This window comes from Cynocephalus volans, chromosome 17, assembly GCF_027409185.1.
Source record: "Cynocephalus volans isolate mCynVol1 chromosome 17, mCynVol1.pri, whole genome shotgun sequence".
NCBI classification, from domain to species: domain Eukaryota; kingdom Metazoa; phylum Chordata; class Mammalia; order Dermoptera; family Cynocephalidae; genus Cynocephalus; species Cynocephalus volans.
Window position 1 is genome coordinate 1807720 of NC_084476.1, and position 133553 is coordinate 1941272.

Consider the following 133553-nt stretch of genomic DNA (forward strand, 5'->3'; position numbering starts at 1 on the left):
CTGGGCTTCCGAGGAGTTTAGTTCATGGAGATTCAAGAAAGCACACGTTTTCTCTCGTTGTATTGGGAAAGCATCGTGGCCCTCAGAGGGGCTCGGCACCCCCACCACCACCACCTGGTCTCCAAACGCAGCCCATCTCTCCAGAAGGAGCTGCAGTCCCAGACGAGCCAGGAAAAGGGGCTATTCTCATGTTTACCCAAGTCACAGGAAACTGGGGTCTCCCCTCTGTCATCCCCATGTTTAACGCCAGCTCGGGACGTTTGCAGCCCAAAATGACCCTTCTGGAGGCTTGGTCTCTACCGTGGAGAGGACGGGCTAATGGGCGTGGAGTAGGAAGGCTGGACTCACCCAGCGGCCCAAGCCGCGGCCTGGCCGTCATGTCTCTCCATGCATTTGCCGGGCCCCCTCAGTCACAGGGTCGGCCCCCTCAGGGTTCCATGTTCGGGGACAGAGCTTGCTCAGGTTTCGGTGGTGGCGCATTGGAGCAGAGCTTTCACCCCAGCAGGGCACAGTGCCTCATCATCAGCCCTCTCTGCAGCCCAAAGCAGGATCTGTTGGCACTGGGGACAGACTGGCAGACCCCAAACAGCCCCCGAGAGCACCAGACCTGGGAAGCGTCCTGCCCTGCCAGCTGGGAGGACCAGCGGGCTGCACCCTGAAGGCATCTGGAGAGAGACTGGCTGTGGCCACGTGCCTGCAGACCTGGGGAGGGCGCTGACCCCCTCGCTCGCCCTCAGCCCCCACCCCCAGACAGCCTTATGCAAAAACTATCTTGCTGTACATTAGAATGCCCTCACCCCCGTATTAGTTTCCTGGTCATCACAAATTACCATAAATGGGTGGCTGCGAACCAGGGAAATGCATGCTCTCCCAGCTCGACAGGCCCGGAGTCCACCACCCAGCCATGGGCAGGACCGTGTTCCCTCTGAGGGCCCCAGGGAGGACGCTTTCTGCCTCTCCTAGCGTCTGCAGGATGTTGGCCTCCTCAACGTTGGTGGCTTGTAGAAGCACCGCTCCAGCTTCTGCCTGTCTTCCCACAGCCTTCTTCCCTGCGTCCATATCTCCCTCTGCTGCTGAGGACCCCCGCCATTAGATCAGGCCCCACCCCAATCCAGCGTGAGCTCATCTTAATTTGATCACAGCTGCAAAGACCCTATTTCCAAATAAGGTCACGTTTACAGGTTCTGGGGTGGGGTGGGAGAACCTATCCACCATATACTCTGGAGGGACATAATTCAATCCATAAAACCCCGTGAGCGGTGACAAGCCCGGGACCCCCACCTGGCAGGTAGAGTACAGCACACAGGTGAGGGAGAGAGAAGGCGGTGCACAGCGTTGAGTTCGCCCCGTCACACAACGACTCCGCAGGCCTGCGGCTGCCAGGGCCTGGCCCAGGCTGGCAGCACAGGCAAGTGCTGGCTGTTGGCAAGCCCTTGGGCTCCACAGTCAGTCCTGGAACATTCTTCCCCACATACCTGCCCATCCCATCCCCTCATGTTCTTGGGTCTCTGCTCATGTGTCAACTGCTCAGGGAAGCCACCTGCCCTCACACCCATCCCCAGACCCCATGACCCTCACAGCACCTTCTGGTTGGCTTATGCGTGGACACGCCCGGTCCCTGTCTTCCTCCTTCCACCAGCTCTGCCGAGAGGGCCTCTGTCTTGGTCATGTCACCCAGAGCCTCGCTCAGTGGGGACGGGCTCAGCAGATAGGCTCTGAGTCCAAGGGGGACTCTCGCTGCCCCCACCAGGGCCCACCCCTGCTGCCCACCCTGCTCCCATTGGGATCTTTTCAAAGCCTAGGACAGTCGTTATCGCTCCATGCAACCCCCGCCTCCCAGCATCCCTTTCCTCTGGACACCTGCTTCCCCTTTACCAGTCTCCTTTTCTTAGTCTGTTCCCAGGGTGGGGGTCAGCTGGGGACTGGGGTCTAGGCTCAGTCACTGGGAAAGGCTGGCGCCCTGCCAGCCCTTCGCAGCAGCCTTGGAGGGCCAAGGCCCACCGCGGGCCTCTCCCCAGCCTCCTCCCACCCCCAGCTCACAGAGCTCCCGGCTGTGGGGGTGAAGCACAGGGGGTCTCAGCGCAGACGGATCTGCTTTGCTTCACTTTTCTTCTCTAGAACGGACTCCGAGACGCGCTGTGTTAAGTGAGGAACAGATGTTATTACAGCCACACTCAGGACCTCCAGCCTCGGGGAACGAAGGACAGAGCCCCCATGAGTGCAGGCCCCTGGGGAGAGGCAGAGATGGATCATGTCAGAGTCATTGCAGCGGCCCACCTCCCCCCACCCCTGCCTGAACGCCCCCCAGGCACAAAGGGACTAATGTCACCGAGGGTGGGGGGTTGAGGGGAACACCGTCCCCGTCCACCTCACACACACGCTGCCCTCCCCAGAAGAGCCCTGGGCCCATCAGCCCTTCCCGGCCCCTGCCCTTGGCAGATGGGAACCAGAGAGAGAAAAAGCAGCACATTCCACGAGGCCCTCCCAGCCTGGTAGGTGGGTGATGGGCCTGCAGTCTCCACCCCAGGCAGGCCCTGGTTGTGGGTCCCACATGTGGGCAAGCAGGGGCAGTGGTCCTGGGGTTCCCGCGTCTAGCCTCAAGTGTCTGGAGCATTCCTCAGAGATGGGCTCAGGGAGGTCTGAGAGACTCACTCCTCAGCTGGGCAGCCCAGTCACAGCCACATTAAAGACTCGGACTTTTCTTGCCGATTTTTGAAAATTATTGCACTGAATGTTTATCAGTGAAATGCTGATCCTGATAAGGAGGCTGGAGAGGCCAAGAAACAAGAGACGGGATCGTGAACCTCTCTCCCAGTCCCAGAAGCACCTACCACTTGAGGGTTCAACTGGCATTTGCCACCGAAGCGCCTGTTTTTATTTAAATGGCCCAGAGCAAGACTCTGACTAAGCTAACATTCCCACGCCAACACGCAGCAGCGCCTCTGGTTTTTGGCAAAATTTTTCCTTAGCTGTCAAGGCAAAAATATAGGAGAATTCTGGTCTTATTTAAGAACTGTTGGGGGTTTTTTGCCTTTCCCCTGGAGACCCGAAAATCGCTCACAGATGTGCCATACCTGCTAAAGCCTGTGCTCCGTGTTACTTCATGAACATAATTCCCCGTGCTCCCTGTAACCCAAACCCCGGTTTCCAGCCCATTTTCTTTTTAAGAGGGGCTGGGGGGCGGGGGAGTGTGAGGCAGGACGGAAGTTCTAAATACACTTAAATGTGTCTGGAGCAAATGGGAGGACACCCAGGCCGCCCTGAGAAACGGCTGCCCAGAGGCTGGGTGCTCTGCAGGCTGACGGCTGAGGCCAAGGTGGCCCAAGTTGCACCTGTGGGACTGGGCGGGGGCACAGATGGGGGTGTGCGGCAAAAGGTCTGCAGGGGCTTGAGGGTCTTTGCTGGTGATTCCTGCTGATGCTGAGGATTCTGTTCTGGGAAGACCACATCTTCCCTGCAAAAATAAAAATGGGCTTTTTTTTTTTTTATTTAAAGAGCTTTCCCACTATTTGTACCCCCAGAAAGAAGAAAGGGAAGGAGGGAGGAAGGAAGGAAGGAAGGGGGGGGCAGGAGCGACTGAGGGAGGCGGAGGGAGGGGGACCAGCCGGCCTGGCCTGGCTTTTCCCGTGACTCAGCCAGGATCTGAGTTTGTACCAGAGCCCGAGGGGCGGGGCCTCCAGTTTCGTCCCCCGGGGCCCTTTCTTTTTGGAGAAAGTTCTGAGCTGCGGCAGGCAAGGGGCCAGGCAGGGTGGAAGCTCTCCTTGCTGTAGGCTCTGCAGGGGTCCCTGGGCCCAGCTGTTCAGGATCATGGGGGTGGGAGGTGTGCAGGCAGACCCCGGTGCAACCCTGCACCGAGCCTCACTGTCCTGTCCATAAGATGGACATGGTGACAACTTCCCTGTTGGGCCCGGCCCCATCAGCTGGCCCCTGACTGGAAGTGTGGGCACCTGAGCTCAGCCTGCTCCATGCCCATCCTCTCAATGTGCCTCCTACATGAAGCCCCCTGATTTGGACAGGTCTGGCCAGCTTCTCAATGCACCCCATGAAAGAAATAAAATCCAGCACCAGTTAAAAGATGAGCCACAAAGGCAAGGCAGCTCGCCATCAGTGGGCACATCTGCTTTTATAGGGTAGAAGAGAGCTGATAGGTTTGCTGAGGACTCGGGGCGTTCAGGGATTGGATGGATTGCGTTGCTGAGGGGCCAGGAGCAGGGAGCCTGTGCTGATTGGCGTGCGATTCGCGCCGGCGGGAAGGTGTTGTGGCGCCGGCAGGAAGGAGAAGGTGGAAGAGAAGGGTAGCCAGCGCCATGATGGGGCGCGGCCGAAAAGGGTTCTCGTACGCCCTAATATTCCCAACCTGTACGAAACCCGAGGTCCCCATGCAGGCAGTGCCCTCACCGGCTCCCTGGGGCTCCCAGGAAGCAGCAGAAGTGGGCCTTCGCCCCCCGAGTGACCCAACCCCAGGCCCAGCTCAGTACAGGCTCTATGGGCAGCTGAGGCCTGGAACGGTCTGAGTGGGTCTCCTTCTCAGGGCTTGGGAGAACATGCCCAGGGCCCTCTGCTCTCTTTTCTCCACTGACAGTTGGGGTCTGTGCTCAGAGCAGTCCAGGGACTGCAAGTTACAAGCAGGTGGCTCTGAGCCCTGAGCCACCAGGAAAGGACAGGCAGGTGGTCTCCACCCAAGGCCTCAACTGCACTGTGCACCCCATGGCCCATCTCTGGGTTGGCAACGTCAGGTCTGCCCCGTGGGCCTCGTCAGCTCACCTGCTTGGGTACCTGTCTGGGGACTTGCCCGGGCAACACGCTCCCTTGGCCTCTGTATGGAGGGGAAGAGCAGGCCCTGCCCCTGGGATGCCAACCCTCCTTCCTGGGCCTCCTTCCAGGGCCTGGTGGGCAGTGGGCAGGCTCCTGAGTGGTGACCATTGGGAGTGACCATCAGACAGGGCCCTGGGCAGAGTTCCAGCCACATCAGGGGCCGCTGTTTGCGAAGAGGACCTACAGGCTTACCCACCAGCCCTGGGCCACAGCCCTTCAGCCTGTGTCACTCACAAGACAATCAGCAAACCTTCCACAGAATCTGTGTGCAGGGCTGGAGCCCAGCAGAGACTGGCCCCGTCTCAGAGGACACTGGCAGACAAGCGTCTCAGCGTGGCCATGTGGTCAGGGTCAGGCGCAGGGGGCCCAAGGGGTTCTGGGGTGGCTTCCTGGGGGACGTGAAAGCTGAGGAGCTATGCAGGCACCAGTGGGGCAGGGATCATTTCAGCATAGACAGGCCTGGAGGTTACAGAGCAGGAATTCACTCAATACAGGTGACTGGGATACAGGGCATGAGGGGGCCTCCCCCTGTGAGGCCTGGCAAAAGCTGGCCCAGGGAAACACCCAGCACCTGTGGTGGCCCCAGCCAGCCCACTCCCAGGTACAGGTAGCAGGGTGCACAGCTGGGCCTGGTGACCAAGTTGCTCTCTGCATGGGGGAGGGGACAGGTACACAAACTCTGGGCCCCAGTCTACCCTCCAGGAATCGGGCCTGTCCACTCTCAGAATGAGGATGAAGCTCTCTGAGGTCAGCCTGAATCCGTACTAAGGGAGAAAAAGCCAGGTGCTAGCAGATGCTTGCCACACAGGCTCCTTGCCGTGGTAACATGCTGGTCACAGCCTGGGTGACCAGCACAGGCCATAGGGTATCAAGTCCAGCCCATCTGGCTGAAGCAACACACAGAGCCACTAAAACCACATGTAGAAAAATGTCCAAACCTTTAAAAGGTGGGGGGACCCTGCCCCTTGGTGGTCTGGAACATTCCCACAGCTGTCTGGCTGGGTCTCCCAATGCAGGACAGGCCAGGGCACCCACCATGGGACGCCTCACACTCAGCCCAGCCTCTGAGCCCTCGCCCCCTCCCTTCTGCTCTAAGTCCGTGGGCCTCGGCATCCCAGCTGCTCCAAGCAGACCTTTCCCTGCACTAAGTCCACCTGCTGCCCACATCGTGAACAATACCTGAGCGCCGGGACAGGGAAGGCAGGGGCTTCCCGAGCCCTGTCCTGTACACAGACAGCCCACCAGGGCCTTCTGGGGACCCTAGTGGCCAACAGCGGCTGAGGGCCAAGGCCTGGACCTGGCCTGACCTTGAGCCAGTGTTCCCAACCTCTGAGCTTCAACTTCCCTCCTGAAAAACGGGAAGCATCGTGCTACCTGCCCCCCAGTGCTACGGGGGTCATGGGGGGAGCAAGCCCCAAGCTGAATCCCTGTAGGAAAGGAGCTGCTAGCCCAGGACTGTGACTCTTAGCCTGGCTGCTCCTCAGAATCTCCAGGGCCTGAGGCCTTCCTGGGAGAGGGGGCACGGGGTGTGGAACGTCCTGGGTCTGTGAACTGTGCAGCCCTGCTCTTCCTTCTATGGAAAATGTGCTCCTACAGGCTGCCGGGCTGCTGTTATATAAACATCTCTGCTGCCTCCAGGCGCCTCCTCTCCCAGGCACTGACCCTGAGATGTTACCCCAGGCTCTGCGAAGTGAGGCCAGCTTCTGGGAGGAGGCGGGCCGGGGAGCTCCCTGCAGCTGCTGGGGTCTGGAGAGGCTGCCTGCACTGGCTGTTCCAAGAGCACTGGCCCCTCCGAAACAGGTGTGCCAAGAAGGGCAGGCCAGGGTCAGGTGTGAAATCTGCCCACCTCCCCCGGCAAGGGCTGCCTCCACCACCAGCCTGCAGGAGTTCTGTGGTCCCTCCGCTTCTCCTGTCTCCCGCCCCCCTTCCAGGCTAGGTTACTCTCAGCCTTTAAGGCTCCCCTCAGGCATGCCTCTCCTCCTCCTCCTCCGGGAGGGCCCCCAGGACGCGGGACTGGGGTGGTGCGCCTCCTGCCATTGCACTCACCACGGTGCTGGCATGGGAAGGGGGCGCTGTCTGTCCCCAGCACGAGGCCGTGAACTTTGGTTGGGCAGACCTCGCGGCAGGCATTTTGGACGCCCATCGCTTAACCAGGCTTGGCACGGGATGTCCGAGTCTGGCATCGCGGTGGAGAAATAAATCACCCAGAAGGAGCACGTGGGAGGGGCTGCGTTGGCACCGGCGGCGGATTTGCCCGCACGCGCTTTCCGGGGCCTCCTTAGGCGGGTGGTGCCGGAGGCAGGGGAGGCACAGTGACCAAAGAGCGTCTAGACACGGGTTCCTCCTGGGGGAGCGGGGGCGCAATCCGTCCGGCGAGGCACTGTCCCGGGTTGTTCCCTCGGGGCGCCCCGAGCCCCCTTTCCAGAGGCCGCGGCTGCGGCGCCACCATCCCTCACGGGCAAATGCTCCGAGAGTCACCGCCAGAAGAGCCCGGCTTCAACCCCCCGGGCGCTTAGGACCGCGGCCACGGCCACCGGACTCCTGGGAGCGGAGCCGCTGGGCCAGGGCCAGCACCCACTGCGGTCGACGGCGCGCCTGGTCCCGGAGCCCCCGGGGCCGGGGTCCTCCAACCTTGGCCTTGGCTGCTCCTCCCCACCTCCCCAGGCCCAGCGCCCCGCGCTCCGCGGGACACGGCTCCCCGCGGGCTTGCCTTCCCCACACCGCCCGCGCCTCCCCTGCTATTGAGATGCAAATTTTCGTCGCCAATTGTCCCCAAGAGCGGCGACAACCAGAGCGTGATCCTTCCGCAGTCCCGCCTCAAACTTTTGGCCTCTGAGAACTTTCACACGGGAAGTAGTCCCTGGGCGCCCGCTCCCAGCACCCCTTCGCGCCGCCGTGGCCCCCCACCTCAGAAGGCCCGGGCTCGGGACATGTGGCCCAGACCTAGACGGCGCAAGGCGGGCCGGAGCGCGCGCAGGGACGCGGCCGGCCGGGGGCGCGGGGTGCGGAGGGATCGGCAGGGGCGGGGCGGGGGCGGGCACGGGCCGGGCGGGGCGGAGCGCACGGCGGCCGTGAGCCTCACTAGTGCTTCGGCCGCAGGAGAGAGCGCAGGGGCGCGGGGCGCGGGCGCGGCGGAGGAGCGAGCCGGGGCGCAGAGCCGGGCCCGGAAGCCGCGGGAGCCCAGCGCCGCGCACCAGCGGGACAGAGAGGGCAGTGGCGGGCCACCGCCGCCCGCGGGACCGTCCGGCGCGCGCGTGTGCGCCCGAGCCCCGCCTGCCCGGCGCAGGAGGCCGCCGCCCGGGCGCAGCGGGCAGCCGGCGGGCAGGCATGCCGCCGTTCCTGGCGCCCCTGCTCTGCCTGGCGCTGCTGCCCGCGCTCGCCGCACGAGGTAGGCGCCCGTCCACCCGCGAGCCCGCGACTGCCCGCGCCCTCCGGAAACTTTCGCGGCGCCCCGCGCGCGCGCGCGCGCGTCCCGGGTGGCTGAGAGCGGGGGGACCCGGCGGCCCGCCTGCGGGAGAAGGAGCGGGCGACCCGGGCGTGGGCGGGGGGGGGCTGGAATCCGCGGCTCGGGGAGGACGGAGCCGCGTCCGGAGCGCAGGGCCCCGGAGGCCCGACCTGGGCTCTCCGCGGGGCGGCCGGGCTGCCTACGGCTTTTCGGATTGAGTCGACTTGGTTTGGGTTTCCTGTTGCTTCTTCTGGCCCGCGCCGGGGGCGGGTGTCGGGCGCGGGGCGGCGGACGCCCGCCGGTGTCCCCCCACACGGCTCCCAGCCCGGCCGCGACGTCCCGAGGGAGGGCGGCGTGGGAAGACCAGGGCTGCGTGTGGCGGGACTGACTTCCGTTTGGCTTTGCGGAGTCGAAGTTTGGAAACCTTGCGGGGGTGGAGAGTGGGCCGTGGCGGGGGGGGGGGACGCGCTTATTTCTCTCCAGGGAACGTAGTGGTGATCAATTCCACACCACCCCAAAAGTTGGAGGTGGAACTATCTGTCTTCTTCTGAAAAGTAGGGTTCCACGTTACACCCCTGCCCCGCCTCCACGCAGGGCCTTAATTTATGCAGCCTGGTAAGATGGGGAGGGAGGGGCTTGATTAATGAATCTCTTCTCGAGAATGGGGTTGAATTCCTTCCAAATGGGGGATCTTCATCCCCCTCCCAAGGGTGTGGCAGGGGGCGGGGGCTGCCCCTGGAGATGCCCGCCTCCCCCCGCGGGAGCAGGTATTGGGTGTCGGGGGGCGGGGCCAGGACCCGGGGTGCCCTGCTGGTGCCCCAGGAGGCGGCCCTGGCGACAATGCGCGCTCTGATTCCCGGCGCTTTGCTGGCGGGCGGGGCAGCGGGCGCGCAGCTGTCGCATTTTCCCACGAGCAGGGAGCTGTGTGGCCACCCCTTCCAGCGCTGCCTTCTTGCAGAATGTGTTTGAACAGAGACCAGTGAGGTGGCTGGATGGAGGCCCCAGCCTTGCCGAGCTCCCCAGTGAACCCCCCCGGGGTGGGGGGGGTGCAGAATTTGGGAGGTGGCCTGAGTCACCTCCACCTTTCACGGCTGTCCAGGCTCACAGCAGGCCACCCCTCCGCACTTTCAGCATGCCTGCCACCTAGCCAACCTATTCCTCTCTCCGCCTCTTCTGACTACAGCCCCTTGGGTTTCAGGCAGAGGCTCCCTATGGTTCCTTGCCCATAACAGCCCCATGACACTGAGCATAATGTCTCCTGGGTGAGGGGCGGATGGTACCCCTCGGTCTTGGGCTGGTGGCAGAGTAACCAGGCCTTTTGGGAGTCCAGGGCTCTGCCACAGGCTGAGGCTGATCTCCCTTCTCTTGCCCTTTCCCAGGCCTGCGATGCTCCCAGCCAGGGGAGACCTGCTTGAATGGCGGGAAGTGTGAAGTGGCCAGCGGCACCGAGGTCTGCGTGTGAGTACTGCCCCTGTGGGGACCTGTTGCATCTGTCAGGAGTAGAGCCCCTGCTTTTTGCAGCAGCGCTGGGAGAGGACAGAACAGTGGGCCATTGTCTTCTGGAGGTGGCCCAGAAGGCTGGGCGTCGTCACGTGCTGACTTTTATTGGACAACGTCTGGCAATTACTTAATCACCAGCAATTATGCCACGTGTGGAGCTGGTCTGGCTGCTGGAGGTTTGAGCACTCCTTCATGGGCCACCTTGGGCTGCTGGGGCTCTAGGTGGGAAACCCCAGTACCCACTTCTTAAGGTCCCTGAGAAACAGTTGATCTGCCATGGGGGCTCTGGGCCATTTACAGAAAGCCCCCACTACCCTGCCAACTGGGGAGCTGCTGCTTCTGGGAGAGTAGACGCCTCTTCTGGGTGGGTGGGCACCTGCTGGGCAGATGAGCCTCTTCTGGGCAGGTGAGCCTGTTGGCAGGAAATTGACTATTTCAAAACAAAACCCACCCTTTGGGCCCTCTGCTTGCCCCAACTCACCCCATCCTGGCCTCGGAGTGAGGTTGGAGAAGAGAAGTTGGGACTCATCTCATGGGCTGTGCCCATCTCCCTGTGTTGCGGAGTGTGGGGGTAACTATATGAGGGTGACTGTCGGGAGTTTGGCTTCTGTCCTGGCGTCTGCAAACTCCGATCTCCTAAGTGTGGCTTTCAGGCCTCCCAGCTGCAGGTCCTCCCCGTAGAGTGGGCGTGGCTGGGGCAGCAGGCTCCACAGTGACCCTGACCGGGGCTGGGAAGGCCTTTTGAAATCTGCTGCCTGTCTGCAAGTGCCAGTCAGCCTGGGGAAGTTTTTCTGCTGTGGCCGGTGCCCTTCAACTTGAGTGCATCCCTGATGAGAATACTGAGGAGGTGTTTGGTGGCTGGAGAAAGGACCTCCCCCCCACCTCTTCTGGAGGCTGTAGATGAAGAAATGCTCCCCAGTAAGTCGGCGCCCCTCATTCCAACTGCTGAAGGGCCTATTCCCTTGACAACCCCCAGCCCATACTGCCGCCTGCACTGTCTGCCCAGCCTGTGGGCAGGCAGCCCCTCCTCCCCCTTCCCCTACCCTCCCCACACTGAAGCCAATTAAGCAGGTCTGTGAGCAGTTTAATGGACAAAGCCGATTGTGTCTTTGTCGCACACTAATGAATGCACACTCCTTTTTTTTTTTTTTCTCTTTTTGGGAGCCCTTTCCTCCCCCTGCAGAAGCCTCAGGGACGCTTGATGCCCTAAATCTTGTGTCCCTTCATTCAGAGACCGACAGCTGGGATTCAGTGCAAGTGCAGCGGCTATTGTTGGGGGAGGCGGATTAATGCTGCGTGATTAATTATGCGTGGCTTCCCCGAATGCATAACCCCCTTCCCTGCCACAGTGCTCCCTGCTCCCACTCTGCCTCTCTCCCATGCAGGGCAGGGGTGAGAATCTTCTTACTTCTGCAGAGGAGGGTAGGAGGGGTGCTGTGCTGTGGAAGATGAGGGCAGTCTTCTTGGTGCCACCAGGGAGTGGGCACAGCCTGGGCCACAGGATGCCAGGGTCTAGGGTGGAGGTCTCCCGGGTCGAAGCGCATACCCACATGCTGCCTGGACCAGAAGGAAATGTTTTGGGGTACAGACTGCCGCAGCCCCTCCCCAATGCCCTGCTTCCTGCATCTGGAATAAGGCCCTTCAGTGCAACAAAACGACAAAACGCTGGTGTGTGGGCTCTCTCCCGCTTCCCAAACCTGGGGTCTTTGTGAGCTCGCAGCCCAAGCCAGGCCACTGACTGAGGCCCCGTCTCCTGCACTGGGGTCTGCCGCCCCCTGTCTGGTGGGAAGTCTGCCTCAGTTTGGCCTGGCACTCTGCCGAGTTCAGCCCACACAGACCCCTCTGTGTACACCCCACAATCGGATTTAGAAGACCAATGGAAGCACCGTCTTCAGAGGCTCCCACCTCTGGGCAGCACAGTGTTGGAGGCCAGGGCGACAGCCAGGGCCACTCCAGAGAGGGACAGGGCTGGGACTCACACTGCAGCTGGGGGGCATTGTAGCCACTGTGGGGTAGCACCCTGCTCCCTCCCTGGGCTGAAAGCCCCACCTGTAAACTCCGCTTGGGGGCCTCTGCCTTCCCCTGCCACTCACCCTTCTCAGAAGGCCCCAGGGTCCACCCAGAGTAGGCCAGAGCACATGTGGGAGGCCTGCTCTCCTGCCTGAGGGGAGAGACCCACACTCCTTCCTAGAGGTGTCTGGGGTGCAGGTTTCCAGAGCCCCACCAACTGGATGTGAGTCCCAGCGCTGAAGCCTCCAGACGCCACGTTCAGAAGGTTCTTTTACTTTCTGTGCAGATTGCTGGCTTTTCTGTAGAAGAGATATAGGAAACAGTGGAGTCACAGTGCCAGGCACATTAGTACTTGGTGAATCATCTCTTTCCACCCCAAAGAGAAGGAACCTTTCTCAGAAGCCACCAGTCAGGTGGTTGCAGGGCTCAGGATTGGAAAAAGTGGTTTCCGTTGGTGCTAAATGCCTTCCCAGTTGGTCAAAGTGTCCCGTGGCCTGGTCAGCCAGTGGCCATGAGGGAAAGGCTTGGCCGAACGTCCTGGTGGGCAGAGTATGGTCTCTGGGCAGCTGTTGTATGCGATGGTCGTGGTGGCTGTGGTGGGAGGCAGGTGGTGCCTTGAGGAGGCCCGGGGTCACTGCGGCTCTCGGTCCCTCTCCAGCCTCCTCACCGGCCTCATCGGTGCCAAGCGGGTAATACTGAGGGCATCCCCTTCTTATTTGATTGCAGGAGGAGTGGAAGAGCTGGAGGGAAAGCTGCTCCTCTGGGTGGACAGGTGTTCTCAGTCCAAGAGGCATATGCAGGGCTGCCGGGCTCTGGGCTGGGAACTGAGCCCCTAAGATACTGCCCCAGCCAATAAAAAGTCAGAATTTTATGGGGGTGTCCTCCAGGTAGTCGCAGAAGTGGGGTGAGCCATACCAGAGCACCGAGCAGGGATGTCAGGCTGGGTGGTGGTGGGATTTAGCTTTGGACAACCCTGCATTTGAGGCCTGGCTCAACCGCCCACTGTCTCCATGACCTTGGGTCATCGGGTCACCTGAGCCTCAGTTTCCTCATCTGTAAGGCAGGGCTCGTGCACAACTGATCCCTTGGTGGTGCGTGAGGACTGCGTAAGAATGGTATGTAGCAGGCGCCGGGTGAGTCTGTTTCCTCCCTGCCTTTGTGCGAGCTAACGGTGCTGGTTTCAAGATCCTCTTTCTCGAGTTTTAGTCAGTTAATGAATGAATTTAGCGAATCCCAAAGGTGCTGCCTGGTGGGCCCAGGCAGGGCGCTGCTTGGGGAGGGGCTCGCCGGTTCTGAGGCTTCTGTTGCCCATAGTGGCTCCAGTTTGCAGTTCTCTGCTTCCTTCAACAGCCACCTTTGGGGACCTACTGTGTGCTGGGTTCTGCTCTAGGCATGGCGTACGGTGGGATAGGGCAAACACAGTGGGCAAGCAGGAGAGGCAACCAGCACATGTATGTGACACAGGTGGCCCTGATGTGGCTGGCTCCCAGCAGCCCCTTAATGCCGTCTGGATTTGGCATAGGAAATTAAGAGGGAAGGGGCCTTGAGAAGTTACGCTTGGTCCCAGAGCCACACAGCTGTCACAGTAACAGTTTTGATCGGCTTTGCCTGTCTTCTGAAGTGTGTGCTCCTGACCACCGCCCCGTCCTGCCTGGGCTGCCGCAGCCACTTCCCGGCTGCTCTGCAAGGAAGCCGGGGGCTGGGGCGTGGCTTCCCTTTAAAACGGAGGAAGGAGGTTCAGGCGGGAAGTGACTGGGCCTGGCTGGGGAGGTGGTGAGGGACAGAACACCATGCGGCCATGCGTCTTCTGTCACCTGGTCGTGTTTCCATTGAGTCACCTGCTGTGTGGTTGGAGAGGCTGAGGCCTGGGAAGGAGCAGGTTGTTATCCTTGCCCCTGGGCTGAGAGCGAGCAGGTCTGTTACAGGACTTCCTCTGTTTACGCAGTGCCCAGCCTTCACGGACGCCAGGGTTAGAAAAACATGTTTCAAAACATAGAGCGTCAAATAGAAAGTCTCATCTACTTAAACTGTGGGGAGACCTGAGCCAGGGGAGACCAGGAGGTGGGCACTTGGGGTCCTGCAAAGGAAGGAGTCTCCTTGTGGCAGACCTTGCCTCTGCACAGCAGCCAACATTTTTTCCATTGAAAAAATAATTTTTTTTTTTTAAAGAGGGGGAGGAAGAAAGAAAACTGTGACCTTAGCAGGAAGGGGGTGGAGCACGGCAGACAATGGACAGGGGAAGGTCTGCAGCAGGTGGCTGAGCCGGGTCTGGGTGGCTGGGGGCAGGGAGTGGGTGTTGGGACACCCCCCCAGTTGCTGAGGTGGCAGAAGAGGGGTCTCTGCAGGGTGTCAGGGCCTGGGTTGTAGACCGGAGGCCCTCTGTGAGCAGGGACTGGCTTCCTCATTCCCTGCCACTGGCAGATGGGGTCCACTGGGCAGCGCCAGGCCAGCTGAGGAGTTGCACCGTCCTGCCATGGGGAGGGGACCTTTCCTGTCTCATGTCTTGTCTAAAAATAGTGAAAGGATGTGGATTTGCAGAGCCAAATGAGTGTCTAGATTGCTTTCCTCAATAATGCAGCGATAATGGCTCTGCGCACAGACAGCCACTCTCATCCAGCCGCGTAAAACCTTGGCAGATGTCTTACTTCAGTGGCTCACGGCCCGCCAGGTGGTGGCCAATGCTGTTTGTTTTATCCCCACTTTACAGGTGGGAAAAATTGAGGCTGAGAAGGGGAGAGGCTGAGCAAGGGTTGGGGATCTGAGGCCAGCGTCGTGTACAGGCATATCCAGAGCTTTCAGGATCTTTCCCAGAGGCTGAGGAGGACGCGTCACCACTTTAACGAGCGGCTGGCTTCGGGGCATTGTGACTGTGGGCCAGGATGCTTTTGATGGGCCTCAAGTTTCCCAGGCGGGGCTGAGACTTTCTCTAGCAGGGCACAGACCGCCCAGGAGACGTGGGGCTGGGCTGGCTCTGATCTGCTGTGCCCCCTCAGACCGTGTCTACTCCTTGGGCCTCAGTTTCCCCCTCTGTACAAGAGGGGGTTTGATGAGGTGACCCTGGAGCCTTATGGCAGCTTTGTCCAGGCAGGGACCTGGGAGGGGCCTGCAGGCATGACGGTGGTGGTAGTGGGCAGCAGCCAGGAATCAGGCCTGGTCACGCGGTAAGGCGGGTCTGGGTCTGCAGGGCTGGGACCTGGTCTGGGTCACCCCTCTGGGGAGGAGGCAGTGACTGCAGGCTGGAGGGCAGAGGGAAGCCCTTTTCCAAAGTGGCCTGATCTGGTTCTCCCGGCCTTGCCCACCCCACCCTGCTCTCTGAGAACGCAAGGGAGCTGAGGACTAGATTTTGGGGGGATGGATATATATATGGGGTTTTTTGATGTTAAGTCAAACATCATAAAATTTGCCATTTTAACCATTTAAAGTGCGCAGCTCATGGCATTTAGTACATTCACATGTTGTGCAGCTGTCACGACTGTCTAGTTCCAGAATGTTTTTATCACCCCAATCAGAAATTCTGTACCCAAAGGTTGTCACTGCTTCTCCGTCCTCCCCCAGTCCCAGTCCCTGTCGACCACTAATCTATGTCTGTCTCTTTGGATTTGCCTACTCTGGACATGTCATATAAATGGAAGTACACAACACGTGGCCTTTTGCGTGAGCCTCTGTCACTTAGCATGATGTTTTCAAGGCGCATCTGTGTTGTAGAGTGGATCAGAACTTCATTCCTCTGAAGACTAGATTTTAGCTGCCTGAAAATGCCAGGGACTGGCCAAGGGTGACACAGCATCCAAGTTCTCGTACAGTTGGAGGACAGAAGTCCAGAGGAAGTGGGCATTGGGCGTGGTGGGTGGCCAGGAGGGCTTCCTGAAGGAATTGGGCTGCCCAGCAGCCACAGAACCCCCTAGAGTGGGGCGGGTCTGTTCCCAGGTGAGTAAGTACGATGGCTGCCGTGTCCTCAAGCCCTGCCCTGTGCAGGACTCCGCAGCGGGTGTGCAGCCTGTATCAGGCCTCAGCTGGTGCCAGCTACCAACCCTTTCAGCGTCCATCAGCCCAGGGAGATACGCAGTGGGGCCGTTCCCTCCAAGTTGCCCTCGGGGTTTTGGGAAGCACTGTGTCCCTTGCAGGGTACCAAAGTGGTTGTGACCCTTGACAGCAGTCCCTCATGGCAGGTGACAGGATGTCCTCTCTCCTAGTCAGGTAGATGTATGAGTTTTAGCATCCGGACACCTGGTCAATCCCAGCGGCTGTGGGCAGCAGGGGGGTTAGGTGGTCCCAGCATTTTGGGGTTGCTTTCTGTATATCACTGAGAACCTGTGGAATTCTGGGAATAGAAACCCTCCTCCCCAATGTTTCACCATCAAGTGGCCCCTTTTTGCTGCAGCTCTCCCCACCCCCTGCTCCTGGGATGGAAGCATTCTGGAGGGTGTCATCTCTGAACTTCCTTTTCACTTCCCAGGCTGGGATCGGAACATGGGGTCATTTCCACTCTATAGTGAATTAGCTAGGTTAGGCATTGCCCTCTCACCTCTCCCTTCCTGATGCAAAGCCGCTGCTTTGAGTGGGTGCCCCGAGGGTGGGTTGTAGGCACCTCTGAGGGGCTTGGCCTCTCCTGCACCCTCTTAGGTGGGAGATCACCTCCTCCTCAAGTCCCAGCGTCTGGGCCTGGGCTGGGACCATGTGGAAAGCTCAGATGCTGCTGAGCTGAGGGTCTTGGGAATCTCCTGGAGAGGGGGGGCTAAGGCATTGTTTCTTGAGCTCTGGCCGGAGCCTCCTTCCACCTGACCCGTGGGGGCACCCTGCGGTGATTCTCTGTTTCCTGGAAGGAGCATCTGCGGTCCTGGTTTCAAGTGGGGAGTCCAGGGGGTACCCCAGGGAGGCCTTGCCTCTGACACCCAACCTGTGGTTCCCAAACACAAGCACAGTTGCCAGCCCGGCTGTGGTCTTCTCAGTCATAGTCCGGGGGAGGGGCGTGGGGTCCGGGAGTCTTGGAATCAGGCTGGGCCTGTGCCGTCTGGACCCCCCGCCCGCACAGCGCTTGCCCTGCCAGGGTGGGGGAGCACAGAACAATCACCCCAGCCTCAGCTTGCTCACCTGGCCTTACCTGTGCAGAGCTGGTCAGGACAGCTGGGCACCAGGCAGGAGCTGCTGTCACCAGTGGCAGGGCAGGCCAAACCCCAGGTTGGTAGTTGAGATTTTCACCAAAGAAATTAGCCATGTCACGACTTGCACTGCACTCAGAGCTGCACCTGGTGACACATCTTAGCCTGGCTCTAGTGTGTAGAGGAGAGCATTTGTTGTCACACTGGCCCCCGGCCTACACTGTCACCTGGCCTGGGTGTCAGCTGTGTGTCTCTGAAGCGCTTGAATTGGTTGTTCTTTTAAACTGAGTAAATGGTCCCTTTGTCATTCTGTTGACACTTAATTTGCTGAGCAAACTCTTTCCCCACAGGTAGCGCAAAAGGCCAACCTCAGCCAGGCCCAGGCCTCAGGGAGGCGGGTCCTGCACTATCACGTCAATCTTTGTGTGAGTGCAATGGGGCCAGGATTTGAGAGGTGGACACCTCCACCTCCAACCTTGAGAGTCCCGAGACCTGGACCGGGGACATGCAACTGGAGGCAGGAAGGAACTGGACAGTGGTCCCCGTGCCGAGGTGATGCTTGGACATGAGGCAGCAGCTCGGCTCTGGTCTCCTGCCTCTGCATCCCACGAGGTTCACCCCGCCTGAGTCACAGCCCCAGCCACAGGCATCTGCCCAGGGAGCTGCGGTGGGGACCAGCTTTATTAGAGAAGCGTTCGTGCCTGATCAAGCCTGAGAAGAACGTGCCCGCCAGTCACTTTCCCCCGCAGCAGGTTTCCCCCACAGCCTGGCGGCTCCTTTAAGGTGTATTTGCAGATAGGCGGGTTTGCAGGAGCTTTGGCCTAGGATTTCCCCCTCTGTAGACCCTTTGCCCACAGGCCTGTGACTGCTGACCCATTCAGTGGCCAGGCCCTGGTGGGGTGGCATTGCCCCACGTTCGCTTGGACAGGCCTGGGGCCCTGCTGGCTGGTGGCAACACAAACCTCAACCCTGGCCCTGCCCTCTCCAAGGCCTCAGGGGCCACTGCTTACCGGCCCATCAGGTGGGGACAGAGAGACTGTGGAGGAAGGTGGGTGGTGAGAGCCGACTGCTCGCAGCCGCTGGAAAGACCCGTCCAGGGCTAAGCAGCAGGGTTTGCGTGGCGGGGCTCGGGGACCTGCCTCCCACCATTTCCTCTCGGTTTCGGTTGTTGATGAGCGGAAACGGCGTGGTTACTGGAAATGAGAGGTTTGGGGGAGAAGCCAGGGTTTTGAGCGTGTGTTTTTCCCTGACAGCTTTTCAGTAAGAGAGCTGCCGCACCAAGGTGGGGGGGCGAGCAGGTGGGTGGGGGAGGGGCCAGCCGGGCCCAGACGCTGCCCCGTGGGCTTGGCCTCACTTCTTCTGTCCCTACACTGAGGGGCCTGGCTGGTCCCGGCTCCTGGGGGTACCCCCTCTTCCCCCTCCAGTCGTCAGATCAGGGAGGCCTCAACCTTGTCTGATTGAGAGCCAGACTGGGGAGGCTGGGTGGAGGAGCTGTATGTCCCAGCATCCATGCTGTGGCAGGGGCTCAGACTGTGGCCCCAGGGTCCAGGGTCTGGCCCAGCATGGATGCCCGGCTGCTGCCTGGTGTGCACATCCAGGCTGGGCAGTGGTGTGTAGCAGCTGGAAAGGGAGGTAGAGGCAGATGGGTGGCTCCAGGTTTCTGGAAGGCCCGGCTTCCAGCCTGCAGGCAGCCACGGTCCAAGCTGCTTGCCCTCCCTGGGTTTCTCCTTTGAGCCAAATGTAGCCCCTTCCAGAACTCTGTTGCCATCAGGCCCAGGATGGGCCTGGGTCAGCAGCTCAGGCCACGGGTTTGGCCTCCCTCCCCATGTGGGCTGTGTGGCCTTGGGCTGGTCACTCACCTCTCTGAGCTCACCTTCCGCAGATGATGGGAGCCATCTCCTGGAGGGGTGGGTGAAGTGTCCCATGGAGCTGCTGACAGGTAAAGGCGACGCCCCTACTGCTAGTCAACTGTGTTTTCTTTTTAATTCAGTGTCTTATTTTGAGACATTATTGATTCCCTCTGGGCTGTAAGAAGGCATAGATGGATCTCGTGCTGCACACCCCGTGGAGATGTGTCCATCTCGTTTTACTCCGTCTGGGGCTTCTTCCAGAAAGGTCTCTCCCAGAGACCAGCACCAGCTTCAGAATTTGGGTTAGGCTGTGCAGGATTGGGGTGAGGAGTAAGGGATTTATTTGGGCGAGGTCATGTTGGACAGGCGTGAGATTGTGCACGATCTGATCGAGGCCGCACTGTCATGGCCTGCAGTGGCAGAGGGTCTGGGACTTGCCAAGCCCAGCCCGAGAAGCCCCCACTTTCCCCACAGGGGAATCCCCCCAGACAGTCCTAGACCTGTGCCAGCTGGCCTGGGACACCTGTGTCTCCCAAGGTATGACACTGCAGCCCCTCCCCAGAAGGCCCCTGCCCAGGGCTGAGTACAACTGGCTGGAACCTGTCTTCTGGATTCGCTGTGTCCCAAGGCGCCTTGGTGGCTGCGCTGGGCCCAGGCAGAGCGAGGGCTGAGAGTGGACAGCCAGGTGCACGCTCGGCCTGTGTGCCAGCCAATGGGGACAGGGACGAAGCCTGTCCCTGCACTGCAGCCCTCGGGTGGGTTTCCTGGGTGCAGGTGGAAGAATGTTGCCTCCAACCCCCTTTTTGGGTTTCTTCCAGCTGTGGGCGGGTGTAGGCCTCATCCCCTCGTCCACCAGTGCCTACTGTCAGGCAGGAAGGCCGCAAGGTCACCATGGGTGCAGAGGAGCTAGGGGCAACACACCCACTCCCAAGGCCTGCCCCACCCCGCCCCGCCCCCAGGGTTTTGCGTTTCCGCCGAGCTATGGGCCTGTAAGAATGCATTGTCTGCCCCGGCTCTCCCGGTCTGGTCTGGGAGATCAGGTGGTCAGGCACAAAATCCAGGCCGAGGGTGGGGTGGCCAGAGGTGCACAGGACACACACACACCCTCCCTCTTCTTTCCCATGAAGTTTCTGCCGCTCGTTAGCCACCTCTGGGGATGCTGCCCTGCCCTGTGGCTGAACTCAGCATCTGGTCCCTGTGTGTGGCAGGAACGGTCATTGAGGTGGTATGGTGTGCACAAGCTGCCCACGCCCCCTTTTCTCATCCGTAAAGTGGGCCCAGCACACCCCTCCAGGGCCGTTGGGGAGACCCAGTAAGATAAAGCTTGTGAAACCAAAGTACAGGAGGGCATGGCCTGCTGTGCGCAGGACAGATGTGAAGGGGTCCTGGTGGCCCCTAGCCCTGGCATTCTCAACCAGGATGGCTGGACACAGAGCCTGCCCCTCTGGGTGTATGCTGTGCTGGCTGTGTAGCTGCCTGTGAAGAAGAGGCGACAGGACCCCCGGGGAGCCCAGGAGTACTGCTGGGCAGTCCCCGCCCGCTGGGCCTGAGAGGCAGCATCTGCTCCCACGAGCAGTGGAGGGAAGTTGCCAGAATCACTTCTGGCTTTGACTTGGAGCTAAGTCTGCGATTGCTGACTTAATTGATCGAGTTTTGGATTAAGCCCTCCTAGCAGCGCTGTGTGCCTATTGATCGCCTGAGTGATGGGTGGGGAGAGGTGCTTGGGAGCAAAGCCCCAGGGCAGTCGCAACCGTCCTGGCCTCCCTGGTCGTTTGGGCACTGGCCCAAGAGGTTTGTCCACGTGGGTCCCAAGGGGCCAATTAGAGTGGCGGACATTGGGAGAGCCCCAGGGAGGACACATAGACCTAGCTGTGTATGTAGCTTGGGACTCATCTTTTGGGGGGATCGGGCGGGAAATTCCCTCAGTGGAGCAAGGGGGAGCTCCAGCAGGCATTTTTCACATGCCCATCAGCCTGTGGGGCTTTTTCACAGCAGGGGGTTCCTGGTGACCTTGAGCATCCTGGGCTGAGCCTTAAGCAGTGTTGGGAGGGGCAGGCTGGAAGGCGGCCCCCCCACCCCAGCCCCTAGGGGTGGGACTGGGTCACCACCGCCCACCCCAGCTGGGCCATCTCCCGGAAGTTGCTTGACCCCTGCCCGGGCATTTCCATCCCCTTGGATGGGAATGCCACTTCCCACGTGGGAGCTCCAAGCAGAGTTGGGTATTGTCGTCCCCACAGTGGGAAAGGTGGCTTCCTGGGAGGACAGGTTCTGTCCCCATCCCGTCTCCCACACAAAGGGCTTCCCCGGAGCCAGGGAAGGAAGCCGTGGCCTTCCCTGCACTTCCTCTCTCCAGCGTGTTTTAAACCATCCGGGATGCAACTGGGGGGAAAGATTTGAAGACAAAGAGTCCAGAGGGTTGGGAGCGGCTGTTTGGGCTGGAAAGTGTGGGCTCGGGCCCAGGCCCAGGCCAGGCCCCCGCCCTGACTCGGGGCTGCCCTTCTGGTTTGAGGAGCAGCTGGTATTTGGGGCTGGGGGCTGCTGCATCAGACCCAGCTGGCCCCTGGGCTGGGCCCCCAGCCTCCCTGCAGCCATACCAGCCCCTTTCCTCCTTCCTGGGGCCCTGGGAGTGGGGCAGGCCCCCCTTGTGGCTTTGAGCAGTTCCAGCCCAACGGCTGCACAGGCTGGGGAGAGACCGCAGCTCAGAGGCACCAGCTGGTTGGTCCCTGCTGTAGTCTCTTCCTGGGGCAGGTGGGACCACAGGTGGTGTTTGGAGGTAGCAGCGCCCAAACCATGGTCCCATGTTCCCATGTTCCCAAGCAGGGCTGGGGGCACCCTAGGCTACTGTGGACCGACCCCTTCCCTGTCTCTGTATCCCTCTCTCCATCCGAGGTGGGGAGGGGAGCTAGGAGCAGAGGCTGCAGGGGCGTCCTTCAGGCTGCTGGGTGTTCGAGCTGTCTTCACACAGGTGTTTGCACAAAGGTTCCCGGCAGATTTGAAGGGAGCTCGGGACCTCCGTGCAGCGCTCTTTGTCTTGGGGGCTTTGGGAGGTGAGGGGAAGGAGCTGTGAGTGGTAAGTTCTCACATGTCCCCGGGGCTTTTTCCCCCAGAGCTGAGCTGCTTTGCTGTTCCTAACAGGAAAGGACTCCAGGACCCCAGGTGGGGAACAGGGACCAGCAGAGGCCACTGAGCCCCCAGTCAGCTTGCCATGAGCACCTCGTTCCTTAGCAGCTGGTGCCTACTGGAAGGCAGGTGGTACTCACTGGGATTTGGGGACTTGGACTGTCCTCTGCCCAAGGGAGGGGACTCCCCACCCCACCCTGCCCTCAGAAGCCTTGGCCAAGGATGGAGCTCACTGACCCCCATGAAGGGCCAGCCTCAGGGAGCACCCCACCACCCAGTGTCCAGACCCCCCTCTGTCCCAGTCAGTCCTGGCCTCAGTCTTCCCTTTTCAGCAGGAGGTTGAAGCCTCTGGGGATGATGGATGGGCCTGCAGTGGGGTCGATGGCTTGGGTGGAAAGCATCCGGCCATATTGGACCTTAGCTGAGCACAGCAGGATCAGGCTCTGGGGAGGGGCGGGGGCTGCACAGGACCATCCCGGTGATGGTGACTTATTTGGCTGACACCTGTTGAGTTGGAATGTGCAGAGCAAGAGCCCACAGACCCCAGGCTCTCCTTCCCAAAGGGGCTGAGGGGGGGTCGTGCAGCTGTGTCTGGGGAGGGTAGGGAGGGCAGGGGGCAGGCGGGATCAGCAGACTCCTGAAAACAGGCAGCTGTGGGGGTGTCTGGGGAGGAGATAAGCCCCCTTTATCGCCCCATGAGTAGCCATCCGCAGCTGGGGAAACTTTGGACTTGAGTGGCAGTGAGAAGATGGGCTGGGAGCTGGCACGGAGGCAGGAGGAAGGGCAGGTGGGGTCGGGCCTTCCTTCCTTGCTATACCCAGGGGCGGGTCTGCTGAGGACAGGTGGAGCCGGTTAAGGGCTAATTAAAGCCAGGCGGCTCTCCACCACCGCTCCCAGGGATGCAGGCCACCCGCCCAATGGTGGGAGGTCTGTCCATTCTGCACCGAGAGGCGCAGATCTGGCATCTGTGCTGCAGGCCCCTTGCCACAGAGCAGGGCAGGGGCACCTTTGCTCCGAGAGCTCTTCTCGTGGTCGGCAAGGTTTTCCTTAAGCAGGTGCCCCTCTCCATGCAATAAGTGTGTTCCCAGGGACGTGTCTCCATGTGTCACGGCTGTGGATCAGACCCAGCATAGAGTGGGACCACTCTGCCCAGGTGTGCCAGCTGCCAGATGCACGGGCCACGAGCCCTTCACGCCGTGCAGCCTTCACGACCCCTGCTGCACTCACGGGAAACTGACCCCTGCTGCATTCACAGGAGCCTGGGGGTCTTGCCTGCCCCCTGCCCTCCCTACCCTCCCAGCCGCACCTGCACGACCCTCCCCCCCAGCCCCTTCAGGAAGGAGACCCTGGGGTCTGTGGGATCCTGTTCTGCTCTGCTCCTGCAGTGCCTCCTCTGGGTGATGAGCCAGTTGTGGCCGAGAGGGATGGAGGGTCCCACTGTGCCCTTGCCCCGTGCCCTCCTCAAGGAGCATCGCCCTACCCTAGAAGTCCCTCTGGTACACTGTCCATAGGCAGAGCCCCCCGGAAGTGCCTGCCCTGGGGTCTGGTTCCTCTAGCTGATCCGACCAGGGTGCCACGTTACCGACCCCCCCAGCTGGCCCGGGTCCAGCCTCCCCTGCACTCCCACCCCTCGGCTTGGCCTCCCCCTACGTTCCCCACCTGTGTCTTGCCCAACTTGACCATAATCTCCTTGAGGGTAGGAACGGAGTAAATCCTCCCCCTCTTTAGCCCCTCTGTCCCCTCCTCATCTTAGGGTGGAGGGAGCTGTCCTCTGTCCCCTGGGGGTGGCAGATGGCTGCTTAGCTTAGAAAGGAAAACAGCACAATTTAGAATTAGTCCAGGGTGAAAGGTCGCGGCAGCATCTGCCTCCAGAGGCTTTCTGGAGTCGCATTTCTATGGAGCGGTGCTGGCAGGGGAGGGTGGGCACCAGCACAGTGGAGATGCTAAGTGGAGCACAGCGCTGGGGCAGTGTGGGAGCAGCCGCAGGAGCCCCCTCCTCAGCCCCTGCTGCCTGCCCCTCACCTGCACCGCCAGGACGGGACAGGCTGCACCCTGGGGGGGGGGGGCAGAGTGGATGAGCTGATGCCAGGTGGTGGCCTTAGGAGGAAGGTGGGAAAGGAGCAGGGTCCAGGCACACCCGATGGGGGCTGGTTCTCGCTGCGGGAGGGGCCTCTCTAGCCCGGCAGTGTGTGGACAGGGCCAGCTCTTGTCCAGTCGAGGGAGGCTCAACACCCTCCTTGGAAGGGGTCCCACCTTTCAGCCCTGGAAGGGTGTTCCCGCTGGCCCTGGTAAGAGGAGACCTGGGGTGGCAGGGCTGTTGTGTGGGTCACTCTGGGGGGTCCCCAAGGCTGGGCAGCTGTTGGATGAGACTTCCCTCAGCTAAGTCCCACACCAGTCCTGTTGCTCGCACCACCTGCCGGGACAGGTGTTGTGGATAGCATGGCCACTGGTGCTGGGGATGTGCCACTGCCCAGGCAGTGAGGTGGCCCTGGCTGCATCTGAGCTGCACTCCCACCTTCTCAGAGACATCTGGGCATTGGGCAGAGAGTACGCAACAGGTCTGTCCCTGGGCAGCTTCAGCTCTGTGGCTGGGTGGGAAAGAGGCACAGACAGGTGGGCACGGGCTGGAGGCTGCCACAGGCGTGGAGGAGGAATGGCCTTTGGGACTGGGCCCAGGCCGCACCCCACACACCCAGACCTCTCCACTTCTGGCCCAGAGCTGGCTCAGTTCACCCACACCCAGCATGTCCCCCGCGGAGCCCGTCCAAGGGCCCCTCCCTGTGGCCCTGCCCATCTTCTGGCTGTGGGCGCCAGGGGTGGACAGTGTCCGTGCCTGTGGCAGGCCTGTGGGTGGCATGCCTTTGCTGTGGTGTCCCAGAGTCCAGGGTGAGAGTGGGGAGGACAATGGGCCTTTTCAGCTGCCACATTCCCCCACGGAGGAGCCTCCTTGGGCTGCCGGCTGCCCGGCTCCTGCCCCGCCCACTGGGGTTGGCAGCCAGCCGCGCCCGCCAAGAGCAGCTGCTGCCCGCGTCCCAGAGACAGGCGCACCTGCTCCCCAGCCGCCCTTTGTCCACTCTGCCGACTCCTGATTTATTGGGCGTGTTTTCCCCTTGCTGGCCCAGCACAGCACAGCCTCATTAACTGCATGTGTCCGGTCCCTCCCATAGCCCCCCACACATTGGAGTCTGCATTCAGGGCTGGGTGTGGGAGCAGAGTGTCCCCTGAGGACCTGCCCCTTGGCTGGAGCATGTGGGGTACATGGCTGGGCAGGGCCTTTTGGTTCATTTGGGGACACCCAATGTGGATTGTTCTAGTAGGGGCTAGGACCTTGGGGCATCCCCTCTGGGACCAGCAATGGAGGCCTGACCCATGAGAAGGGTGTCACTGGGCTGCATGTGTGGGTTTCCCCAAAGCTGTGCGGTGGGCTTCCCTCCCCCGGAGGCTCACGCTGCCTGGGCCAAGGGGCTGGGAGGGCCCAGAGTGTGTGCTGAGAGGTGTGGACGGGCTGGCTCCAGAGCCAGCTTTGATGACCAAGAGCCCTCTGTCCGCACCCACCCTCTGCCGACGTCGTCAGTGGCTGGGAAAGAAAAAAGAGCCTTTTCTCCCAGGGGGAGCCATGGCCAATTCCGCCTAACAATGGGGCATTGATGAGGAAGGAGGCAGCCAGACCTGGCCTGCGGGTTCCGCGGGTTCCCAGTGGCCACTTAGGCTGCGAGGACTGGCCCAGCCTGTAGCTGGACCCACACGTGCGTGCGGGCCGTGCCCCTTCCCCAAGCTCCCTGTGCGTGGCCGAAGGACCCAAGGTGCCCCAGAGGCAGGTGGATGCTGAAGCTGCAGACCAGTGGCCGCTGGGGGCGCCTCACTGTGGGGCTGCCCCTCCCACTCCTTCCCAGTGGCTGGGTGGAGCCAGAGCTAAGGCCTGCGTTAAGTCCCCAGAGCCCCCCCCCGCCGGGTGGGGGGATTTGTTTTCTCTAAACCAGTTGGTTTGGGACTTTTGGCTTCTGGCAACAGATGGTCAGCCGAGTGGCCATTTTGCGTCCTCTCTACCCAAGCCGTGGCCAGAGATAAAAGCCTTCAGGGAAGACAGATGCCTCCCGGGTTCTACATGGGGAGCAGCCCAGCTGGTGAGAAACGCGCAGACCCCTGCCCCCAAACTGCCTCCTCTGGCCCCTCTAGGGCAAGGCCTCTCGGGGGCCACCCTCACGTGTGGGTTTGGTTTTAGCCACTGGGGTGGGAATAAACTGGCCTGCAGGAGAGGAGTGAGTGAGGACCAGCAGGCAGGTGTTTGTCAGGGGGTGGGGGTCTGTGTATGAAGGTTGTGGCCACAGCTTTGGTGCTGATCCTAAGGCAGGAAACTGGGGACTGTCCCCCACCCGTGGCGGGCTCTGGAAGGTAGGATGGTTCTGTATGCAGGAGAGCCCCTCTCCATGCTGAGGATACCAGGCTTTTAGCTGCCCCGCCCCCCACTCCCCCCCTCCAGGTGGGAGGAGGCTACGCCCACCCAGAGCTGTGGGCCCGGCGTGGGGGCTGCCTTCCCAGGCCGCTGGGGGCCAGGGCCGGGCCAGGGGCACGTTCTGCTTCAGAGGCTTCACCACTGGGAAGAGCAATGCCTGGTTGGTCCCAGAGCCTTCCCCTGGAGTGAGGCCACAGGGTGACCAGGGTGGGCGATTTATGGCCCAGGGTCTAGAAGCCAAGCCAACAGGTGGCTGCAGGAGTTTCTGGGGCGGGGTGGTGGGGGCGGGTGCTACGCCTGTCCGTGCTGGAACAGGTGAGATCAGGCCTGGTGTAGGGGCACAGGCATCTCCCCTGGCTCATCTTCTGTCGGGGCCTGGACCGTGTGTTCCATGGGAGGGACCCACTGGACCCGCGCACAGAGCTGGCAAAGGGTGTTCCTGTGGCACTTTGGTTTCCGCGGCTGTGGAATCTATGCTCCGGCTCCCGGCCAGTGCTGCCTGGATGTGTGTCATAAAGACTTGATATCAAAAGGGAAAAGCCACTTCTGGGGACTAAGGATGGGCAGGGAAGGGGCTGGTCCCCACGGTGTCAGGCTCCCTGACGGCAAGCCTTCTGCACAGGAAAGATGGAGAGCCAATCTGTACTTTCCACATTTGCTGCAGAACTGATGTTTGAAAGTTGAGAAAACCATAAAAGCCAGAGAAATAAAAAGCAGGCAGGATTCCAAAACGAGAGACTTTATGGGGCTTATTGCCCCCACCCCCACACCCAGTGGCTCTGACTGGCCTGTGTGGCCTTCTCTGTGGCTCTCTGCAGGTGCAGACTCAGATGCCTGCCTAGGTTTTGAAATCCAAGCTGGGTCTTGCTTGAACCTTCTAGTCTCTTGCCTGTTCCCTTAATTAACAATAATTTCTCTTTTCTTTTTTCCAAATTAGAGTGGAATTCAATTAACATGAAATTAACCACTTTAAAGTGAGCAATTCCTGAGCATTTGGTGCATCCACAGTGGTGTGCAGCCACCACCTCTGTCTAGTTTCGGAGCATTCCATCACCCCTTGGGAACCTGTGCTCAGCTGTGCGCGGGGGTGGGGGACAGCTGTGGCGTGACAGGTGCCCAGTGCTGCGTGGTGGGGGTGGTAGGGAAAACCGCTGCTGAGAACTAACGGCCCTGGCATGTCTGCCAACAGCTGCAGTGAGGCCTTTGTGGGCCAGCGATGCCAGGCCCCCAACCCGTGCCTCAGCACCCCGTGCAGGAATGCCGGCACATGCCACGTGGTGGACCGCGGTGGCTTGGTGGACTACACCTGTGTCTGCCCCCTGGGCTTCTCTGGGCCCCTCTGCCTGACGCCCCTCAACAATGCCTGCCTCACCAACCCCTGCCGCAACGGGGGCACCTGCGACCTGCTCACACTCACGGAGTACAAGTGCCGCTGCCCCCCAGGCTGGTCAGGTGAGGGAGGTGGGGTGGCCAGGGGCTCCTGGGAGGCCTTTCCTGAGGATCCTGGTTGGGACCCTCAGCTGGAGAGGTGGCTCGCCCCCAGGCCCTCGTCTGCATGGCTGGCACAGGTTGGGGTCTCTGATCCAGATATAGCTTGGGGCCCACCCTAGAGACCTCAAGCCCCTTCCCAGGCCTGGAGTTGTCTGCTTTTCAGCTGCTCCACTCCAGGCCCCCAAACCCTCCTGTCCCTGCTTCTCTTGGAAGGGGGACACTGTGTGTCCATCCCTGTCCCCTGCGCTCCTCCTTCTGGGAGTGCACGCATCCTCTGCCAGTTGTGGGGACTCTAGAACCAGGTTTTAAGGTCATGGTTCTGGGAGGAGATGGACAAATTTCAGATCTCAGGCTCACCTCTCCCCACCTACTGGCCACGCATTCTTCAGTGGTCACTTGGCCTCTCGGGACCTCCAGTCCCTCGTCTGCAGAAAGATGGCCATGCTTTGTGGTGGGTCCTGAGGATTCTAAAAGACAGTGCCCTAAGTTACTCCCAGGATGGCAGCTCCACGATGTGGGGAGCTGCCCCTGAACCCCGGGGGAGGCCCTGACTGCCAGAAGCCCAGCTTGACGCTCTCGCCCCCATTGCCCACCAGGAAAGTCGTGCCAGCAAGCTGACGCATGCGCCTCTAACCCCTGTGCCAACGGCGGCCAGTGCCTGCCCTTCGAGGCCTCGTACATCTGCCACTGCCCAGCCGGCTTCCACGGCCCCACCTGCAGGCAGGATGTCAACGAGTGCAGCCAGAACCCGGGGCTCTGCCGCCACGGGGGCACCTGCCACAACGAGGTCGGCTCTTACCGCTGCACCTGCCGTGCCACCCACACCGGCCCCCACTGTGAGCTGCCCTACGTGCCCTGCAGCCCCTCACCCTGCCAGAATGGGGGCACCTGCCGCCCCACAGGGGACACCACCCATGAGTGTGCCTGTCTGCCAGGTAGGTGCTGCCCAGCCACGCTGACCTCCTGCTCCTTGCACACACCTGTGCAGGCTCCTCCACCGCATCAGACCCCAGGCATGGGAATGGGGGTGCCCAGAGTGCAGGGAGCCTGGGCTTGTGGGGGGAGCCCAGGAAGGGCTGGCAGTGGGGGGCAGCAGGCAGGCTGGCAAGGTCCATGGAGCAGGGGGCAGAGGGGCAGCTGTGGGTATGGTTTGCAGTGGAATTGCCTGTCAGGAGGAAGCCTGCACAGGGCCTGAGTGCCGGGCCAGAAGCCAGGCAGTTTACCCACCCACCCTTCACATCCCCCAGCAGCACTGCCCACCCCGTGCCCCCCACCAGGCCCATTTCTGCCCGGGAGTGGGGTCTGCTGTCGTCTGGACAGCTGGGCCCATGACCCCATGCTCCTTCCTGCTGCCGGCCCTCCATGGGGAGGCCAGCCTGGGGCAGTCCAGCTGATGTGCCCAACAACCTTGTCCTGCCTGGGGCCTCCTGGGGCGGTGGCACCAGTCTGCCTCTGGAGACGGCGCAGTCTGCCCCCTCATCTTTTGAGTTTCCTGGAACCCACATGTGAGGCACAGAACTCCCCACCCTGCAGTGAGCCCCCTGGCTTGTGCAACCCCTGGGGTTTCCCCTTGTCTCTGGGGTGGCTGGGAGCAGGGGAGGAGGGCAGGGTGGGTGGCCCACGGCTGCACCGTCACTTCTCCAAGCAGTGGCCCTTCCGGCTGGCCTGCTCCTCTCCCGTGGGCGTAGGGGAGGGGTGACAGGCAAGCACAGCCTCCCCACCCCCAGTGGCCCCACTGCCCCTGTTGTACATACCAGCTGTTCTGTTGTAGCACTTGCATGAGTAAATTTCCTTGCAGCTCTAAAAATGATAACGGAGAGGTTTGAAATCTCTAGTCTGTCTCTTGCACCCATGGTGGTGAGGTGGGAAGGCGGGGAGGGGACAGTTCAGTTGGGGGTGGGGTAGATGCTGGGGTGTGCACAGGGCCCCAGCTGACTCGGGAGTGACTTGAGGGCCGCCCTGGCCCTTGCAAAGGGGAAGCTGCCCCACCCCCACGCCTATGCGTGCAGACACCCAGCACATACATTTCCTGCAAGGCACTGGGTGAGCTTGGGGTGGTGGCAGGTGGCTCCCCTCTTGCCGGCTTAGCTCTCTGGGAGTCTGGGGGCAGAGCCCTTGTACTTGGCAGGCCCCGGTTTCTGGGTTCATGTGCTTCCTTGGTGGCCATGTGACCCTGGGCCTGGGGCCTCATGTCCAGCAGCTCAGTTGAGGGGCTGTGCCCTTATGTGGCTGCAGTGTGGGCCAGGGAGTTGGGATGTGAGTGGCCTTGTCAGAAGACACCTGTGCGTGGGGCTGGTGCCCACCTCCCGTCAGCAGGGTGGGGTGAGGACCTCTCAGTGAGGCCACAGGCTGAGGTGCTGTGTGTTCCAGGCCTGCCCAGAGCTGTTGTCAGGGCACAGAGCAGCTGGGGTGCTGGGAGGCAAAGGGGAGGGTGGGAAGGGTTAGTGGGGTGCACTCATTGGGAGTGGTTGAGGCTCAGACCAGTCTGCCAGGGGCTGGTCACTCTGATGAGGGAGACGTTCACTACCGGCATGGGGTCTGGCCATTTCAGGGTAGGGGTCAGTTGAAAGTGGTGAACACCCAGTGATCCTCATAAAGTGACAGGCCTGGGGCTCACCCAGCCCTGCCATTCATGTGCTGCCAGGTGGTCCCAGCACCAAGGCCCCCCAGAGGGTCCTGTAGCCCCCTGTGGGTGGTCGGGGACCCCCAGAGAGTCCCACTTGCCAAGTCACAGGGACCCGAGGTCAGGACAAAAGCCCCAAGCTCTGCACGACCCTGGCTGCTCTCAGGAGCTGGCTGGGATTGGGAGTCGCAGCGTCTCGGCCCACCCTTGCTGCACCCGCCAGCTTCTCCTTGCCCCACGTGACAGGGAGGACACGTGGTGGGGGGCCAGCCAGTCCCACCTGGGACGTTCGCTCGCTGGCTTTCTATGCAAGCACTGTCCTTCAACACTGCACCCCAGGACAGCCCAGGACCCCCATCCCACTATAGAGCGAGATCCTCTGAGGTGCAGGGAAGTGTGTAGTTCTCAGGTTTCCCCACGCTGTATGTAGGAACCAGGACTCAGTTCAGGCTCCAATTTGGGGTGCTCTCCCCAAACCTTTGTCCCATTTGGATCTTGGCTGTTCCTGGCCTCCACTTCTGCTCCAGAGCAGCTGGGGGTGGGGGTGTCTCCCAGGGAGGGGTAAATAGGTGGGTTCTCCAAGGACAGGAGGAGTTCAAAGGAATCCCGGGAGGGGTGTTAATTAGTAACCGGCTGCAGGTTTGGCTATTGCCAGGCAAGCCTTTCTGGGTTGGTCATTGAACCGGTGGGAGTTGAGCGGATTAATAGCTAACTGGCTGCTCTGGAGGCCGCATGGTGGGGGCCATGCCACAGAGGTGGCTGGCAGGGCTCAGGGGGCTGCTCAGCCTGTGCGGGAGGAGGTGGGCACTGAAGCTCTGCTCCTGGGAGCCCGAGGGCCATGTCTTGGCATCCTCCCCAGGCTGCTGGGGAAGAGCCCAACGCGTCCTGGCCATCTGGGCCCCTCCCCTTCAGTTCTGGCTTGGGGGCCTTCACGCCCCTGCACCAGCCCCTGCAAAATGGGGTGCTGTAGAGAGCCTCTGCATGTAGCCAGAGCCCATTTATATATAGGAGCCGTGGGGAACTCTTAGATGGGAGGCTTTAGCAACAGAACCTTCCAGAACCCTGAGTTCCTGAGTCCCTGTTTGTTCAGCTGGCCTTTACAAAATGATTTTTAGAGAGGAGTGTGTCACCTGCGGGCAGTGGAGTGTGGCTTGGTCACAGGCGTGGGGAGGGGATGGGGCATGGACCAAGGACCCCCAGTGTGTGGGCATCCCAGGGCTTGGTGGCTCATCACGGCACTCTTGCCTGGCCCTGGGCGAATAGGCTGACCCTGGTTCCTCCTGCTGCAGGCTTTACTGGCCAGAACTGCGAGGAAAATATCGATGACTGCCCAGGAAACAGCTGCAGGAACGGGGGTGACTGCGTGGACGGCGTGAACACCTACAACTGCCGCTGCCCCCCAGAGTGGACGGGTGTGTGCGTGGGGCCATGGCCTGGTGGGGCAGCTGCTACTCACCGAGCCACACATGGGGTGGGGTCGAGGGGATGGGGACACAGCACGAGACCCTGCGGCAGGCCAGGGCAGGCCAGGCTTGGGAGAGCTGAGGAGCACGGGGCAGTCTCATCGGGGGTCAGCTCCACCATGTGGCAGCTAATCTGCGTGGGCGGCTGGCAGCCCCGTGCACCTTTCAGGCCAAGCTCACTGGGCAGGGTGGACACAGGTGCTGCCCTTGGGGTTTGCTGAATGGTGGGGAGGGCAGGTGAGGGTGGACCCCGATGCAGCTGTGTCCACAGGACAGCGAGCCTAGCCGAGAGCCCCCTTGGGTGCCGGGGGTGCAGAGGAAGGAGGGATTGGGGCAAGCTGGGGGTGGAGGAGTCACCAGGAAGACCACCTGGAGGAAGTGGCCCTGCAGCCCTGCACTGCGGTGGCAAGGAGCTCAGCATGTGGCAGCCTCCAGGTTGATAGTTCCCACTTGCTCACAGGTCAGTACTGCACAGAGGATGTGGATGAGTGTCAGCTCATGCCCAACGCCTGCCAGAACGGCGGGACCTGCCACAACACCCACGGCGGCTACAACTGCGTGTGTGTCAACGGCTGGACTGGCGAGGACTGCAGCGAGAACATCGACGACTGTGCCAGTGCCGCCTGCTTCCACGGTGCCACCTGCCATGACCGTGTGGCCTCCTTCTACTGCGAGTGCCCCCACGGGCGCACGGGTGAGCACCCCACGTCCCAGGGGTCCCAGGCGGAGAGGCAACCTCTGGGTTCTCGCTGCCTGTGACCAGGCATCCCCAAGGGTGGGGGCAGGTGGGGCCCATGTGAGCAGGGCAGTCACAACCTCACACACAGACCATGACTCCTCGGTGCCTCCAGGGATACCCAAGATGGGGACTTCCTGGATGGACGAGGGACAGGGGAAGGCCTGCTGGTGGTAGAGCTCCCAGAATAACCTGCATCTTGTGGTGTGCTCAATAGGGTTGGGGTGGCAGGCTCCTCCCGGGTGTCAGGTGGGAAATGGATCCCAGCTGTGGGTAGCCTGCCATTGCCGAGCTGACTGCCACTGCCCCACCCAGGTCTGCTGTGCCACCTCAATGATGCCTGCATCAGCAACCCCTGCAAAGAGGGTTCCAACTGTGACACCAACCCTGTCAATGGCAAAGCCATCTGCACCTGCCCCTCGGGTTACACGGGGCCAGCCTGCAGCCAGGATGTGGACGAGTGTGCACTGGGTGGGTACAGGCGAGGTGGGGGAAGCTAAGGAGCGGCTGCCATCTGTTGGGAACGGGCTCTGGCCCTGGAGGGTGCCTAGGCGGGTGGGGGACAGGACCAGCCCTGGAGGATGCTGGGCGGGGTGCCTGGGGCAGCCCCTCACCTGTGCATCCCCTGCTAGGTGCCAACCCCTGTGAGCATGCAGGCAAGTGCATCAACACACTGGGCTCCTTTGAATGCCAGTGTCTGCAGGGCTACACGGGCCCCCGCTGCGAGATTGATGTCAACGAGTGCATCTCGAACCCATGCCAGAATGACGCCACCTGCCTGGACCAGATTGGGGAGTTCCAGTGCATCTGCATGCCTGGTACATCCCACAGCCCCTGCCCCATGTGGGCAGGCACTGCCGGGGAGTGGGGAGTGGGGAAGCTGAGTGGAAGCTGGCCCGCCTCAGAGGGGCAGACCCTAGGTACATGCTGGCTGTGTCCCCTCCCCGGCCTCCATGCCTACGCAGGCTGTGCCCTCCATGGGGCACTGAAGAAACTGAGGCCAGGCACAGCAGAGAATGGGGCCAGAGCCAGGTAGATGGGTCAGCACAGAGCAGGCGGTTGCAGGACAGGAATGGAGAGGGCACCACGACTGGGATATGGGGCTGGAGCTGCATTGTTTCTGTCCCGAGTCCCTGGCTGTGCCCAGAGCCTGTTCAGTGGGGCTGTAGTGGAGCCACCAAGGTGGTGCGTGCCCCTCACCATCCCACCTCCCCCGCAGGCTACGAGGGCGTGTACTGCGAGGTGAACACAGATGAGTGCGCCAGCAGCCCCTGCCTCCATGGCGGCCACTGCCTGGACAGGATCAATGAGTTCCTATGCCAGTGTCCCACGGGTGAGGACCCCAGCTCCTGCCTGGCTGCCTCCCCCTTGGGCAGTGGTGGGCCAGGAGCCCCGTGTGGGGTGGTCTGCTCGTGCCGTCCCACTCTCCCTGAGGGGTGCCGGGAGAGCCAGGATGTCACCTCATGCGTGGATGGTGACATTTCCAGGCCTCTTGCAGAGGGCAGGGCTGCGCCGGGCCCCCACCTTGCTGGGTGTGCACAGCTGGCCTACAGTGGACGGGGTGGCCCAGGAGGGCTCGGGGGACCTGTGGGGGGCCCGAGTGAAGCAGTGTCTCTCTCTGTCCTGGGGCAGGGCCAAGGCCTCCTGAGATGTAAATCAGCCGTTCCCAGACTCTGGCGAGCAATGGGCGCCCCATGTCCAGCCCAACAAGGCTGTAGCCATAGCAACTAGGAGTCAGTTTGGGAAATAGTCCCCTTCTATCCAGGCGAGGGATGCGGCTCAGGCAGTGCGTGAGGAGGGGCGCCGATCGGGGCAGGGAGAGATCTGGCTGAGGGGTGTCTGATGCCGTGTGACACTGCCCCTCCCTGGCCTCTCCCCGGCCACAGGCTTTACGGGGCACCTGTGTCAGCATGATGTGGACGAGTGCGCCAGCACACCCTGCCGGAATGGAGCCAAGTGCCTGGATGGGCCCAACACCTACACCTGCGTGTGCACAGAAGGTGCGGGGTGGCTGCCTGACCGCCAGGCCTGCGTGGAGGGAGGGGGCAGTTGGGCGTGAAGGTGACAGGAGATGGGGGGTGCCTCGTTCTGAGGCCGTCCATTCTGGGGGCCGAGAGCAGGGCTCATCTCCGATCCCGGCGGAGGGGGTGTGCACAGGTCACCCTGGGTCTGGCTAGAGGTTTCCAGTTCAGGGGTAGTGGGCCCTGAGCCCTCCTGTGCCCGCCTCTCCTGTGCTCCAGGCTACACAGGGACGCACTGCGAGGTGGACATTGACGAGTGTGACCCTGACCCCTGTCACTACGGCTCCTGCAAGGACGGTGTCGCTGCCTTCACCTGCCTGTGCCGGCCGGGCTACACAGGCCACCACTGTGAGACCAATGTCAATGAGTGCTACAGCCAGCCCTGCCGCCACGGGGGCACCTGCCAGGACCGCGACAACGCCTACATCTGCTTCTGCCTGAAGGGGACCACAGGTGCCTGGGGGGCGTCTGGTGGGAGGTTGGGGGTGGGGAGTGGGCCAGGCTCAGACGCTGACTGCTGCACCCTCCCGACCCAAGGACCCAACTGTGAGATCAACCTGGATGACTGTGCCAGCAACCCCTGTGATGCAGGCACCTGCCTGGACAAGATCGATGGCTATGAGTGCGTGTGCGAGCCTGGCTACACGGGTGAGTGGTTCCCAAGGGCCAGGACAGACAGGCTGTTCTCAGAGGTCAAAGTCAGCAGTAGCCCCAGGTCCCCAATGAACCAGGTTTGGGAGGACTTTGGGACTGTCCGGGGCCCAAGGGCTGGGATGGCGAGGCTACTGCCCAGGGCACAGCTATCGAATGGCCAGGATGGGCGCCCCATGCCCCACATCCCTGGTCACCGCCGGCCTGACTGTGTTGAGCGGGGTGGCCTGGCAGGCCATGAGGGAGTGATGAGTGCACTGGGGCCAGGCTCCAGGGTGTCCATTTTGCAGCTGCCACTGACATCTGCCCTTGAGCAAACCCCTCAGCCTCTCGGCCTTCAGGCAGTTACGATGCCTGGGAAAGGCCCCAGGGAGAAGGGTTATCGTCTCGTTTAACAGACAGGAAAACTGGGGCTCAGATGGGTCAGAACCTGCCTACTCGAGACCCTGGGCCCCTTGAGGGGTGGGCCCCAGTGTCTGAGCACCCCCGCCCGCAGGTAGCATGTGCAGCATCGACATTGATGAGTGTGCGGGCAACCCCTGCCACAACGGGGGCACCTGTGAGGACGGCATCAATGGCTTCACCTGCCGCTGCCCTGAGGGCTACCATGACCCCACGTGCCTGTCCGAGGTCAACGAGTGCAACAGCGACCCCTGCATCCACGGGGCCTGCCGTGACAGCCTCAACGGGTACGGGCCAGGGGCCAGCTCTCGGGCACCTCCACCTCGCAGTTCTGCCCCCAGGAGAGCAGGACAGGGAGGCACACCCAGGCTGGGGATGGTGTTCCCTCGAGGACAGAGCTACCGTCGTGCCCTAATGTGGGCTGTCCAGGCCTGTGGTCAGCCCCTGATTTATGCCCAGCAGGCCTGGGCTGTATGTCCCTGTGGGCCACAATGTTGGCACAGGACACAGGCCTTAAGTGACCCCAGAAACATGTTGTGCAGCAGCAGTGGTGAGTGTTTGTTACACTCCCAACATGCCGGGCACTCTGCCTGGATGGGGCCATTGACATCAGCAGGGACCCTCTTGCTCTCATTTTGCACAGAGAGGGTAAGGGCGTGGTTTGGGGTCCCGGGTCCCACAGCAAGTGAGTGGAGAGCCTCTCGCTCTGGGCCTGCATCAGTAACACTCCGCTACCCGCAGCACCCTGGGCACTGTCCCAAATCTAACATAACCAAACCCTTGCCATAGTCTTGGGCAGGCATGGAGTGTTTCCCCCACTTTAAAGGACTCTGAGGGTCCCAGGGGACAGGTACCTCCATGCTGTCAGACCGTGGGACAGTGGCACAGCCAGAAATGTGCAGAACCTAGGCATGCAGCTCGCCAACCGCTGACCTGCAGTGTGGTCACCATTCTAGGTACAAGTGTGACTGTGACTCTGGATGGAGTGGCACAAACTGTGACATCAACAACAATGAGTGTGAGTCCAACCCGTGTGTCAATGGTGGCATCTGCAAGGACATGACCAGTGGCTATGTGTGCACCTGCCGGGAAGGCTTCAGTGGTGAGTGGTTGGGGTGGGTCTCGGCACAGAGCTGGTCCCCTGAGTGGGGGCAGCTTGAGGCCCAGGGACATAGATCCCAGGCAGCGCGATCCACAGCCTCTCCCTCCCACGACGTACGCTGGTGCGTGTGACGAAGAGCTGCTAGTGTTAGCCACCGGCCTCTGGCTCAGGCCACAGCTGTTCCTTACCTCCAGGAGGCCAGGGTGGGGAACAGGCCCAGGCGCCCGCAGTGGAGCCCTGCCGGTGGTGCCTGGGGTGGCTGCCATGCAGACTGCTGTCCCTCTTTCTCCAGGCCCCAACTGCCAGACCAACATCAACGAGTGCGCGTCCAACCCGTGTCTGAACCAGGGCACGTGCATCGACGACGTGGCCGGGTACAAGTGCAACTGCCCACTGCCCTACACAGGTGAGGGCGGGCGGCGGAGGTGCAGCCACTGTGAGTGGTGGTGACTCTCTGGGGGCTGGGCTTGTGTGTCTGTTGCACGACAGGCAGTGCAGAAGCTTCTGTTCCTTGCCGAGAGCCTTAGACCTCCACAGCACATGGCTTCACCCTAAGGGCAGGGCTGCCGGATTAGCAAAGGTGCAGGACGCCTCAAAGAGCGCTTCAGTATAAGTACGTCCAGGAGGCGAGGTGGAGCCCTCGGCGGACAGAGCCGGGAGCCGGGCCTGTGCTGTCGGGCCCCACATCTCCAGCCACCGCTCTGCCAGGGACCTCTGGGGACTGCCGCCTCCCCCACGCTGCCAGGCCCAAGGGGTTCCTTTGACGGCGGCTTCTTTGTGTGAGGGGAACAAGCAGCCCTCTGTTCGACTGAGCAGAGCGGGAGTCGTTTCCCCGAACATCCCAGCCCTTGCTGCCGGCCTGGCTGAGGGATTGCGTGAAGTGGTCCCCTCTGGAGGAGTTTGCAGAGTGCTGCACAAAAGCCTCGGCCACCGGGGCCGCAGACTGTCCCAGGAGTGGTGCGAGTGCTCTGAGGCCTGCCTGGCTGCACAGCCAGGGGTGGCCCGTGCTGCATTCTGTGACGGCCGGCAGCCCTGGCCGCAGCAGTGTTTTCTTTGACCAGAGTTAGGGACCTGGCTTTTCTCTCCGCTGTCGGCTGTTGAACGTTCTCCCTCCGGGCCGGTGGCCTGTGCTGACGCTTCCCGCCTGCCCGCTTCCTGCCCCTCACACAATTGTCGGAAACTCTGGTGAAGTTCCTGCCTGCTCTGGTCACCGTGGAAACCAATAGAAAGAAAGGCCCTGGAAAGTCACACCAGCGGGCTGGGGAGATAACAGGGGACAGGGAAGATAACGCGCTCCCTCGCTTCCTCGGGACTCCGGCCTCCTTGGCTGTAAACAGGAAAACTGGCCATGGGGGTCGCAGGGAGAAAAATCACCCCAGTGCGCCCATGGCTCCCCCCCAGTGGTTTGCCAGGCTCCCTGCTTCATCCCACAGATCCTAGGGCTGTGCCAGGTGCTCCCTGACAAGCAGGAATACTCAGGGCCGAGTGCTGCCAGCATGGAGGGTGCCAGGCCTGTCCCCCTGTGTTACAGCCTTTATTCAATGGCTGCCTGTGACGCACTCTGGCTGTCTGGGACCCAGGATTAGTTCCAGTCCTCGGGTTCAGTCTGGGGCTTTTCCTCGTCACCCGGAACCGAAGAGGGGGTGTGGGTGGGGAACAGGCCCAGGGTCCCTGCCATGTCGGGGAGCCCACTGGCTGGGGTCACCTGTCAGCGCAGGGTGAGGCCCGGGCTGGGCCCAGCAGTCTGAAGGGGAGTGAGGGGCAGTTTCCAAGCGAGGCATTTGTCTGCCTTGGCTGTGGTGACCCGCTCTGTTCTGTGCTCATGTCTCCCCTGGTTCAGGGTCCCGGCTCAGCCAGGACCTCGCACAGGGTACCAGTGCACATCTGCCTCCCCACAGGACCAGCGAAGGTGGTCTAGCTGTGGGAAGACTAGCAGGCAGTGGCTGAGGCAGCCTTCATCTGGAAGGTGACTCAGGCTCACAGCTCCCTGGGTCCCACGAGTGTCTCTCCCCCCACAGGAGCCATATGTGAGGTGGTGCTGGCCCCGTGTGCCTCCAGCCCCTGCAGAAACAGCGGGGAGTGCAGGGAATCTGAGGACTTCGAGAGCTTCTCCTGCATCTGCCCCATGGGCTGGCAAGGTGAGGTGGCGCTGCTTATCAGGGACGCTGTAGAGTCAGGGACTGGCCTTGGAGGGACCCTCTCACTCATCTTGGCCCAGAACTGGGGGACAGCAGTGGATGCTGAAGCCTAGGAGGCCCAGTCCTGAGGGGTCAGGGAAGGGCATTGCAGAAGGACAGTCCAGCCTTGACGGTGGCGGCTGGGTGGCTGACGGGCCTCCCCCTCCCTGCAGGGCAGACCTGCGAGATCGACATCAATGAGTGTGTGAAGAGCCCATGCGGGAATGGCGCGTCCTGCCAGAACACCGACGGGAGCTACCGCTGCCACTGCCAGGCGGGCTACACGGGGCGCACCTGTGAGACAGACATCGATGACTGCCGGCCTAGTGAGTGGCCCAGCCACCCCCATTCCCTGGGCAGCATGGGGCAGGCTTGGTGCAGGTGGCGCGGATGCCAGCACCCAGAGCCGAGCCCTTAGCTTGGTCTACCTGAGTATGGCCTGGGAGGGAGCCCAGGTCCGGGTTACATGCTGGGGACGTGCTGGGGTGCGGCTGCCACTTATCATGCACCACTGTAGTTTGCATGGGCTGGCCAAGGTGGTACCAGAAGGCTCCAGAGCCAGGCTACCTGGCTTTGAGGCCCTCTTGGTGCCTTCCAGCTGGGTGTTGTGTGGCAGAGCACCTCCATCCCTCCGTGAGGTGCACTCCAACCTGACTCTCCCACTCAGCTCTCGTCAGGCGCCGCCGAGCCGCAGGCCTCCAGCCCCGGTTCCCAGACAGCTGAGATTTGCAGAATCTGAGCAACTTGCCTGGCATCACCCAGAGGGTGGGGCAAGGACTGTCATTCAGCCTTTGGTCTGTTGATCTGCAAAATCGTCCCCTGCCTGAGGGCCTGGGGACGGGAACACATGGGGAGTGCAGACCCCCAACAGGAGAGAAGGCCATGAGGCAGCCAGGGCCTAGGGGCTCCCCAGACACCCTTGTCACCAGCGAGGCTCGCAGCAAGCCGTGGCAGTGCTGTGTGACCTCCCCCAGCCTCATCCCCTCCTAGAGCAGTGTGGTTGAGTGCACACCCCTCAGGCTGCCCTCCTGTCCCCTCCCAGACCCGTGTCACAACGGTGGCTCCTGCACGGACGGCATCAACACGGCCTCCTGCGACTGCCTGCCTGGCTTCCAGGGTGCCTTCTGCGAGGAGGACATCAACGAGTGTGCCAGCAGCCCCTGCCGCAACGGCGCCAACTGCACCGACTGCGTGAACAGCTACACGTGCACCTGCCCCACGGGCTTCAGTGGGATCCACTGTGAGAACAATACTCCCGACTGCACAGAGAGGTGCGCAGGGGCCTCAGCACGTGGCAGGATGCTGCTTGGGGCGGTCCCAGATCACAGGGCTCAGGAGGTGCTGTGGCAGGTCCTGGCCTCGGGAGGGGAACAGGCCGTGAAGGCCACACACAGTACCTGGCAACCTGGCACACCAAGAAGGTGTCTGTCCAGGCCCAGTGGGCACTCAGTGCTAGTTGAGTCCAGACGTTGTCCATTGTATGGACAGGATGTACATTGTATGTACATCCCCCCTTAGGGAGGGATGTACAGCATCCCTCCTAAAAGGGCCATTGTGATCTTCTCCTGTGACTTAGAACCAGGAATCCCAGTAGTTTATCCTGAAGAAGTACGCTTTCCGTTAGGCAGGAGAGCTTTGTAACCATCTTGTTTCTCTTTTTGCCTTGGTTGCCTGGAAGCTCAGTGTTAAATGTCGATCCAATCCCTGGTTGCTGACATGGTATCTCCCCCATTATCTGTGCAGGTTCTGGTTTCTCCCTCGTTTTGACTTTAACTGCGCGTGTGTTGTAAAGCCTCCCTCGGTATGAGGTATAAAAAGGCAGAAGAGGGAGATGTGACGTGGTGTCAGAGTCTGAGGCCCCTGGGCTCCCACTGGCCTCCCCGAGGTCAGCCAGCTGCTCTCTCCTGTCCTGGCCATCAGGCCCACTTGGCCTGAGTCGAAGGGGAGATGCTGGTATGGGGGTGCCTGCTCGGACAGGGACCTGCCTGCGCCCTGCTCACCTTTCCCCTGCTGTCTGCTGCCTCCAGCTCCTGCTTCAATGGTGGCACCTGCGTGGACGGCATCAACTCCTTCACCTGCCTGTGTCCACCCGGCTTCACTGGCAGCTACTGCCAGCATGACGTCAACGAGTGCGACTCCCAGCCTTGTTTGCACGGTGGCACCTGCCAGGACAGCTACGGCACCTACAAGTGCACCTGCCCCCAGGGCTACACTGGTCTCAACTGCCAGGTGAGTGGGTGGACTGAAGAGGTCCCGGGCAGGAGGTGGATGAGGAGGGGCACCTGTCTGCAGTGGATCCGACATCAGCTTGGGGTCACCTCACTACACCCCTGGGTTAAGGGGGAGGAGAGCTGGCTCAGAGGGCGGGGGGGCTCGCCCTGGTCAACTGGCTCCTGAGGATCCGAATTGCCAGCTGGTGCCCAGTCCTTGGGCCGTGTTACCATTGAAGGAGTTGGAGCTGTGGAAACAGGAGGTACCTTCCCAGTCCAATAACATGTTTACAAAGCTAGGACAAGGACAGGCGGTTTTGGAAGGAGGTAGTTAAAGTCAGTGCTTTCATAGAAAGCAGGCAAAAGTACCAAACGTTCATTTTCATCGAAGATTTCACGTACATCTTTAATTATAAAAAGCTTCAAAAAAGCATCTTTTTGAAGACAGACATTTCTTTAAGGAAATGCAGCTGGTGTCTGGTTTTGCCAAGTGCCCTCTGAGAGAGACAGAAATAGAGAGAGACTCCAGCCCTAGGCTGCTCCTGGCCCAAGAGGGGCAGGTGGAGGGACCGTGGGCCTCAGTTTGCACCCCTGCAGAATGGGGTCACAACCCACCTTGGACGTGAGGTTCTTTGGCAGATGTGGGTCTGAGCCGTCAGGTGGGATGGCCAGAGAGCTGTTCCTCTTGGGAGCTGGCTGGATGGGGTGCAGAACTTGCCTCACCCTGCCTGTCCCCAGAACCTTGTGCGCTGGTGTGACTCCTCGCCCTGCAAGAACGGTGGCAAGTGCTGGCAGACCAACACCCTGTACCGCTGCGAGTGCCACAGTGGCTGGACTGGCCTTTACTGCGACGTGCCCAGTGTTTCCTGTGAGGTGGCTGCACAGAGGCAAGGTAGCAACTGTGCCCTGCCTGGACCCCAGACCCGCCCCGCCTGGCCCAGGCCCCAGGTTCCTCAGCACTCCCTAGGCATTTGCTTTCTGAGGCCAGGATGGTCCAAGCTCATGGTGGTCCCAGGGGAAGGGAGTCTGGGCCTCACCCTCCCACCCTGTCCACTGCAGGTGTCGACGTTACCCACCTCTGCCAGCATGGAGGGCTTTGTGTGAATACGGGCAACACGCACCATTGCCGCTGTCAGGCGGGCTACACGGGCAGCTACTGCAAGGACCTGGTGGACGAGTGCTCGCCCAGCCCTTGCCAGAACGGGGCCACCTGCACTGACTACCTGGGGGGCTACTCTTGCAAGGTGGGGGCCCATCTTGGGGTGGGAGGGTATGTCTGGCATGAGCGTCACTGTATGTAAGAGTCTAGGCTGGGAGCTGGTACAGCAGAGAAGACTGAACCCAGTAGACCTATGCTTTGTTCAGCCCCATTGAGGGAGGGCTGGGGTAATTAGGGAAGACTACCTGAAGGAGGCAGTGTGGAGGAGGGAACCTGCAGGAAGAAAAATATGCTGAGAAGTGGGATGGGGTTTCCCCTCCCCCAGGTCGTGTCTGGGCTCAGCTGACACCTGCCTCAGGCCCTCACCTCTCTCCTGTGTGACGGTGTCTAATACCCTAGTAACTGGGCAGTGACTCTTAGCTTATCAAAGCCCTGTTCAGGGTCTGCTGGGCGGTAGCCTTCCTCCTGGTCTTCCAGTTGCAAGGGACCCAAAGCTTCGCTGGGCAAAACAGCTCTTGTGCCCTGTCAGCCTGCACAGTGGGGTGGGGGGAGTGTCATGCCCCAGCCCCAGCTGAGCTGCACCCTCCCCATTCTGTCTCCCTGCACAGTGTGTAGCTGGTTACCATGGGGCAAACTGCTCTGAGGAGATTAATGAGTGCCTGTCCCACCCCTGCCAGAACGGGGGCACCTGCATCGACCTCGTCAACACCTACAAGTGTTCCTGTCCCCGGGGCACGCAGGGTAAGGGCCACCATACGGAGGGCTGGGGTCCAAGGTGTCCATGGCTAGGGGAAAGCGGGCAAGTCGGGTACCCTGTGACCAGCCAGAGGCATCCTGGCAAAGCCAGAAATTCCATTTTGCCTTGTGTGGCCAAGGGTGGGAAGGGACATAGAGTATGTCCCGCACAGCAGGAGGCATGGGCTCCAGCTGCACTGGCAGCATCCCACCTTTCCTGAGCGTCTGTGTCCCAGCTCTGACTTCCCATTAGCCCAGGACGCACATGGGACGGAGCAGGGCCGGATGCGCTGAGCACCGGTCCCTGACGTGGCCTGGGCCCTGCAGGTGTGCACTGCGAGATCAACTTGGATGACTGTAACCCTCTGGTCGACCCCATCTCCCGGAGCCCCAAGTGCTTTAACAACGGCACCTGTGTGGACCAGGTAGGCGGCTACAGCTGCACCTGCCCGGCCGGCTTCGTGGGTGAGCGCTGTGAGGGGGACGTCAACGAGTGCCTGTCCAATCCCTGCGATGCCCGCGGCACCCAGAACTGTGTGCAGCGCGTCAACGACTTCCACTGCGAGTGCCGTGCAGGCCACACTGGTGGGTGCTGCAGACCAGGCTGGGGTGGTGGCCGGGGGCGTGTGGGGGCGAGCCCTCACTGCCCCACTCTTGCCCCCAGGGCGCCGCTGCGAGTCAGTCATTGATGGCTGCAAGGGCAAGCCTTGCAGGAACGGAGGCACCTGTGCCGTGGCAGCCAACACCGCCCGTGGATTCATCTGCAAGTGCCCAGCGGTAGGTGCTGCCGCGGGAGGCTGGGGGCCAGCCTCGCCACTTAGCTCCACAGGCTGCAAGGGGCCCCTGGGTCTGAAGGGCTGGGGGGTGTGCTCCCACTGCCAGTGGGCACACGGCTGGGGACTGAGCCTCTGGGCCGCTGTCATCTCATCCCACTGAGAACACTTCTTTAGTTTTAGTGAACTTATTTTTAGGACATTTTGGTTGTCAGGAAAGTTGAACAGAAAGTACAGAGTTGCCACGTGCCCCCCCCCCCCGCCCGTTGTTCCCTGCTCTTGGGTCTTGCGTTAGGGTGGCGCGCTTGTCACACTTGGGAACTGATGTCGATATTGTTACTAGTCCAGGTCCATCCTTTCCTTGGTCGTTCACTCTTGGTGCTGTAGTGCTATGGGTTTGACGTACTGTCACAGTATCACACAGAATAGTGTCACTGCTCTAAAAACAGCCAGTGCCCCACCTACTCACTCCTCCTTCTATCCCCCAAATCCCCTGGAGACCCCTGATCTTTTCACTGTTGAGAGAACATTTTCTAAAAGGGTTTTGCTGCTGGAGGAAAGGCTGTGCCCCTCTTCCAGGTGGGGGGTACGCGGTGCCCATGCCAGTGCCAGGCCAGTGCGTGTGGTATGTGGGGAACCAGCCCATCCTGACTCCCCACCCCTTTCCCTCCCTGGCAGGGCTTTGAGGGCGCCACGTGTGAGAATGACGCACGCACCTGCGGCAGCCTGCGCTGCCTCAACGGTGGCACGTGCATCTCGGGCCCGCGCAGCCCCACCTGCCTGTGCCTGGGCTCCTTCACAGGCCCCGAGTGCCAGTTCCCTGCCAGTAGCCCCTGCGTGGGTGGCAACCCCTGCTACAACCAGGGCAGCTGTGAACCCACGTCTGAGAGCCCCTTCTACCGCTGCTTGTGCCCTGCCAAGTTCAATGGGCTCCTGTGCCACATCCTGGACTACAGCTTTGGGGGCGGCGCTGGGCGTGACATCCCCCCACCACAGATCGAAGAGGCCTGCGAGCTGCCCGAGTGCCGAGAGGACGCGGGCAACAAGGTCTGCAGCCTGCAGTGCAATAGCCACGCATGCGGCTGGGACGGCGGTGACTGCTCCCTCAACTTCAACGACCCCTGGAAGAACTGCACGCAGTCGCTGCAGTGCTGGGAGTACTTCAGCAATGGCCGCTGCGACAGCCAGTGCAACACGGCCGGCTGCCTCTTCGACGGCTTTGATTGCCAGCGCATGGAGAGCCAGTGCAAGTAAGCGGGTGGGCACAGCAGCTGGGGCGGAGGAGGGGCCTGCGCTTGAGTGGGGAGTGGCACGGGGCAGACACTGGCCAAGGACTCCCCCATGACGCTGGCCGACACATTTCCCCAGGTCAGGCCCAGGGAGGGCAGGGGTGTTCCCGTGGTCAGTTAGTAGGATGGAGGTGCCGAATGGCCCGGGGCAGGGGCACGGCCCTTGTGGGGGACCCCCGGCATGGAAGATGGCCTGAGCGTGCCCTGTACCCGCAGCCCCCTGTATGACCAGTACTGCAAGGACCACTTCAGCGATGGGCACTGCGACCAGGGCTGCAACAGCGCTGAGTGCGAGTGGGACGGGCTAGACTGCGCGGAGCACGTGCCGGAGCGGCTGGCAGCCGGCACGCTGGTGGTGGTGGTGCTGATGCCACCCGAGCAGCTGCGCAACAACTCCTACCACTTCCTGCGCGAGCTCAGCCGTGTCCTGCACACCAATGTGGTCTTCAAGCGCGACGCTCAGGGCCAGCAGATGATCTTCCCCTACTATGGCCATGAGGAGGAGCTGCGCAAGCACCCCATCAGACGCGCTGCCGAGGGCTGGGCCACGCCTAGCTCCCTGCTCGGCCAGGTGAAGGCCTCACTGCTCCCCAGAAGCGGGAGTGGGCGCCGGCGCAGGGAGCTGGACCCCATGGACATCCGCGGGTGAGTGGACCCTGCTGCCAGCAACTGAGATGATTCCCCAGCACATACCCTGGTCTTCTTGCACGCCCTGTCTGACCCTCATGGCGGCCCCCTGGGCAGGCAGTACTCTCCCCTTTTTATAGCGAAAGAGACAGATTCTGAGAGGACCTGGGACTTAGGGGCCTGCATGGGTGAGGAGCAGAGGCAGCATCTCCCCAGGGCCCTTGACCCCATGGCCACAGCCTTCCCCCAGGGCCGCCACCTTCCCTGGTGCCCAGCAGGCTTCCCTCCTTCGTCCAGTAGGTGGTTTTGAGCTTCTGCTCTGCGCCAGGCACTGGGGACTGAGCTGATTAAAACCTGGTCCTCCAAGGGCTGCCATGGGATGACCAGTCCACCCTGGACAAGAACTAAGTTCAGTCACTGTGCCCACTTTGTTCTGGCTGCAGAGGAGGCAGGTGGGGGGTCCTGGGGAGGGGTGCTGTGGCCAGTCTTGATGGGTGGGGGTGGGCATTCCCAGCAGCAGGAGGGCACAGCAGAGGGTAGCTGGCACATGCAGCAAGGGCTCGTCTGGGGAATCTAGGAGCACTGGCTGGGCTGGGCTGGGCCCACAGCCCCCTGCATCTTGTGTCCAAGGGGGTACCACCAGACTCCCACTTTGTCCTACTTGATTGGGGCAACTGGGCTACCTGAGCCAGGCTGGCCGTGCCCTTGGTGTGCCCTGACCCTGGCAGGCTAGCCAGCCTAGGACAACCCTAACAGTTAGCAGCATATTGTCATGCAGGGGCCAGGTTTGAATCTTGCTTGCGAGGAGGCCAGTTTCTGGGAGCAAGTGTCCTGGCCGGTTTGTGAACCTTGCCCCTGCCAGCACCTGAGACTCTTGCTGCAGGGGCCCCTCCCTGTGGTCTGAAGGGCTGTCCACCCCCCTCCACGTCTCTGCACTTCCTGTGGGATGTGGCTACAGCTCCTGGGGGAGGGTAGGCTCCCAAGAACATTCTCTGGTGTTCATGGCACCTAAGGGAGCCACAGAGGGTGGCAGGGCTGGGGGAGCACATTGAGGGGTGTCTGTGATGTGCGCCGGCTGCATGCCTGGCCAGTGTTAGTACTGGGCTCCACCTGCCTGGCTTCAGGGAGACTGTCCACCTCCAGGGCTGTTAGTATCAGGCTGATGGCATTGGGGGCGGCGCTGGGAGGGCAGGTGGAGGCCGCTGGTCCAGCTCCTGCTGGGTGTCCCCAGGTCCATCGTCTACCTGGAGATCGACAACCGGCAGTGTGTTCAGTCGTCCTCACAGTGCTTCCAGAGCGCCACCGATGTGGCCGCCTTCCTAGGGGCGCTCGCCTCGCTGGGCAGCCTCAACATCCCCTACAAGATCGAGGCCGTGCAGAGTGAGTGTGGACCCCCTGCTCAGCCCCAGCCACCTCCATCTGGAAACAGGTTGCTGGCACTGGGGAAGAGCCCCCCAGGGTTAGGTCTGCTGTCCCCCCAGTGCTCTGGCCCTGTGTGCCAGTTGCCACCCACAGGCGTGTGTCGTGCTGTCCAGAGCTCAGGAAGCACCTTTCTGGAGTTTTCTGGGTGGCACACCCTCCCTCCCTGTGGGGACAGCTGTCGGCAAAGCTGCCCAGGGGAGCGAGCTCACCAGCCAGAACCCAGGAGCCGGCCTCCCCCCACCTCTCCCCGCTGATTTTCTTTGTTGGGTATTATTTCAAAATCATTACAGCTTTTTTTTAAAAAAAAAAGAGAGAGAGAGAGAGAGAAGAATTGATCGGTGTCATGTGAAGTGTTGAAGTTTGTATCTTGAAAATCCCTTTAAATCCTTTGTCTTAACAGCTCAGTGCGAGAGCAGCGATTCGAAGTTGGCTAATCCTTTTCCCTTAAAGGAGAAAAAGTAAAAGCCGTCTCCCGATAGCCGGCTGGTGCGGAGAGAATTTAGCGATAGTTTGCAATTCTGATTAATCGCGTAGAAAATGACCTTATTTCGGGGGGCGGGATGAGGGGAGCGGGTGCGGAGGCGCCGGCCGCAGAGCCAGTCCACCGCCCCTGTACCCCGCAGGTGAGACGGTGGAGCCCCCGCGGCCCTCGCAGCTGCACTTCATGTACGTGGCCGCGGCCGCCCTCGTGCTGCTGCTGTTCGCGGGCTGCGGGGTGCTGCTGTCCCGCAAGCGCCGGCGGCAGCACGGCCAGCTCTGGTTCCCCGAGGGCTTCAAGGTGTCGGAGGCCAGCAAGAAGAAGCGGCGAGAGCCCCTCGGCGAGGACTCTGTGGGTCTCAAGTGAGTGGACGCTGCCCCGCCGCAGGGGGAGTTAGAGGAGGCGGGATCCGGCCAGGCATCCCTCATCGGGGGTCTGCCCCTTTGAGACCCCAGGCCCCACCTCCTGCATTGAACCGGGTGCGGGGCATCGGATGGCCGCTTAAGCCAGGGTTTGGGAGGTATTTCCTGGGGAGCCCACTCAGCCTTGCTCCTGGACCCTCTCCCCCAGGCCCCTGAAGAACACCTCGGATGGCGCCCTCATGGACGACAACCAGAATGAGTGGGGGGACGAGGATCTGGAGACCAAGAAGTTCCGGGTGAGTCCAGTGGGCTCAGGGTTCCTGGGCTTCCTGGCATGTGCCCCTGGCCCCATGGGACATGGCTTTCCACTCCTCGCCCCTTACTTAGTTCGAGGAACCAGTGGTGCTTCCCAACCTGGATGACCAGACCGACCACCGGCAGTGGACCCAGCAGCACCTGGACGCCGCTGACCTGCGAGTGTCTGCCATGGCCCCCACGCCACCCCAGGGTGAGGTGGATGCCGACTGCATGGATGTCAACGTCCGTGGGCCTGGTAAGGGTGCTGCCAGCCACCTGGGCCCCTGTGGTCAGGGGCCCTGCAGCCAAGACCACGGGAGGCCAACAGCCTACACTTCCCCTGCCACAGTCCACCTGCTTCCTGTCCCTAAGCCCTGGGGTCGCTATTCTGGAAGCCTAGAGTTGGGAGGAGAGCTGGTGTCCTCGGGTGTCCCCTCTCAGTGTCCCTGAGTCAACTCTGCCTTTCAGGGGCTGGCTCCTCGGGGCAGTTCTCCAGGCTTGCCCTGCCCCATTAGTTAATTTCTTTTCCTGAAAAGCATCTTTTGGAGATATCCAAAGAGTTGACTTTCTAACTGCACGTTTCTTGTGTTGTCTTTTTATTGGGTGGGTTTTCAGAGCTGGGTCTGGGGCAGGTTGGGGGCAGAGCTGCAGGTCACCAGCTGGACTTGGGCTCAGTCGCTGAGAAGCCCGGGTCAACTCCAGCAGCCCCAGGCACGTGGCTGACCCTCAACCACACTGCAGCTGGGGCCAGCCCTCCCGGACTGAGCCCCTGCCCTATCTGCTCTCTTGCTGCAGATGGCTTCACGCCCCTCATGATAGCCTCCTGCAGCGGAGGGGGCCTGGAGACAGGTGACAGCGAGGAGGAGGAGGACGCTCCAGCTGTCATCTCAGACTTCATCTACCAGGGTGCCAGCCTGCACAACCAGACAGATCGCACTGGCGAGACGGCCTTGCACCTGGCCGCCCGCTACTCGCGCTCTGACGCCGCCAAGCGCCTGCTGGAGGCCAGCGCTGATGCCAACATCCAGGATAACATGGGACGCACCCCACTGCATGCCGCCGTGTCTGCTGATGCACAGGGCGTCTTCCAGGTAGATGCTACTGCCCTGCCCTGTCGGCAGCCCATGGTCACCTGCCCCCCTCAGGGCTGCCAGCCTGGTCTGGGACAGTGGCTGGGCTTATGTGGGCCCTGGGAGCCCTGATCCAGAGTGCATCATAGGCAGGGGCAGCTGCCGTCCCCACCCCAGACCTTTGCTCTCTGAAAGAGGCACAGCTGGGAGGGCGTCGGGTCCTCTCAGGAAAGCCAAGCTGGAGATGGTCAAGCAGGAGGCTCGAGGGGACTGCAGGCTGAGGCAAGGCCTCCCTCCCTCCCAAGACAGGCTTTGGTCTGGGGTCCCAGGCTTTGCTCAAGGGCCAGTTCTTGTTGCAGCCTCTTACAGGCTCCCCCTCCCTTCCAGCTATGGCCGCCGGCATTGCCTGTGGCTGTGAGAAGACGGCTTTAGAGGCTGCCGCTTCCTGCCTGCAAACCTTAGGCTCTGGCCTTGCCAGGGAGCCTGTGGCAAGGGTGGATTTAGGGATTTGGATGCCTGGGTCTCCAGGGAACATCCCTGTCAGAGGCTCCTTCTGCAAGCCACCAGACAAGCACCCCTGCTGCCGGTCACCAGGTTCAGGCAGCCCTGGAGCAGGTTTAGATGCTGGATAGTCATCAGGAAGCTCTCATCTTAATGATTGCTTAATTCAAGTGACACATCATCCTGCAGAAATAAGAAATTGAGATTAGCTGAAAGGGAAAATCAAGATGGTCCCCCATGTGCAGCTCCGTTTGTGGACTCAAGTTCCAGGTGCTTAGTGGGAATTGGGCTAGCACTGCAGGTCCCTTAACTGCTGGTTTTTCACCTACTGGCAAACAGTGACCGCCCTTCCTGCCTGTGACACAAGGTAGGGTAGCAGTTGAGGGCCATCTGCCCTTCTCCTGGGGCCTAGGTGGACACAGCCCAGCTCAGCGGCTCTGGTGTTGCTGTAGCGCTGTGAGCCTGGTGCATGTGCTGGCCGTGTCCCTGTGGCTGGGTAGGGACTGGACCCCTCTGTTCTCGGAGTGTTTGTAGCAGCCAAGACCATGGTAAGGGTGATGCCACACGTGGTCACAATGGGCCCTGCTGTCTCCGAGGGTCTGGTCTGTTTGCATGACACCGCCCATGCCCTCTGGCCCGGCCCCTGTCTCGTAGTATTGAGTGCAGCTCCATGGTGTCCCATCTTGCCAGGGATGTTCAAGTCTCAGGAGGGACCGCATCTGTGTTGGGGAAGGCAGTGGGGACCCTGGTCCAGGCATTGGTTCTGGTCCAGGAGCATCGGGCTCCTGGTTGCCGTGCCCCTGCCTGAGCCCTTGCTGGTCTCCCAGATCCTGATCCGGAACCGAGCCACAGACCTGGACGCCCGCATGCACGACGGCACGACGCCGCTGATCCTGGCCGCCCGCCTGGCTGTGGAGGGCATGCTGGAAGACCTCATTAATTCACACGCCGATGTCAACGCCGTGGACGATCTGGGTATGCTGGGCTGTGGCCAAGCCTGTGGGGTTGGGCATGGCAGCTGCTGCCGGGTCTGCCTCAACCCACCTCTGTCTGCTTCCCCCACACAGGCAAGTCAGCCCTGCACTGGGCCGCCGCCGTGAACAACGTGGACGCCGCAGTCGTGCTTCTGAAGAACGGGGCCAACAAGGACATGCAAAACAACAAGGTGCGGCCAGGACCGTGTGGGGCACAGGGGCTGCTGGGGCTGGGCAGGTGAGGTCCCCTGACCTACGAGGTCGTGCTGGGAATTCCTGCGCACGTTTGCATAGACCACTCAGACGGCGCCTGGCACAGTCAACTCTCCTTCCACAGCCCGTGTTTACTGAACCACCCAAGCCCAGGGCTGGCTGGGGGTCTCTGCATCAGACCCCATGCCCCTGCCCTGGCCCTCCTGGGCTGTGGTTGCAGCAGGGCACGCCTTCTAGCCCTGTCTGTGTCACCGTTACCCGGTCCTCAGGTGTCCTCACTGCCACCAAGTGGGAGGGGGCACGGTGACCTAAATGGTGCAGATACAGCCAGAATGCTGGTATGGGGGTGACCCGGTACAGTGTAAGGTCCCCGAGTGTAAACACGAGCAGTCCCTTCCACCATGCGGACCTGCCTCCTCGTCTCACTTTGCTCCCGTCTATCCCACGAAGCTAAGGAGGCTCTTTGCTGGGCTGTCCTGTCCTCCTCACTGCCTGTCTCACCCTGTGTCCCCTGAGGCTTGCTGCTGATCTCCCTCCTGCTCTTGGGTTCCTCGGGGCGTCAGAGTACAGACGCCCCCAGCCCACATTCCAGCTGCCCCCTCCCGGGTGAGCGGACACAACAGGCAATGGGCACCAGGGGGCGCTGCTGGACCCAGGTCCACAGCAGGGCTGGCAGCTTGATCCTGTCCCTTATGGGAGACACTGAGCCCCAGAGACTCAGAAGGACTGGCTGAAGGGCGCAGAGGCCTTGGAGACCCTCTGCACTCCCCACACAGCAGCATTGCAGAGACTCGTGGCGTGTCCACGACACAGGCGAGGCTCAGGTGCCTGGGCTGCTCAGTGACCGTCCAGACAGGGAACTCCTTCCCTTGTGCCCCGGGTACCCTTCAGGGATCCCCAAGCTCCTCGAAATCACTGCAGTACATCACGCCTGTGCATTTTGGCAGGGAGGAAAGAGGGCTGGCGGTTCATTAGATTTTCAGTGGAGTTTGTGACCCCGTAGTGGTGAAGTTCTATTGCTTTAGAATGGAGGATCTCGCAGACCACCTCAGGTAGGTTTCAGGAGACTTAGGCCAGGTACTTGTAGGATGCTGGGCCAGGTCAAGATGAGCTGTTGGGGCGGTGGGAGTCGAGCTGCTGCTCTCTGTGGCAACAAAGCATTGGGGGCATGTGAGCTGTGGGTCCCCAGGCCCCTCACCTGCCCCACACCTGGGTCCCTAGGAGGAGACGCCCTTGTTTCTGGCCGCCCGGGAGGGCAGCTACGAGACCGCCAAGGTACTGCTGGATCACTTTGCCAACCGTGACATCACGGACCACATGGACCGGCTGCCACGCGACATTGCACAGGAACGCATGCACCATGACATCGTGAGGCTGCTGGATGAGCACAACCTGGTGCGCAGCCCCCAGCTGCATGGCGCCCCCCTGGGTGGCGCGCCAACCCTGTCACCACCACTCTGTTCCCCCAATGGCTACCTGGGCAACCTCAAGCCTGCCATACAGGGCAAGAAGGCCCGTAAGCCCAGCACCAGAGGACTGGCCTGTGGTGGAAAGGAGGCCAAGGACCTCAAGGCGCGGAGGAAGAAGTCCCAGGACGGCAAGGGCTGCCTGCTGGACAGCTCGAGCATGCTGTCGCCCGTGGACTCCCTTGAGTCACCCCACGGCTACTTGTCGGATGTGGCCTCACCACCCCTCCTGCCTTCCCCATTCCAGCAGTCTCCGTCCATGCCTCTCAACCACCTGCCCGGCATGCCCGACACCCACCTGGGCCTCAGCCACCTGAACGTGGCAGCCAAGCCTGAGATGGCAGCGCTGGGTGGGGGTGGCCGGCTGACCTTCGAGGCCGGCCCCCCACGCCTCTCCCATCTTCCTGTGGCCTCCAGCACCAGCACAGTCCTCGGTGGCAATGGCAGCGGGGGTGCTGTGAATTTCACCACGGGCGGGGCCACGAGCTTGAATGGCCAGTGTGAGTGGTTGTCCCGGCTGCAGAATGGCATGGTGCCGAACCAGTACAACCCGCTGCGAGGGAGTGTGGTGCCTGGCACACTGAGCACACAGGCCCCTGCCCTCCAGCATGGCATGATGGGCCCACTGCATGGCAGCCTCTCCGCCAACACCCTGTCACAGATGATGAGCTACCAGGGCCTGCCCAGCACGCGGCTGACCACCCAGCCTCACCTGGTACAGACCCAGCAGGTGCCACAGCAAAACTTGCAGATGCCGCAGCAGAACCTGCAGCCTCCGAGCATCCAGCCACAGCAGAACCTGCAGCCACCGCAGCCGCACCTGGGCGTGAGCTCAGCTGGCGCTGGCCCCCTGGGCCGGAGCTTCCTGGGTGGGGAGCCAAGCCAGGCAGACGTGCAGTCGCTAGGGCCCAGCAGCATGGCAGTGCACACCGTCCTGCCCCCAGAGGGCCAGGCCCTGCCAACGTCACTGCCGTCCTCCCTGGTCCCGCCCGTGACCTCCGCCCAGTTCCTGACCCCGCCGTCTCAGCACAGCTACTCCTCCTCGCCTGTGGACAACACCCCAAGCCACCAGCTGCAGGTGCCGGAGCACCCCTTCCTCACCCCATCCCCCGAGTCCCCCGACCAGTGGTCCAGCTCGTCCCCACACTCCAACATCTCCGACTGGTCCGAGGGCATCTCCAGCCCGCCCACCAGCATGCAGCCCCAGATCGCCCACATTCCGGAGGCCTTCAAGTAAACAGCCGCCGCCCCGTGGGACCCCAGCTTCCTTTCCCAAGCCCTGCGGGAGCTTGCTGCGCTCCAGATGCCAGCTGACCAAAGGAGCCTTTTCTGGAAAACATGTTTTTATACAAAATAAGAGAACAAGGATTTTAATTTTTTTTTTTTTTAGTATTTATTTATGTACTTTTATTTTACACTGAAACACTGCCTTTTTATTTATATGTACTGTTTCTATGGCGTCAGGTAAAAACTTTTATCTGTTCCAAGAAAATAAACCAATTTTCAGCATCATGCTTTTCCTGCTTAGGATAAAGATTCTTATGCTTTGTAAAATATAAACAAAGATTCATGATTTATAAATGCCATTTATTTATTTTTTTTTTTCAAATCCAAAAAGAAATGATGTCAGAGAAGGGAGATTTGAACCAAAAAACTCCTGGGGCGCCTGGGCCCAGTGCCATTTCCCCAGATGCCCCTCGTGCCCGACCCCGGACCGCTCCTCCCAGGCATCACCTGTATTTTATGAGAAGATGTATCTAGAGACAGAGCCAAAACCTTTACACCTTTGGCACGTGGGTTATTTGCATCTAAAATAGGAATCTTAAGTAAAATGATGTTTATCTGTTTTGATGGTTTTTTAAAAATGATTTCTTTAAAATATGCTTTTAAAAAATGTTCTTGGGGCACGCCAATAGTACGTTCTATGCTGATCATGAATCTTTGTTTCAGATTCAGTGTTAGATAGTTGTTTGTTGGTCTTGCAAGTTCTTGTTCCTTCCAGAACCACCCACCATACCCCCTCCCCCCTTGATATTTAAGCATCGTGTAGAGAGAGACATCAGACGTGTGGACCTGTGGTGCGCACCTGGACACCACTGGGAGGAATCCTACACTTTTCTGGGGAAAGACACTGCCTGGGCCATCCCAGTTGGAGGCCCCAATGTCTCAACCTGAACAGAGTCTCCTGGCTTCAGCAGAAGCTGGGCTGTCGTGGCCTGGGCCACAGGACCTGACTGCTGGTGGGCTCCTGTTTTTTACAGGAGACTTGCCGGAGCGACCTACGTGGAGGTTTTGGAAAAACATGGGCTGTGTGCTTCAGTCCTCTCCCAGCAGCACCGTCTGCTGTGGGTGGGGACACGCCATGTCCTGCTGAGGCCGTGCACCGAGGGTGGTGTGGAGCCTGCCCTCGGGTCACCCTCCTGGTTGGGAGGGTTACTCGCCCAGGGGAGAAGCAGATTCTTGCAAAATCAAGTATAAGCCTGTGGCCAAGTAAATGTCTGTAAATACATTTCTAAAGGTGGATTTTGTTTAAGAAATCTAAATGAATAAGTTTGTTGTGTGTCGTGCTAATGAGCGGTGTAAGAATATGGCTCAGCTTGGTGCAGCCCAGGCCTCGCAGCCCATAGCTGCTGGACAGTGGCTCCTGCGAGCACGAGCTCCGGAAGGTCTCCCACAGCCGCGGGCACTGGGGCTCACCCGGTGCACACGCCACGTCCCCGCGGCAGCTTGTCCCAGCCTTGCCAGGAACGATGGCCTGCAGTCCCCAGTGGGCGTGACCAGACACACTCTAAGATGTTGGTTCTTACTGTGTTTTATAAATAGAGTGTAGTTTACAGGAAAAGGAAACTTTTTAAAAAAGTTATCTACACGCAAAACTGTAGATGATGGAATGATGTATTTTTTTTCATCTTTTTTGTTAACTGATTTGCAATAAAAACGATGCCAGCGTTCATCCAATTTTGCTAAACTCGGCTGTAGCGTTGGTTCACTTTCTGGGAGGGAGGGGCCGTTGCGCTTTGAGGAGGCCGGGCGTCGGTGGCCCCTTCTGACGGGGGCGTGATGGAGGGGCTGCTGGGAACCACGCCCCTGCAGGGGTCCCACAGCATCTGCAGCCTGCCTGGCCAGGTCTGTAAAGCAGGGCTGATGCCGCCCCCTCTGAGGGCGACTGTCATATCTGGGGTGACATGGCTCTCAGGACACCCGGCGTGCGTCTGGCTCTCGTGTCCCTCTTGGCCACAGAGCAGTGAAGGCACGGCTTACCCATCCCGGGGAGCCCCGCAGCAGGTGGGAAGGGACGTCGGGAGAGTGCTGAGGCAGTGGCTGGACCCCTCGAGGGCTGGACACAGTGAGGAATCCAGCCCCTAGCAGGAGGGTGAAGGTAGCCACAGAAATGTCTGAGCCGGCGTGGTGAGTCTGGAGGGTTCCGTGAGCCAAAGAGGGCTTGCTGGCTGAGCTACACAGGCAGCGTGGTCCTGGAGCTCGTGTGCCCGGGAATCCAGGAGCAGACCGTCAGCCCAGGCCAGCGTGGGCTGCTCATCTGGCTCCAGCCAGTGACAGGGATGGGGATGGAGGGATCTGATGTCCCCCCTTGGCCACAAAGCACTGCCTGTCCTGGACCCGGCCCCCAAGATATCTCCACTGTGTGGATTTTCTGTCCCCACCAGGCACGGTGCTGGGTGCCAGGACCACGTACAGGGGATGAGAGGTTCCAGGAAGGAGTGACCATGCTTGGCCTGACTCGCCTCTTCAAAGGGGGTGAGCTCAGCCCAAAGAACTTCCAGCACCCCAAAACCCTAGGTGTACGCTCAAGAGAAGTGAGGATGGGGGCTCAGATACAAGTGCCCACGTGTTCGTAGCACTGCTCACAACAGCCAGGAACAGGCGGTGTCCACCTGCTGAACACAGATAAACAAATGTGGTCTGCCCCTGCTGCGACAGTGAGTTCTAGGTGTCCACGTTCTGAGGGTGTTTCTAACCAGACCGACCTCTGAATCCATTGCCTGGGTGAAGCGATTGCCCTCGGCAGTGTGGGTGGCCTCATCCAAGCAATGGAAGGCCGAATGGAGCGAGAGGCCGAGGGTGAGGGAGCCCTCCCGCCTGGCTGCCGCGCTGGGCCTGGGTCTTCTGCCTTCGGACTCGGCCTCCAGCTGCCGCCAGCTCTTGGACTGGAACTTACGCCATCAGCTCTCGAGGGTCTCCAGCTTGGGACTTGTCAGACTGCATAATCACGTCAGCCAGTTCCCTAGGCACGTCTCTTTCCGTTGTGTATACATCTTATTGGTCCTGTTTCTCTGGACAACCCTGCCCAACACGTATGCGACGGTGTCCTTCAGTCACAGAGGAAGGAGCGCTGATGCACACTCAGCACGGTGAGCCCACGAGACATCGTGTCAGTGACGGGGGATTCCGTCTGTGTGAATTGTGCTCAGTAGTTACAGCCGCAGACAGACAGCAGGTTGGTGGCTCCCAGGGCTGGGAGGAAGGACATGTTCTGGAACCAGATAGTGGAGGTGGTGATTGCTCCCACTCTAAAGGTACTAAATGCCACTGAATTGTACGCTCCGAATTGGTTCATTTCATGTTCTGTGACTCTCACCTCTGTCTGTGCATTGTTTTTAAAAAGAAAAAACATTCCCAGCAATGTTTGAACTTCGATGAAGTGTGTTCCCACAGATGCAGCGGGACTGGCCTCATTGGTCTCAAGGAGAACTTCTCTGCTTTCCAAAGTCGTGGGAGCCCCTGGCATTCAGGAGGAGCCTGAGGAGAAGAGCGCTGTGGTCTCTGAGCCTCGGCTCTCTTGTGTTTAAGCTGGACATGCTGGAAGCCGCTCGTGTCCCAGCAGAAATAGTGCAAGGACTATAACGAAGCAGTGCACCCCAATAGCAGCGAGCTCTGCAGACACACTCATCCCTCCCGCACCTGCCACAGCTGGGAACAAGGTGAGCTCCCTGTACTCTGCAAGGTGCCACTCTGCCTCCCACATGCCCCTACCCACCACACAGGCCTGAGCACAGCTGAGATCCCCCAGGCCCCAGACAATGCCCATGGGGCGGAGGGCGGGGCAAAGCAGCCCAGAAGGAGGCCTGAGACCCACCCATGTTCCCACTGGGGCCACACCTGCTCCCCCTACTGCACCTGGCCTCACCTCGCACTCGCACTGTCATTCCTGGACGGCACAACCTGGGTTGGCCGCTCTGCTGCCTCTCCCTGGAAAAGGCCCTGCCTGGCCACACATGGGCCTCTCTCGGGGACACAGCCCTCTCCCAGGGTAAGCTCAGCCAAGACACCCATGGCTTGGGGATCTGTTTTGGGTTGAATTGTGTCCCCACCCCCAAACTCCTATGTTGAAGTTCTAACTCCCACTACCTCAGTATGTGACTCTATTTGGAGACAGTCTTTACAGAGGTCATTAAGGTAAAATGAGGTCATTAGGATGGGCCCTAATCCAATATGACTGGTGTCCTTATAAGAGGGAATTTGGACACAGACACGCACAGAGGAACGACCACGTGCGGACACAGGGAGAAGATGCTGTCTGCAAGAACCATGAGAGAATATATCTACTCTGCTGTTTAAGCTGCCTGGTCTGTGGCACTTTGTTAGGGCAGCTGGAGCAGACTTGCACAGGGTCCCAGGACACCCTTCTCAGGAGCCAAATGCATCTCAAGGGGCCACTTCCTCGGCAGCTCTGGCCCCTGGTCCGGGCATCTGCCCCCTCTCGGGCACCTGCCCTGTGTCTCCTGGGGACAGGGGTCTCACCCCAGGGACCTGGCAGCTTGCACTGTTTGCTACTCAAGACACAATGAAGTCAACTCAGGGGTTGCCCCCCCGCCCCAAGGCGTCCTTCCTTTCTGGCTGCTTGTGCGATTGGATGTGGGGAGGGTCCCGTCCTTGAGGAAGAAGCGTTCCTCTCAGTGCGGTGGGACAGGGTAGCGCAGCCCTGCCCGACAGGAGGGTAATTGCAACCACACAGGCGAGTTTGAATATTTCAGTAGCCACATCAAAAAGGGAAAAAGAAACAGGTCAAGTTCATTTTAATGATACGTCTTGCTCCGGTATGTCCAAAATATAACGATTTCAGTGCATAGTCAATAGAAACGGGCAATGAGGTCTTCAGCATTTTTTGGGTACTGAGTCTTTGGACCCAGTGCATATTTGACGCTGGAAGCACGCCTCTGTCAGACTGGCCACATTTTAGGTGCTCGGTTGTAGATTGACTTCAAAGAAGATCAAGGTGACCCCCAGGCACCTCTGTCACCTGCACAGAAAGACACGAGGTGTGTCATTGGTGTGGTGCCTTGCTCCACCTGGTTGCCAGAGTGAACCCCGGATGTGGTTCTGTGTCCCTATGGCCAGAGCAGAGGGGGCCCAGGAGCGAGGAGAGACAGCTCCAGTGCCCATAAATTAGTCCAACTGGCAGGGCTGCCCCTGACACCAGGGGTAGCAGGATGTGCTGTCCTCGGCTATCCAAAGGGCTGAGCAGCCCACTGCTTCCTTCATCCAGAAAGTTCTGTTTCCAAAGAAAGTCAGCGTGCCTGGACCATGAGCTTAGTGGTGGAGCTGGTTTCCTTCCTGGGCAGCTTCTCCTCTCACCATGGACAAGCTGCAACCGAGGCGCCTGCTACAGGGGACAGAGCTGTCGGCACAGACAGACGATGGAGAGTTTGCATGGCTGCCTCTTACAGTAAGTGTTCTGGCATAACACCAACGTTTAATTCCGTGAACATATTTCAGTGCCAAACCTGAACAGTCTGGCCCAGCCCAGTCCCCGGGGAAACTGAGAACATATGTGTTGTGTCCCAGGGGGTGGTTGGTGGGGGGTCATTGGGCTTGGGAAGTCCTGGGTGAGGATAAAACAGGAGCCTTCATGGCAGAACTCCGGCCGGAAAGCGCTCGTGTCTACCGTGGGTCTCTAAGAGCGGAGGGTGTGCAGGCGTCCCCAAACGAACTCACTCCTGTTGTGCAGATGAAGGCACAGGGTCAGCTGAACCCATTCTGGGAAGTGCAGTTCCCTGCATCTGCATGTCAAAGCTGAGTTGAGTGGCATCTAGTCCACCCTGATGTGGTTCCTGATTTTTGTTGTTCTGTTTTCATTCCCACCTGCAGCTGCAGGACTGGAGGTCTCTGCTCCTCAGTGTCCTCATGGGTGAGGCAGGAATCACCCAGTGCCAGCCTTCTGGGCCCACTATGGGGTCCCTACGATCACCAGCAGAAAGCTCCTGGCACGCTGCCTGGCATGCACTGAGGACGCAGAAAGGGTAAAGCTGCTGTGACCATCGTAAATTTTAAAAGTGTCCCGCCTACATACACATGTCAGCTCGTGTAAACCTGGCAGCAGACCCTTCAGTAGAGGCTACTGCCATCCACAGGGCGGAGGCAGAGAAATGCGGGCTCACAGCAGCCGAGAGCCCACGCTGCCAAAGCCGCGTACGCACAGCAGGTGCCTTGCAGAAAGCGCGTCCTTCACGCAACCCGGAGCGTGATGCACTGTCATTGTTTATTATGGCTCTGTCACTTTCTGTGGAGTTGTGGTACTTACTACGAGTCCCTGACTGCCTTTGACTACCTGGGATTGCATTGTCTGGTGACGGCGTCCCTGGCTCTATGTGAACATTTACATTCTACCGTAGCTACTGTCACCCCGGCACATTCTCATTGTAACAAAGAGGAGCCTCGGAAAAGTGTCCTTAAGTAAGGCAACTCACTCTCCACCAGCCCGTTTCCTTCTCTGGACGCAGACCTGGCGGGACGCTGTCCTGGTCACACAGGCCAGGCTGTTTGCCAGCGGTGCCTGACGGGTAGGATGAAACCGACCAGAGACCCTCTGGATTAAAAGCAACACTGCTCTCCCCATAGCGGTGAGGATTAAACCACCACCCACAGGGGGTCCACAGGTGAATGATGCCCGGAGAGGGCTGCCTGCCGTCTAGGGGTGCTGGGGGGAGCCGGATCCTGGCCTAGCTCGGGGTAGCTCTGGCGCTAGGGCCCAGAGTTCCAGGCCTCAGAGGCGGCTCTCTGCCTCCCCCTGCTGGCAGTGCTCCGCCAGTGCCCCTTTGGCAAGCAGGTGATCCTGATGGAGACTGCACTGGCCAGGTGAGGCTCACCTCACACGCATGCCAGCCCCTGCAAATGTTATTTTCCTATTTTGCAGGCAGGTAAGCTGAGGCTCAACAAGGCTAGGTGACGTGCCCGAGTTCACCCATGTGAGCAGGGCCACGGGATGCTCAGATCCATGTCCTCATAACCATAGGGGGTCGCCGGCTCTCAGAGGACTGGGAGGACCCTGTTGGGAAAATATAGGAAAATGGTCAGGGCCCCTCAGATGTTCAGAATCTTGCCAAGCATTCGATGTAAATAGGCACGTGCACCCAGATGTTCCTTGGTTATTGTCTAATGTAATTGAACATGTGCACCCAGGTGTCCTGGGTTTTGGACTTAAGTATAAAGTACGAGTGGCTCTGATCCATGGCTCCCCCAGCCTTGGGATGTCCCCGGGGGTGGGGGGGGGGATCATGGGGTGGCCACTACTGCTATTGTCTCCGGGACCTTCCGAGAGGTGGCCACCACTGCTGCTGGAAGCTGCTGTGAGCAGCTACTGCTGCTGCTGCAGACTGAGCTTGCTTCGTCTACCAATGGCTCCCGGGATCTTTCCCACTTACCTAGTGTGGACCTGTGTGTAGGGGTTCTGGGGACCCAGCCTGGCGTGTGAGGGGTCTGGGGACCCAGTCTGTACGATGGGCTTGAAGGGTTTGAGCCCTAGATAACTAAAATAATGAAACGTTTTGGCTTTAGTTATGATTTGCCTCACTCAACGACTAGCGTAGTTGTGTAGCTTTACAGACCCAGAGACCGTATATTGTCCAGCCCAGTCACTTTTCAGACAGGGAAACTGATGTTGCGGAGAAGGGGTTTGTTCTTTGCCGGAAATATATATATATGTGCCGTGGCCAGCCGACATATGGCGACCTTCAGATACGGGAGCTCTTCCCTGCTCCACCTTGACCCTTTTCTCCTCCCTATTCACAGTCCCCCAGGCCATGAAGTCCATGCCTGTAACTTAAACCACCACCCGGTGCTTAGGGCCATCACTTTCCTGCTGTGTGTTGTGTGTGAGCTCTGGTGCTGTGCCAGGGGCTGCAGCTGCAGCGAGAGAGCTGTGTCCCTGCCCCGGGGGGGTGGCCGGGGTTTGGCTGTACCCACCGGCCGACCCAGCAGCCTTGTCGCTCACCTAGGGTACCCAAGGCCGCCTCCCAGGCTCCTGGATCTCCCTAGGGCCCAGCCAGAGAGACTTCGGGAAGCCACCACAATGTAGTCCTGGCTGAAAAGCCCCCCCGAGCTTTCCTTGCTTCAAGACATCACATTCGGATCCCTTAGCGGGGCCTCCACACCCACACACCCCCACCCACCAGCCCCTCACCATACAGAAGCTCATGTAAAGGGCTCACTCCAGCCAGAAGTGCTCCTCCCTGTCCCTCCCCAGCAGGTGCCGCACGGCGCCCCCGGTCCCCCACAGGCACATCTGCAGCTGTCTAGTGTCCACACTCACCCCAGCACAGAGCTGGGCCTGTCTGTCCCACGGCAGCCCAGATGCTAGCAGTGCCTGGCACATGGCAGGTGCTCAGCAAGCGTCTGTGTGCTGCAGCTGAAGGGACCCCAGGCCATTTTTCCTGTGGCTCTGATGATCTGGCCCCGCATTAGTGTGACTACAACATGGGCCTGTGCCTTCAACTCCGCTCCTCCTGCCCTCGTCGCCTTATGTGGTTAGTTCTTGGCTCAAGAATTCAAGAGAAATGGTCTCTGAGACCTACTATGTGCCAAGCCTGTTTCCAGGCGCTGGGAAGGAAAGCGCACAAGTGCTGCCAGCGTGGGGCTGACAGGGGTGTGGCAGGGCCTGCTGCGGACTTTGCCCTCGCCACTCTGTGAGCCGGCTCCAGGAAGTCCCAGGTTACCACCTCCTTTCACAGGCAGGGAAACGGGCTTGGGGAGGCCGGGGAGCTTGGCCAAGGCGGTACCCCTGAGTGGTGGCTCAGGGTCTCTGGCTTCTGGAAGCTTGCGGTACATCCGGACACAGCAAGTAGCCCATCATGGCTCAAACCATCTCACCTGCACTCTGTCAGCCAGGTGGGCGCCCCTGGCTGAAGGGAGATGGTCCACCTGTGTGGGGAGAAGGGGCTGTGCGCTGTTCACCAGCCTCCCAGTGCAGGGGTACATTTGCCAGGTCTGTCCCTGGCGGGGGTGTCCTTCAGCCCCACATCAGCCCTGGGAAGGCCCAGACAGAGCTGAGAGACAGTGGACAGACGTGCTGTCCTACCGCATGCCCCAGCGAGCACACTAGGGCCTCGGATGTGAGTTGACCACAGCAGGAGCAGTGACGATGTGGTGGGCGTCCTTCTGCGGGGCCCCGTGCCACGCTTGGCAGGATTGTCCTCGTGTATCTGTGAGCACACAGGCCTGAGGCTCCCTCCGCCGTGGCCCCTCACAGAGGTGGCTCCCTGTCCTCACACGTGGCCTGGTCACATGCAGCCAACCCCATGGTACACTGACAGGGGCCCCCATACTGCAGTGGCCTAATGAACAGATGCCGCAGAACAAACTCCAAGGCACAGCTCCCTCTGCGTCCTAACCTGCCTCCTCCCAGGGGAACTAACCCCACCACTCGCTCTCCAACTCTGCCATCCTCCTTGGTCCTATAGCCTCCTCCTCCAGGAAGCCCTCCCTGCCAGCTCTTCCCACCTCAGACCCTATCATGCTTTTTGCCTAGACCACTCTGCCAGCCCTGTCTCACAGAGGCTGCCCCTTCCTCTCTCCAGGCTGAGCCTGGCAGGCCCCTTCCCTCACCTCAGCTTTGGTGTCCAGGACTGAGGGTCTTCGTCAGGGGCTGAGCACAGTGCCAGGCGTAGAGCAGGCCTGCCCGACAACCTCCACAAGCCACCAACCACACTCAAAGCTGTCACTTTACGCCCAGGGGGAGTGAGGGGCAGAGGCTCATGGTGAGAGGCCACCAACCTCATGGGGACTGCTGCCCCTCCCTTGAGGGCTCCTGGAGGACTGCTGGCCGTCGTCAAGGAAGAGCCAGCCTCAGCCTCATCAGACCCTGATTCTAGGAGGCACCAGCCCCCGGCTGGGAATGCTGAGTTGTGGGATCCCTGACTGCCCCCGCCCCCCAATGTGCTTGCTGTCTAGACCCGCACTGTCCAGTGGAAATACAATGCCAGCCACATATGGATTTAACATTTCCTAGTAGCTACATTAAAAAAAAGGTGAAATAAACTTTAATAATATTTTATTTAATCTGATATATTAAAAATATTATCATTTAAACATGTAATAAAAAATCACCCGTGAGAAGTTTTGCATTCTTCACAATCTGGCGTTTTACACTTAGAGCCCAGCGCAGATCGGACCAGCCACACGTCAAGTGCCCAGCTGCTGCCACGCTGGACAACGTGGCTAATGGGAGCAGCTGACGGGGTGGAGCACTGACGGGAAGGACAGCAGGCTTCCTGGCACAGCCTCGAGCACACAAGCACTGCGTCCTGTGTGCTCTGCACAATGTGGTCACACAACTTTGTACCAGGTGCTCATCTGTCCCACCTAGGGGTACTTCAGGGAGGTGGTGACATTTGTGTTCAGCCTCAAAGTATGAGCCGAGGGAGGGACTGGAAGAAAGAAGAGACCAAGCAAAGGGAAGGAAGCCTAACTAAGAATAATGATGGCTGTCGTGGGTGGGCGCCCCCAGGTGCAGCCCCTACCTCCCCATTTGCCCTGGATGCTGTTGTCCCAGCCTATCTATCAGCAGCACCTTATTTCAGTCCCCAAATTGTCCAGGTGCTCACCTGCTTCATCTTAGAGATGAGGACCTGATGCTCAGAGAGGTTAAGGAAGTGACAAAGGGCACACAGCGTCTAAATGGCAGCCTGGGCCTTAAACCGGAGGGTCTATAACTCCAGAGCCCTGGTCTCTGTGGCCCAGTGGCTTGATGGGGTCATCTGTAGGACCCAGGATCCCTCCACTCCATGCCAGGCTACAAATGGCTGAGAGATGCCTCCACTCTTAGGATGAGGGAGGCAGCAGGGGAAGAAAGAGCAGCCCCAAGGCCCTTGCAGGCGACTTTCCTGAGTCACCCATCGGAGCTGTGAAGGTTAATTCTAGGTGTCAACTTCATTAGATGAAGGAATGCTGAGAAACCTGGTAAAGCTATCTTTTTAGGTGTGTCCATGAGGGTGTTTCCAGCAGAGATTAGCATGAAAGCCTGAGTGGACTGGGTGGGAAAGATCTGCTCTCAATATGGGCAGGAACCACCCAATCCGCTGGGGGCCCAAAGAGAACAAAAAAATGGAGAAAAAAGGCACATTGCTCTTTATCTGCTGGAGCTGGGGCACACTCTTCTCTCCTGTCCGTGGACATCAGAGCTCCAGACTTCAGCTTTTGGGTTCCAGGACTTACACCAAAGACACCATTGGCTTCCCTGGTTGAGGCCTTTGGACTTGGACAGAGCCACACTACCGGCGTCCAGTAGCAGATGGCCTATCGCAGGACTTCCTTTTCACCAGCACCAAAACCCCGAAGTCCCCTCTCGTACACTCACATAGATATCCCATCGGTTCTCTGGAGAACCAGGAGGAATACAGGAGTCAGCACTGCACTGCCTCGCTGGCGTCCCTGCCCTCGGGTCCAGGGACCTCGCACTGGATGCAAGGGCAGGTTTGCTTCTGCAGCTCTTGGTCTCTCCAGGTGAGAGGCCACCGGGGCCACACCACAGGGCTTCTCAGGACACCAGAGGGGCAAGTCCTGGCTCCCTGCTCCTGGGCTGTTTGAACTCAACTGGAGAGCAAAGAGGAGCGGGCCCTGGGCCTGGAGACCACGCTCCGCCTCTGCTTCCCCCATTTCCTCTCTGTGCAGGGTCGCTGGGGCACCCCGACCCCCGGGAGGCGGTGGGCGGGGCTGGTGTCACTGTGGCTCCCCAGGGGCCCAGCGCCGCATCCTGGCACGCGTGGCCTAACTCTGTTCCAACAGGCGGGGAACCTGACTCCTCAAAGGCAAATGTTAGCTCGGCAGAGCGCCGGGTGCCACGTCAGAGCGCTCAGACTCCCGCGCAGGCAGGCCCGCTGCTCTCTCCTCGCCGTCCTCCGGGAAGCGGGGTGCCAGCGGCGGGCGGCCCTGGGACCGTCGCGGGTGGCAGGCGCCCAGTGCCACTCCACGCTCAGACCCTCCGGCAGCGGCTGTGGGGCCCGCGGCAAGGGGACGGGCAGGAGCGCGAGGAGGAGGACGGGCTGCGCACGGAGGGGCCGCGTCCGACCTACCGATCGAGCGGCCGCCGTAACCAGGAAGCAGGCGCGGGCGGCCGTGCGCGTGCGCGGACAGCCTCTGGCGGCCCCGAGCGCCGGCGCGGTGCGGCGCATGCGCGGCTGCCCTCCGCCGCCCTCCGGCCTCGAGCCTAACGGAAGAACGGGAGGAGCGCGCCCGCGTCAGGGCAGCGCTCGGGTCCTCGGCGCCGCTGAGCGGCCTTTCTCGGTAGGCGGGCCTGCTGGCAACGCTGCCTCAAGACCGATTCCGCCCATGGGGTCTTGACTGAAGAGTCCCGTCTGTGCTCACATCCTAAAGCGAGAACAGACCAGGAGAAAGACGAGCGTAACCAAGGAGACGTCCTGGGGCGGCCTCTGCGCGCCGGGCCAGGGCAGGTGGGCGAGGGCGGGGCGAGGGGCGGTGGACGGACGAGGGGCGTGGCCAAGGGGGCGTGAATGGGCGAAGGACTGAACGCGGACGAGGGGCGTGGCTAAGGGGGGCGGGACGAAGGGACGGCGGTGGACTGGACGGGAAAGGGGCGTGGCCAAGGGGCGCGGGGCGAAAGGTGGGAGGCGAGGGACTGGACGAGGGTGAGGGGCGTGGCGGCCAAGGGGGCGGGACGAAGGGATAGGCGGTGAGGGACTGGACGAGGGCGAGGGGCGGGGCGCGTGCTGACGTCGCGGCGGGACACGTCGGCGGCGGCGACCGGAGCCGGATATGCCAAGATGGCTGCGGAAGCTGCCGCGTCTGTGCTCGCCGCCAGCGTCGGGAGGGCTTCCGCCCGCGGGTCCTGAGGAGCTGGCGGGGCCGCGCGGGTGAGGAGGCGAGCGCGGCGGGGGCGGGCGGGCGGAGGCGCGGGGTTGCGGAGCTGCGAGTCGGGCGGCGGGCGCGGCCGGGCGCGGCCCGGGGACGCCGGTGTCGCCACCTCGCCTGAGAGGCTGCGACTGCTCGACGCGGAGACGCGCGTGGGAGCTCCCGGCAGCTGCGCGTCCTTCACCGGCGGCTTGGCCGCTTCGCTCGCGCCGCTTCCGGCCGGCTGCGGGATGGGGGGGCGGCAGGCCCGGACGCGGAGGCCCCCCGCGCGCTGCGCGGCGCCGCGCCGCGGGTCCGCCTCCTCGTGCCCTGGGACTCGTGGCCTCGGCAACAGCGACTCTCACAGTTGTCCCGAGAGTGCTCTTGGAGGTAGTGTGCAGGTTTTAATGCGGTTCCTTCTCGCGTTCGTGAGCGCCAGTGTCCTTTGGGGTCTCGGTGGTTTTTTAGCAGTGTCTGGACGCCCCTTCTGCGGCCGTCTCCCTCTGGACATGTAAATGTGCCTGAGTGCATCGTGTCCTTGTGTCAAGTGCTCCACCGTCCGGGAGGGGTGCGCCAGCAGTCTCCCTGAGGGAGACTGGGGCCAGAGGGTAGACTCACGGGTGCTTCTTGGTGTTTTTGTCGTTTACGCACCTTTGGCTTGAGGCCAGCAGCAATGAGAGGGGCGTTCACGTGTGTTTTAAATACTTCAGTTTCACAGCCAGAAGCTTGTACTGGAAACTGCCTTGCTGAAGTGTTCGCTTAGACACAAGGCAGTTAGCTGAAGAACTGGGTCTGTGAGTAGTACGTCTTCAAGAAAACCACCTGGCCTCGTCAAAACAATGTCCCTTTTCAAAAGTTAGGTGACCTGAGGTTATGGAATGACTTACTGCACAGAATAAAATTTCCTACAGTCATGAGATAAACGATGTGCAGTTGCATTGTTTTTCTGCTGGCAAGTAGAAAAAGATCAGAAGAATAATGTTCAAGTCACAAGATTATTTCAAATAAAACTGGCATGTTGCTAAAAAGCCCTCAGTTGGGGAGTGGGAGGAGTTGAGGGATGCTCCTTCCTAGGTAAGTGATGGTGTTTGCTTATAAAACAGCCCTTCATCCAGCAGAATTGGGAAAATAATTTTAAGAAAGTTTCTACAAGGAAAACAATTAAGTATAAACCTGTGAAATTTAGATTCCGGTAAGATTTCCCTATTTAATAGCAGTGGCGACTAGGATATCCCAGAACCTATTGTGAGTAGAATCTCATAAGATTGAACCCAGAAGCGCCCCTAGGAAATAAATCATCATATTGATTCTTTCATTTTATAAATGAAGAAACTAGTTGCAGGAAGAAGAGTGGATGCCCAGTCTTGCTCTCACAGTGGCACCTGATGAATAAGTCCTCTAGGCTCTGTCTGTATTAAAGCAAACAAACAGCACTGCTTCAGATGGTTGAGGGTCCATGGCCTGCAGGAGGACCCAGGATGCCTGTTTCTCGTGGCAGCCAAGGCTCAGGAGGAACTTGGAAGTCTGCATGTCCTGACCATGGGCGTTACTCTGTCCATTGTGACTCTGCAGCTGGTTGGACCAAATGGAAAAGAATGCCAGCTCACAGATGGGAGGAGGGCGCTCATGTGTGTTCTACTTTCAGTCCATATGAAGTGGAGCTGTAAACGTTCTTTGCTTTAAAGTGACAGCTTAGAACCAAATGAAGTTTCCGATATTGTTTCTGATATAATCCATTACAGCTGAGTGTGTTTCAAGGTTCTTGTCAGTTGGAAACGGTCCCCTGTTGGCATAGGAAAGAGCATGTATGGGCGGTAATAGTGGATTAATAGGTTTATAGGACTTGTTTTCAGGTAGTTATAGGAACTTTCATTTGTAAATAGCTTTAAGTAAAATAAGTTCATCAATATTTTCTTCTTTTTTCTGAATATCAGAAAAATTTCCAAGGACAAAACAATGTACGTCTGCAAAAAATGTGTGGATTAAATTCCAAAGTCCTCCCAAGATTTCTCCCTTTGATTTCTCTTCGATTGGCTGAACTTAATCTGTTTGTTCATGAGGGTGGTGCTAGGGAGGACTGGTACAAGGAAAAAGACTTTCTAAAGATATTGTACAACACTTTAATTTTCGCCTTAAAAGTATGGGTTAGCTATTCAAGTTGTACTTATTTCTATTTTATTTAAAAACAACAAACCCTGTGACAAGGATTTTTGCCCCTTTGTTTTCTGTACGAGGTATGTCACCACTCTGCCTGTTGTTGAAAATTGTTGAATCTAGTCGATCCCTTTAGTTTTATCTTTTTTTTTTTTTTTTTTTTTAAAGATGACCGGTAAGGGGATCTTAACCCTTGACTTGGTGTTGTCAGCACCACGCTCAGCCAGTGAGCGAACCGGCCATCCCTGTATGGGATCCGAACCCGGGGCCTTGGTGTTATCAGCACCACACTCTCCCGAGTGAGCCACAGGCCGGCCCAGATCCCCTTAGTTTTAAAGCTGCTTTAAGTTTCTTTGGGATTTCCATTCTAGGTGTAGTCACAACTCCAGTGGTCAGAGGCAACGTTATTTTGCTGCTGGTGTTTTCAGACCTTAAACTAGTCACACACAGTATAAAAAATGAGACATTTCATGTGATGAGAGAAAAGGCATTTAGATGAACATATTTATTTTGCAGCTTTTATGACTCTGTACCTCATAATGCTCTTCCATTAAAGAAAATGGAAGAGCAAATTTTAAACTTTTCCTTTTGAGATTTAAAATTAACATGTATGAAAAGCGTGATATGCAGTTTTTCTTTCTTAGTGGAGGAGTTGGCTCTTTCTGGATCTGGTGATGGTTTATAGGAAAGTGTCGAGGACCTCTGGGTCTGGTAGTGCATTTGACTGGTGGTCAGATTCCATCTCATCCCTGACCATGTGGTGATGGTCCATGGAGGTGATGGACATTCCGAGTAGGGAATCCCAGCGGAGGGCAGCAACTGTCCTAACTCACTCAGGTGGCTCATGGCTAAGCCGTCCAGTGCTCTTGCTCCATTCACTCCCTCCCAGAGCTCCCCGGAATAGCTCCTCAAGGACTCAGGTTCTCTGCTGGGGCGGGAGTGTGGGGGAGATGGATCCCTCAGGATTTAAATGACTTGAGATCACTTTTAATCTTTCTCTTTTTTCTTAGTTTTTCCGATTGCAGCCAGGACTTTGAATATATGAATTTTATGCTCTTTTTTTTTTTTTTCTTTTTCAGTTTAAATTAAGGAGAAGATATATCCTGCTTCCTTCTGTAAGCAGCATCTACTTGTGCAAGAGATCAGCCATGCAGCCACCACCCCAGGCGGTCCCATCCAGCCTGTCAGGACCACCTCCGGCCGGGAGTACTCGGAGTGTGTTCTGGGATAGCAGCCCTTATAGGAGACGGACCAATAATAATGCACCGGTGGCTCCCATAACTTGTCCATTGCAGCCCGTAACGGATCCGTTTGCTTTTAGTAGACAGACGCTCCAAAGTACAACACTGGGCAGTCTGTCCAAAAGCAGCCCACCCATTTTGCCAGGCCCGGACCCCCCAGGGTTTTCTCAGCACCCTGGTTTTCCTGTGCCTCATACAAATGCCGGGGGTAGTTCCCAAGAACCCTGCGAGTCTCTGCCAGGACCTCTGTTGCAGCCTAGAGCAGATGCTAGTCCGTTTTCTGGTGCTTTGACCCCTTCAGCACTGCCTGGGCCTGAGATGAACAGGAGTATAGAGGTCAGGCCCAGCTCAGAGCCTGAAGCTCAGACTCCACCGTGTCCACCTCACTGCATTCCAGGAGTGGGTCCTGACAAGTCTCCTGGGGGCCATCCACATGGAAACATACCTGGGCCTGACCGACTGCTTAGCAGGCAAAACCTGCATGATGGTGTAGTGGCCCCAGCAGCATCCTCTTTCTTCCCCCAGCCTCGTCAACAGATGCCAGGTCCGTGGGGGCCAGTGCAGGGAGACCCCCAGCCCTCAGGTCAGCGTCTCTCACCCTGCCCAGAAAGACCTGTTCAAAACGCAGTGCCCTGTGCCACCAGCGTTCCGAATTTCTCCCCTCCGCCCAACCCACATCAAGGCCTTGACCACGAGCAACACCACCCACTAGTGTCTTTCCCAGGACCCTTGGTTGAAGATGGGAGAGATGAGGCGGCCTATCTGCAAAGTAGAAACCACTCTACAACTAATTTTGATCCTGAAAGTGCATTCAGGCAAAATTGCAGAGTTGGGAATACTTGGGCAAGCCGGGAGTTCAGGCAGAATCCAGAGGTAAATAAAGAACATTGGCCAGACCCTACTCTTGTGAATCCCATCACTCAGGGAAAGAGCCCAGAAGACCATGTGCACTGTCCCCCGGGGGCAGGGGTGAGCCAGTCCCTGCCAGAGGCAGACTCTGGAGCTCTCTCGATGTTTTTCCAAGGGGGAGAGGCAGAAAATGAGGAGAATCTTCCATCTGAAAGAGCAGGCTCTGCTGACAAATTGGACACTGATGGTTTCTTGGCCAGTCCGGGATTGGGCCATCCACCCCCACCTGCTCATGTGGGAGCAGGTGGTGTCTACCAGGCCTTTCTCACAGGCTCCTGCAGTGAGGCCGCACGGCTAGGAGGAGACGCACAGCCTTATTTTTCTCAGTCTGCAGGCATCTGGCACGACAAACACACCACTGACAATGCTGCTAGTGACATGTGGGCTGACGCAGCCAGCGCGGGGACTCACAGTGGTAGCGGCTCACAGTATGAGAATGTCGAGAACTTAGAATTTGTTCAGAATCAAGAAGTTCTGCCAAGTGAGCCCTTAAGAGTGGGCCCTTCCACTCTGAGCGATCAGTTCAGATATGGGCCCCTTTCTGGGCCAGCTGTCCCCAAGCATGGTGTGGGCCACACTGGAGCTGGGGGGCTGAATCTCGAGGCTCCTGACACGATGCTGCATCCTGTGCGATCTGATAGTGTGTCATCCAGCTATAGCAGCAAAAGCCACAGGAGTCTTTCAGGTTCAACCAGGCCCCAAGAACTGATTGGCACATTTATTCAGCAAGAGGTTGGAAAACCTGAAGATGAAGCTTCTAGTAGTTTTTTTAAGCAAATCGATTCTTCTCCTGTAGGAGGTGAGACAGATGAGACCACTGGGAGCCAGAATTACTGCAGCAGCCTGTCCTCTACCCCAAGCCCCCCAAAACCTACGGGAGTATTTCAGACAAGCGCAAATAGTTCTTTTGAGCCGGTAAAATCCCACTTAGTTGGGGTAAAACCAATTGAGGCAGATCGTGCCAACTTGGTGGGCGAAGTGAGGGGGACCCGTGCCCGCCAGAAGAAGCGCAGACCAGCCGCTGCACCACCCGATGCCTCCCCAGGCAACCTGGAGCAGCCACCAGACAACATGGAAACCCTCTTTGCACCCCAGGTGTGTCCTCTGCCTCTTACTGCCAGTTCGGAAGCTGGGCCCATGCTGCTGCCCGCTGGGGGGCCCCCGTTGGCTGCTGTGCTTCCAGCACCTGAGAGGAGGCCCCCAGCAAGGGCTCAGGGCACCGTGCAGTGTGAGAGCCCAGCAACGACTTTATGGGCACAGAATGAGCTGCCAGATTTCGGAGGCAACATCCTTCTAGCGCCAGCTGCTCCTGCACTTTATGCACCTGTGAAACCTCAGCCGTCTGGAGTTGTTCAGCCTCCAGAAGACAGGGCGTCTGGGCAGCAGTCACGGAAGCCAGGCGCTGGCCCATCCCTGCAGAACCGAGAAGGCATTGATGCTTCCGAGAACCTTGAGAATCCTCCCAAAATGGGAGAAGAGGAGGCCCTCCAGTCGCAGGCAAGTTCTGGTTATGCAAGTTTATTGTCCTCACCACCCACTGAGTCTCTGCAGAGTCAGCCAGTCTTGATTGCCCAGCCTGATCAAAGCTATAATTTGGCTCAGCCCGTTGATTTTTCTGTGTTGAATCCTAATGAGAAGAATCAGTCCTGGATAGATGCTTCAGAGGGGGAAAAATCCACAATAAGCAGTCGAGCTCTCGGTGGTGATTCTGGAGAAAACATTCCTTTGTGTGGGATTCCAACCAGCTCTGTCATTAGCTTACCTCTGCCTAATAGTCTTACCCAAAGTAATTTTCCACAAGGTTCTGGTACTTCTGAAATGGTTTCTAATCAGCCTGCCAGCTTGCTGGTTCAACCACCATCCCATGCAGTTCCAAAGAACTTGGTTCCAGAAAGTCAAAAGAATCATAATGCAGAAAACATTCGTCCTGAGTTTAATAGCACTGCTGGAAGCACAAGTGTGATGTTAATTCCACCTGCAAACAATGCCTTGGTTCCTAATAATAAGGCAAATCACTCCAGTCCTCGGGAAGAAACTTTTGGAGCCCTAGACTTCTCATTAAATAGAGCTTTGGAAAATCCTGCAAGAATGTATAGCCCATCCCATTCTGATGGCCCAGTTTCTCAGCAAACCATAGCCGGTCATCCCAGACAGTCTGGCCCCGGGGTGCAAAACCCAAACCATTTCTATCAGCAAGTGACGAAAGATGCACGGGACCAGCGTGGCCTAGATGGAGCCCAGCTGGAGCCCCCTCAGCCACAGACTTCTTCTCCACATGTGCCCAGAGCAGTGTTTTCAGAACTTCCAAATCCAGAAAGTCCACCAGCACAGGGACAGTCCCAAAATTCAGCCCAGCCACCAGCAAGTCCGGCTCTGGCTGACACAGGTCAGCAGCCCCTGCCTCGGCCCCCTCAGGCCTCCAGTGCGTCTGCGGCGTCCACCGGTTCAAGCCTGGTGGCTGTGGCAGAACAGCCATGGCTGCATCCGACTGTTCCATTTGGCCCCCCGCCCCAGGACCTGGCGTCCTACTACTGCTACAGACCCCTGTACAACGCCTACCAGACTCAGTACCCCTCAGTGTACGCATCAGATCCTGGCACGGCCTCCCTCTATTACCAGGTAAAGTAGAACTATGGTGTTTAACCTGGTTTTCTCTCCTTGCTGCGAGTGTTGGGTTTCTTTCTTTCATGGTGTGTTCCTTGGTAATGTTTTTTTACTTAATTCAGAAGTAACCTGTGGTCCTGCCAACGTGTAGAACACCAGTTCCAAGCAAGCTTCCTGAGAAAAGTACTCCCTGGTCACAGAACCTGCTCTGCTGAGCACAGGCTGCTCCCTAGAAGTTCACGCCGCACATGAGCATATTGAATTGCTTGTAATACTTGGTCAATTTTTGTTTAACCTAGCATCCCCAACTTATGTGACACAAAGAGCCCTTTGTTTCATGTAACACCTGTTGGCTGTCTGCAGAGTTAAAGTTGTGTGTTGCATGCTTTGGGGAACTAGGATGGCCTCTGGAAGCTTTTGTGTGGTTTTGACATCATAAATCAACATAAGAAGCAATGGGAATAACTATAGAGTCTTTTAAGTCCGTCCTTGAGAGTGCAAATGTTGAGGGAAAAAAGTTAGGTTTTGAGGGCTGGCCCGTGGCTCACTTGGGAGAGTGTGGTGCTGATAACACCAAGGCCACGGGTTCAGATCCCCTTACTGGTCATCTCTTTTTAAAATAAAAAAAAAAAAAGTTAGGTTTGGAATGTTACACACGCAACAGCTAAGAGAGGTGAGGGAAGTGGTTGAGATTTCTCTCAAATGCATGGTGATAGCAGCAGCAGAGGGGGGCCCTGCCGTGTCAGCACAGGAGACTTGGCCACGCCTTTGTTGAGTGGTGCGAGCTCATGAGTGTTTTGTAAGTTAGGTTCTGTCTAGTCCTGCAGTGGTTTGAAAAAGTGTGGCCAAGTGGATGCCTTTGATCATATCTGCTTTTCCTCACCTCTAGCCCCGATGCAGTGTCCCCCGAGATCACCTGAGGTCAAAGTGTTGTATAATAGGAAGTTTGAAAGCCTCGGTCTTGCTGCCTGTAGGGCCAGGTAGTATTGAATTCACGTGGCTGCCTGATAGCAGTTGGGCCGGGCCAGACAGAAGGCCCTGGGGTCCAGAGGGCCCGAGCAGCAGGACTGCTGTGGCTGGGCTGGCAGCTGCCCACGGGGCAGGTTCCCTCGTGGGGCTTGAGGGAACCGTTGTTCCTTATTACACCTGAGACCTGCATTCTGCATCCTGCATTCTAGGAGCCCAGGAACTCCTTATTTCCATATAAGGAAGTTCTCTGCTGCCAGCCATGGGGGGCAGTAGCGTGAGGGGGCCAGGGACTTGCTTTAGGTCTTCTGTGCCGAATTCCCCCAGGACCCAGCACCCCTTGCATGCAAGTGCACTGTCTTCCGCCTTCTCCTTCTGTCCCTTGGTCTCCCGGAGTGGTCAAGCACCAATTCGTTCTTCCATGGCTTCACATCACAGCAGGGAGTTAAGGCTTTTAGACAGGAGAAGATGAGTTCTGGCTTACGCCTGGGTCACCGCACTGCTCTTCAGATCTCACCCTGCTGCTCTCTAAGGGCGCCTCCTTAGAGACAGAGCTGTGGCCACAAATTGGTTTGTAAAGGGGCTTACAGCCTCTTGAGAATAAAACGCGATCTTCTTTTTGAGGCTGCCTGTAGTTTTCGGGCCCATTCAAACAGAACCTTATTCTTCCAAGTGAGGGAGATGGTGTCTGCAGTGCAACACAGGCACTGTTCACAGTGGGAAGCGAAACTAACAGCCTGGGACGGCATCGTGCCCTTGGGGGTTGCCTGCTGGCATGCTGGCATTCTAGGCCCATGCAAGTGGTCTCCTGAGCAGGGCCAGGGCTGTCAGGTTTAGGAAGATCCTGTTGCCTGTCTGTTGATGTGGACTTCATTTTGTAGGTTTTTGGTGTTTTGCATGAAGGAAGCCCTACTTTTGGAGAGTGGTCGTCTGTACTGTTTAGCACTGGAGCTCATTGCTCGATGAGTGCGCTCTAAACTGGTGTCTAATGTTGCCCAAACCCTTCCTCCAACAGGACACCTACAGCCTATATGAATCTCGGTACAGGCCCTACGACAACGCAGCATCCGCTTATGCCGAGAACTACTGCTACCCTGAGCCCGAGCGGCCCAGCTCCCGAGCAAGCCACTGCTCAGACCAGCCACATCCCAGGTGGGAGCTTGTCCCCCTTGGCTGCTTCCCTCTTGCACCCAGGCTGATGTTTGTGTTGCTGTGCTGGCTGTGGTGGTAATTAGTAAATTATTCAAACCTGTGTAAAGTATGTTGACGTTTTGTCAGTATGGACAAATTGCAGATATGTTTTTAAATGGAACTGAGCACATGAGCACACGGCCACAGGTGGTCACAGCCTCGCAGGTCAGTTAGCATTTCCCTCCACCCAACCCAGGAGAGGCCAGACCCTGCAGAGGGCTGCAGGAAGTGACCTCTGCACTTGTGCATGTCCCCGTCACGGGGCGGGGGTAGTGGTCCCTGTTGCTGAAGCACGTCTGTTGCTCTGGCCGTTTGCTGATGGGATGTTCAGGGTCCATGGACTATGGCAGCTTTTCACTGGTGCCAACTTTTCCCCGCCACTTAGTCTCCAAAGCCCTGAGAGGACTGGTCACAGAGGTGACCTCACTCTTAGGATACATCAGGCTGGCCCCCAAATGCAGGGCTAGGAGCACCTGTTGTTCCTGGGCTCTGCCTCCATTGCAGAAGGCCCACATATGCCTCTGGCCTGTCCCTGCACTGGCCACCCATGCCTTCTCCGTTTTGCAATCACAGGAGAGGGGTTTGGAAAGAACCATGCTTCTTGCCTTCAGCCAAGTGAGCCTTTAAGCCAGGTCTGGGTCCTCCTGTGTTCTTGAAGCCAGAGAGGCTGCTTGATTTTCATTTCTGCCCAAAGAAGCTGGCTGAGTTGGAGCAAAGTAGTGGTGGGTATGGGTCCTGGCAGCTGCGTTCCACGCTGCCTGCCTTTCAAAGCTCTGACTACCTGCTCCTTGTCAGATCTAGGAGTACTTGTCTCACAGGTGCAGGCTTGCTACACAGGTGTATTGCTTCTTAAACTTCATAATACAGGAAAATCTAATTGCTAATGAAGACTTTGTACGTGCACTTTTATCCAGAAGTTTCTTCATGCTGATTCTTTGAGGTTTCTAGTAGCTTGTCTGAAGATGAAAGGCTCCGTCTGTGACCCTTTGCCAGCTTAACTGGCCCTGGTTTGCACTGCCCCAAAGGCACACCTGAGCTGTGTGTGTTGCCAAGCATTCCAGGTGCCTCCTGAAGCCTAGCCACACTGTGAGGCTTCATCTCAAGAGAATTTAATCGTGAGACAATTGCCAGATTTTTAGCTACCATGTATCACCTTGTCGCCAGGGAAGCAGGGTTAGAAGTTAAAATAGCATCTGATTCCGAGCCTGAGAGGTGAGGGCAAATGGGTGGGTGACCCCTACAGCCCTGAGAGGCGTGGGAGCTGGCCAGGGTGAGGCTTCTCATGGTGTGGCTCTGCATGCCCTCGCCAGCCTGCAAGTTCATGTGGGAGCCCGTGATGTCCGGGAATACTGAGAGCCTCTAGCCAGACACCAGGTCCAGTTTCTACAGGGGTGGTTTTGTTCCGTAGCTGCAGGTTTTTCCTTCCTTCAACTATTTTGATCCCCTGAGTGTCTTTACCACATATTAGTGATAGCTCTGGGGAGTCATGTCGACCCTGTTCTCCCCTGCTTTGGTTGGGGGGTATATGCATGTGTGGGTATGTGTTTAGTGCAGTTGGGTTTTTTTTTTTTTTTTTGCAGCTGGCTGGTACAGGGATCCAAGCCCTTGACCTTGTGTTATATCTAACCAACTGAGCTAACTGGCCGGCCCTGCGTTTAGTGTTAACACTGATATTTAGTGTCGGCTTGTCTGTCTTGTGCCCAGGACAGCCAGATCACTCCAGGGACTGCATGAAGTCAGAACATATCTTTCGTTTTTATGATTTTATCATTCCTTATGAGTGAATGGGGTTGGTGAGATGAACTGAGGAGGAGGCATGTTCTTGGTTTTGCGTTGTGTTAGATCGTTTTTCTGGAACCCACTGCTGTGCACATGAGTGTGGTCTCGAGTGGCCAACCCAAAGGCCTTTGGGGCCAGGCTTAGCAGCGGGCTTGCTGGGGCAGAAGCATGGACAGGCCGGACCCTCTGTTGCTCTCAGGTGCTGCATCAGCCAAGCAGTCAGATTTGGTGGAGTGAGTTTGAGGCTCCGGTGAAGTTTCCTGAAGGGGCATGAGAAAAATCACATTTTAAAAATGAAATATTATGTAAAACTTGTTATTAGAAAATGTTATTAAGTTCTTCCAAGAATTTTTTAAGTACTGAAAAGCCTGATACTTGGTCATCTTGCTAATTTCTGCTTTTTCTGTGGTGAGAGTCAGGGTCATGGCTTGGCGTTGAAGCCAGCCTTCATCAGGCGTATAGAGGAAGCCGTTGCAGTCCTGCTTCTGGAAGTGTGCCCTTGGGCCCACAGCCAGCACACTTGCTGCCGTGCAGAGAGCACATGTGGCCAATAGGATGGTGTAAGGTGTATTGAAATTGGCGTTTTAGTTTGATTTTAATGGCTCAGTGCTTTTCTTCCACCAAGCATGTTATCAATGTTAGGTTCAGTGAGACAGGGAAAAGGGAGAGTCCCAAGCCAGGCACTATTTCAGCCAAAACGCTTCACTCCACTAACGTGGAGGGGCAACTGAGCCAGAGCAGTTCCCCTGAACAAAGGAAAGCAGGGGATTTATACGCCTTTGAGGGTTCTGGCAGAGTAATGGGCCATTTCGAAATCAGTGGTGTGCGAGGTGACACAGTCCTTGTAGTCTGCCAACACCTGGTCGGTTAGGGCACAGGCTTCTAATTAGTGTTGTTACTATGTTAGCGCAAAGTGCTCCAGCCCAAAGCCTGTTCCCGCAACCCACAAGATGATCCTTTGATGATAACAGTCATGTTTATTCCTTCCCAGGAGAGGAATTTCGCTGCTCAGATCCCAAAGCAGAACAGGGAAAGGGGAAGGGGAGAAGGGGGAAGTTGCTTAACCTGGCTGTGCTGGTGTTAAGCTGGCCATGAGGCCTAACAAGCAAGAACTTTCTAGAACCTATTTTAGCATTGACTTTTCTAGGATGTAGCACTGAGAACACAAAAGGGTCAGTTCTTTTTTGCTGAATTCTTCTTAAACAGTTATTTTACGGCGCTGAGCTTTTTATTATCTGTATGGTAGGAAATTCTGAGATTCATCCTTGTTACTATTTTGGATCTTCTAGTTAGAATTTTTTCACAACCTGCTTTGACGAATTCCTATTGTTTTGGGTCTAATTTGTATTGGCTGATATCTTGTCTCACTTTAAGAAACAGGTGCTTTGTTGTCCAGCAACACTGTGTTTTTCAGGCCAGGGTATCCTGAAGGGTACTATAATTCCAGAAGTGGATGGAGCAGTCAAAGTGACTACTATGCGAGTTACTACTCCAGCCAGGGCGACTACAGAGGTACGTTCAGCAGCATTAAGAGTGGTCGTGTGCAGGGCCACACTCTGCGGGGTCTGGGAAACCTCCTGTTTGTCAGGCTCTTCTTCATGTTTTTACCCAAGAGCCAGAGTAATTGAAAATACTTTGCATCTGAAAGTGATTGTGTTGATAGTTTTATTAAGAAACTGCATTTTAATTACAGTACAAATGTGTCTTTATCATGTTAGCAGTTTTCTCTGACTTCTAGCAAAGCTTAGTAATCAGCAGTCCTAGAGCTGTTGTCTCCACACATGACAACTGAGACGTAGATGGCTGAAAGTGAAATAAAGTGAGAAGCCGGCGCCACCGTCCCACCAGCACTACGGTCCCATGCTCGGTGTCCTTGCCAGGCAGGTGCCGCGTGGGGGGCGCAGGCTGGTTCTGCAGCTGCCGGCATTCCCAGGCCTCCCAGGGTCTCCACACCGCCTTTCATGCCACGTGTGCACACAGGGCCCAGCTGCCCTTTATGGCCCCAGGGTGGTCAGCCTTGCCTCTCGCTTCCCAAAGGGCTCTTTTTCCACTTTGATAATTGCTCTCATTTTATTTCATTTATTTTATTTTTTGTTTTTTGTTGTTGGGGTTTTTTTTTTTTTGTCATACAGGGATGCACCCATTTTAAAAATAAATTGTGCACACACTTGCCAAAAATGGTACATCCAGTTTGTTTATAATATTAATGTGCCTCTTTTTTTTTTTTTTGGCAGCTGGCCAGTACGGGGATCTGAACCCGTGACCTTGGTGTTACCAGCACCACACTAATGTACCTTTTAATAATGGGGTTATTTCTTAAAACCTTCTGGATCACATTAGGGAGAAGAAATAGTAAAACTTATAGTCATGGGATTAATTATTTAAAAGTAGTAAGTGAAAAAGAATTTAATGAAGATGTTTTTTAGCGGGGTTTTTTTATTTGTTTGTTTTTCTTTTCAATCAAAAACACTTGTATTGACAGAAAAATCAGTCAGTTGCTGTTAGGTAGTATATATACAGGCGAGACACAGCAGGAGCCTACAGGATCTACAGTTAGAGTTTTCCAGTGTCACGCCCACTTCCAGGAGGACAGTTTGGTTTTTCAAGGAGTCCTTGAAGAATTCCTAAGTTCTGGGGTGGTGTCCAGAGAAGCTTTTTCTTTTGCATATTACTGTACTAATCCACTAATTCCTGGCTTATAGATGCAGGTTGCTGGGATCGTTACCACTACAGTTCTAGATTCAGGGATCCCCGAGTCTATGACCGGAGATACTGGTATAATGCAGAATATGATTCATATAGGAAAGAAAACCAAGCCTACGGTGACAGGTTGGTAAAACTCTCTTGGGTAAAGAAGGTTGGTGGTGGCAGCCAAGGGTGTCCCCTTGCTAATCTGACCTCAGGTGTCTGGAATTGGTCCAAGAGCTGTAGCTGCTCTTGGATTTGTGTGAGCAGCTGCCTGATGGTCTTTTTGGTCACTGACAGAGTAAGGATGGACCAGACCTTCCCAGCATCTCAAGTTCTTGAACTGGCCCTTCGGTAGCTTTGGGAGTACCTGGGAGGCTGGGTTCATGCTTTTCTCGTTGTCCCTTGTCATCCGTCATGACCTGCAGCCCAGAGAAGAGCTCACGCTCAAGATGCCCTTGTAGTAGATTTTCTGAAACCACGGGTGCAAGTCTGAGCCATGGCTGTGGTGTCCTGTGACTCACCCGTGGCGTCGGCTTCACTGACGTTCTCTAGGGTGAAGAAGTTGCCGCGAGTGGCGGGGAGGGGTGTGAGCAGCGGGCACCTGTGGGGATGCGATTTGCTCCCCAGAGGCCACTGCCATCCCGGAAGTCGCCCTCCACGCTCCTCTTTCTTCCCCCTGCTTACCACAGGCCTGAGAAATGTGACGACCCCTGGATGTACGACCCTCGCTTTACGGGCAGTTTTGACGATGACCCTGAGCCCCACAGAGACCCTTACGGGGAGGAGGCGGACCGGCACAGTGTGCACAGCGAGCACTCTGCACGGAGCCTGCGCAGCGGCCGCAGCAGCCTCAGCGCCCGCTCGCGACAGGTGGGCCTGGTGGCCGCAGCAACCAAGGGGCATGCATGGTTCTGTGTGGCATGTGCCCGTGCTCTCTGTTCTAAAGTCATACTGGTGTTTGCGGGGAAATAATCCTACCTGTTTGCTTTGTTTTCTTAGAGCCAGATTTACAGAAGTCACAATTTGACTGCCGGTTCCTACGAGGCCCCGCCTCCACCAGGCTCCTTTCAGAGTGACTATGCCTGTGGCACCTATGGCAGCCATTTCAACAGTGCCCAGGGCTTCCCAGAGTACGGCTACACTGCAGACACCGCCTGGCCCACTGGGGAGCAAGGTGTGTGCTCAGCAGCATAGAGGGATGCCAGCCTGGGGTCTGAGCAAAGGGCTCAGTTCTGTGGTTGGAGTTTGTGATGGCTTGGCCCCTCACTGCAGAAGGACAGCTCTGCCCCAGCCTATCCTTCTGAGTGTCAGCACGTCAGGACGCACAGGGCCATCCCATGGGTTGCAGGTCTGAGGACTTTTCCTCCTGTCCATAAGCATGTGTGCAGAGCACAACTCTAAATAGCCTCCCTTCCCAGCTCCACATGGGTAGGCAGCATGGGCGGGAGCTTCTAATTCCCTTGAAAGACCCCTGTTCCCAGACTTGTCCCACGGGTACGTTCCAGCTTCCTCCAGAATGGAAGGGTAAGCAGAGTGTAAGCTGCCAGCAGGCTGACTCTCAGTGCGTCTGGAGTGTCTGTGTCACTGCTGTGGGTGCTCTGTGCTAGCCACAGTTAGAAGCTGAGCTGGGTGGGGCGGGCGCCGAGCACTGCTACTTTACTGAAGAAAGTTTTCTTTGTAGAAAAAAATAATGCTCATTGTTAACAATTTAAACATTTTTCTGACATACACTTAATTCTACTTTTTTAATAAGATATTGAACAATTTATGACTTTCAGTTCAAAGTCAGTTTTCATGATAAACCTAACCTATGATTTCAGCTATGCGAGTACATTGAAAATCTAAGCTTTTGAGCTAGTTTGGAAGCATTATAAAGTGACAACTGACTGTTTCTTTTTCAATTTGCTTATATGTAGTTCCATCAAGACCAAATTCTCCTGAAAAATTTTCAGTGCCTCATGTCTGTGCCCGGTTCGGTCCCGGCGGTCAGCTCATTAAAGTGGTTCCAAATCTGCCTTCGGAAGGCCAGCCTGCGCTGGTCGAGATCCACAGCATGGAGGTAATGCTGCCGCGGGTGCTCTGTGTGCCTTGCAGCTCGTCACCGCCAGTTCCTCAACCATCGTTTCTGGAAATATGACCGCTGGAAATGTTTATTCCTGTCCATGCTCAGTTTGTCGGGTTTAGGTTCTATTTCATCTAACCTGTTTCCTCCCAGAAGTCCGCATCGGAAGCATCTGCTTTGGGTGTTAGACTTGGTTCTGTCGTGTACGCATTTTCTGTTGCCGTTCACATCTGTTGACTTTGGGGACGTTGGTTTTGTTGGTGATTTTCAGTCATGGCAAGAGGTGCTTCACAGGCTGGCCAGTTAGCTCAGTTGGTTGGAACACAGCCTTGTAACACCAAGGTCAGGGGTTTGAATCCCCATACTGGCCAGCCGCCAAAAAAAAGAACAAAAAAAAGAAAAACCCACAAACAAAAAAACCCCAGAGGTGCTTCCCGGTCCAGTGTAGGGGGGGCCGGGTGCTGCTGCTGGGGGGCTGGCAGGGCCCTGTCCTGCAGGCTAGCCTCTGCTGTGGCACGTGTTGTGGGGGGAAATGGATCTCACTGTTTGAGGTTTGAAAATCACTGTTGGAGCACAGCCAGGACCACGCTCACCACCCTTGGGCCCCATGTGAGCCGCTCTCTGTCCCCCCTCATTGTAGACATTGCTGCAGCACACGCCCGAGCAGGAGGAGATGCGGTTGTTCCCGGGACCTCTCGGCAAGTAGGTGCCTTGTTGAGTGTTTCTTGGTGTCTGAATGGGGCTGCTACTGCGCTTGGCCTTGTAGACCAGCCGTTGCTGTTCACTGAATGTGTGTTCTTTTTCCAGAGATGACACCCATAAAGTGGATGTTATTAATTTTGCACAGAACAAAGCTACAAAATGTTTGCAGAACGAAAATTTAATTGACAAAGAGTCTGCAAGTCTTCTTTGGAATTTTATTGTTCTGTTATGCAGACAGAATGGGGTATGTTTCTTTTTACTTTTAGAGCATTTCTTCTGTTGGATTTTAGTCTTGGGAATGCTCAGTCCCCCTGAGGAGTGGGGCTGGATTAGTGCACTAAGCGAGTGATCCTACTGGGAAGGGGCTCCCTGAGGAAGGACATCTCAGCAGCAATTTGGGGGAGTAGGAGAGAAGAGAAATGTGTGGTTTGGGGTGAGGTGAGGTTTCAGCCCAGCTGTTGTCAGCCTTTCTTGGAGCCTGTGGGTCTGTCATGTCCCTGGAAGTGTTCAGGATCCTCACCTGACCCGTGTGGAGACTGTCTTGTCCTCCCTACTGGAAACTCTATTCATATTCAAGCCTTTTGTTATCCTTTCTGTCCCTCCTGGCCTCACAGACCGTGGTGGGGACAGACATTGCCGAGCTTTTGTTACGAGACCACAAAACAGTCTGGCTTCCCGGGAAGTCTCCCAATGAGGCAAACCTAATTGACTTCACCAATGAGGCCGTGGAGCACGTGGAAGAGGAGCAATCTGGGGAGGCCCAGCTCTCGTTTCTCACTGACAGTCCAACAGCCACGACTAACAAGCTTGAGAAAGAAACCGAGAGGTTCCGAGAGCTGCTGCTTTATGGCCGTAAAAAGGTGAGCAGTTCCTATATTCACAGAACCCAGACGTGTCCCCGGTGTCCGCCATGTGGGGTTTGGATGCCGGACATGGTGGTAGGGAGGGATGGTCCTCTCTGGAGCACCTGTGCTATTACGCAGTGTCGTGGGTCTCACTGTTGATGACAGGTATCTGGCCCCACGTGTCGTCATCTTTCTGAAGGTATCAATAGTGGTTTTCTTCCAAACACCACCAGTGTCCAGGACATGAATGTTCAGTTTTCAGTCATTCGCCAAGTGCGCTATTGAGCACAGGTGCTGTGCACACTGCATCTCAGGGGTACGGATGTGCCTAAGATGGAGCTGACCTGTTCTCATAAAGCTGGGTGCAGTTCTCAGCCCCTGAGCTGGTGGGTCGGGAGCTGGGAGGCCATGCCATGTACAAGTGGTTGTACCGTGGACCTTCACTCTGGTTGTGCAGGGTGGTAGGAGGGGCTGAGACTGAGCTTGCTCTGGGCTAGTGTCCAGAGGATGAGCGTGGGGGGAGGGAGGGCTGGAGTGGTCCTGGGGAGACAGTGTGCACAGGAGGGATAAGTTGGGGGAAGATGTCCCGTCCCAGTCGTGCTGGGGTGAGAGGCCAGCCACACTGGTGACATGGCTCTGCATGGCAGGGACATCTCCAGGCCCAGAGTTCTCTGTACTGCTATGTCATGACAAACTCAGAAAGCTTGTGGATGGTCAATATGATTTTAATATAGACACTTCACAACTGGTGGAAATCATAACCTGTGGGCCTTCATGAACATCTGCCTCTCGCAGTACTGCTGCCTCCTGGCAGAAGTTCTGAGTTGTTCCCCAGGTGACTCCCCCATGGGAGGCTGCGTTAGTGAGGTGCCAGCTGGGTTGAGAAGACATTCCTCGTGTGCCATCTGGGTTGGGGAGTTGACGCCTGGGTGACATTTTCTCACAGGGACAGCACCATGTGAATGTGTGTCCCTGTGTGTGATGAATGTGCTCGTTCTTCCTGCTGAATGTGGACACAGAGGCCACATACATCTACAGAGACCTATTACCATAGGGACTTTGAAACACTGCTTTTTCTTGAATCTCAACAATGGCATGTGGGCTTTTGAGGCCTTTGGCTCACTTATGTCTCAGCCTGCCGCCGCTCCTGTCTCCTTGCCTGTCTGTGCCTGACACCGCGTGGCCCATTGCCACTGACAATTCATGTAACTCCTGAAATGCTTTTCAGGATGCTTTAGAGTCTGCAATGAAAAATGGTTTATGGGGTCACGCTCTGCTGCTTGCAAGTAAGATGGACAGCCGGACGCATGCTCGAGTCATGACCAGGTAAAGAGCCTCGCTGCCTTGCCTTGTCCACTTGCAGGGCCTTGTCAGCCTTCTGCACCCACAGGCGTCATCATTGACAGCTGTCACTGTCCAGCAGACTCCTAGGCTTACCGGACCCTCTTGCTTGAGTTTTCTTGCTGAGGGATTTCTTTTTAAATTTTAATTAATTATGTGATTTTTAACACTTTCTATAAAATCTCAGTGAATTCCATAGTCTTCCTTTTTTACAGCTTTTTTTTTTTATAAAAGGGGTATTGAGATATGTGTACTTTGTCTAGGTTAAACATTAGTCTAATTGAATAGAGGGGCTGAGATGAGAATTTTTTTTTTTTTAACTGAACCAGAGTTAGATCTTTCTATCTTTACATCTTCCCAGGTTTGCCAACAGTCTTCCAATCAATGACCCTCTGCAGACAGTTTACCAGCTCATGTCCGGGCGAATGCCTGCTGCGTCCACGGTAAGCAGGTTCTCAGGATGACAGTGGTGGGCTCCGTGTTCAGCATGGTGTGTGCTCTTGTGCAGATGTCATCAGGGGACAGGAGGCTTGGTTCTTCCTCCTGCTGTCTCAGTGTGCTTGCTGAGCTCAGCACGGGAACCTGACAGGGTGCACTGCCAGGGCTAAGCCCTGCTTTGTCTTCTCTCACTTCAGTGCTGTGGAGATGAGAAGTGGGGCGACTGGAGGCCGCACCTTGCCATGGTTCTGTCCAACCTGAGCCACAGTGTGGATGTAGAGGCCAGGGCGATGGTTACGATGGGCGACACGCTCGGTAAATTGGGCTGAGGCTGCGAGCTGAGGCCTCCTTGTGGGTCCAGCGGGTTTGGGGTGTGTCCTGTCAGCACCTTTGAGTTCTGTGAGAGTCCCCTCACCCACCGGGGCCTGTGTTGTGTCTCTGCAGCTTCAAAGGGTCTCTTGGATGCTGCGCACTTTTGCTACCTTATGGCCCAGGTTGGATTTGGGGTTTATACAAAGAAAACTGCAAAACTTGTCTTAATTGGATCAAATCACAGGTAAGGATTCAAGTAAGGGAGGTAGTGTGTGTTTTCCTTTAAAAAGAACAACATTCCTCACCTTCAGTTAATTCGGCAGTGGCTGGTCTCGTGTCTTTATTGGTCACATGGTGGGACACACTTTTGGGTGGTTTTCTCCACGTTGATTATGCAAACAGTGGCTGCCTTTTCAAATTAGAATAATTCATTTCCTCAACAGTTTGCCATTTTTAAAGTTTGCAACCAACGAAGCCATTCAGAGGACAGAAGCCTATGAGTATGCTCAGTCCCTGGGGGCCCACACCTGCTCCTTGCCTGGCTTCCAGGTGAGTGGGGGTGACACTGCTCGCCGCTTCCGGAGTGCTTGGTAGTCTGTAGCTTTTGTTGTTTTGGTTTTTTGATTTTTTTTTTTTCTTGGCAACTGGCCAGTATGGGGATCCAAACCCTTGACCTTGGTGTTTTAACACCGTGCTCTAACCAACTGAGCTAATTGGCCAGCCCAGTTTTTTGAATTCTTATGGAAAAAAATGATGGGTTTTTGGGGGGAATCTTCTTGGGAGGTATTTGATTATAATGCTCAAAAACTAAACCATATCGAATTGAGGATTTTTGTTTGCATTTTAGTTCTTAATATTTTCAGTATTAAAGACCTTGGGTACTTGATTTCATACGTACTTTTACCTGAGCTATTTTTAATATTTGGGAGTGTGTTATGTGACCTATTATTGTGTCTGTGTTTGTATAAAATATATACAGGTTGAGCATTTCTTATCCGAAATGTTTGGGACCAGAGGTGTTTTGGGTTTTGGACTTTTTTGGATTTAGTAATATTTGGAGGAAGCATGAGGTGAGCGTCCCTATTTGAAAACGCAAAGTGCTCCAGTGAGCATTTCGTTGGAGCGTCATGTCAGCGCTCACAAGTTTCAGATATTGGAGCATTTCAGGTTTCAGATTTCAGGTTTTTGGGACACTCAAGCTGTGTGGAATAAAGTGTTCGTGGAGAATGTGGTATGGTTTGTGGGTGTCTCGCTGAGCCGTGGCTCTTGTTGTGAGCCTAGAGGCTGTTAAAGGTGTTGAAGGGGATGCAGAGTGAGTTTCTAAGACACTCAGTTGTTCACTTTGATCTTAAAATATCTCAGTGAATGGGGACTAGTACGGTTATTGGCAGGCAGAGAGGGTGCGATGATGAAACATCCAGACTAAGTCACAGTTCCCAGGGTGATGTTAGTTCACAGGACGCCAAGCTTTGTTTCTGTTTTAGGTTTTTAAATTCATCTACTCTTGCCGCCTGGCTGAAATGGGGCTGGCCACGCAGGCCTTCCACTACTGCGAAGTGATTGCTAAGAGCATCCTGACGCAGCCCACCCAGTGCTCCCCAGTGCTGATCGGCCAGCTGATCCAGGTGTGTCTCTGAGGGCCTCTCATGTCACTTTACTGACTGTGGGGCGACGTGGACCATCGGGTTTGCTGGACTTGGCCGTGCCATGAAGATTTGGACACACGTCACAGTAGACACTTGGAACCTGCTTCTGGGGTGAATTAAGGTGCCTAGATGTTCTTGAGCAGGGATTTTGTGTTTTACATCCTAGCACAGGAGTTTTACAGCTTCAGAATGAGAAAGCACCCCTTCTCCAGGTGATTCTCCTTTTGAAGTGATTTAGTCTGATGGGTAAGATCATAAGCTTCTGGAGTCCAGCAGCCTGGGCTGAGTCCTGGCTGGGCTCCTGCCAGCCTAGGTTTCTTTGAAGTGGACTTTGAAGTGGACACAGTGAGCCTGGCTGTCAGGAGCTGTGCCCTGAATGGGCACAGAAAGCCCTCTGTCACACACGGCCTCACCAGGGTGTCCCCTCATCCCAGTAGCTTCATTTTTTACACTGTTCTCGTGTGATACCTAAAAAAGTGTATTGTTACGGGAATTTTTAGATGTATGTAAGAACGTAGAGAACAGTAACTAGTGAGTTCGTGTGTCGTCCAGCCCAGCAGTCGCCACACAGGCCACACCTGTCTCACTTGCACCCTGCTGCCCCCACCCAGTCAGAGAGTGAACACACTCCTGGGTCAGCTCAGCAGTTTAATGCATGAAATTAAGTCTGTGTGATCAGATGATGGTTGCAGGCAAGGCCTGTCCTGGGCAGTTCCCAGTATTTCCGACTCCCCTGCATGTAGGCTGATAGGTCGCTGTAGTGAATGCCAGGCTGCAAGCTCTTTCTGATCACCTGCATCATCTGTTTCGGGTATGTCACATGAGCATACTTTAGAAACACGTAGCTAATTAAAACTTTATCTCCAATTTAACGTTGAAGCTACATTTGTTCCAGAGCATGATAGTTTTGAAAACCGTTTCATTGCATTGCCATCGCCTGGTGGTTACTGGGGGCCTTTGTTTCTCATTGTTTCTAGGTAGCTTCTCAGTTGCGGCTCTTTGATTCTCAACTGAAAGAGAAGCCAGAAGAGGAGTCCTTGATGGAGCCTTCCTGGTTGACTCACCTGCGCCAGGTGGAGAGGCAGATCAAGGTATAGCATCTGCTTCTGCGTCAAAACAGCCTAGTCTTAGGACTTGGCACGGAGACATTTGAAAAGGTGGTTTGTGTCCCTCTTCTCACACGGAAGACTTTTGATCTAAGCACTGTACTTTTGGAAGTGTGCATGTTGTTAGAATTTCCTAATTCCCCAGAAGGGGCATCAGATGGCCTATGCCCTGCTGCTGGAGATGGGGTGGGGGAAGATAGCCAGCAGGGCAGCTTCTGGCCTCTTCGACACGCTCCCCAGCATGGGGCTTTGCTCTTGTTCAGGATGGAGCCTTCCCCCAGCAGTGTCCCAGCACGCCGTGCTCTGAGGTGGAGCAGTCAGACGGTCCAGGACCCGGTCAGCCCGTGGCTCTGGGGACAGACAACCCACTGCTGGCGCTGCCCGTGCCAAGCCCCGAGATTTTGAGCCAGGGTGTGCGGCTGCTGCCATCAGGTGAGCCTGTGCCCCTTTTTCAGCAACTGCTTCTGATCACGGGACGTGTCTATTTTGCTGCCAGGGGACTTGAGGAGACACTTTGCTCCTACCCAGTGGTGTTGAGGATTCTTCATTCTTCTCCTGTTTCCTTTTGTGCTTCCTCCTGTGTGAGCCCATCAGCCCTCGTGGCTGTAGATGTCCGTGGCTGACGATGCTGGCACTCCCATCTCCAGCCCGCCCCCTGCCTCCATGGCCTCCCACTTGCTTCTCAAGGAGCCCTTTGAGTATGTCGTGTCCCAGCCAGGGCTCCCGACATGCCCACCCTCATGCTGCTTCTCCCAGTGTGTCCTGTCTCAGGGAAGGCGCCTCATTCTTCCAGGAGCTGGGGTCCAAACCTCTTCCTTTTGCACACACACCTAGTCTGCCCATTAGTCTTGTCCACACAGCCTGCACCCTCAGCCGGCTCCACCCTTGGTGCCCTGCCCCTTGCACAGGCGAGCACCACCTTCCCCACCCACTCATGCTTCAGCCTGGGCCCTCCAGGGGTCCCTATCATACCCAAGGATAGGACAGGGCCTCACAGCGGCCCACAGGCCCCGCCACCCCTGGCCTCGTGCACTGCCCTCCACTTTTGCATTCAGATGACTCCCGACTCCAGCCACTGCCATACTGCACATCCTCCCTGTCTGACATCCGCTCCTTGTCCACAAACTCCTGGTCGCCACCCCCGCTTGACTGCTCTCCTTCGCTTTCATTCAGTCTCCTTACTTGGTCCCTCCACCCCCACCCCCAATCAGGACTCCAAAAGAAATATGGCAAAACCACTTGTGATCAGTGAGTGTGCTTAGTTTATACCAGGCAGCTCCTTCAAGTGACCAGAGGTAACCTCGGTAACCATAGACTTCCTCTCACTGTCCTGTACAGCTCCACAGACGCTCCCCGACAGCCAGCTGGCCAGCTTTGTCAGTGTGCCGACGTTCCCAGTGCTGCCGCCCCCAGGTCCCCTGGAGCCGGGTCCTGTCTATGGACCCCCAGGTTCTGCACTTGGCTACCCAGAGCCCCCCAGGCCTGATCCTGCAGCTCTGTACCCAGGGTCTGGCCTACCACCTGCTGCACCAGGTCTCCAGGAACACGGACACCTGCGGCAGGAGTACAGGGGCCAGGACCCAGGTGAGTCTCCAGGCAGTCCTTCTGAATTCCTTGTGAGATGCTAGTGAAAGTTATGAACTTCTGTCCAGAACTTGGATTTGGTGGATCTGATTTGTGCCTATCTGTCTGTTTGGACAAAGCAAAACATAGGCCTAGCTTTAAAAAATAAAATAATTTCCACATGTTTGGTGTAATTTTCAATCTCGGTTTCTGGAAACAAGGCCAGGTGGTGGGCCCAGCAGAAGCTGGCATACCTCTGGGCTTGTGCGTTCTGTTTGTGTCCAGCAGCGCTGAGATGACGGTCACTCTCTCTTCCATTGACAGGAGTAATGCCACAGGGGTCACCTGTTAGGAACTCACTTCCTGAGCTAAGCGAAGAGGATTTTGGTGGAAAATTTGCAAATCTGGTACTTTCCCACGTTTTCTAGAACTTTTTGTTTTCCGTAAAGTTCGCTGAGTAGGTATCTGAGCTCCTTACTTTTCCATTGTCAGAAGAAAAATAATGAAGATTGCAAACATGTAAAGTGCTTCTGAAATAGCTTTAATCCTTGAAACACGAGTTTGTGAGAACACTGGTGAGGAAAGACGGGGGGAAAGAGAACTCAGTGGTGTGAAAACAGTTACTTTAAGTAGAAGAAATTCCCCAAAATAATGAAATTACTTTAATTTTTCTAAAAGGGAGAACTTCCCTGATTTCTGCACCTCTTTTTCCACAATAGAATCCATAGCATTTTCACTGGTTTTCTGAAATTGAGATTCATTTTGTCAGATGTGTTTGTCTTGAATACCTCTTCTGTTTACTCTGATCCCAACTGGGAGGGGCAAATGCTTCTACACAAACTGCATTCTGGAGCCTTCTTAGTAGACGCCCGGCTCTTTGTGGCGTCCCGTCAGTGGGCGGTTGCAGCACTTTGAGCTCTCTCATTGTGTGCTCTACCATTTGAAGTAATCTGTCTCTGAAAAAGCAGAAATGAGGGTTTAACTGCTTTGAAAGCAGTGTCTTAATGCAGGAATAAATGTTTTTAAAAGCCGTTTTATCTTCTAAGGTGCACACTGCCTGGCTCTAGTCAAGTTCGTTCTCAGTGCGTACACAGAGTCCATTTCTTCCAGCCAGTGAACCCTCTGCATGCCAGTCACATTCTGAGCACTGGGATACTCTGGCAGTATTGCTTGCAAAGCATGGGCTGGTCTTTCCCTCCTCGGACCCTGCACGAGGCTCCAGAGCCCCCACGGCAGGGGTTGCTTCTACTGGCCCCTCCCGGCTCTTCTCTGGTCACAGGGGGCATCTGACCAATCAGTGAGGTTTAAGGGATCACTCCTGGGGAGGTGCCTGCCCTGCTCTCCTTTGGTTGTTGCACGAGGAGCCCTGGGAGAGCCTGTACCTGCATTGCCTTGGGACAGGACTCCTCGAGGACGGTGCAGGACTCTGAGAGCCCCCCAGGGTGGGATTGTGCTGACTCGGGTTTGACGCAGCCTCCTCCATCTCTGGCACCCGCTCCTGAAACGAAGAGCCCCACACAAGTAGTCAAGCGAGAGGCAAAGAAGGTAAGGCGCGGCCTGGGCCGGCTCCATGTGGTGGGCGGGCACTGCGTGTGCTCTGGGCAGAAGGCTCAGCCCCAGGCTGTGTTCTCGTGGGGGAGGCGAAGAGAAGGCGTTAGCAAGGTCTGATCATTTTTTTGAGGTGCGATATACATAGTCTAGTATGTAAAGCGTACCACAGGTTGATGAGCGTTCACATGTTTGTACATGTGTGTGCAGCTCCCAGGTCAGTGTGGACGCCTCAGACTCCCATAGGGTGGCTGCAGATGGTCATCCATCCCTCCTTATTGTCGTACAGTAATATACGTGTGTGTCATGGCTCTGTTTACCCTTTCTCACAATGTCGCATGAGCGTTCTCATCTGTCTTTTGGTGGGTGCACATACTCATTTCTCTTGGGCATGTGCTTGGGAGTGCTTTAGGTGGTGCTGCTAAACAGTGCTCCTAAATGGGTGCGCCGAGTTACATGAGCAGCGGAGCCTCACGCTCTGGTTATTTCCCATCTTCACTGGCACTGGGCACTGCTGGTCCTTGGCACTGGGCACTGCTGGTCCTTGGCACTGTAGCCGTTCTGCGGGGGTCGGTGCCACTTCATGAGGCTTGCTGTGCATTTCCCTGATGAGTCACGATGCTGAGCCCCTTCTAGTATGTGCGCTACCATCTCTGCTCTTGCGTGCGGGGCTTGTTCAAGGCTCGTTCATTTTTTAGTCGGGTTGTCTGATGAGGTACAGCCATCCTTTCTGTACTGTGGACGCACTTCTCGTTAGATATGTGGACCTTGAATGTCTTCCCTGGCTGCAGACTGCCTTTGTGATGGCATTTGGTGAGGAACATAGTTCTTCATTTTAATAGAGTCCAGCTTATCAGTTTTTCCTTTTATGGCTTGTGTCTTGCAAATAAACACAAATTTCATTCAGATGTGTGTAGTTATGAGGTGACACCTGACACTCAGACAGGTCCAAGGCAGCGCGGCAGGCCTCCCCAGGCACTGGATGGCTCCTCAGTGGAAGCCAGAGAGGCAGGACCAAGTCCCCCTTTTTTGGTAGAAATGAAGGACAGCATGCGATGAATAAAGCAAATTTCCTGCTACCTGGATTCTCCCAGAAGGGATACACACAGAGAGACTGTCGTGAGGGGCCCAGGCAGACCTCCCTGCCCTGCTTCACTCCTCCCATTGGGGAGGGTGTCAGAGGCCTCATTTGTTGGTATTATGACATAAAAAGCTCCTAAAGGCATATTATTCTCATTTTTTAAAAAATTACAGTAAAAACATAAATATAAAATTTGCCATCTTAACCGTCTCTTAAGTGCACAGTTCAGCAGCATTAAGCACATTTACAGTGTTGCGCAGCCATCACTGCCTCCACCCACAGAGCTCTTTCATCTGCTCAGACTGAAACTCTGTCCCCATGAAACACCAGCTCCCCAGCCCCTGCAACCCCCACTCCACTTCCTGTCTCGATCTGGCTGCTCTCGGGACTTCATAGAAGGGGACCAAACAGTGTCTGTCTGTGTCTGGATTATTTCTTTGAGCATAATGTCCTCAAGGTTGTTCTCATGGTTTTTATATGTAGAGTGAATCGTGGTTCTCTCGTTGGCTGTCTGGGAAAAGGAGGACGGAAGCCTACCTGCCAGATGACAAGGACAAGTCGGTGAGCGTTGGGAGGTGTGGCGTGGTGGCGTTTTCACGTGTGTGTGTCTCTGGTTGTTTGTACGGTGTGTTTCAGATTCAGAACAGACCTGAATAGGTGTGTTTTGAAGTTTTAAAGTGTCATCATTAATCAGATTCTAATGCTGTTTAGCTTCAGTCTGCTGACGTTTTTTCTTTGCCTTTTAAAATCTTGGCAGATTGTTTGGGATGAGAAGAAGAACCAGTGGGTGAATCTAAATGAGCCGGAAGAGGAGGTGAGTTGTCACGTCAGGCACCTGCTGAGAGTGGGGGGAGCCTTGCTTGGGCATCTGGGCGCTCCTGCTGTGGAGTCTGAGCTGCGGGAAGCCCCTGGGGGCTCCAGGGCTGCTGAGTGGTCTCTGAAGCTGCTTCTCCCTCTGCAGAAGAAGGCACCACCCCCACCTCCAACATCGCTTCCCAAGGCCCCGCAAGCTGCTCCCCCCGGCCCCGCGGGGCCTCCCAGATCCTCCGTGAACATGTTTTCTAGAAAAGCAGGTAACAAAGTCACACCAGAAATCAGTTTGTGTGGGTAATGTATGTGTCCCACAGATCCCCCAGAGTTTAGCTGTTGTATCATGTGTTGGGTGGTAGTTTGTCACATTACAGAAGATAATGTTAGTTTTGTGAAGATGAATCCTTGTGGGGAAGGTTCCAGTTCTCCAGAGCATTAAGACATTCCTCAGTCCTAGACCGTCTATACGGATGACCTGCAGGGACAGAAGTGTCCTATCAATCAGAAAAGCAGCACTGGCAACATTATGGCAAAAGATGGGAGCCTTCCCCCAGGGGCAGAAGCCCAAACAAGTGTGCTCCAGAGAGAGGTGCCCTCCTCACGGTGGGCCTGTGGGGCATGCAGGTTTGCGTTTCTTCTGCCACAGTGAAGACAGCTGTGTGGAAGCTGGAGGTCATTGGCCTGAACTTGCTTCCCTCCCCCTTTGTAGCTGGAACCAGAGCTCGCTACGTTGACATCTTAAACCCAAGCGGGACCCAGCGGAGTGAACCGGCTCTTGCTCCTGCAGATTTTTTTGCTCCACTGGCCCAGCTCCCAATTCCTTCTAACTTGTTCATACCGAACCCAGGTAGGCAGACTAGGAGCAGGCACCTCTGGTTAGCCCTCTAGCTTCCTGACCTTTGGCCTTTTTCCGTGAGCCTCTGGCCTGGCCAGTGTGCAAAGACCCAAGGTTTGTCTCCGCTCCTACTGCTCATTATCCTTTCCTCCCGCGAGTGCACAACACAGACTCTTCCTCTTCAGTTGCTTTAAATGAAAGCCCAGAGGTGTTTTGAGTGGAATGATGGCCTCATAAGCTCTCTCGTTCACAGAGGCAGAAGAGCTACAGTTTGCAGATGGGGCTGGCAGGGAAGGGCAGGCACCAGCAGGGGGTCATGCCAACCCAGAGCCCGCCCTGGAACCCAAGGTGAGCAGAGCACAGCGGGAAAGCGGGGGGCGGTTGGGGATGCACCCGGTGAGAGTGTGCCTGCCCGACTCTTCTGCTTAACCTTCTGCCAGTCAGTATCCAGTGTGTACACAGAATATTCCATCTCGAGTGTTTAAAACTTATGTGTGATAGAGACAGGGAGTAGTGGTTGCCGGGGGCAGGGGCGGGGGAGCTGGTGTTTCATGGGGACACAGTTTCAGTTTGGGAAGATGAAAAAGTTCTGGAGATGGACGGTGGTGGCAGCTGCACAACAGTGAATTCACTTAATGCCACTGAGCTGTGCAGTTAAACATGGTAGAGATGGTAAGTTTTGTTATGTGTATTTTACAACATAAAAAATTTTAAGTTAAAAAAAATTGGAAAAAGAACAAAAAAAAGGAAAAAAATTGGAAAAAATAAAATTACTCTAAGTTAAAAAAAAAAATTACCTTCCAGTAATAAATTTGAAGTATGTTTTTAACCTAAAAAAAAAAACCAGACGAACTCGCATGTGAAATAGAACAGCTTAGAGCATGGATCTAATCCTGAGTTTAATCCTGGTTCCCCGTTCATTAGCTACTTAAAGTGCGGGGCAGTCACTTCTCTAAGCCTCAGTTTTCTCCTCTGTAAAATGGGAATAACACTAGTACCAAGTCATAAGGCTGCTGTGGGGCTTCAGTACAGCCTTGAGAACCGTGCTGGGCATGTGGAAGTTGTTGAGTAAGGACCTGCTGGGGTTTGGATTTCACCTGGAAACACTTTCTTTTCATGATTTCTCACCAAGGAGCATTTACGTGGAAGAGGTCAGTTTGTAACTGGGGCCAGAGAAGAGGTTCAATATTTTTCTGCATTTTGAGAAAGATTTTTAAATTTCCTAGGATTTGGTAGTTGCCCCACTTCTTATTTTTCTCAGCAGGTTTTAAATTCTGCAGTGTTGCCACCTGGTTCTGAACTCCCGCCCTCCAAACCAGAAGGCTCCCAGGGAGGAGAGGTAAGGAGCGGCTCCTAGTAAGCCCATTCCTTTCATGCACGTGGCTTCTTCCTTTAAAAATGTGTGCGATTGAACAGGAAAAGGCAGTTTAGAAATCAAAACAGAAGTGTTGTATTCCTACGGAAAATCGCACTTGTTTTAGCAACAGCGCTCGGGAGCCCAGACAGCATGTGAGGGGTGCCAGTCCTCATCGGTCCAGGGCCTCTCCCCGCAGCACAGCACAGAAGGGTCTTGAATTTCAAGGTGTCCTGGGTGAAGCTGGCTTAGGCTGAGGGCTGGATAGATCCCCCAGCTAATGGCTGTTTCTTAATAAAAACCTTTTGTTAGAGTAGGACTTTAAAGCTGACTCTGGCTTTTTTTCCCATTTGAATTACATGAATTTTAACGGCATCGTAGAGCTGTTTGAAGTGAATCTGACAGCTGAGAGCAGTGACATGTGTGTTGATTTTTATCTGTCTGTGTCTCGTGTGTGTTCTTGCTGTTTTGTAGCTTTCGCGCTGTAGTTCAATGAGTTCGTTGTCACGTGAAGTAAGCCAGCACTTTAATCAGGTACCTGCGGCTGAAGCGCGCCGCCTTTGTCTTTCCTTGGAGAGCGCTGTTGCGGGTGTGCCACGGGCACTGTGCGACTGACGTCACCCCTGTCACTCAGCCATCACACCCCCACAGATGCAGTGTTCCTTTCTTTAAAGGGCCTTAAAGGGTTTCTGTTGTCGAATACCCAGATACATATTGAATTGACCCCAAGAGGTTCATGGTAAATGAGTAGCTTTGTAATTTTGCTCTTTGTGAATTGGTTTTTCAAATGATGGGCCTGGGGCATAGCCTCACCGTTTGAGTGTTCCTGGGTTGGGACACTCCCTCTGAAGGAAGATTTTCTCTTTCTGGTGAAGCCTGAGGAGGCTTTTTTGAGGCCAGTGAGGGCGGCAGTGGCAGCCGTCCTGCTGCGGCCAGTCGGGTGGGCCGTAAAGGAACGCTCCATCTTCTGTGTGTGTCATGGGACCAAGCGTGGTCCACTGGGCTCAGCAGAAAGGCTTGATAGCACATTCTCCCTGCACATTAGAACACTGGGTTTTGTAGCCGATTCTTTAGGTCTGAAGAAATCAAAAAGCCCCGCTAACTGCTTGGGCTGCACTCGTGACGTCCTAGTGCTGTGCGCTCCGTACCTGTGCATGCTCTGGCATCTGGAGCCATTCACTCTGCATGCTGCTTTGATCTTTACTGTTTTTCTATGAACCATTAATAATTAATCCAGTGTTGCAAGAAGTTTCTTCTACCTGCTTCTGTGGCTTATTGAGTATTATAAACCCCTACTTAGAAATAGTGTCTGTATCTGCCATTGAAACACTAAGTGCCGTGCAGTGTGCCTTGCTGAGAGGACTTCTCTGTGCTTCCCAGGCTCCCGGCAGCCACCCCCCTGCAGGGGGGCCCCCCGGGGCAGCTGTGCCCTTCTACAGCCCTGCGCAGTTGGCACAGGTGAGTGAACCCCCTCCCCCACAGGTGACCCTGACTTGCTCACTGTCTTCCTGACCCCAGCTGCTCAGCAAATATTATCCATTTTCTTCCCTGATTCTCCTTTTTTTAATCAGTTGCACACTGCAAGGCTGACGGTCCACAGGTGCATTGTGAGGAGCAGCGACTGCCCTGCTCCCTGTCCCACATCCCCTCACCAGAGGCCCAACTTTGAATTCTCTCAGCCAATGCTGGCACCAGCCACTGTTTATCCCAGCGGCGTCCCTGTTACTGCTTCCTGCCTTTTCAGGTCGGGCATCTTATTCTGGCTTCCCACGAGGAGAGGCGAGCATTTGGCTCTCTGCCCAACCCCCTACCCCACTTACCCCACTCATGCTCCCGGGACTGTGAACACAAGAGTTCGTGGTGATTCCAGAATGATTTTGTTTTTTCCTAGGGTGTAATTTTTAAAACGTGTCAGGTGCATCTCTCATTCAGCCCCAGGCTCTCTGCCCACGCCTGCTGTTCTCAGGGCCATTGAGAGCTGCGCCCCAGCCCTTGGCTTCTGGGCTGTGCATAGCTCTCCTCTCAGGCCATTTCTTCCCCCTTGTTTTGGGGACTTGGGTCTCTCCTGAGTGGATCCCCTGGCTCTGGAATCCCTTGTTACCTTTCTTGGTGAATCCATTTGTCCTGGTGACGCACGTCCTCCGTAGCCTCTTAACAGCAAGGTGTGCAGAGGTGAATGTATGGCGACCCTTGGACCTGAAAATGCCTTTATTCTGCTGGTGTATCTGCTGACTGTGTAGGCAGAAGTCTTGTTCTTCAGAATCACAAGCAGTTTTACCATTTTCCCGTGCCCCCTGTTGTGACTCCAGGACTCATTCTGCCCACAGCTCTTCTCAGTGCCCTCCTTGATGCCGTCTGTCGCCTGCCAGGGCTGCCATCTGTCGCAGGACCTGGCGTTTTGTGCCACCATGTGCAGGCTGGGGCCCCTCCCTCCCACATGCTGGCCGTGGGCTGAGCTCGGGCACTTCACTGGGACACTTTCTTTTGGCTTCCCACAATGGGAATGTTTTCCTCGGCTTCTCCCTCTCTGCCTCCTCTCTTCTCTCTTCCAGTCTCTTGCCTGTAGAGACTGGCTGCCAGTTTGGGGGCAGCTGAAGGGCGAAGATGTCAAGGTGGCACATCCTGGCTTTTAGGAAGCAGCAATCCACCTAGCCCCACTGTCACACAGACCCTGCCCGCTGCGGCCTGGCGGGCCTGGCGCTATCACTGCTGGCCACAGCCACCCTGGACGGGGCCTGGTGCTCCCTGCTGGTTGCTCTGCAAATGAGGCTGCGGCTCCCGGGACTGCTGCGTCCCAGGTTGCCACCAGGCTGTCCATCTGCTTTCCAGCTTCAGGATTTGTATTCTTCTCTCCTGTTACCTTTATTCTGCAGCTTATGCCTTTACACAGTCCCTAGGCTTTGATTTGAGTGAGGTTTTGAGAGGCAGCAGGAGTAAGTGTCTGTGTTGCTCAGCTGTCTACCTGCTGTTGCCATCGTCCTGTCCCCGCCCCAGACTCACTGGACACCTCAGCCCAGAGCTGGCCTCTGACAAAGCCGCAGCTCCTCCTGGCCACATGATAGTAAACACTGATGGTTAAAGATTCTGTCCTCTGAGGCTGGTCCGAAGGTGGAGGCTCTGTCCAGTCAGTCACAGAGGGAACTTACTCCGCTCCTCCCATGCTCACTGTTGGACTTGAGCAGCCTAAAAACAGGGGGGTTGGGTGGCAGCTGGCCAGTTAGCTCAGTTGGTTAGAGTGTGTTGTTACACCCCCAAGGTCAAGGGTTCAAATCTCCATACTGGCCAGCCACCAAAACAAAAAAACATTCATTATTTTTCAAGGGAGCCCAGGATTTGGTGTGACTTGTCAGTCCTCATAGACTTAGAAACAAAAACAAAACATGCCTGTTTGATGTCAGTGGTCTGTGCATGGACAGCGTCCTGCTCGCCCTGGAGTGGCCACACCGAGGTGAATGCTATTCATTTCATTTCAGGCCTCCACCACGTCGGGGAGCTCGAGGCCAGGGAGGATTGGCCAGAGGAAATACCCAGCATTGAATTAGAATCATCTCTGTTTTGGATTCACATTTGGACCCCTGAAATTACTGCTTTCCACCAAGAACCCAGATTGACTGCCCATGGTCTCTGTCCTGTCTGCACAAGGACACAGCAGGAACTCAGAGCCATGCACACTCTGCCACTCCCTCCCTAACACCTACCCTCATGAATTATTGTGAAAAGTAATTCCACAGTTCCTTCCAGATGCCGGATGGAAAGAGTGAATCTTTGACTCAAAATCTTTCACCTAGAAGGGTGATGTTATTTTCTTAGTCACTGAAGATGACTGAAGGATGTAATACTCTCAGTCATCAAAGAATGTTCCATTAAATGAAGCTGAAAATGTCTGCTACAGGAGGGCAATGCTTGTCAGTAACCAGGGCCTCTCTCAAAACCCAACTGAACTATTGCCTAATTAATCCCGTTGCTCCTTTAAGATGTCGAGAGAAAAGAGTGGATGTATAAGCTGAGAGGCCGCAACACTGGCTCTGCAGCCAGGGGCAGCCCTGCCCTTGCCCTGTTGAGCCTGGGTGGGGGATTGAAGGAGGTTCCATCTCAGTCTTACAAGAACTGAGGGATTACGGGGCAATAGTTCACATGGTTTTGAGAGAGGCCCTCATTGTTGAAGTGCAGTCCTCTCCTGTAGCAAAGACATTTCTAGCCTCACTTTCTGTGGCCTGATTAGGGCTGTGGGTGATTTTCCTGCACCAAGTGACAGGTACTGCCCATCTCGAGGTATGGCTCAGTGCCCAGGAAGGAGCCTCAGAGAGCTGATATTGCGGTGACCTGTCCAGATTAATCAAGCAGTGTGGAGACTATGGCTGTGATAAATTTGATTTGGGTTTTATTTTGCGGTGAGTAGTCTGGCCAGCCTCGTGCCCAGTGCCGCACTTTTTCATGAGCGCTTTTCACAGTGCGACGTGCTGATGCGCTTCCTCTCACCCACGTGACGTCGTGTGAGCAGCGGCGACATCTTGAAGAGGGCGGCTTCAAGTCATTTCTGGACAGCAGCTCTGGAACTAAGTATTTCGGCCCCTGAATTTTTCCTCTACGATCTTCAGTAGCTAATATGCTGACTCAGCCACACCCAACCGCAAAGGAAGGCCTCTCCTGACCCAAAGCTTCAAGGCTCCAACTCCTGTTCTTACGACTGTTCATATTCTTGCTAAGTCTAAAGAAACTGAAGAAAAAAGATTTAAATATTTATAAGATCAGTAGGTAATAATTTCGGTAAGTTCTGCTGGGGGAATGTAAGCTGTTTGGTGTTTTAAATTTAAGTGTAGAAATTGTAGAATTAGCACAGGTCCTCCCTGGGTTTCTTGTTCGCACGATCACGTAGGAAAAACCCCAGAAAGTTTCACAGATGTGCATGGCTGGACCATTTGTTCTTGTCACTTTGAGAAAGGCCTGTTCCTGTGGACGGGGTGCTCTCTGTGTCCTTTGTCAGCTCAGCGTGACTCCTGGGCCCGAGACCCCCGGCTCCCTCCAGCCTGCTCACCCTTCTCAGTGTCGACTGCCAACGACTTTTGATCCAAGAAGCTTCCTAGAGGCGGGAGCTGCTATTTTTCCTAACTGCAAATTGTTACACTGCAAATTGTTGAATAAAGTATTTTGCGCTCTCAAGCATCTTCGCCTTTGGTTTATTGGAAGCAAGTGGGCGCTGCTGTCCAAGCGGGCTCTGAGCCTGGGTCGGGGGTCCTGGGCCCTGGAGCCTCGCCCTGGCGCGGTCCTCCGGCCGCCAGGGGCGCTGTGGCCGAGCGGGGCGTCCTGGGGCCGCAGCCGGGCGGCGCGGGGCCGGAAGGGGCGGGGGGCGCGGGGCCGGGAGGGGCGAGGGGGCCCCGGGCGCGTCCCCGCGACGGTCGTTGCCCGGGTGCTGCTGGCCCGGCAGGCTGGATCCGGCTCTCCGAGCTGCCTGGTGGCCGCCGCAGCTGGCGCCGGAGTCCCCGAAGGCCGCCCGGCTCCTCGCGGTGGGGACGCGCAGGCGGCGCCCCTCGGCCTCCCCGGGGCGGGGTGTTCCCGCGTCGCGCCCCGGGCCCTCAGGCCGGCCGCAGACGCCCTCACGGCGCGGCCTCCCCCGGGTGCGCCCCGCCATGCAGCGGCGGCCCCGGCCCCGTCGGGAACACCGCAGGCCGGAACGCGCGCCGCCGACCCCCGCCCGCGCCCCGCCGGCCGCGCGGAGCAGCCCCATCGCCGCGGCGTCTGGCCATGCCGTCCAGCTCCGCGCGACCGCGACCCCCGGCGGCGGCGGCGGCCCAGCGCCCGCGGCCTGAGCGCGGGATGCTCGAGACACAGCCCCCGAACTCGGACAGAGACCCGGGCCCGGGGTCCCCGCCCGCCGCCGGCCGTCGGGGCCCCGAGCAGAGCCCCGAGCTCCCTCGCAGCCTCCCGGCGGCCACGGCCACACCCGTCGCCCCACAGCCCCCGCCGGGGCCCAGGCTGGAGCGAGCCCGGTCCCTCGATGACAGGGGCTGGAGGAGGCGGCGGCGGATTCGAAGCGGCCACGAGGGTCTGGCAGCGCGGGAGGGGGCCAGTCCCTCCGGGGACTCGGTGCAGGATGAGGACCCCAGTCTCGCCACCCAGGGCTGCACCGCGCCCTGCCTGAGCACCTCCTTGCCCGAGATCCCCAAGTCCCGCAGGGCCCCGGTCAGCGAGGGAGGGAGCCGGTCCTCCTGGGGCCACTGTCTCCCTGGGACGGTGAGCGCCTCCCCGGACCTCCTGCGCAGGGACTCCGCCTCAGCCTCGGCGGGCAGCTCCCCGAGGCTGGCCAGCCTGCGTCCCCCTCGCCCGCCGCCCCCACTGAGCCTGAACGTGGCCTCCGAGGCCCTGAGGACGGCCAGCAAGGTGGACTCAGATCACGCCGACTACAAGCACCGCATGCAGACCAGGCTGGTGTGGGCCTGCGGCGGCCTGGGCCCTGGCTGGCCCCGCAGCCCCCCGGCTAGCGATGCCGGGTCCCTGTGCTCCACCAAATGCTCCAGTCTCCTGGCACCCATCCACACCAAGGACATCCGGAGCAGGTAGGGCCCCCGGGAGGGTGTCACCCCAGGGCTTTCCTCTAGCGTTCAGGAGCAAGTGCGCAGGAACCAGGTGAGTGTATTCACATGAAAGCAGGCTAAGGTGCAGAGAGACCCATAAACAAGGAAGCGACACTCCCTCCTGCCACCCCACCCCGCCATCTCCGCGCTGCTTCCCAGAAGCGGTTCCCGCTCTGGCTCTCTCCGTGTCTCTCCAGAACTTTTCCTTCATTCATGGGCACGACGTGCCTGTAGAAAGAGGTCCTTCTGACTCGTTCTGTGTTTGCCCAGATGAGATCGCACTCCGCTCGCTGTTCTGTATCTCGTGTCTGTCTTTCCTGTTCGGGCAGCTCTGTCAGTGTGTGTGAACCTGCCCCTTGTTTCCGGCTGCGGGGTCATCGGGGGCACACTGAGCCGCGCTTTCACTGGAAGGAACGCTGTAGCGAGTGACCCTGGAGGGCTCTTTGGGCGCAGGCTGGTCCAAAGACCTATAGGTAGACATGAACTTGCTGGGTTGAGGGGACACCCAGAGGCCACTTACTCTCAGGGCGGGGAGAGAGCAGACCGTGCTGATCGGCATGCCGCACTTTGCTTCCTAGGCAAGTGTCTGGAGCTTTCTGGAACCGCGAGCTCTCTGACATGATGATATTGCCAAATGCTCTGTCATGGGCTTCTCATCCCAGCCCCCGCAACCCTGTGGTCAAGGGCAGTGCACAGGCCCTTGGTTTCCTGTGCTTGGCCTCTCTGCGGCTTTAATGATCAATCCGTATTGATTTATAGCTTGAAAAATCTAGATTGTGGGATCCCGCCCACGGTGTCATCACGCTCTACTCATGATTCCCAAATGCATGCCTCTGGCTCATCTACCCTGAGGCCAGAGCCCTGAGTTCACCAGACGGGGGGCTCCAGAGACCTTTGAGCTCAGCCTGTCCAGACCCGCCTCTTCCTCTCCCGAGCCTGCTCTCGTCCTGGGATCTTGGTCTGGGGGCCTGTGCTGAGGGGCTCATGCTGTGACTCAGGATAGTGTCCCTGCACCCTGCCCTTCATCCCCTCTCCGCAGCTGTCACCCCAAATCCTGTTGTTCTGCTAGGCATGTTGGGGTGGGGAGGAGGGGAACTGCGAGAAGGGACAGAAGGTGTGAGGGGTGCTGGTCCTGGTCCTGGGGCTGCTGTGACCAGTGACCACAGACTGGGTGGTTTAAAATCACAGAACTTGACTCTCCCAGTTCTAGAGGCCAGAGGTCTGAGATCAAGGTGTGGGTGGGGCCACGCTCACCAGCCCAGGCTCTAGGAGAGGATCCCTCCTGCCTCTTGTGGCTCCCGGTGGCTGCAGGCGTCCCTTGGCTCCTGGCTGCATCACTGCATTCTCTGGCTCCGCCCACACTCACAAGGTCATCTCCTGGGTCTCTCTGTGTTTTCTCTTCTTAGAAGGACACCAGTCACTGAATTTTGGCCCACCGTGATCTAGGATGATCTCATTTTGAGATCCTTAACTAATTGCATCTGCAAAGACCCTATTTCCAAATAAAGTTGCTTTCTGAGGCTCTGGGGGTCAGGCGGTGGACACGTCTTTGGGGGCCACCACTCAGCCCACTGCAGTCACTGAGGGTGGGCTCTCCCTCCCTGCACCTGCAGTCGGCCCGCAGGCAGATGAGCCCTCTGCACCTCGCTGCACTGAGGGGCGCCCCACAGCCCCATGCCCGGCTCCCCACCCAGGCTGCCTCTGGCACCCTGGGATGCAGCACATGCAGTCATTTATAGGACAAAACCGTGTGCTTTCTTAAAATAATTCACCACAAGTTTTCTTTGAAGGTGAAACTTCTTAGTGCACTTCAAGTGTCTTATTTTTTAAAGTGTATGCAATTTACCTAGATATACCTTTCATAGAAAAGGAGAATCATTGTTTTTAGACAACCAGGAAATGGTAGGTTGATGGAGATTCCTTAACCTGGTTCTGCAGCCTAAAACTCCCAATTTCCAGACTCAGGCTTGTTCTGGAATAGGGGTCAGCAAACTTTTTTTTGAAAAGGGCCAGCAGAGGGGCCTGCCCGTGGCTCACTCAGGAGAGCGTGGTGCTGACAACACCAAGTCAAGGGTTAAGATCCCCTTACCGGTCATCTTTAAAAAAAAAAAAAAGACAAGGGCCACCAGTCCCTATCACAACTTGACAGCCGTGGCAGTGGGAAAGCAGCCATAGACAGAGGGGTGGCTGTGTCAGCAGCACTTTATTTAGGAACACAGATTTGAATTTTATATAATTTTCATGGGCCACAAGATACCATTCTATTTTTCTTTTTTGACTGTTTAAAAGTACAAAGCCATTCTTAGCTCGTGGGCTGTACACACACGGCTGGATCTGGCTGGACCAGATTTGCTCACCCCTGTTACACAGTGGCGCTGTACTTTGGGTGCTGACAGGGGGCGAGGGGGGGTCTTTCCCCGCTGACTCTCTGTGAGCCAGCCCAGGTTGCTGAGGCTGTCCTGCACGTTTTCACACAGATCTGCAGTGCCCTGGCCTTGGTCTTGGATGGGGTGGGGTCTACAAGGGGGCTGTGCTCCCATGGCTGCACTTGGGAATGGACACAAGGACTGTGCCCTTTGCCCTGCTGCTCCCCAATCACACCCTGCACAGAGCTGGACAAACTGACCGTGTGGCTTTCTGGCTTGGAGAAGGCAAGGGTGGCAGGCTTCAAGGAGGCCACCAAGGGCCAGCCCCCTGCTCACCCAGGGTCTCCTGGGGTCATTTCCCAGCTAAGCAGAGCAGGAGCTCACTCTACCCCAACTGGCCAATCAGGGATTTCAGCAGTTAGGGGTGAGATGTGATGTGACCCTGCGCACTCGGTGAGTTCGTGGGAACAGTTCGTGGGTCGGCCGTGCCCAGGAGACGTGCCATGTGCCTCTCCCTCCAAGCAGTACCGGTCCCTGCTCACAGGGCGAGGGCGTGAGATCACAGCAAGTGGAATGGAAGGACTGAGCGAGAGGCTCGAAAACACCCAATGGAATCCGCTCGCTGGTGTTAGGCTCACTCTACATGTCCCTGTCCCTTCTTGGGACCTTTATAAGATGGCAGTAATATAATAAAAATAAATAAATGCTTAAAGAAATCCACAGTGATGGGGGAGGGGGGCAAGACAGACAGGAAACAAGTGACCTTGGAACAGAGTCGTGCATACGTTGTGTACGTGAAACAAGAAAGGATGCGCCGAATGCTCCTAAAGAGATGGCACCCATGTGGTCGGGCAGCGGGGATGAGGAATGTCCTGGGGGACAGTCGGGCTGATGCCATCTGACCCACTTGTCCACGCTGGCGTCACGAGGGCAGGATGGGCAGACAGGATACCTGTCAGAGGCGCCCAGGATGACCCGCCTGGACATGAGAAAGAATCAAACTGGCCTCCGGATGTAACTAATTCTCATAGGAGGTGATGGGGGCCATGAGCGTGAGGCGGGACTTCCTAGGACAAATGACATAGTTCCTCCAACAAATGGATGGCGTGGGGGAAGAGGGCTGCAGTGGAATGAAAGGACGCAGGAGGCAGAGCAACTGCACGCGAGCACGTGCCCTCTGGGCATAGACTCGGGAGCAGCCGGCCTTAGCCCTGGGTGCCAGGAGTGGAATTGGGTTGGAACAGGGCTCTGGAAGGAGGGCCCCAGAGAAAAAGGGGTCCTGCAGGTAGCGCATTGGAGAAAAACCAGCGGCTTCAAGTGAACACCTCGCGAGGAGGAGGGAGACGATGGGAAGCAGAGAGCGGCTGCGCGCCTGGCCGAGGCCCCCCACCCTGGGCCGGCAGGAAGAAGGGCAGGGCCACTGGTGGGTGCCGGCGTGGAAGAGCGAGCGGATGGTCATCCCGTCACACTAGAAAACAGTGTCAGGAGGCGCTGCATGGAGAGGAGGGAGCAGCACGAGCGTTGGGAGAGGCAGCCGGGAGAGCGGGGCTGGCACACCCGGCCCTGCCCGTTTCTGTACCGCAGGCGAGCTAGGAATGGGTTTTATGTTTCTAAATGGGTGGAAGAAAAAAAATGGTAGCAATGTTTCATGGTACCTGGAAATCAGATGAAATGCAGATTTCAGTGTCCATGTAAATAAAGTTCACTCATATTCCATTGCATTGGTAGCGCCTGCAGCAGCGTCTGCGCCCCAGGGTGGAGCTGAGCGGCTGGACAGACTAAGTGCCCGCAAAGCCCACACTTGCCGCTGGCTGTGTGCGGGAAGTCTGCCAGCCAACACGGCAGGGGGCGCTGGCGTGCTGAGGCTGCTCCCCTGGGGTTGGTTGGTTTTGCTGTGGGCTTGGCTGTGCAATCCTGTCCCTTCCCTTCTTCCCAGGAGCTACCTGGAGGGGAGCCTCCTGGCCAACAGGGCGCTGCTGGGGGCGGACGAGCTGGCCCAGTACTTCCCAAACAGGAGCGTGGCCCTCTTCGTGGCCACTTGGAACATGCAGGGCCAGAAGGTAAGGAGCGCCAGGCGAGGCGTGGCTGGAATGAGTGGGGTGCAGCCATCATCCTGCAGAGGACCTTGAGGAAGGCTCAAGCCCCTACAACATCCCACTGCAACACTTCCCTTGCAAAGGGCCCTCGAGCCCCCAGCCCTCCCATCTGCCCCTCCCTGGCCACGTGCTGGGGAATGCAGCAGGTGACTTCGAGCCTGTGCCCCAGGGAGCAGGGAGATGCACCTGGGGGTGGCCCAACTCGGATGAGCTGCACAGGCAGGGTGCCCCAATGCCGAGGGGTGCACGAGGGAGGGGCCAGATGCAGCTGTGGTGATAAACCAGGAGGTGGCTGTTGGACAAACTCATGTTCAGGTCAGGAAACAGGCTGAGGGTGGCCTGCCCGTATCTGAGGCACCTTTGGCATGCCGGAGGGCACCCTTGGAGACTAAAGTCACGGCTGTTTGTGCACTGCCAGGTGGATCACATCTAGGCTGTGGCCTCAGTTTTCCCCTCATTCAGAAGAGACTCTTCATCACCACCTATAGACAGTGTAGCAGGAACTCACCCGTGGGCTCCTGTCCCCAGCCCAGGAAGGAGCCTGATGGCCTCAGACTGACTGTCACATGGCTCTTCCTCCCAGGAGCTGCCACAAAGCCTGGATGAGTTCCTGCTGCCCGCTGAGGCCGACTACGCCCAGGACCTGTATGTCGTTGGGGTCCAGGAGGGCTGCTCCAACAGGTAGGGAGCCAGCTTCCACCCTCTCCAAGCCTGTTGGGCCCTCTAGTGTCCTGCATGTTCAGCAGCACCGAGGTGGGCCTTTGTGTCTGGAACTGGTGGGGTCTCAGCTTGGGCTGGACATGTGAGTCACTGAGGACACTCAGTCCCCTGGAGGCTCTGAGCCTGACTCCTCAATGGCAGGGTGCCCTGCAGCATTGTGACGAGTTTCCCTGGTGCTTGGGGAGTGGGCGCCATGTGGGTCTCCATGCATCCATTCTGAGAACAGCAGGTGGCCTGGCAGGAGCCAGGGAACCCCCACCTGCACCAAGCACTTGGGGGGTCCCTGGGCTCCACCCGTGCCTGGCCTGCAAGTCCAGACAGGGAGGGTGTCAGTGAGGGTGGGGTGGGAATGCTCACACGGGGACTCAGCAAGGATCTGGGACCCGGCCCTACATCTTTTGATTGAGAACTTGGGCCTGTGACTGCCACAGGTGCCAGGTTCTGGCCCAGCAGGGTTTTCTGCAGATGCTCCATCAGCCCCTCCTCTTGCTGATCTGCCACCCACGGTGCAAGACAATGGGGACAAATCGTGGGGTTCCCCCGGCAGCTCAAGGGAGCTGTCTGGGCAGCGGGTCTGGGGACAGCGGAGCAGGAAGGCCATGTCCCCCAGCCGACCCCACTTTATCCTCCGCAGGCGGGAGTGGGAGACGCGTCTGCAGGAGACGCTGGGCCCCCACTACATCCTACTGTCCTCGGCAGCCCATGGGGTGCTCTACCTGTCCCTGTTCATCCGCAGGGACCTCATCTGGTTCTGCTCAGGTAGGTGTGGCTTGGCTCAGCTCCAGGTGCAGCCAGAGGGTGGACAGCGACCCCCAGCGTGGGGCCTGCGCCCTGGCGTTGAGGGACTCTCTGCTCCTGCAGAGGTGGAGAGCTCTGCGGTGACCACACGCATCGTGTCTCAGATCAAGACCAAGGGGGCTGTGGGCCTCAGCTTCACCTTCTTTGGAACCTCCTTCCTCTTCATCACGTCTCACTTCACCTGTAAGTCGCCGCCCACCTCCCGCTGTGCTGCTGCGCACACCTGTTCCCTACCTGGTGGGGCCTGTCGGGCAGAAGCTGCTGGCCGCTCAGCATCATCTCCCAGGGCCGCAGGGGACGCTGTGTTCTTAGCGGGTACTGCACTGATGAGACGTGAGTGAGGACCCTGAGAGCAGACGTGAGGTTCAGGACGGTCACTGTGCTGTGCTGGCCCGTCCTTGGTCCTCTGAGGCAGAGCTGCCCGCTGACCAGGCCTCGCAGCAGATACCCAGGTGGGGCCGTTGCTGTGTAGACACCGTGAGGTCAGAACGTGGTGCAGAGGTGAGGGCTCCTTACACGAGGAGATTGGAGTGTCCAGAAATCTGAGTCCCGGCTGCGCTTCTATTCTCACAGCTGGAGACGGGAAGGTGGAGGAGCGGCTGCTGGACTACACCAGGACCGTGCAAGACCTGGCGCTGCCCAGGAACGTACCGGACACCAACCCCTACCACTCCAGCGCAGGTGAGGTCCTCAGGAGACTCACACCTGGCCCCTTCCCCGTCCTGGAGAGTGTTTAGCAGAAGCAGTGCTTTCAGCATTTGAGAATCAAGGTCAGAAAGGTCTAGGAAGTCGCCCACCAGCTGCAGTGGTCACTCTGGGCGTTTCCCACCACGAGGCGTGGCTGTCCTTTAGCCCAGTTAGCAGCTGGGCAGGTGGAGGCCTGCTCGGGGCTGTCCACTGGGAGTGAGGCATCTGCTAGCCTGGGTCCAAGTCCTCGTTGCCACCGGCCCCACCCAGCTGAGCAGTGACAGTCAACTCGCCATGGGCGGCAGGGTCTCTGTTTGCACCTGAGCCGCTCCAGGTGCTTTCTGAATCGCCCACGCTGTCCAAATGCGAATGCCACCCAGAAAGCTGTGCTGCCCACGCCGTCTCCCCCACTCTGTGTCCCCCAGAGCTGCTGCCCGCCTGTGATTCTGGGGACAGGGAGGGACCCAGACCAACGAGTCCCTGTCACCCCCTGGGGCTGGCTGCCTGTCACAGGGAGGCCTGGCCCCAGCATAGTTCCGACATGTGCCACAGTGGATGTCACCACCCGGTTTGACGAGGTGTTCTGGTTTGGAGACTTCAACTTCCGCCTGAGTGCCAGGCGCGAGGCTGTGGAGGCCATCCTGCAGCAAGGCCCGGAGGCGGACGTGCCTGCGCTGCTGCGGCAGGACCAGCTGGCCCGGGAAATGAAGAAAGGTGAGTGGCCGGCCCGGGGGCAGGGGCGCGGCCAGCACCAGCTGGTCTGAGCAGCCACGCTGTTGCAGGGTCTGTCTTCAAGGGCTTCCAAGAGCCGGACATCCACTTCCTCCCGACGTACAAGTTTGACATTGGGAAGGACACCTATGACAGCACCTCCAAGCAGAGGACCCCCTCCTATACGGTGAGTGCACCCCCTCCCTGGCCCAACCCCTGCCTTAGACCCGGCCCTGCTGTCCACCTGCTGAACATGGCTGGCTTTCTAGGCAGGGACCTCCTTTAAGCTTATACTTCAGGTCAGGTGTACAGCCACAGTGGGTCAGGTGTACAGCCGTAGCAGGCCAGGTGAGGGTACTGGGTTGTGTGGCCTGGCGCCAGTGACTCCCTCTCTGAGTCTCCTCTGGCTGAGGACAGTGCCCTCCTGCAAGGGCGCTGGGAGGCTGGGCTGGCAGCCAGCCCTCGGAGCTCTCGTGGGAGCCCTTTTCCCGCACGCCGCCCTGCCCCAGGCCACAGCCGCATGCACCCCCCCCTCCCGCCCACCACCAGGCCCAGGCTCCAGCTCTGCGCAAATTGCGGCATCTGGTGGAAGCCGAGGGAAGCCGCTGAGGCTGGATGGCTCCCCATCTGCTCCTGGAGAGCTGAGTGGGGACAGGTGACGTACACACAGGGTCTCTAGGGACTCAGGGCCACAGGGGCAGGGTCACTGGCCCGCTAGCTTGTGGACACCTGGCACAACGTAAGTGCAGGGTTGGACACGGAAAGGGGCTCCACGGGGTTCCCTGCAGCACAGCCGGGTCCACACCTGGGATACAGTTGTGCATAGCAGCCTTCCTGCCTCTGAACTCTCTTCCTGAAGGACCGGGTCTTGTACAAAAGCCGTCACAAGGGTGACATCTGTCCTCTGAAGTACTCTTCCTGCCCTGGGATCAAGACCTCCGACCACCGCCCCGTGTACGGCCTGTTCCGGGTGCAAGTGAGGCCTGGGCGAGACAAGTCAGTGTCCCCGCGCATGCCTTCCTTCTGGGGCCTGGTGGGGACTCAGGGCCAGGGGGTGACACACTCGACAAGGGTGTGTGTGCTGCCATCACATGACACTGTGACACCCAGACAGGACAGGAGCAGGGCTGCTGCCATTGCTTCAGCAGGGCTGCTGCCAGTTGCTGTCACGGGAACGTAGAGGGTCACGGTAACCCCTGGGGTGACCACCGGAGGCCTGTCCTGAGACCTTCAGGCTGTGCTGTCTGGGCTTGGCTGACCATGCCGTGGTACAGGAGGCAGGCGGGGCCAGTGTGAGGCTTCAGGAAATGAAGTGGAGCCGCGCAGCACTGCGGCTGGGGTCGGGGCGGCCACCCAGTCCTTCCTGGCCTCGGTGGCAGGAGCAGGTGTCCGTGTGTGCTGGAGGAAGCCCAGCTGCGGAAGGTCGACCCCACGGCGTCTGCAGCAGAGCGGCCGCGGGCACCCTGGTGACGGCTCTTTCCTCCACAGCATTCCGCTAGCTGCCGGCAAGTTTGACCGAGAACTGTACTTAATAGGAATTAAAAGACGGATCTCGAAAGAAACTCAGAGACAGCAAGTACTGAAGAATCAGATCTCCAGCGCTATTTGTACCGTTTCTTGAAGTTGGCTGAGGGAAGACCTACCGACTGCGGCAGGGAGGTGCCTGACACGACGGGCCGTGTGCACTCAGGGGGCAGTAAGCCCCAGGATCCTAAGGAACCCCTCCCCACCGGAGGGGCTGTCCTGCTTTCTCACCACGAAAGCCCGGGGATGGCAGGGGGGCTGTGGCGGGACAGGAAGGAAGCTGCCTTCCTCGTCCCTGAGCAAGCCGCCCGCCCGTGACATGTCCCCATGGGCACTGGCAGAGGGAGCCTGGATCCCACACAAAGCGTCACACCTGCACGGGCATCTGTCAGGTTGGCCTTGAGCAGTGCCACGCTCTGGAGCAGCAGCAGGTCCCCACACTTCCTCTCTCTGCTGCCTTTGCTCATGTCTCCACACCCAGAGCTGGCGTTTCCAGATCCACACCCTCCTGGCAGCCCCTCCGGCACACAGAGGGTCCTTCCACACCACAGGAGTCTGGGGTCTCAGACCCCTCTGGGCATGCCCCAGAGCCCGGCTCAGGTGGAGGCGCCGTCCAGAGGCTGAACTTCTGGGACGTGACGCAGCGGCCAGCACCCGTCTGGGGGGCTCGCTGCCCTTCCCCCTTCCTCCATAGGCCAAGGCCTGTGTGTGGAAACAGGTCATGGTTTTGGTGATTTCGCATCAGTTGCTTCTAGTAACGTCAGCCTCAGAACGACATTAATGGAAGTGGAGTGTTGTGGCCTGAGAAACCACTGCAGGCTGCGTGCGTCAACCCCTCGCCCACTGGGCCAGCGCCAGCGCCACCGCCGTGCTCCGGTCTCCTTCCGTCTGATGGAGGCTTCAGAGCTCGTTATTGTTCTTTGTACCTTATCCCGTCTCTTAAAAAAAGAAACGTAGACTTTGAACGTGTAAAAGTCCAGCAACATCCAATCTCGTCTTTTAAATTATTTTTTCATATTTATATTTTTAAATAAATGCATATGTTGAATCTTAAACTCTCTTTCTGGCCAGAGACTGGCTCTTGGAAAGAAACAACCTGTACGCATACCCTGTTCCTATTAAAAAGGTCCGTGAAATTCAGGGCGGAAAGTTTGGTCTCAACTCTCCGCCGCTAACCACAATCTTGTCTCGTTCACCTCTGCTGAGTGTGTTTAAAATCCTACGTCCCGGGTCGGCCCGTGGCTCACTCGGGAGAGTGCGGTGCTGAGAACACCAAGGCCCCGGGTTCGGATCCCATATAGGGATGGCCGGTTCGCTCACTGGCTGAGCGTGGTGCTCACAACACCAAGTCAAGGGTTAAGATCCCCTTACCGGTCATCTTTTAAAAAAAAAAAAAAAAAAAAAATCCTACGTCCCCAGTTCACGGCTCCAGGAGCCAGGTTAGCCATGAAAGTGCCCTTCTAGGCCAAAGAGAACACTTCCAACGTGAGTGACACGGTGAGACCGTGGACAGTTCTAACGACTGTAAAACCCGTATCAGTATCAGCTTCCGAGATACGGAAGGTAAATTTTAAAGCAATACACACACAATCGCTTGATAAAAAGGAGAGAAATCTGGGGCTGTCTGGTTAGCTAAGGTGCTTTGAGTGTGGTGTTGGTAGGTACCACCACAATCAAGGGTTCGAATCCCCACACAAGCCATTGCCCCCCCCCAAAATCCCATTAACGAGGGCACAGTCAGTCCCATCTAGTTTCAATACACTTCAGATGGTCTATGTATAAAATTTCGCTTGAGTTAATGTGCTGCAAGTTTCAAATCAGTTGAAAATCTGTTACAAAGATTATTTTTGTGGTAACGGGACGTGACATGAGTCAGGTTTCACAGATCCTCTCTAGGCACTTTCTTTGACACAAACCTGGGAAGAGATTTTAACGTGACGCTTGAGTGTCTTACTTGGCTTGAGGCTAACAGCGTCCTGTCTGCAGGAGTAGCACGCACATCTATAACGTCATGGGTCAAGAGGTGTGACTTACTTGAGACTAGCCATCAGATTTTAAATGAATGGAATTTCACTTGGAAAGTTAGTTTAAAATTCAATTTAAGACAAAGTTGGCCAATCTAAGGAAAATGGATTTCATATAGAAATGTGAAAAGAACCAAGCGTAAGTTGTTTTAAAATTTAGCTCTAGTTTTCTCAAGCGCTTGGCTTGTCGCTCATTCGTTCAGCAAGTACTGACAGTCCTGCCATGGCCAGACTGGCCGTCGGAACATCGGAGCGAGCGAACGGCCTGTCTTCAGCAGCGACTGTCCTAGCGGGGCTGGCAGACGGGAGGAAAGATGCTCAAGTGCACGAGTGCAAAAGGGGAGAGGCAAAGCGCGCGTGCCCAGGGAAAGCCTGAGCCTGGCGTGCGGCTGCAGGGGGAGGCGAGGGAGGAGCCGGGAGTCCCGGGAGTGGTGCTCCTGGCTGGGGAAGCAGCTCAGAGGCCCTGAAGTAGGCAGAGCACCAGGCAGGCAGTGGCAGGGACCCAGAGAAGACTTGTACTAGCGCCGGCTTCCAAAACACCAGACACTGGCGTCTGGTAGCAGTTTCTAGAATTTTTTTTTCCTTATTTTTGAATTTACAAAATGTTTTGAACTTTGTTTTCCATCACAAGAAGATGGACAAATAGGAAATCCTCAGATCTAGAATTCATTTCTTTCACTAAAAGAGAATTTAAACAGACATAATTTTACAGGATAAATGGCTGGAACTACCTACTGATGAAGGATGAAACGTACACTGTGAGAGCACAGCAGCAGGCTGGCAGGCAGGGTGGCTCAGTGAGTTACAGCGTCGTGTCGGTAACGCCAAGGTCAAGGGCTCATATGCCCCGTACCCACCAACCGCCAAAAAAAATACATAGCATCGCTTACTTCACTTTCCATGAAAGTGAGAATATCCTGAGCTCAATAAAACTGCTTTAAAACTTCTTCCTCCAGTTCTGTCCCCTCAGAAAGGCTGGCTTCTCTGCTGTGAATGTTCACACTCCCACTGAGCTGCTACCCCCAGGATGCACATGGGGCCTGTCCACCACTGTCCCCCCGCTCTGCTACAGGGGCTGGTGCAGACTTTACGGCCACTGCAGCCGAAACAGAGCTGGGCTGCAGGAGGTGCGCGGTCAGCCCCTCTGCCGAGGGCTAGCTCCCCTCAGCCCCTGCTTCCCTCTGGGCTCCACGCTTCCGCCAAGCTCACTCCAAGGCTGCTCGGCAGTGGGGAGCAGGCCTGCTTCATCAGGATCTCCGGAAGCCCAACGCCAGCTCTGACCTCCACTGCATCGTGACGCCCACCACGCGTGCTCCACGGTCAGTTCACGGTCCAGCTTCCCACCTCTACATGCTGCCAGGCATTTTTTTTTTCAATGTGGTAGCAATAGAAAGTGTCTAACAACCAAAAATGCACACTCTTAGAAACATTATGCCATTTTCCTCTGCTCCAGCCACAGTGGATTGGATTCTACAAGGTGGGCAGCGAGCAGACACCTCCCATGTGGGCAAATTCTGAGTCACCTTTGCTGGTACACATGTGTGTTGTAAAGGTACCAATTTCCCCAAGTGTGTATTTTCAAAATCTGTACTGTAGAGGCCGGGTTTCTCAGCTACTCAAAGAACATGACCTGGAGACTCTTCTCCCAACAAAACAGGGCATCTCAGAACGACTTGTGGGGGCTAATGCAGGTTCCCAGGACCTCCCCCCACCCAACCCCAGCTCCCAGGGGTGATCTCTGTGGGTGCTTAAATTTCAGAACTACTGATGTACACCACACTAAGTTTTAAGCCACAGCCTACCTTCCCAGCCATTTAGCCTTTCGATTCTCCTGAAGCGTCTGCACCCGCAGACCACGCTGTGTAGCTCTCTAGCTCCCACCTCTCAAAGTGTCTGCAGCTTCGCCACTGCCACTAACCATCACCCATCGGTCACACCCCTGCACACACTGACACCTCTGAAATCAGAATGCACCTCAAAAGTAAAGGACAAGAGGCTTTGACATAATGGGTCAAACTGGACGATTTTCAGGGAAAAGGCTCTCTATTTTAGGAAAGTCTCCAGTTAAGACAGGCCTTTAAAAATCCCTTTCTAGTGGGCCGGCCCTGTGGCTCATTCGGCAGAGTGCGGCGCTGGTAGTGCCGAGGTCGCGGGTTCGGATCCTATATAGGGATGGCCAGTGCGCTCACTGGCTGAGTGTGGTGCAGACAACACCGTGCCAAGGGTTGTGATCCCCTTACCGGTCAAGACAAAACAAAACAAAAAAATCCCTTTCTAGTAAGGGTGAAGAAAAACACAGTGGTAAGAAAAACGGTCCCCACTTTATTATCAGAGTTGACAGTGGACACACACACACCACGTGCTCTTGCCTGGCCCAGTTTGTCAGAGGTGAGTCCTGGGACCCATTGCAGGAACACAGCAGTTTAGCGTGGGCAGTGCAGGCCTCCCAGCAGGCCGGGAGGGCTCCAACAGATCCACCTTTGGCGCTCACCCACTCAGTGACCGCTGGTCTTAAGGAAGTTGTAGCAGACCTGCATGCTGAGAATTTGTGATAAGGTGACCATACTAACCTGATTTTATTATAGCAGGCTGCTTTTAATTTTTCTACACTTGACCTGGTTTCTGGCTTGGATTAGTGTAGGTAAATATTTATTCCACTGAGGGGCATATTCAATTCTGAAAGAATGAGACTGAGTGGGTGTTCTGGCAACATTAAATTTGTTCATTCAAGTTAAGCAAAATGTCCCACTGTCTGCACTGTTTACAGAACCTGACATCTTTTTACACTAAATCCACATCCACAGTAACACGGACAGAAACGTGCTCTACCTACAGCTCTCCGGTCCATGTCGGAGCTTGGAGGGACTCTACCGGAAGAGCCTGTACATCCTGGGCAGGTGCCCGTCCTTGCTAGACAACGCCGCCTGGATGTGCTCGTAAGAAGGCAGGTCAGTCAGATCACCCAGGGCAGCCACTGCAGGTTTACCACGGAGCATTTTTGAAGCAACTCTCTTGACATCTTCTGGCTTCACATTGCCTAGCACAGAGAGCAGAGGATGTCAGTTAAACACGTCAAGGCTGTGGAACGGACCAAGGGGATGGCCAACCTGTATCACTCCCATTGCCAAGGAAGGAGCTGCAGAGGGATCCAGAAGGTCCAGCTGCAACTGGGTGTGAACCGAGGGTGAACCAGAGCGAAATCACAGAAGTGAGTTTTTCTTGGTAAACGGGGACGTGTCTATGGTTTAGACTTATTTTCAAATGCAGAAAGACATACCCACCACAACGGGAGTTAGCATATTTACAAAAGGGCACGCTCCTTGTCTAATGAGTGAACTTCATGACAGGCCTACTGTAAAAATCTCAGAACCCCTCAGGGCTGAGGAAGCCTCCACCCAGCCCTGCCCGGTGGTACTCACAGATGAGCGCGCACAGCTCGTGGGGCAGCTTCCTGGCACGGGTGGCCAGCACCTGCCTCCCCACGTCCTCGAAGATCACAGGCCTGGACTCCAGGTTCATCATGAGCATGGACATCAGCTGCGTCCTGGCTCGCTCCAGCTCCACCTGAGGCCAGCGACTGGGTCAGCTGGGCCCTCCCAGTGGCCTCACGTGCCCCCCATACCAGCCCCGCCTACCACATGCCCTGCACACCTCCCCCACAACATTTTCCGGGTGAGGGTTGGTGCTATACCTCACAGGACCTTTGCCACACTTGAGACTAGGGAGAAGCATGCTTCCCTTGAGTCCTTCCTTACTGTGTGTTCGACATGGAGCAGCAGCAGGTTAAAAATGTTAAACACCCAAACTCCAGGACCCCAAACTAGCCGCACAGCAAAACCAGGAAGAAAACTAATGAAACCAGGCTCAGGGATCCTACCCAGACTCCCTGGGTGCAGGGTCCAGGCAAGAGCGTCCAGCCTGGGAAGTTCTAAGGGCAGCAGCCCAAAGCAGTGTCCCTAGCCTCGGAGTGGGCCCGGAACCGAGAGCACTATGGCTCCAGCGAACTTCACTAAGGAAGCTCAGGCTGCAAGCTCTGGGTATAGCCAGGGAGCGGCTGAGAAACGATGCACTGACCAATCTGGAAGCCGCCAAACTCAAAAACCGACGGCTACTGAGCTACTCCACCATTCTCCAAGCGAAATAATTCAAATGCTGAGATCTGTAAATTCATCTCAAATTGACTTCACATTAGTGGAAAGTATTATTTCTCTGGCAGAACACTGATGAACTGAAGACTAATTTTTAAACCCATTTTTATTTCTTAGATAATACTTTTTTTCCTGATCAAAAATGGAATATGTAATCATTGCAGAAAACTTTGAATGTGCAGAAAAGATCCAAAGGTAATGCATGTTCTCCAACACGTGCGGGCACACAGCGCTCACCTGGCACTGTGCGTGTGTGCACATGTACCTCCGTATGTGTGTACAAGAAATTTGCCTATTAGTACCTGCTCTGGTCCTGGAAGTGACAAGGCTTCCAATCATACAACGTATCAAAACTAAGCTAAAAAAAAAAAAAAAGAGTGAACAAAAATTTAGGTTCACACCTTAAATGGAGGCAGGAAACCTCAAGTAAAAAAAACCCTGTGCCTTCCTTAGTTCACAGCCACCTTGTAGAAGGTGCTGAGGACACACTGACTCCTGTCTCTTCAGCAATGCTGAGGAAGGCCACATGGTCATCCCGTGACCACTAGGCCCATGGGAGGAAAGCAGACCAAAAGCCCAGGGAAGGTGCAGTGGCTGCTCTCAAATGACCAATGGCTGCAGAGGGCTCCCGAAGCACAGTGGCCCAGCCCTGCCCCTGCACTGCTCTCGGCTGCGCTGTTCTGCTGGGACTGTGGCACAGGGGCTTGGAGGACAAGGCCCGCAGCTGGCCATTCCTACAGTGTAGCTCTCTCCCTTGCCAGGTGTTGTGGGCAAGTCTGAAAATGGCTCTAGGCCTTACTTACCACATCCACAGTCCCACCCATTAAAATGAATTCCTTTGTGATGATTTCCACCATTTCTCGAACCTACAAGTAGAGCAAGGCAGTGAGTGTGACCCGCCTCATGCGGGGACAGCCCTGCCTGAAAGTGCAGCAGCTGCTCCTGGGACATGAATGGGCAAGAGCCAAGGGCAGGCACCTGTCTTGGGTCGGCGCTGGCGTGGATGCACAGGAGGCCCGTGTCCTCGTAGCTGTGGTGGTAGGAGGTCGCGTTATACATCCAGTGGTGCCTGAGGGAACAGGGGGTTGTCAGGGCAAAGGCGACTCAACGCCAGGCCACGGAAGACTGGAGAAAGAACACCTGGAAGGTGGCAGTGCAATCCAAAAACACACTGCCGAGTGGCCTGAGGACAGCCACACGGAGGCCAAGACCCACCTGTTGAGCACGTTGAGGTAGAGCCTGGAGAACATGCCCTTGCCGGGCCCACCGGCCGAGAAGGAGCCGCCGCCACCCATCATCATGTTCAGTACGGCAAAGGGGATGAAATCTTCCTCCTGAGGGAACAAGAGGACAGAGCTCAGCCCAAGGGCCCGCTCACCGCCCAGGGTGCGCCGTCTGATCCTGCGCCTGGACTTACCAGGAAGGAGCAGCTCTCGAGGCCCACCATGATGTGTGTGAGCTCAGGGATCGGGGTCGGGCCCAGGCTGACATTGGACATGTCTCTTTCTAGCTGTAACCAAAACAGCACATAAGTGTGGCCCACATGGAAAACAAGCAGGACTTGCAAGCTCCTCAGAATAGATTGTCCAAAAAGTGGTTGAAGAGAAATCCTACACAAACATATGTAAATTCCTCCACTACAGGGAAGAGTGTCCTTAACCTTCTGATGGAGCAGAATTCAGTCCTGCGCTCTCAGCTTCCAACAGGAGCGTGTTTTGTGACATTATGGGACTATCGTGTGCACTGCGGTACAGCCACGAGTGCAGTCAAGTTCTAACACCTTCAGGACAAATGTAAAACGTTCCAAAAACACAAGTCAGAAGAAGTGTGTGTCGCCCAAGCTCACGACACCTTTCCCGCCACCACTTCACCTTGACCATTCCCCCGGTGTACTGTGCGACTGATCTATCGACATCCACAGCCTTCACATGCCCCCAGGCTGGCTGGGTTCCGAGGAGGTATTTTCTGGCACATTCCACCAGGTGCTCGTGCTCGACACCCACTCCAGCCAGCACCATGCGGTCAGGGGTATAGTAGTTTCTCAGGTAGGAATGAAGCACTTCTCGGTCAATCTTCCCTATGTTTTCTGGGGGGCAGAAACGGTGGAGACCGACCGTGTTTTCCCCATAAGCAGCCTAATAAAGGAGGGAGATAACGACAAATGTCACAGTGAAGGTTCCCGCTGCCCCTTCTCCAGCAATAGCTTCAGAGAAATCCTACACAAGCTGGTCACTTTAGCTGCAATGCAGCAGCTGCCACTTTGTGTGCACAAGACTACTTCTAAAAGTTTGTGGAAAGATAGAATTGAAAGACATCTATGAATCTTTCCATGAACTTTTTCAAGTACCTCATATTTATAAAAACAGTAAAATCTACTCCTCCAGGAAGTACTTACCATTATAAAAAGGTGATTTTATAGACAGAGTGGTAAAGATTACTCTAAGAACTGAAAATACAAACAGTGTGCCAACAGCAGATTCAGAAACTAAGAATGTTTTGTCAACACCCAGAACCCGCGAGGACGACCTGAGGGAGGCCAGTGACCCCCAAAGTCCCGGGAGTTACGAGGCCACTGATCTGGACGCGCAGCACTGGTGATTCTATACTTTACTTCGTGAATCATCTCAGTGAGAAGCGGTTCTGGGTCGGGCCGCATATTCAGGTCCTCCAGCTCAAACTGGATGGCCATCCGAGTCATCTGCATTTCTTCATCTGCAAAAGAACCCAAAGACAGAGCTCAGCGTGTGCAGCTAAGGATGGAGACTCCAGCATGAACCCTGAGTCACTGGGCAAGCGCTGAGTATCATGTGTTGGGGGCCACCTTTGCCTTCATCTAGAGCAAACCTGGGGTCCTTGTGTGAGGGCCGGGGTGCTGTGGGGAGCAGGGACCAGGGTGACTCGGGCCTCTCACCCTGGCTCTGCATCAAAGCAGCCATTTGGACCTGCTCCCATTCTTGGCTTCCTCACCCGTAAGAGGCACAGACTAATGCCAGTGGTGCCCTTTAATCAGCTGTGACAACAAGTTCCACGAAGACCTTAAAACAGAACTTCAGCCTTGGAACACCGAGGCCAGGCTGCTGGGAGCCAGAGCACACTGTCAGAGTGGCTGGAACAACCAGCATTCCTCTCTCCCGGCCCACTCCTGGCAGGGAGCGCACAGTCCTGCATCTGCAAGGCCGAGCAGGGCAATGGAGACAGAAATGGAAACTTCTGGCAGCATGCCAGTCAGGGTGTTTAAAGACAGTCTGAGGTGCCTTTCTGAAATAAAGAACCAATTTCACCGAAAATGTAAAATGGCACAAAGCGATACATCAAAATATTAAGCACGGGGCCGGCCCGTGGCTCACTCGGTAGAGTGCGGTGCTGATAACACCAAGGCCCCGGGTTCGGATCCCATATACGGATGGCCGGTTCGCTCACTGGCTGAGTGTGGTGCTGACAACACCAAGTCAAGGGTTGAGATCCCCTTACCGGTCATCTTTTAAAAAAAAAAAAAAAATATTAAGCACTCTCTAAAATGCCAGAGTTTTTTTTGTTTTGTTTTGCAGCTGGTAGATATGGGGATCCGAATCCTTGACCTTGGTGTTATCAACACCACACTCTAACCAAATGAGCAAACTGGATTTTTTTAACCACAAGCGTTGCTTCTAGTGAGATGGCACTATCACTGCTGCATAAACCCAAGGCTCCAATAACACGGTGCTCGTCCTCAGCTGCAGTGCATCAACAAACCTCCCTGGTCTCCCTCACTCCCAGGCCCACCTCAGGCGTTAGCGGCCTGGATCCACACCTGTCAGCCGGGGGTGCAGGACCACGTCAGCCAGTAAGCCAACCACAGTGTCCAAGCCTTTGCTGTCAGCAGACACAGCATACATAGTGGTGTCCCTGGAAAGAAAAAACAAGCCAACAGTGGTGAGCGGGTACCAACCCCACACTCAGCAGGATGGGGGCACACTGCCGCCTTGCCTGTAGGCAGGGAGTTTCCACAAGGACCAGCACTCTTTTCCCCACTTTTCCCGTGTCACATTGTGAATTCCTAGCAGGCAGAAACCACAGTGTTGAGTCAAAATGAAGCCGATTCTGAGAGGTTCTTGTGACCACGGGCTCTCTTGAAAGGTGAAGTGCTCTGTGCTGTGCTTCCTAAGTGTTTGTGGGATGAACCGACCGGTCAATATGGAAACACGCCCGGCCTCGGATGGTCAGGGCACAGAGACAACTTTACTCTTACAGAGCTTGTTGTCCAGTTGTACCATTAACTCAGAGAACGAGGCACTATGTGATCGGAAGTGCACAGAGTTGGTCAGGGAAGGAACAAGCACAAGACGATCACAGAACTGAGATCAAGTGTAACCAAAAGACTGTGAAGAACAGACACAACTGCCACATGGAGAAGCGTTGAGCCCCATGAGGTGGGACATGGTCACCAGTGCCTTTGCAGAGGGGGGGACTGGGCTGGACCTTTACCCTAGAGAGGAGCCACTCTGAGTGGGCTGCAGCCCTATTTGGGCAGAACAGCAGGAACAAGAGCCTGAGCTGAGGCTCGGTGCATTGTGGCTGAGTCAGGACAGCAGCCCGTCTGACCACAGGAAGGCATTCACTGGGGGAAGGAGTAAGGGGTTTGATGCAAGAACGTGGGAGCCTAACACTGAGTCTGGTGTCATTTGTGGGCAGCCAGGAACCAGAGATTTTTCAATACAACTTGTTTTAAAATATGAATATATTACCTCCATGCTAACTTTAATTCCTGGCATTTAACGTGTCTTTAATGTACAATTTTGGGGCATTCAGATTTAAATAATCAACCATTTAAAAAGGTCTGTGATCTGCGTCCACCCACCTCACACTACCCAGAGCTTTCTGAATGTGCCCCACACCTGGCATACAGAGAACAACTCCCCCTTGTCCAAAGCACATGCCCTCCCGAATTGTGCTCAGCTATATCCTGTCCCCCTCCCTGTCCCCAAACAGACCTCTGCCGCTTCCAGCTTGGAACCTTGGGCCCTGTTGTTCCCTGGGTCTGGAACGCCTCCTGCCTCATCTGTCTGGCAAACTCCTGCAGGAACCAGCCTCAATGCCACGCTTCCTATGATTCCTTTCCCAACTCCAGACCAAGTTAGCTGCTTGTCCTCCAGGCTCCCACTGCCCTCAGCTCTTGCATCCATTACCTACATGTGGCCTCCACCCTGTCTGTAAGCATCTGAGGAACAGAGCCTGTGCTGTATCCCCAGCATCTGCTAACAGTCTAGCTGGACTGATGCGGTCAGCAAGCTTCCTGGGACTTTGTTTCTCGTGTGAGTGTTGCCACCTGTGTATTCTGCCCATCTAATTCTCCACCCGACTCTCCTTCCAGGCCAGGGCTCACTTCTCACCGTTGCTCTCCACGGCCTCTCCAGAGGGAGGGCTCAGTGGGACTCTGACCAAGGGTGAGAACTACAGCCCCTGGTGAACACAAAGTAAGTTCGTAGATAAAAGCTGGTGTACCTTGAGGTCTGGCAGTCACAAATACCCCCATGCTTTTCCAAGGTAAGCAGAATTTCATCTTTGCTGTCAAATCGAGCAGTAGACTAATAAAAACAAATAAGAAATCCAAATAAGCAATCCAAAACAGCCCCTAAAATATTATTAAGAAAATTTGCTCTTAAAACACATGAAAACAAATTATCTTTCAAGTTAAAAGTGTTTTATTAGCATTAACTTAGAAACACAATCATTTATTCAAATAACCATTTCAAAAAAAGAAAGACTTCAAAGATCCTTCCTAAGTACAGTCTCAAAAATTACAAATTGGACACTGACCGAAAACGCCAATTTTTCCAAAAAGTGAGCAATTCCACTAAGATATTTTGCTTCATATCTTGATCCTGAATTAATAAGAACTGGTAATAAAAAGAAAATTAACATGTTAAAGATGTTCAAAACAGAAGATTTAATGAACAGAAACCTTTTACAATTGTGAACATGACTTCACACCTAGATTTAATTAGTCATGTTCTGCACAGCAACATTTTTGTCAACAGACTGCATATATAACAGTGGTCCCATAAGATTTTAGGTGTGCAGTAGGCTATACCATCTAGGTTTGTGTAATTATATTCTAGTGTTCACACAGCGGCAGAATCACTGGACAGTGCATTTCTCAGATGTAACCCTTTTGTTAAGTGACATGTAACTGTACATTAGTGTTGGGAAAACAGAATAATTTAATCAGATCCCCTTGCCTTAGGCCCGGTTGAGAGTGGTACAGCACATTTCTTTGTAAATAAGTTGTGTGGGTGGAGTTAGTGCACATGCGCGGCACCACGGCTTGGCTGGCAACTGCCTCGGGCATCCACTGTGCTGTGCATGGGCCATGCTCTCGAACCTATGGCTCCCAAGGACCTGTTTGCCAGTTACCTAGCTCACAGACCTGCATGAGAGGGGTCTGGTGACCCAGCCTGGCATGTGAAAGGTTTGTAACCCAGTCTGGACAACGAGCTTGAAGGGTCTGTGAACTCCAGACCCAGCCCTAGCTTGACAATTGGCCCAGTCGGCAGGACTATCGGGAGGTAAAAGAGCGCGACAATTAGGGTGACAGATATATACTCACTATCTTGGTTGCAATGATGGTTTCACAGGTATACATGTATGTCAACATTTACAAAATATACACTTAATATTTGTGATAGAAAACTTTTAGATTTACAAACTAGTAAAAAAAAAAAAAAAAAAAAAAAAAAGTGGGGGGAAATTACCCTAAATACCACCACCAAAAATGGTCACTGTTCATATTTTGGTTACTAAGTCTTCAGATTTCTAACATGCTTCCACTCAGGGTACAATTCATAATTGATATACTAATTACAACTGACAATCAACTACAGCATGTTAAAACAAGTGAGACCACCTGCAACACTACCAACGGTACTTACTTCCTACTGTACAAAATTGTCCAAACTTATTTTGAGATGCCACGCGAAGCCCATTATCCAGTGTGGTAACTTTGGTTTCAAACTTTTCCTGTCCATCGACTGTAGCAAAAACCGGCTGGGGTACTCCAGGTAAGGGAGAAGAAAGGGGTATGTTGGGATAGGCTCCGCCACTACTAAACTGTCTGCATACAGGGGGTCCAAACCTAAAACAGAGAAACAGCCAGTTACAACAGCCTGGAGACACCTGGGCCTGTGACAACCATTTGAGTGGGCTCAGTTAACGTTTTGTCTGCATTAGAAGTCAAAATCTCTCTTTTTAAAGGATTTATTTCTACAGCCTTGAAAGACAACACAAAGGAGTGACCCTGGCTCAGCTAAGGGACCTGAGACAAGTTAGATCAGTTCTCTGGATCTTAACTGCCATCTGTGTAAAGTAGGGCTTTAAGTGTAAACACATACAAAGCACTTCCAACAGCTCTGCCCTTCAGCTCCACTGAAGTCTAAATTGAAGCCACACCCCTTAACCTGATCTGGTATGGTCGCAACCACAGCTCTCCATAATCTGGCCTGCGTCTCCCTGTCCAAATTCATCCCCTCAAAACCCCCACAAGATCCTCCTCACACTGACTCTTCCCTTAAGTCCTGGAACACACGTGGCTCCTTACCTACGAAGCTTCTCTTTTCACTGTTCCGGGCCTGCCTTTTTCACGTGGCTACCCCTTCTGTTATTTTTATTTCTTGGCTTAAATATCACACGGCGGAGGGACTACCCCTATCCCTCACCCGTCTGCCTAGTCTCCCCTGTTACTTTCTATGACTAGGCCGCCTTACTTATTTAAATGCATCTACATATTGCTGACAGTCTGCTCTGGCTACCATGTGCATCCACCTCCTGAAGACGACACCTGTGTTTCTGTTTACCTCCCATCCCTGACACGGTGCTTGTCACGTGGTGAGGGATCAGCACACACGTGCTGCCTGAGGGCACGTGCCAGAGTGAGAAAAGGCAGGCCTGGCCACGTGGGCAGGAGGGCCGGGGGACAGCAGTCGGGGCCGGGCTCCGGCGCCCGACAGAACCGGCGTGCGGCGCGGGCTCACCAGGGAGGGAGCACGCGGCGGGGCGGGCGCGAGGCAGGGATGGCCGCGGACAACGCCCGTCGGCCCGAGAAGTGAGAGCGGGGAGCACCCGGCAGCCGGGGAGATAAGAGAGGACAGGACCCCGGGCTCGAGGCGCGGGGCAGCGCTCCCGTCACCCCGGGGGCGAGGCTGGCCTCCCCAAGTCCGAGCCTGTCCACCGGGAGCCGCGCCTGGACGTACGGAAGCCAGGAGCGGGGCGTCCGGAGCGACTCGAGACTTCCCGGGCCCCGTCCCCGCCCGCCTCCCGGCCCGCCTCTGGCTCACCTCGGCCGCGAGCGGCCCCACGGTCCTGGGCCGCGCAGCAAGCGCGTCGCTACCAGCACCACCGCCGCCATCTTAGGCCTCCGCCCCCCGGTTCTGCCGTCACTTCCGCTTCCGCCGCCGGCGCCCCCGTCTCCCGGCGTCGGCCCCCGGCGTCCGTGCGCGCGCTTCCGGCGCCCGGAGCGGAAGCCGCGGCTGGAGGCTCGTAGGGGCGGCGGCGGCGGCGGCCGAGCGGCGGGCGGCGGGGGCGCGCGACGGGGGCCGCGGCCCGGGCGGAGCCGGGGCTATGGCGCCGCCGCTGCCGGGCTAGGCAGGACCAGCCCCGCGGGGCCCGCGGCGATGTCGGGCTACCCGCGACGCCCGGGCATCACCCCGCTGTCCCGCGCGCGGAGCCTCGTCATTCCCGACGGTGAGCGGCCGGCTGGGCCGGGGGCGGGGAGGCCAGTCGGGCCGGGGCAGGGGTCTGGGCGGGCCGGGGCCGGGGCGGCTAGTCGGGCCGGGGCAGGGGTCTGGGCGGGCCGGGGCAGGGGTCGGGGTGGGCTGGGGACGGGGCAGGGGGTCGGGGCGGGCCGGGTCTGAGGTGGGGCCGGGGCGGGGTCCCAGCGGCGACGCCGGGCTCCCGGCGCGGTCAAGTCGCTCTCGTTGTTGCTTCCAGCTCCCGCGTTCTATGAGCGCCGGTCTGGTTTCCCCCAGCTAGACTGTGAGCGCCCCCGTGGCGGGGACCTGGACTCCCACTTCCTCGGCATTCGGCCGACGTTTATGTGCTATGTGCCGGGCCCGGTGCTAGCTTCCGTGGGGGACACAGGTGAGAGACAAGGGCTGGTCTGCTGACCCAGCAGGGAGCATTGTGCGCTCTCTGGCTGCCGACACCGGGAGCACGGCCGCTAGGAGCTCACAGGCTGGTCTTGGGGAGACAGTCCCCGTCCCCCAGGCAGACAGTTCCACTAGGGGATGGGCAGTATCCAGTGGGAGCGCAGGAGGCCATCTCATTCTTCCAAGTGGGGGCGAGGGCAAGGGAGCCTCCATCCCGTAGGCGGTGATTGGGGAGGAGCTGGAGTATCTCTGTCTTCGCGGCCAGGCAGTGGGCAGATGTAGTTCACCCTCCCTCTTCCCAAGCAGCTATGCTGCCCGGTGCCCGGGGCGTGCAGAAATATTTAGATGGCTACATCAGGGTCTGAGGACATTCAGGGGGTAGTAACACAAGACAGAGGAGGATGTGCTTGCCCCAACCCACCCTCTGGCTGGGCATCAGAATCACAGGCGCCAGGGCCAGTCAGTGGGAATCAGACCATCACCAGGGGCAGGAGCTCTGGGACTTGTATTTTTTAAAATTCCTCCAGCAATGAGAACCACTGCATTAGAGACTCAATATACCAAAAAGAAAGAAAAAAAATCCCAAAACATTGTAGTCATGAAAGCTTCCCGTGAGTAAGATGTGGGGTGACGATGTCTCTTTGCAGATTTTGTCTATGGAAGGGGGAAGTGTACTAAGCAAGGTCCATCAGGAGCTCACGGGACACGCTTTGGAGGTAGAGTAGTTTGGTCATCCTTTTTTTTTCTCTGTCCAGCACACAGTGCCAGGCATGTGTCTGGTGGCAGGTCTGCCGATTTGACAGGATATAAGTGGTGTACCTGGAGCCCAAAAGACCAGGTGGGGTCCCAAGGGTTTGCTCCTGACCCGCAAGCAGAAGGAGCAAGGGTGCAGGGTAGGAGAGCCTGAGGCACAGGGAAAGTGTGCCCCACCGTCTGTGGGATGGCGCTGGGGTTCCAGGTGCCAGCTTTGCACAGAATTGACTTCTGGGAGAGGCGAGAGGCTTGGATGGTTGCCAGACCAAGGGGCCAAAGTGTGGCTGGCTAGGTGCCGGGAGAATGGGAAGGAAGTGGGGAAAGAGAAGAGAAAGGGGGCAGGTAGGCCATAGCCATGTTGGCCAGGTTAGGCAGGTGAAATGGTGGAAGAAAGGCTAGAGGTGGAGCGGTGGTTCCCGAGATTTGCAGCACCTGAGGGGCTTTGAAACCTCCTCCCCCTGCATGGGTTGCCCCCGTGCCAATTAACTCTGTGTGTGGAGGCATCAGTCGTCTGCAAGATCCCCAGGGGGTTCCCGTGGCCAGCAATGAGTGGGAACCAAAGGGGTGAAGAGTGGAAAGGAGGAGAATTTAGAACGTGGAAGCAGCTCGTTTTGTTGCCCGCCCCTGGGTCAGCTTTCTCATTCCCTGGTGTCACCAGAGTCATGTGGAATGACGAGAGTGGCTTCCTCAGTTTTCAGTGCGGTCGTGCTCTGGCGAAGAGAGAAAGAGGAAGGTTTCCTTTTAATAATCTTCGGCTGACTTCACGCATTGGCGATGTCTATTATTTCAGATGATAAACTTGAAGATCTTGAGGAGGCAAATCCTTTCTCCTTTAAAGAGTTTCTGAAAACCAAGAACCTTGGTCTGTCAAAAGAGGACACAGCCAGCAGCAGGATTTACTCAAAGGTAAACCTCAGGCACTGTTTGTTGACGACTTTAGACGGAAAACCTCTCGGAGGCACCTCTCTTGGACTTGGCATCCTGTGGAGGGAGGAGAGAGTGGCGAAGCGAGGCAGCTGTCCCTGCTGGAGCAGGAGTTGAGTGGGGACAAGACAGGGCCTTTCTTTATGTCCCAAGGTTGGACACCGAGAAAGAAGGGCCTGGCAGTGGCTGCTAAGCTGCAAGCCTTGCCCCACCATTTCTTTCAGGACACCTCGAGGCACTCCTTGGGTCTCGACCACAACTCCCAAACCGTGGGCTATGGCCTGGAATACCAGCAGCCATTTTTCGAAGACCCGACAGGGGCTGGCGACCTCCTGGACGAGGAGGAGGATGAGGACGACAGGTGGAATGGCGCCTACCTGCCATCCGCTGTGGAGCAGACTCATTCCTCGAGGGTCACTGCCAGCACATCACCCTGCGGCACTTACCTTTCCTTTTTCTCCACCCCACCGGAGTTGGCTGGATCCGAGACTCTGCCCCCATGGACAATGAGTGACACTGAGTCACGTGTCTCTCTGGCATCTCCGGCAGGGAGTCCTGGCACAGACTTTGAGGCTCATGGAGAGTCCCTAGGAGATCGGCACCTGCGGACGCTGCAGATAAGTTACGAAGCAGTAAGTGAGGGCTGTGCAAAGCGCAGGTCTGAGAGGCGTCTGGGGAGAACCTAGTGCCATTCTGCTTCATGGGGGGTGTGTCTAGGGTTTCGCTGCGAGGACAAATTTTTCTTGTTGCAGCTTGCGATAGAATTCCCCTGTGGAGAGCTCTCCTCTCAGGTTGACTGTGTTGTTTTGTTTTGACGGCTGGCCTGTATGGGGATCCTAACCCTGGACTTTGGTGTCACATGCACCATGCTCCAACCACCTGAGCTGACTGGCCAGCCCTCAGGTTGACTTTAGTTATGTATGTGAACATAGCCAACTGGAAGTGCTGTGGGAGGCTGAGAGCAGGGGCCCATCTTAGGTGTTAACTCAAAGAAAGTGGAGACCCTTGATGGGTGAGACACTTGAAGGGCAAGATCCTTGGGGAAGACTGGCTCAGGGACATCTTAGTAAGTATTCTAAGTGTAGGAGATTTTTTAAAAAATTATAATCACCACTAAAAGTTCTGAAGTGTGAGTAAAATTGGAGTCTGTGACCACAGGTCTTTAAAAAGTGGATACCTTTATTTGTAGTCTTTCTCTGCAAGCATCCTGTAGGTTGACTCTCCACTGATCTGGATGTTTCTGTTTATCGAGAAGTTCCAATGCCAAATTCCAGAAGTGCATACCCCTTTTGGGTGAGATATACTGAGTTTCTAATAAGGATTTTCTTTCTCTGCAGCTGAAAGATGAAAATTCTAAGCTAAGAAGAAAGCTGAATGAGGTTCAGAGCTTCTCTGAAACTCAAACAGAAATGTAAGCTCAGGGAAAGCAATTTTTAATGATGGTGAAGGAATCAGAGTTGAACTGAGTCTGGGTTTTATTGTATGTAAATCTTCATCAGCAAACACATTTCCTGTGTTCTGTGTAAAAGTGTATTTTGGATACTAGCTCTAAATCGACCACAGAACTGCACAGCGGCCCCTCGAGGCTTGTGTGAGCACAGGGCCCGCACTCAGTTCAGGGGTCATTCTCTAAAGACGAGCTTTTAGTGGCTTTTACCTAATCAGTCAAATGAGTGTCTTTTAAAAGTGTTCTCAAAAGTAGTTACGTGCATCAATAGCTCAGGTTCTTTCTTCAACAAGGGTGAGAACACTTGAGCGTAAATTAGAAGCAAAAACCATCAAGGAGGAGAGCGACTACCACGACCTGGAGTCGGTGGTCCAGCAGGTGGAGCAGAACCTGGAGCTGATGACTGTATGGAGGGGCTGCGTTCCCTGAGCTGGGGAGTGGGTGGAGCAGCAAAGCTTCCTGGGACCAGCAGCAGCCCTTGGGGGGACGGCCTCTCTCTTGATGGCTGGTTCCCGAGGCCATCAGTGAGCAGAGGGCCAGGGCACAGGTTCCATTGGGCGGGCTGTCTGAGTGCGGGGGCGTGGCTGGGTGGGGCAGAGGCACTATGAAGGGCAGCAACCCTTTGGGGTGACAAGAGTTCTGTATCGATATTGTGGCATCAGTGATGCTTTTTGTGTTTATTTTTTGGGTAACAGAAACGGGCTGTAAAGGCAGAAAATCAAGTCATGAAACTGAAACAGGAAATAAGTTTGCTCCAGGTAATTAGAGAAAAGGTCTTAAGTGTTTGCATTGGTTTGTGGAGTCACATATATGTGAATTCAAGAAAAAAAATGTGGACGCTCCTCTGTTGGAATTCTCCTTGTGCCCCAAGCACACGAAGGACTGAAGATCGGGACATGTGAGCTTTCCACTCGGCCTTAGATGGGGGGATACTGTGGGGTCCTTCTGGCCCTGTTTCTTCTGGATGTTTAGTGTCCAGGGTGGGGTACAGACTTGCAGGAGTTCCTTATTTCTGTAGAGCCAGGTGCTGAGTACATACTGGATTTAAGGGGAAGGTGTTAGCCTTGGTCTTCTCAGGGGAGCCCCCACGGTTGGCAGGAGCCCGTTTGTGAGTTGCTGGGTCCAGTTCCTCTTGGCCATGGGGGTGCATTTGTTTGCAGCTGGGTTGCCTGTAGGTGCTCTCTGTTCTGCCAGAAAAGTCCTTACAGACCACTCCCCCACCTAGGCCCAGGTCTCCAACTTGCAGCGTGAGAACGAAGCCCTGCGGTCGGGCCAGGGCGCCAGCCTGACGGTGGTGAAACAGAACACCGATGTGGCCTTGCAGAACCTCCACGCCGTCATGAACAGCGCGCATGCTTCCATAAAGTGAGCATCTGGCAGGGTAGGAAGCCTCGGGACAGGCCAGGGGATGAGGCTGGCATGCCAGCAGCCATTCTGGGTGGCCCAGACTCTGAGGGGACCGTGACCCTCTGACCAGGCAGCTCCAGGGAGGGACCCATGTTAGGAGGACATGTTAACCCTCCAGGTTGAGGTGTGGACAGCCTGGCAGGCTTTTAACCTTCTGCCTCCTGGCTGCCGTTCCCACCTGGGAGGCGTGGACATCAACATCACAGATTTACTGCTTGCTCCCTCACCACAGGACACAGATTCTGAGTAAAGGAAATGATAGTTTCTCTCCTGTTGTTTAAAAAAAAAAAAAAAGCAATTCATAGAAGCCCCTGATTGTGGTGCTGGGTGTCGTGAGCACTCCTGGGCATGCCAGTTGCTGTCATTATTCATAACGACTGCCTATTCCCTCTGGGCTGAGCCCAGGGGGCAGTGGTGTCAGCCACACCTTGAGCACTCCCCTCAGGGGAGCCTCCCAATGAGTGGGGCACAGGGACCCACTGTCTCCCCTGTGACTCCTTCGCCTTGGTGCCTCTGCTGTTGCCGTGGGGCAGCTCCAGGAGCAGTTCCTAACGCCTGCATTTTCATTTTAGGCAGCTGGTTTCTGGAGCTGAAACGTTGAATCTTGTTGCTGAAATCCTTAAATCTATAGACAGAATTTCCGAAATTAAAGATGAGGAGGAGGACTCTTGAGAACCACTGGGGTGCCTCCATCTGAGTGTTCCAGGTGCACCTGAGATCACCACTGCTCTATCTGACCACGCAACTGTGTCTTTCAATATGCAGTCTTCACCAAGAGTAAAGTGTTTATCATGGGAGACTAATTTCATGACCTCAAACAGTATTATTGGCCACCACAGTAGGAGCAACTCCTATCCATGAGTTGCACCTGTATATGGGATTCTTGGTGAAATTCCTGCTATTTTATAGACTCTGATCTATTGGAAGAAATTTTTATAAAAGCCAGTGATTTTTAAAAATTACTAAACATGAGAACAGCAGTTCTGTAATAAGTGTTTTCCGTTAACATCCCAGAACGTGAATTACAGTAAATTCAGTTGACCTCCTTGATTTTGGAAATAGAAAAACACTAAGTGAACCATCACAAAAGTGACTGACTTGGACAGGGGCTTGTGCCTTTTCGCTGTCACTTGGTGCCCCTCTGGCTCACCGTTCACTCTTGCGGCCTTCGTGGGGTGGCTCCTGTGGTCAGTGGCCCACATGCGGAGGCACCACTTGGTGGATGCTGCTGTCCTCCCACAGAGACCGAGGTCGCAGGCACCCATGTTGTGAAGCCGTCTAAGTGCACCTATATGCGCGCTCAGACCTGAGACGCTGTTTTTGGCTGGGGTTTGGTGCACACTTGGAGCAGCACTTTGCATGGTGAAGGGTGGGACTCAGGAGGCTGAAGTGTGCGCGGAGCGCCTTCTGACCGCTCCCCTGCTACGGGAAGGCGTGGCGTGAGCTGTGTGCCTTTGGCTATTTTCCTGTAGATGTTATTTTTTTTAAAAAAATAAATTTCCTTTTTCCCTCTTGTTCAAATTGACAGGTTTCTTGTTTAAATAAATTCTGAAGTTCACACACCTGTCTTTTCTTTCTGATTTAGCCAGTTTTTGTACTTGAAAGTCAGGCTACCATCCTCTAGTGCTAGGGCATGCGTCTCTGGTCCTGTTCTAAGAGGAGATTGTGCTGGCAGATGAAGCCTTCATGTTCTTGCCCCTCGGGCTCAGGGGCAGACTCAGACCACTGCTGCCTGTGCCTGACCACACCAACCAACTCACTGTAGGTGTGAGAGTCATGTTGCTGTACGTTTTGGAGTGGACAGATTGGATTCTAGCATCGGATCATTCTTTGAGATCACGCAGTTGAACTTTCAGACAAGGTGTTTAAACTGCTAGACCCTCTGACCTTAGCTACAGGTGAAAGTATAGAGCTTTCTAGAAGTCACCAATGAGTGCATCATTTGGCTCGCTGCCACACACCATCTCATGTTCCTGCTCGGTGGTGAAAGCAGGTTCTGGGTTTTGTCGGAGCAGACTAAAGACACGGTGGTGTGGTAGGAAAGTGCTGGAATGAGGTTTTTTTCTGGGTGTACACAATGGCTCTGGAGAACCCGTCAAGCAGGGCTGGGGTGGCCAGGGAAGATGCCTCACCACAGACCTGCTCCTGTGCCCCAGGGAGAGAGATGGCATATTATGGGGTAGGGGGAATGTGCAGGCCAGGTCACCAAGTGGTTATGTCCCCTTCACCTGCTGGGCCTGAAGCAGGGTGGCCACCCAGAGCAACTCTCAGGTGTTGCACCCACCTTGGCCCTGCGCTGCTGTCCACAGCTGTGAGCTGAGTGGGGTGCAGTCTAGGTGAGCCAAGAAGCAGATGGATATACATGCATTTATTCTGTTTTTTGGTATACTTTTGAAGCATTCCATGGTAAAAAAACAAGAATGCAATTCACAGTGACACGTGTTTGTCTACTGGGTTTCCAGCCCCATG

General features: G+C 56.7%; 5 protein-coding genes across 18 annotated transcripts; 4 read left to right on the plus strand and 1 right to left on the minus strand.

The window, feature by feature from the left end:
• Positions 1–8142: 8142 nt before the first annotated feature.
• On the plus strand, positions 8143–53987 carry NOTCH1 (notch receptor 1). The gene is made up of 34 exons (XM_063082007.1): positions 8143–8203; positions 9640–9718; positions 27482–27744; positions 28380–28718; positions 31696–31818; positions 32330–32563; positions 32921–33076; positions 33238–33423; positions 33825–33938; positions 34492–34605; positions 34846–35079; positions 35164–35274; positions 35774–35966; positions 36636–36781; positions 37074–37187; positions 38800–38919; positions 39132–39284; positions 40001–40229; positions 40986–41187; positions 41907–42060; positions 42228–42412; positions 42936–43068; positions 43390–43647; positions 43727–43839; positions 44514–45085; positions 45341–45769; positions 46983–47131; positions 47797–48013; positions 48222–48309; positions 48401–48566; positions 49106–49401; positions 50709–50856; positions 50949–51046; positions 52290–53987. Exons 1-34 carry the CDS (start codon positions 8143–8145, stop codon positions 53769–53771), a joined length of 7659 nt encoding a protein of 2552 aa, XP_062938077.1. The 3' UTR covers positions 53772–53987.
• An 11999-nt stretch (positions 53988–65986) lies between these two features.
• SEC16A (SEC16 homolog A, endoplasmic reticulum export factor) lies at positions 65987–100948 on the plus strand. 5 transcript variants are annotated; one of them, XM_063081829.1, is made up of 31 exons: positions 65987–66216; positions 69847–73536; positions 75503–75639; positions 78872–78969; positions 80160–80286; positions 80835–81015; positions 81145–81319; positions 82062–82204; positions 82848–82909; positions 83015–83153; positions 83524–83769; positions 84983–85080; positions 85457–85538; positions 85731–85848; positions 85978–86089; positions 86289–86394; positions 87330–87470; positions 88469–88582; positions 88861–89029; positions 89936–90181; positions 90485–90567; positions 91562–91705; positions 93273–93350; positions 93547–93603; positions 93751–93862; positions 94309–94446; positions 94688–94782; positions 95696–95773; positions 96263–96322; positions 97169–97246; positions 99262–100948. In XM_063081829.1, the coding sequence occupies exons 2-31, from the start codon at positions 69916–69918 to the stop codon at positions 99328–99330; spliced, it is 7107 nt and encodes a 2368-aa protein (XP_062937899.1). In that variant the 5' UTR covers positions 65987–66216; positions 69847–69915; the 3' UTR covers positions 99331–100948. The 5 variants fall into 5 exon arrangements, with proteins under 5 accessions (XP_062937899.1, XP_062937898.1, XP_062937900.1 ...); XM_063081828.1 differs by lacking the exon at positions 65987–66216 and adding an exon at positions 66539–66636; XM_063081830.1 differs by lacking the exon at positions 65987–66216 and adding an exon at positions 66539–66636 and having other exon boundaries at positions 95699–95773.
• INPP5E (inositol polyphosphate-5-phosphatase E) lies at positions 99537–112398 on the plus strand. Its single transcript, XM_063082562.1, has 11 exons — positions 99537–99545; positions 100976–102342; positions 106663–106786; positions 107406–107503; positions 108177–108301; positions 108404–108523; positions 108914–109021; positions 109580–109741; positions 109810–109925; positions 110598–110734; positions 111227–112398. The coding sequence occupies exons 1-11, from the start codon at positions 99537–99539 to the stop codon at positions 111357–111359; spliced, it is 2499 nt and encodes an 832-aa protein (XP_062938632.1). The 3' UTR covers positions 111360–112398.
• A 3190-nt stretch (positions 112399–115588) lies between these two features.
• Positions 115589–125824, minus strand: PMPCA (peptidase, mitochondrial processing subunit alpha). 4 transcript variants are annotated; one of them, XM_063082049.1, is made up of 14 exons: positions 125744–125824; positions 124343–124545; positions 123231–123310; positions 122916–122998; positions 121225–121319; positions 120046–120146; positions 119306–119569; positions 118852–118944; positions 118650–118768; positions 118413–118503; positions 118238–118300; positions 116706–116850; positions 116120–116323; positions 115589–115824 (listed from the first exon to the last, which is right to left on the minus strand). In XM_063082049.1, the coding sequence occupies exons 1-13, from the start codon at positions 125812–125814 to the stop codon at positions 116154–116156; spliced, it is 1578 nt and encodes a 525-aa protein (XP_062938119.1). In that variant the 5' UTR covers positions 125815–125824; the 3' UTR covers positions 115589–115824; positions 116120–116153. The 4 variants fall into 4 exon arrangements, with proteins under 4 accessions (XP_062938119.1, XP_062938118.1, XP_062938117.1 ...); XM_063082048.1 differs by having other exon boundaries at positions 116116–116323; XM_063082047.1 differs by having other exon boundaries at positions 115589–116323.
• A 177-nt stretch (positions 125825–126001) lies between these two features.
• ENTR1 (endosome associated trafficking regulator 1) lies at positions 126002–132644 on the plus strand. 7 transcript variants are annotated; one of them, XM_063081890.1, is made up of 10 exons: positions 126002–126149; positions 126396–126545; positions 127201–127269; positions 128097–128212; positions 128455–128862; positions 129568–129641; positions 129971–130082; positions 130373–130435; positions 130903–131042; positions 131657–132644. In XM_063081890.1, the coding sequence occupies exons 1-10, from the start codon at positions 126080–126082 to the stop codon at positions 131754–131756; spliced, it is 1302 nt and encodes a 433-aa protein (XP_062937960.1). In that variant the 5' UTR covers positions 126002–126079; the 3' UTR covers positions 131757–132644. The 7 variants fall into 7 exon arrangements, with proteins under 7 accessions (XP_062937960.1, XP_062937961.1, XP_062937962.1 ...); XM_063081891.1 differs by having other exon boundaries at positions 129971–130055; XM_063081894.1 differs by having other exon boundaries at positions 126082–126149; positions 126434–126545.
• Positions 132645–133553: the final 909 nt, after the last annotated feature.

Excerpts from the sequence above, each read along its gene's own strand:
- PMPCA (XM_063082049.1), bottom strand. The coding sequence starts at position 125,814 with ATGGCGGCGGTGGTGCTGGTAGCGACGCGCTTGCTGCGCGGCCCAGGA. Across the intron at positions 118,769-118,851 it reads TCGAGAGCTGCTCCTTCCTG|GAGGAAGATTTCATCCCCTT; the intron begins GTAAGTCCAGGC and ends TTGTTCCCTCAG. Across the intron at positions 116,851-118,237 it reads TGGGTGGGACTGTGGATGTG|GTGGAGCTGGAGCGAGCCAG; the intron begins GTAAGTAAGGCC and ends CGCTGGCCTCAG.
- ENTR1 (XM_063081890.1), top strand. The coding sequence starts at position 126,080 with ATGTCGGGCTACCCGCGACGCCCGGGCATCACCCCGCTGTCCCGCGCG. Across the intron at positions 126,546-127,200 it reads AGCTTCCGTGGGGGACACAG|ATTTTGTCTATGGAAGGGGG; the intron begins GTGAGAGACAAG and ends GTCTCTTTGCAG. Across the intron at positions 130,436-130,902 it reads AGGAAATAAGTTTGCTCCAG|GCCCAGGTCTCCAACTTGCA; the intron begins GTAATTAGAGAA and ends TCCCCCACCTAG.
- NOTCH1 (XM_063082007.1), top strand. The coding sequence starts at position 8,143 with ATGCCGCCGTTCCTGGCGCCCCTGCTCTGCCTGGCGCTGCTGCCCGCG. Across the intron at positions 33,424-33,824 it reads CCAGTGCATCTGCATGCCTG|GCTACGAGGGCGTGTACTGC; the intron begins GTACATCCCACA and ends CCTCCCCCGCAG. Across the intron at positions 43,648-43,726 it reads GTGCCGTGCAGGCCACACTG|GGCGCCGCTGCGAGTCAGTC; the intron begins GTGGGTGCTGCA and ends TCTTGCCCCCAG.
- SEC16A (XM_063081829.1), top strand. The coding sequence starts at position 69,916 with ATGCAGCCACCACCCCAGGCGGTCCCATCCAGCCTGTCAGGACCACCT. Across the intron at positions 73,537-75,502 it reads CGGCCTCCCTCTATTACCAG|GACACCTACAGCCTATATGA; the intron begins GTAAAGTAGAAC and ends TTCCTCCAACAG. Across the intron at positions 85,539-85,730 it reads GAATGCCTGCTGCGTCCACG|TGCTGTGGAGATGAGAAGTG; the intron begins GTAAGCAGGTTC and ends CTCTCACTTCAG.
- INPP5E (XM_063082562.1), top strand. Across the intron at positions 107,504-108,176 it reads CAGGAGGGCTGCTCCAACAG|GCGGGAGTGGGAGACGCGTC; the intron begins GTAGGGAGCCAG and ends TATCCTCCGCAG. Across the intron at positions 110,735-111,226 it reads GTGAGGCCTGGGCGAGACAA|CATTCCGCTAGCTGCCGGCA; the intron begins GTCAGTGTCCCC and ends TTTCCTCCACAG.